The sequence below is a fragment of the Rhopalosiphum padi genome, chromosome 4 (assembly GCF_020882245.1).
Source record: "Rhopalosiphum padi isolate XX-2018 chromosome 4, ASM2088224v1, whole genome shotgun sequence".
NCBI lineage: Eukaryota > Metazoa > Arthropoda > Insecta > Hemiptera > Aphididae > Rhopalosiphum > Rhopalosiphum padi.
The window spans coordinates 40,527,670-40,671,848 of NC_083600.1; the positions used below are offsets into that span (position 1 = coordinate 40,527,670).

The 144,179-nt window shown below is 32.5% G+C and overlaps 1 protein-coding gene across 1 annotated transcript; it reads left to right on the forward strand.

Annotated features, from left to right (window-relative positions):
• The first annotated feature begins 18,958 nt into the window (after positions 1–18,958).
• LOC132928965 (zinc finger protein sens-like) lies at positions 18,959–75,088 on the forward strand. The gene is made up of 4 exons (XM_060993943.1): positions 18,959–19,646; positions 35,490–35,588; positions 69,805–70,999; positions 71,646–75,088. The coding sequence occupies exons 3-4, from the start codon at positions 69,822–69,824 to the stop codon at positions 72,343–72,345; spliced, it is 1,878 nt and encodes a 625-aa protein (XP_060849926.1). The 5' UTR covers positions 18,959–19,646; positions 35,490–35,588; positions 69,805–69,821; the 3' UTR covers positions 72,346–75,088.
• The last annotated feature ends 69,091 nt before the right edge of the window (positions 75,089–144,179 follow it).

Genomic DNA, 144,179 nt, shown 5'->3' on the forward strand with positions numbered 1-144,179 from the left:
GAACTTTTTACTATTGCGTAGCGATATTAGTAGCACTGCGGTACACTGAGACTGCGGTGACTTTCAAATACTTTACAATACACATTACCTATACATCGATCAGCCAATTGCAGCGCATTTTCAAAATATGATATTATACAACGACAACAACGAATTAACGCTTATATAATCTCAAATATAATCTGATTCGATTAGTATAAAAAAAAATTACCATAAGTACGCGCCATAATCATCTCGTTGGCGTTTTTTTTTTAATCCTTTTATACCAATCATCGTCTATATATATATATATATAGATACTATTATAATACGCGAACTCGCTGCCGTATAGATTAATATATTGTGGTTCCTATGAAAACATCGGAAACCCTTCTAATCGATCGATCATCGTATATACCAAAATAAACCTACGGGATTGCAGCGTGAGACATCTCTACTGTACATGTGAACATATATTAGCCATTAGGAGCTATATATATATATGTATATAATATTAAATACGAAATTTCATTTATAAATATTAAACATATGTTTTATATTCATAACTGATTTATTTATTTTTTTTGTTTTTCGTAATAATTATTTTTACGCGTATCACTGTGGCTGTTATATACGTATAAAATCACTTTACTAAACAAACAAACGCTAAATTTAATATAGATTATCGTAAAAGTAAATTTTACATTTTACATCATACGATGACCGTTGTGTAATATTTACTATGTGGCCGTTTGATTCTGAATGCGAAGATCCTGATCCGGCACCCAACGCGGTAGTCCGCGTAAAGTTGTCCGAGATTTGGGTTTACGTGTACAAAAAGGAGCGTAAATATGTAAATTTGGGCGATCGTAGGACGGAAATACTGCAGACTAGGAGTTGGATGGATAATTGCATGTCGAAACTTCGTCCCAGGACTCCACCTGGTATGTGCGTAGTAATGGAAAAACGGCTGATAAAAAAGTGGTCGATCACAATCTACAAGAAAAAAAGAGTTTATGTAAGTACATACGACACGCAGTACATTTAATAAAGTTATTTATTTAATATTTTCTCAAAAGTGATTAATAGTCGTGTTATTGATAATTATTATCAAACTTATAATAGTTGAATGGATTTCGCGAATTGTCATTAATTTATTTTATTTGCTAACTCAATTGTATTGTTTAAGGATTTTACGGGTTTGGCAATTATTTTCATCGATCGTATCTATCGTAAAACTAAAACTTTAATGTAATATGACGCAAAAATGTATTAGTAAAACTAAAAAACAATTTTAGCTGTTACTATTAACTATGTTATTATATATATATTATGTTCGATATCACATTACTTATTATATAATATAGTAATAATTAGAGGGTATTGCTAAAGTAGCTATATAGTGTAGACAGATATTCGGGTGACGAACATAATTATTATTATTTATTTTAAGTTATTATATTGATTGCCTTCAAGACACTGGCTCTGCAATTAATTAACCGGATTAATCACACTTTCATTAGTATAGGTACCAGATTGAAATATAGTATAAATATGCATATTATAATATTTTATTACAAAACTGTATACCAGGTATACCCTGGTATTTCGACTTTAAAGTAGCTTATATCGTATAATGTTGTACAGATATGATTATAATATAGGTAGGTGTATTTGAAACTGTGTGCACCAATATATATTAATTATATAAAAAAAAACCTTCCTAGATAGGACCCTCTAATATTATTTTCATAGAAAGTGGTTCGCCAAGCTATAATGTTCACATAATTTATTTAAGTTCTGTTTTGGAATAATCGAATATAGTCTGTAATATAGAAACGAGTATACTTAAACACTAATTTTGTTATGCCATTTAATGAGTTTTTTACAACAATCAAAACTTATTTATTTCAAAAGAATATCACAATATTTTACATCACACATTTTTAAACATAAATTTAAATTTAAATAAATAATATTCAAAGATTCTCAGAAGGTGTGAAAAATTAACTTAGAGTATATTTTCTTTTTTGTTATCAATAACTACCCTAGAAAAAAATACGAGTTTTAATTATAAGTATAAACAAATCGCTGTCTTTCGGATATATTGGTCTATCCTAATAATTATAAATGTAAACATTAAAACTAATATTTTTAAGATTCGCAAATTAGTTGTTCCGGTATTTTAAATATTTAAATATTACCATATATTATATAGTATATATTTTATTCAGATCTTAAATACCAAAATTATTATTGGGTCTTTGAAATCAAAATTGAAATAGCTATGTATAGTGTATTGAAATTAAAAAATTTCGAAAGCCTAATTATAATACGATTTTAATATAATATAAATAAAAATACAAATAATTTATGAAATTTTTAAATTTATTTACAATATATTAATTGCTTTCCAAATAATTTCAACAAGAAGAACTTAAAAACCGGTGTGCCACGAAAATGTCGTCATTTTTTTCATGATTTTACGCGCTGAACAATCACTATTGCAACTTGCCTGCAGTTGCCAATCACTCATTATATAAACGGAAGTTCAAATCATTCGACATATTTAGTCCAATGATAATATTTTATTTATCACCGAGTAATAATTCATTTACATATTATCTTTGGTCGCTGTCGGTAATCGCATAATTATACATATACGAGTATATAAACAAAATTCGGGAGGCCGGCCGATGCCAAGCACCGCTTTCTTCTCAACTTAATAATATTTTATACTAGTAGGTATGTATCATTAATGTTTTTGCGCTAATGTTAAATTTTCGGCTGACCATGAACATTTAATAGTATTACAACGATTGATATTTAAAATTTGATTTAAAAGCAAGTGATTTTCATAAAATTATTTTTGACTAAATCAAATATGATAATAATTATACATAATTGGTATTTATACGAATCTAATAAATAATTTTGCAATAACATTATACTTATATTTAGGTACCTACTTATAAATAATTATAATACGTTTATTTGAACGTAATTTATATAACGTCACGTTTATAATTTACATATATATACGTATATATATAGATAGATACTCTTCCACACGCTGCAGTTTATGATACTCCTACGCAGAGTCGCATTTAAATCAAAGTCGTTTAAATATAATCATTCAAAAACGAGTAATTAGTTGTTAAGCTGTTTTAATAATATTCGTTTTTGAAACACGTTTGTTGTAGATCCCGGTTGAATTTCAAAATAATGAAAACGTAAACATGGGTGATCGGTCAGCAAATCTTCCCGACTGCAGAACAAAAGGCGCTGAGTGATTCGAATTGTCCGCTCGTATATATAGGTTACTGACAAAATATATTATAATATCGTAGTCAAGTCAATAACACGTAAAAATGTATTAACAAAAAAAAAAAGAAATAATATAGGTACGTTTCATTTCTTTTTTACTTAAAATATTTTAATCCTCTTAACAATTATTATTATATATGTAGGGGTATTAATGTATTATACTATTATAAACCTACACACGACAGCAATAAATTATAATTTATTATGATGATTCTTTTGATTTATATTTTCACATCGAGTACTTATACAAAATCGCGAGTAAATAAATAATAGTAGCCGGAACACGTCGGGTGAAATATATATGAGTGTGTTTATACGTTAACGCATTTATGTGGTAAGAAAAAATTAAGAAGCGCAAAACAGGAATTTTACCGATATAAATTCAATTACAAATTTATGTGATATTATTTCTCTTGTTTATTTTAAGTATTATTGGCAAATTACCAATACCACGCGAGACATGCATTTTTCGAATTTTGATGTATACCTACGTGCAAATGCGCGATCGTTAAAAATTGTATGATATATGAAAAAAAATTACATTGATCACATACGTCGAATATTAGTAAGTTTAAGGTACATGACCTCAAATAATGACAAATTCAAATATTGAATCGGATGCAATTAATTATCTGCATCGCAATACCGACGATACATAAAATCAAATCAAATCAATAATATATTATAAGCTATTTTATTCGATCGATAATATTCAAATTATACAGTATTTTTTTTGTTTTTAATTATTTTTTCCGATATTTGTTTCTTTCGTTTACATCCATTAGTTAAATGTTTTTTTTTTTTTACTGAAATACCAGTTTGCTACTTCATTATTTAGATGCATATATGTATAATATATTGTAGTATTTATAGTAGTATATAAAATACTATATAGATGTATTCCCTCGCTGCTTACAAATTATGATAACTCTATGTATGGCAAAAACATTAATTTATTCAGATGAGTATATACATAAAATCGTATTCATTTAAGTTTGTGCTTATTAAAACTTACAAATCGTTATTACTCGATCGTAAATTTTACTTTTAAATCATCTTACTAAAATTTCCCACGGTTGATATTTACGATATTTTTTTTTTTTAAATTTAAAACCCAAGAATTCGATAAATTTATTTATTTTATATCATATTATATTCAATCATTAAGCAGTATGAAAAAATTCAATGACAAATTAAATTTTAAATTATTCGTTAAACATATAAATTACTATAAATATATACATTATACATATATTTATTATCAAATAATATAGCCAAATAATTACCGGCCGGATTTGTTAAACGTGCTCTTTACATCATCATGTATATATTATATAGGATATAGGTATAATATAGTTTCCCTCACGGATAGATTCGCTATTATATTATATCTATTTTAAGACGTTTTTAGTATCGTATAAATATGATGGTCCTCACATAGAATAAAAATTTAAATAAGAAATTAGTTAAATTTTGAAATATATATGCATGAAGTGACTATAATTCGATATATATTATTTATGCTGACAATTAAAACGCAATCAAAAAATAAAAATATATTTATATTTATTATTTATATATATATATATATATATATATATATACGTCCCTCGATCTAAAAAGTTGATTACAATATTAAGATGCCCAGTTTTTTTGTCTTCCAAGACCTGAATCTGTTTTTCACTGTATGTATTAGGCGATACACATCAACGTAGATGTATTGTATAGGTACCTATATAATATCCGATTTCCATTAATAATTATTCTATCATGAATATTGATTTGGTCAAGACACTATCATAATACAGTGGTCGCGTCTGCCGCGAAATTTATCTGAACCACTATAAACGCACAAAACGTAAATATAAATTTCATAAAATAGTAAATTTTTCAAATTCTTTATACGTATAAGTATACTTTATATGCGATAAATTACTAGAATGAGTGTCGCAATCCTGTTTGATAAAATTAAGCAGTCTGATTATGATCTACAGCCATAATAATAATCCTTTCGTTTTCTATATTTTCGTGGAATAGTCGAATTCTCACGTGTTCTCCGAAAAAACATCTATATAATATTACAATGTATATAATGTTGCACGAAAAACAACTTAAGAATTGTCAATTATAACCGCAACGGAATAATATTATTTTCACTTGTTTTCACTCAACTATTGCTGCATAGGTAGTTATGTCGGGTCCAAATTTAAACGATTCTATATTATATAATTATGTACTAGTGCTGTGCTTATATATATTGCATATTAATATTAATTATGCATACCAATTAAAAAAAAAAAAAAAAAGAAACGACTAAGTAGTTGATTTTTAGCTATCCACACCAACAGTAAACCAGTTCGGTAATCTACGAATAACTATATTACATTTAAACCATACAGTTATTATAGACACGTCTTATAGTTATAGTTTTAAACTATATTATAGCCAAATATATTTTATACATTCGTACCCATTTCACTTGGTCGGCCATAGGTGGAACTAAGAGAGGTATATACGTGTATGTGTTTATGATGGCATTTTAATTATTATTAAATCTTCGCAATATTCTCTATGTTGTTATTCTATAATTTATATAGGTACGTCGATTTGGTGAATAGTGACGAGATATATAATTTATAATCCGCGGTATAAGTAAGCAATCATTTATATATTTTTAATTATAGGCAGTTGTACCATAGAGTATATACTTAGAACTAATATACGATATCATTATTTCATTATTTTTTATAGGTATAAATCGGAAAAATGTTTAAAGATCTAAAACTCCTCCGATGTGTTTAATAATAAAACTATATTAATGTTAATATAAAAATGCTAAATATTATACTCATTGTATCAAATGTATAATATATTATGAACTTATATAAATATATAATATGTATATATATATATATCATATAATTTAATGATTTCCAATAATACATTTTCAATAAACGGCAGTTTTGCGATTCTACAACAGGTCATAATAGATATTATGTGACACAACCTACATCCGTAATGAAGAGACGGCCGTTGCCTTCTGCAGAGTCCCAGTGCAGTTTCTGTATGTAATATATACTGCAGTGGACACCGACGCGGCGAAATAATAATAACTGCACGGTGGGCGTAAAAATAATTTGTTTAAACGTCTCCTATAACGCACTGCCTAAGTGTGTATAAATAATGTACGGTTACGCGTTGTTATATGCATATATACACCTACCGGATCTACACTACCGCCGCCGTGTATACCTGTTATACAATGAAATAATAAAATATTATATATTTATGTCTTTTGTCGAGTTTTTCGCACTGAATTTATATCGTACTGACCGCGACGTAGTCTTCTGCGGCAGAGGTGACAACGGCGGTCGTGCCAGTCAGCAACATAATCACACCTATATATATAATATTATAATACTTCGTATAATGCACACACACACACCTCATTTCCACAATAATACGCACATATACGATATTATTATTATTATTATTATGTACACACACGTCTGCGACTAAATTATACTGCAACTGGTGAACTCATTGGCGGTTCTGGCGGTTGTCCCAAAAATCAAAACTGTGAAGCGAATTATAATTGGGAGCGTACCGCAAACGCATAAAATGTAATTTACGTGCGTACCTACCGTTATACAAATTCGATGTAAGATATCGTGTGTGTGTGTGTGTGTGTGTGTTAAAGTGCACCATAAATTATCTTATATTATAATATGGTGATCTGCATCAGATGCATCGCTAAACGATGCTGCAGTTGCACATTATAGAGCAGAGCACGCGGTATAATATATTATAATCGTAGAAATTATAGAAGCCACGTGTGCGAAAAATCGGTCGTTACGCGGCGGCGCGCCACTGCGGTAATCGATCGAAGCACGCGCGTATATTATATACATTACATCTCGGGTACGGTTTGGGTGCGCTTGATGTATTACAATATGCGCCGCACCGAGTGCAGCGGCGGGAAGACGACGGCGGCATGTGTTATAATTGGATTAAGTGACTCTACAAAGTGTGTATAATATTTTATTATGAGATATGAAAATACGAGTGCGTTTAATATTGTGTTTAGGCACTACCTATACCTGTATAGCTTTAAAATACTGCACCCCGGGTCGTCGTCGCATCGAAACGATTATAATGATAATATGGGCGACCGATCCTATTTAGAAAACCGCGTACATACATGATAATAATATGCATCATATGATATAGTAAAGGTGGTGTTGGCACATATGGTCCGTGTGTATACCGCGTTCGTATCAGTGCACTGTTGTATATATATTATTATATATTTTGTAAATCGCGGCGGCAGCGGTCGGTCGTGCGAAATAAAAACAAATTTCACGTGATGTCGACGGCGACGGCGGCGTAGGTATATTATTATTATGATATTATATATATTATATGTGCACGGTGCCCGTAACCAGTCGGTCTGGTCGGACCAGTCGTCACAACTCATCGGCGAAAAAATATACGGCGGTGGCAGAATCGTCGGCGGTGGTACATAAGTATAAAGGTATACCAGCAATGTATATATTTTGTAGTATTAATCACTTGTATATACATAATATATATATATATATATATGTCTGAGAAATACTCATACTTATAATAGTCGAGCGCATAGATCATATACAAGAACGCATATAACGACGTAGTTTTAGTGTGACGACGACGAAACGTTCGGCGACCGTATCGAAATATGTAATACGTATATAAGTATAATGGGTATGAATTTTACTGTGGTTTCACGGGTGCTCCATGGTTCGTCGGCAAACAGTGTCTATACAACGACCTAAAAATTCAAACACTCCGAACTAGCTTCTCAATTCTACAAGATCTTACACGTCGTATAGTCACAACTATAACCACCAAATCCACTGATCTCCAACCTTAGTTTTTTCTCTAATCCATTCCACCCACTACGCCGCTTAAAACACCATTGGCCAAGAGATCTACTAAATAACTTTAAATTTTGATTACTGAAACTTAAAGTGGTAGCATCGGATACACCTAACCTTCTATCAAGATTGTATGTCAATATCACAGATTAAAAAAAAAAAACGTTTACTGTATAACATTATGAGCTGCAAGTCTGCGTATGCATGCAGCTTATTGAGGTAGCTGGTAGCTGCTCGAGAAGTCCAACACCGGTCGCATTAGGTATGTCTCACACTTTATGGATACCGACCGTATCTACCTGTCTATATAATAAAATAATATAATTAACGCCGCTTCTTATTCTGCCTGTGTTGACCGACAGTGTCCTGCAACCGAGCTGTATATCGCTTAGTAGGTTATACTCAAACAACTAACAAGTAATATTATTACACTTTTGTACCAGTTATATATTATTATATACGCAGCACAGTATAAGGTACCCATAACATGAAATTAACTCGTCACAGGTCACGTCGCGCCGGTGGTGTGTATGCTTCACCCGACACAAAGTTCATCAGCAGCACTATATATTATATAGGTACGATATACGTGTATGTATATAATATTATAGGAGGTATACGGCAATTGCGCGGTCTTACGGTATATATAATAGTAATAAAATATATTATATCCTAATGACCTTTCGGGCGCGCGACTATTAATTATTGTTCGAATACTTATACCGAACGCTGTGTACATAATATTATGTATAGTGCCCAGCATATATATAAATATGTATGTGTATACGTATACATTATGTTTTATATTGTATAATAATATTATGTCGTCCACGGTAACGGTTATTACCAGCCGACCGCTCTTATCCGCGCTCGGACCACCCACGCAATGATCGCGTTCCGATATATATATATTATACATACAAATATATAACGCGCGTGCGCGTATAAAATACGAGGGGCGTATATTTTATATTATATATTATTATGCACAAATACGTATATATATATATATATATATATATATATATATTAATGGGGAGCAATAGGTACCTCCGTCGATGACGACGTTAACCGTATTCGAATAATAAACACCGCAATATATTATTTCAACTACCGTGCATACCGTTTAGCCAGCGACTTTTATATATAATATCGATTACCTACCTCATATATACCTACATAATATATATATATAATATACAGGCGCGCGCCCTACATATTATATACCTATATGTACCAAACCGTATGATATACCTTATTAAAATATTATAATATATGTATATGAGAGACGAGCGAAGTACTTATATAATACGCGTTTAATGTATATACCTACAATATATATATATATATACATATACGAGTATTATAAATATAATAATATATCCACGACCGGAACCGAATAAACGCGATTTAATTCGCATTATAATGTTATCATATTATTATTATACGTATTTCGTTTCGATCGCTGTCGTACGATAAAAATATATGTACATATACATATAATATGTGTATATAACATCATAACATCGTTTAATTCGCATATCCCGCGATCGCCGACGTAGTGGTCTTTAGATTTTATGCGCATCGGCGTAGTCAGATTCTTTCCTATACTTATAATATATTATGCAATAATATATACCTTCCCAATACTCTTTGTCGAACATATAATAATAATTATGTACGTACGCGATTTGTGGACTTCGCGGTGTGCCGCAGCATCAGCGGTTCGAAACCGTCACGTGATTCTTATCTGTACACATACACATGCGAATTTTATGATAATAACACGTATGAGCTCCGATTTATATTCTGCGGGACGTCATAAATAGAATGTACTCGTGAGTGCATAACTTTATAAGAGTATAAGTAATATCATACATATATATATATAGGCAATATGGCGTTTTTAATTGTAGCGCGATTTAATAAAAAAATATACACATAATATATAATATAATATTTATATGTTATATATTTACATTTATGCCAAAATATATCCAATATGCTAAATAACGATGATAATAATAATATAGTTGCAACAGTCGTATTTAATAATAATATTATATTTTATTATTATGTACCCATATATTGCTGCAGGTATACTACGGTTAGGTACATACGCCATAGTATGTATTATAGTAGGAATCGGATGAAACACATGATTTTTATTTTGACGATGCTATCGTCGTGTACTGAACAAATATTTTATTTTTTAACATAGGTACCTATTCATATTCATATTATCATATCGAGGTACAGGTACGTAGGTATACTTACCGCCCGCATACAATATGATAATATTATATCACGCTATAAAATTATAACAATTTACATACAAGCTTGACATTCGAATGATGTCTCTCGCATTTGATTTTGCATTATAAATATGTGTACAATATATCATATTATATATGTGCATGAAATAAGTTTAATGCGTACCTATATTAATGATGTATAAATAAATCGTGTGTTCGATATCATAAAAACGACTTTATGTAGACACATTTGTTAACATTTTTTTTACATACAATTTATTTTACAGTAAGCAACATAGACTACTTATAGAACTACGCGTATTTAAATATTTAAAAGTTGAAATATTAATTTTCATACAGTATTCAAATTTTAAACGACTATAATATACACAACACAACACAATTTTATGTATGATTTATTATAAATTATTTAGGAAGAACACCACGCAAAATCAATAGTATGATTGGATGATTATTATTGAATTTATCTATTATACATATATAATAACTATTACTATCAGGATAACTTTATCTACAAGAATAAGGGTATCTCAATTTTGATTTCGCTTCTTTTTTTTGTTAATAGCATTGCAACTATTTTATATCATATTATTATTATGCAATTCTTAAATAAATCTAATTGTTAAATACTAAAACAAAGCATAATTATACTTACATTAAGATTTATTAATACATCTATCTTTGTATATCACACTTTCCCTTACAATCACCCTTGATTCCTGATGACCATCGAACCTCAGCTGTATTGTGATATTTTCGATGATTTTTGTTCATGTATGAAAAAAACTTCACAGACGAATTTAATGTATATATTTTGAAATGCAATAAAACAATAATAACATGGTGTTAACTATCAAGTTGTATATTATTTTAATTGTAAAAATATATCATATTTATTGCAGAGATGGGTGGGGTCTGACATTAATATCGAGAACTAATAAATATTAGATTTCTCTGAAACTATCTATTCCGCATTTCTAATATTGGCTTCAGGTATTATAATGCTGGTAATACTCTTACGCTGTCCCCAATATATATACCTATATATCATACTAAATGGGTAGATTAGATTGATCGTTTTATCGCGTTTTAATATCCCAATCGCGAACATGTATTCACACAAACACTAAATATGTCATTTACATTAGCTACACAGTACACAGGATATGATATTATGACTGGTTTATACGTCATATATTCATATCCGGTGTTCAAAAGATTATAATATAGAACTAGAAAAAAAAAAAGAAATTAATTTCGATTTGTTTTACATTTTAGTCGACACCTCTTTATATCGATGTATAGTCTGTAATCTGTATTATATATTAATCGTATATTAAGTATATACCGATTATATAGTCCAAAATATCATTTAAATCTTTGATCGTCAAAAATAATACGATCGATCATTGACTATCAATACGTTATGTGTCGATCAATATATAGTATGATATTATTTTATAAATAACTCAAAATTATATTAATATTATATATATATTCTACGAAACGATTCGTGCAGTACACGAACTATTCCTACGATTGTAGCATCATCAAGACACCAAATTCCATAAATTTAAAAGAAAACTTCCTAATTTATCTACGCGCGGCTCCAACGATTTTTTCTAAACGGTTCTCTACGAAATGCAGTTGTTTTATCTTAATTGTGAAGATGATATAAGTCACTATCGTTTTTTTAATATATTTATTTATTAAATTATTTTATATCACCAAAATTATATGAACTTATACATCTTATAAATTGTTGGCAATTGTTGTAGGCCGACGGACCGTCTCCGCTTAGAATCTCATTACGTATATACAATGATATATCATTGAATTAAAATTTAACACACCCATAACAGTGACCAACACTTAATGTACATCAAACTGGTATCCACTCGCCTACCGTGTTTTTAAATTATTGTGCTACATATTTAAATATATTCTGTTTATGAATAAACACATTTTAATTCAGGTTAATATTAAATTATAAATATAAACTTGAATTAATTCCTAAGTAAAGAATAAAGTTAAGTTAAATTAAATTCAAAACATTTAAAATTTTAAATTTTAAATGAATATACAAACTATTATAAAATAATAAAACCTATTTATAATAAAAAATTGACATAATCATTATAATAATAATAATAATAAGCTATTAAATGCTTTCTTATGAACTAATAATAAACCGACTGACTTGTTCACGGATGCACAATGTAAAAAAATAATATTTATTAACATGTATAAACGATAAATTCTTTAGAAATTACTTCCATTGTGTTTAGTAAGTTATTAATACTACTTATTAAACTTACCTTATTATATTGATATAAGGGTGACCGGAGTACAATATGAATAATATTTTTCTTTTAACATTATTAATATTATGCTGTTTTTGTTTATTTAATTTTCATAAATTGTATATACCCATTTTTATTATTTTATCAAGCAAATCGATAAAATATTTAAACCATTCAATCAAAGTATAAATAGTATATATAATTGGTTTGTTGTTTTAATAAAAAAATAGTTTTTAATATTTTGTTATTGTTCATTTGTTCCTCAGGGTCGTAAGAATCACATCTAAATTGATAACAATTTAATAATATATTCTTGGTTTTGTTTATAAAATTAAGTAAGTTTCGTAATTTTTTTTATAATATTAACTGATTGTAATTGCTATGTATATTAAAGTATTCGTTGTATTCAATTTACATATAAATCTCTTAATTTAAGATGCGAGTTATGTTGATTATCCTCTTTTTTAACATTTTCAATTGTTTCCAATTTTATGTTCCGAATGAGTATTGTATATTGTATAGGTAAATATTTAAGGAATCTGATAAAAGTGTATTATTATTATTATATTCCACAGTACATTTTATGTTAATATTAAATTAAAATAAAATAAAAAAGGCATTTATATAATACTATATTGAGCTTATTTCCTATATCATGGAATTGTTGATGTAAATATTGTAAATTAATCTTATATAATATATATATTTTAATTATAATATTTTTTTTATTAATTTTAATGTATAGAGGTACCAATCTAAATTTTAATATTTTTAAACTATACTTTCAACAAACAACTATAATGTCACCGAAGATTAAATAACGGGAAAAAATAATAGAAGCCTAATAATAAATAAGTGAATCATTAAAAAAAAAAAACAGTTTAAATCACATTACAGCTCGTCATTTTGCAGATCTATTATTATCTCGTCATCGTAAATTTATCATAAGAATAAGCTGCGGATTATTACATTACATTCAACCATTACGAATTGAAGAGAACAACAACTTTAATAATATTAAAAAAAATCTGATAAAAATACTTAAATAGGTCTTCTGTGTAAACCAAATTATACATTAAAATGTTGTGGTCAACAAATGATTTTGATAATCGCATTGCTATAATATTATTCATCCTGCAGACTTATTTATTTAATAACTATACTAACCGTAGCGCCGTCAAACTAACATAGATAATAGGTATACAAACTAAATATATACATTAAATAGTATGACGATAACTGATTTAATATACCTAGATACGGTTAATGCATGACTTCCTTTCTCGCGGTATTTATATTTAATATATTTTATTTATATTATAATATACTTCCGACAGTTGTTATTTAATATTGCAAGACTGATAAAAACCGACCGATTATAGTCTACTATATTATATTTGGTGTACATACATTTTTTTTGCAAATTATTTTTTTTATTATTTTAAACAATTTCCGGTAAATTAATATTTCTCAGTTTTCGTATTTTTTACACGTTACATTTTATATACATACTACTATACCCGTAACTTATTATAGTGTATATAGGAAATTATACAACATTATAGTATACCTAGAGCTTGTTATACCCAATTTATAGTGATACCATTTCATGATTTTTGTGCAGTAGGTACATGGAATAAAAATCAAAATAAGGCCAATTTTCAAGCATTCCCAATGCGAAGATTTAATGCGTATTACGTGCAATAAAGTCATAAATATCTAAACAGCATTTTTAATTGATTAGCTCATTGAAAACACCAATAAAATTTGTTCTCTGTTCGATCACCTATTGGCTATTGAGCTTATAGAGTTCGTGAACTGCCAAACGAACGATGATGACATGAAACTGCATGTATTCGCATGTATATTACACGCATACTCGTATACCATATAGCCATCATGTGAATATTTTAACATGACGTTTGCACACGGCAAACGAAACAATTTCGTAATATGTATTTTATTCGAGAGTAGATTACATACTTGACTGATCAAACGCTTTATCAATATGTTTATTTATACTTCAATACATCAAAATGAATTTTATAAGACTACATCTTGACTGCCAAATGTGTGCACACATTTTATTATTGTGTTGAATGCGCATTCTATATTTTTGATATCCATAATGTTTACTTAGAAAATCGTTTAGAAAACTATCTGTTGTATAATATTAATATATTATGCGTGTATAAATATGTATTAAGTATACGTTTAGTTGAAAAATAAGCCATAGCTGTCAGCTGACCACTGTGCAGTGATACTAAATAAATACCATAATATACACTGAACACAGTAAAAAAGTAAAACCATTTTGATCTTTAGACCGTTTTGAATTTTAGGACATAATATAAATTATATATATATATTATATTATATTATATATGTATAGGAACTTTAACAAGATCGGAGGAACCGATATTATAGTTATCCAAAGAAGGTTTTCTATAGGTACCTATCATATGGATAAATTTTCCTTAGCTGGGGGCTAGAGCGCTGTGTGTGAGGTTGTCATTTTAATATATTAAATAATAATTCGTACGTGTCGAAAAGTGTTTGGTGTATATATATTTGTCCATCCTATAGTGCGTGTTTATTGTAGATATATAATGATATATTTATAATGTGTATAAAAAATATGTTACAATATATACCTATATACTATTGATAGTATATATTATATTATGGAGAAACGCTCGATATTTCCTGATCTATGGGTGTAGGTACATTATGTTATGGATTCAATTTCATTAGATACGTACTTATAGGTATAGATAGCAGATAGGTATAGATTTTTTTATTTTGTGTTTCATGTGTAGGTAGGTAATGTAAATATAATGTATAGAAAGTCCAATAACAGAAAAATAGATAAATCACGAAATAATATAAGTTTACACGAACTAGCTCTAGGTACCTATATACGTTGCAGTACAACGTGTTTTTGTATCAGTATATTTCTTATTGTGGTAGGAGGGATTTGTTCCAATAAACCAATACTATTATAATATATAGCATATATAATATAATATAAGTATACGACGACATTGGTCACGATAGGTTTGGTGCTGTACAGCTGTATTCTGGATGGGGGGGGGAGTCAATACAACGAGAGATTTTCAGTCCCTATATCGTGTGTGCTATAACTTGTTTTCAAAATGGCTACTATATGTATATATGCCTTATTATTATGTGTTTACTTTGTTTATCCAGTTGTTTATTGTATAGTAACAAACATTATCATCGTCACGCGACTCGATTTCATTTAAACTACTATAGATTTTCACATAGGTATAGATTTAATTTTAAATATTCGGTTTCTATGTATATTTGCACTTAAATGTATAGATTTTCTTGGTTTGATCGCCTCATATTGTGTTTATAATAAAACATAGATACGAATTATCCAAAATGAAATTAGAATTAAACTAGAATAATGTGCATTAAACCGTTAAAAAATTGTTATAATTAAGATATATATATGTACCTATATAGTATACATATTATAGATAATATGCAGACTATAAATTATATTTGTATATATCAGATACTTACTAAAATTAATAATTATACATTGAACATATATTTTTGTGATACATGAAGTGAATAATAAATAGATCCCTGAATCCTGATTAATTGTATGAAAATAGTTTAATAACCTCAACAAAGGAGACGTTAAAATAACGCATGCTGGACTATTTCCAATAATCTTTTTTAACCTTCTAAAAAAGGAAACCACATCAGTGATAAATAATCTATAAATTATAAAAAGTTATTATAAGAACAATTAAACTAATAAAATCCATTAACATTCTTAAAAGTTATATAGTAGCTTTTTACTAATCCTAAAAGTTCCATTGCTATAAGAATAAATAGCAATATATCATGATGATAAGTATAACCATCAAAATTATACGAGAAAAATATACACTTATTGTTTACATTTATAAGGATTATTCATTAACGTTAAGTACAGCCACTAAAAAGGTCATACACCTAAATATTAGTTTTTTCAACTTCATAGTTATTTATAAGAAATGTATGGAACTATCTCAAAGGTATTGTACTGTTGAAAAACCACAATATATATATTATATTATATATCATATAATATGTATATTGAAGATTAAAATTGATATACTTTTGGTATATACCTATTACCTATACACCGGCCACCGAGCGTATAATAACATAACAGCATACAATTCCATATACAAGTTGTCTAATTCAATATTATACTCATCATAATGACAAAAGTGATAACGTTATTTTTATTCAAACAAAAGTTTTTAAAATCACCAACTTATTTTCACATTCGAACTATACCTACAGTTATATTTATATTATATAGGTACTCTAATAGTCGACTATTTTACTATTTAATTATATAGATAATATGAATAATGTCTATTTTTATCAATATTAAACTAGAATAATGCATTAAACTGTTAAAAAATTATTATAATTAAGATATAATATATAGTACCTATACTCGTATACATATTATAGGTAATACGCAGACTATATATATTATATATATATATATTGCGATATGACTTAAAACAATGGAAGATATCAAAATTATGTTTGTTTTTCAAAAATTCACAGGATATGTATTACAAGTAGTTATTATATTTTAATTTAATTTAATGTTTTGGTAAAAAAGTTCAAAAAATAATTTTTTATTCAATATTTAAAAAAAAAAAAATCAATCGAAAACAGACATTTTGTAGTTAATTTTTCTGAAAACGTTGACGTTTTAACATTTAATTTTCATTACCATTGTAATTTTTAATATTTTTTTTAGTTTTGAAAATATCTTTGTATAATTATTAATACATGTTTGCATGTTACATGGTAGGTACCTACGTGATTGATAATGCTAGCTGATACTTCTATCACGGTATTCAATAACTTACAGTTTTTCTTGAAGTTAGAAAAATATAAGTCACGAGATTAATGAAAATAAAATTTTAAATTTTAAATAAACAATTATTAATAATAATTAAAATAAATTTATTTTTTAAGCTTTTTTACCAAAAAATTAAATTAAAATAATAAATAATAAATAATTTTACTATTTTAGTCCTTGTCCCCATGATTCTCAAGAAAAAAACAAAATTTACGATTTTTCCATTATTATTAATTTATCGTAGGAGATATCGCAATGCGGGTAAATCCTCGTGGGACCCCCTGTATATGAACTGCAAGTGTACACGTTTTCCATAAATACAATATTATATGTAATTTTTGGCTCTCTAAATTGTCGTGATACCTATAATAATATGTACCATGACATTATATTATTAAAATACAACAAACAGACGCACACGTATAGCACCGCAGGAACAGCTGCACCGCGCGAGTTCGCGCAACCCGCGTCGGCGGCGCACTGTCGAGCGCGGAGCGTCGCGGTCGTCCTTCGGGGGGCTTCCTCTTACCGGCACCGCCGCCGACGCCGCCACCGCGGGCAGCACCGGGAGCACGCGGCCCGCGATACACAGTTGCAGAATTCGCGGGCGCTACGGCGTCGGCCAACCCGTCACCGTGCCCCACTGCCGGGCGATCCGGGCGCCGCCCCGTTTCGCCCCGCTCGTCGTGAAACGGCCCCGCCCCGCTGTCTTCTCCGCCACCCCGCCGCGCGCCAGGCACTAGCACTCCCACACCGCCGCCTCCTACCCGACGGCCGACACCGCGCCGCCGCCTCATCCGGTCGCGCCGTAACTGGGCCACCGTGCGAGCGAGAGAGATGAGTCGCGTGTCACCCGAGCGCGGAAAGCAAAAGTGTACTGCGGCGGTACCTCGGCCGTTTGTTGCGGTCTATGTGCCGCGTGCGTGCGCGCGCGCGCTCTCGCTCGCGTATTATATACGTATATACCTCTCTATACAGGTACGTTATTATTGTTATTATTGTAATACTGTAACTGACCGCGCGCGCGCGCTCGCGCCGCTAACGTTATTTTTTCGCGCTACTCGGCGGCCCCCGAGTGGGATCGCTCCGGCCGCGCGCCGGTCGACGGCGGACAGACGAACGGTCGGACGTACGAACGAACGGGCGACCGGCCCGGTGGGGGGAACTCGTCGGTAACGGTGGCGGTGGCGGCGGCGGCGGCGGCGGCGACCGACGAAGACGCGCCGGGCGAAACTGGGTTGTCCTCCGGCCCGGCAGTGGAACAGACGCATCCGATACGCGAACAACACTCTCTCGTCGCGGCAGCACACACACCGCACAACGCACACGACGCGCGACGACGATCACAATAATATTAATATTATATTATCGTAATGATAATAATAGTCGTATAGGCTGCGGTAATCGCAAATAATATTACCCGTTCGTCGGCAGATCGTTGGACCGTCGTCGGACCGCGCAGTGATCGCGTAAACCTCATGCGGGTACATAATGCCGTTGTTTCGTTCGACGTCCGTGTGTGAATTTTAAACGAATTTTAACAATCGTTTTTGATTTTTATTCGATTTTTATTCGATTTTAATTTTTTTTTTTTTTTTATTTTATCGTCGTACAGTAATCGCGATATAATAATACAAAGTTTCTGTGCGATTCGGTTTGTTTGTTTGTTCGTGGTTTTCTATCTTATTAATTAGTCTTACTACGCGTCTCGTTTTTCCGTTTTCGTCGATCGATCGGCGAAAAAAATAAATAACGTTCGGTGTTTTTGTGCCGTCCACTGCGACATGGCCATGCGGAAGCTAATATTAAGTAATTTACTTTTACGTGACGGCCGTTTAAACTTTTGAAGTGTCCAAGTGTGTTCCGCGTGAGGATAACAACGACTACGACGCCGCCGCATCCGCTGCCCAGCCGACACTCGACCGATCATCAGGTAAGAATATTATTTTTCTATTAGTCGTTATAGACATTTAAATATTAAAGGATAGGTAATTTAATATTAGAAAAAGCACTATTAGATAAACCCAATAGAAATCATGACGTATTGACGTATAACTAGATTAAATTATATTCTTAAAAATATTATTTTATTTAAAAATTAAAAATTAATTAAATAAATGAAAAAAAAAATTATCTTAGAATATAAAATAAATAATATAATGGCAAAGAAATCATTTTATTTTTTTTAGGTGAGTATACTCATATTTGTATCCCTATAGTATCCACATCTGTTTAAAAGTTTAAACCGCAACAGAAAAAAAATATTTATGCTAGTTAATAAATAAATTATTCCAATTTTGGTTTTTCAAACGAAATATGAATTAATAAATATTTTATCTAAAAATATTTGGTCATTATAATTGTATTATTGTTATTCTATATTTTATACAAATATAATTTTAAAAATAACTGAAATAATAAGGTTTTTTATAATATTTTGATTTCTGAGTATACGTGCATTTATAATTAATTAAATTTTAAATTTATACCTTATTTTATAATTTTATATTATTTATAAAAAATATAATTATTTTCGTTATGCATTATAATCCTGTTGTTATAGATCACATTTTATTTGTCTAGTCTCTAGTATAAACTTTCTAAGTCCGAATTATATAAATTAATAATAATTGTAATTTATTTATACACTTTATTTTTTATTTCATAACACATATATAATATATAAATCGTAATTTAACCAATATTAAAATATACGTTTTTTAAACTAAATATTTCAATAATTTATCTATTTAATTAAATATATTAAAAGCTTTATTTAGATAAATAAAATAAGTTTATTCGAATCAAACCATATAATTAGTATATTATTATGTATAGCTACCTAATTATCATTATTAATTACTTTTACTAAAAGTGTGAACTAATAAAAAATTTAATATAAAACACACCCATGTGTTGATATTTAATACAAAATATGCCTATCATAATAAATTAAATGTCTTTAGGATAATATAATATCATACCTATATAATGATTAAGATGCCCGATAGCTAATTAGGGAATTAGGCTTACCTAACGCTATAAGGATACGCGTGTATATTAATAAAAGTATTGAGACGAGCAATTTTAATGCATTATAAAAATAAAAGCAATATTACTATATTTAATAATATAACAACCATTGAGTAGTTTATTTTATTATGATAATCGATTAGAGTACTTAAAGTATATACCTAAGTAGTAAATATATAACCACTTTAAATACATATATACCTGTACAGGTAATAATATTAAATGAGACTATTTTTAAGGAAAACGTTCATAATCGGTACTTTATTATTATATACATTGTCGAGGTTTTCCTCTCGTTCCCCATCACTTTTTGTTTCGTTGACCGAGTTTTCTCATCCGAATTCACTTTTCCCAATCGTTATTGTTCCCCGGTGTCTCCATTCTTATTCACGCGGTTCTTTTGTGTCACGAATGATTGATTACTTTTTTTCGTTACACATCCCATACAAAAAAAAAATAATGATAATAGTAATAAAAATAAGAATAAAAACCGCAAGCGTATTGAAGAAGCCGAAAAAATAGCAAACTCTGTTTCGTAATAAGTATGTGTATAGGTATATAATCCAACACGCGACCATATTATATATTATATGTCGCTGCGCACAGAGAACAATACCGATTCACCGCGACATTTTCGGTCACATTTATAAATTCTTCACAAAAATATTGTTCTCCGCGTCTCGTTTATAATATATAATAACATATATACATACATACAATGCATTGTGTATAATAATATGCGATATCTCCCGTGGTTGTGCAACAGGACTCGATTTTTTCCGCACGGCCGCTCCCAAACGGCACGTTTCTCGTCCGACTTTCCGAGATCGGTTAGCGCGCGGCATTGTTTATGCTTCATGCAAAATGCCGACGAGTCCGTCTCGCGCGCGTAAAGACGGGCAACGCGGAAAGAGACGTCTATAGGCAAAGGTTAGGTGTTAGGTCGGCCTCATGGGTTGAGTGAGAAATAAAAATGATACATTATTAAAAAACATTAGCGCACTCGGGGGGTCATTGGCGGCCATACATCTCACGTATGTGCGTATATATCATACGTGACCGGATCGGGTTTCACGATTTGCTGAACTTATGATACAATATTCCCTGAATGTTATAAAATGAATGGTGGATAGAATATAAAGACGTAATGAACATGATGATCCGTCGCGTGCCTGTGTAGAGCTATTATAATACACATAATAATAATATATCGCTTTACTAGATTATACTAGTATTATATATACTCGTTGAATGAAGCCATTATATACAAGTATAAACAAATAAACAATAATACATTATGAAATAAATACGGTGTAACGTGTCTATAATATAATTATGTATAATACCGTGATTACAAACGAGGCATTGTTCTTGGTCGCAGTCGCGGTTGCCCCTATAATATTATCATCGTCGAGACCGATCGGGGTTAATAATCACCCGTTATTAATACGTCGCGTAACCGTAGGCAACAATAATTAGTAGGTGGGTAAGTGAATTAGAATAATATTATTATTATGACGTCTCTCTCGGGGAAACATTTTCGCCCGCTGTAGCAGTAGCAGTTATCGTGGTTGCCCAATCGATTTCTCGTTGTGTATATCTACTCAATTCTGGCCACCGTTTCGAAATTCGTCAATATAATAGTACCTACCGGCTGCCTGCAATAACAATAATTCGCGTAATAATCATTTCGTGTCGATTCGGAACGAATATAATATACTATATAAATTAATAGTAATAATATAATATTATTATTATTATGCGCTAAAAATCGGAACATTTTTCGACATTTTCCTCTGCCACCGAGCGGAGAGAAAAACATTACGTAGGTATATATATATATATATATATATATATATATATATATATATATATACATAATTTACCTAAAACTATTTTATATTATAGAAAATTACTAGCCACGCGATGGTTATCGCGAGTTCCGATTGTACACGTATATACATATATATATATACGTATATATTTAATACCTCCGGGGCGACGCACAAAACAATGGCTAATCCGATACCTGTAGCGCCCACCCCACTTGCGACGTCAGAAGCTCTTCTTTTACGTCGTGTACTTCTGTAATAATTGCGATATTATTTATTCTCCCGCAACGTGTGGCGAGTGAATAATTTCCACGTCGTTATCTCGCAAGTTCTATTAATACAAGCACGTATTTAGGTATTATTATTACTTTTTGAATATTGTTCGCGGATTGCGCTGCGCATGTGAATTTAAGTCGTCAAAAATTAAAACGATATTGTGAAATATTGCAATAAACGTGTATTATACCTATATTATTAACATTACATAGTTGTATATATACCATATTTTGTGTGTTTTCTCACTAATATAATACTGTGTATTATCAGGTTGCCTATAATATACCTATTATATCAATCTAATTTACAGCGGATGAGAACACATTTTAATATAAACAATGAATTACGCATAAAGACTATAAAATTAAGGTTAAATCATAAACATTATAATATAATATCATTATGAGATGGTATGAAAGATTATATAGTGTATTATTTTTGTGGAAAATCGTCACTTACACCTGTACCGTTAAAATATTACTATATAACGTTCCGCATTAGGTATATCATGATTCGTGATGTTATATAAATAATAGCTGGTAACGAAAAATTATATTTATTGTGGTAATGATTTTTAATAATGATAAAAAAAAAACAATCGAGTCTTATAATATGCGTCATTGAGTGTTTCGAACGTTAATCTTCGGGTCGTACAAACTTCAAAGTAATAATAAACTCCGAGCATCTATATATACGTATGTCCAAAGTGAAATATAAACGCGATGAATCCGTGTCCACAAAAGAGCTGTCAGTTCGGCGACTATAGAATATGATGCTTAAGACAATAATGAGTATAGCAGTCTAATTCTTTTGTCAGGATCTATTCATCTTTCGGAACACGTTATATTTGGCTAGAATAATAGTAATATATATATATATATATATATGTCATGTCATTATGTCATACTAGGAAAATTAGTTTATTCATACAATACGTACGAACAGATGTATAGTATACACGCAGCATACGTGCCGCAGAATATTTCCAATACCTATACCTGTATGTGTAATATGCGTCAGGCGTACTGGAAACGAAAAAAAATAAGACATTCGAGACGGTGACCGAGAGAGGAATAATAATAATAATAACACTAATAACAGTATAATAATATTCGATTCTAATATCTACGAGATAATATTCTATTTTCAAAAGCATATTACCAATTCACGGGATGGTAATTTTTAGGTCACAGAATACGTAGATACCAATATATATATATAAGTATACTACGTGTTATTTTTTCCTATATTATAATAATATATACACACACGCCACCGATCGATTGCACGGATCGGCATTATAAACACTAAACCAATATATTTGGAGCACATAAAGATGATAATTTGGTCAGTGGGCGACCGTTGCATTATTGTCATGACCGGGCAAGGTGGTGTCAGAAAAGTATATTGTTTCGATGAAAAAATTGAAAAATAAAAGAGCGGGAGATATAGCATGCGCATACTTTATTATACAAAAAATAAATAATATAAATCATTCCGAAACAGCAGCTATAAAGCAGTAACCACATGTGCAAATGTGCAATAACCACGTGGTTTTCAAGGTACTGCAGGCGCGTACTTCATATTTTTTTTTTGCATTACCGTAAATCGTAATTATACGCTGTCCTGCGAATTTGAAAAAATACGTACACACACAATTATTAGGTATGTTACCTATGATGTCACAACCGATTTTCATGGCATTCGAATAATAGTTATGTACAGATAATACACATAGTAGCATATCACAATATAATATATATTGTATGTAACATGTAATATACTTATATTATAATGTATAATATAACTATATATTATAACGTCGCGGTAAGAGGTAGGACGCGTGGAGGAAATAAAATGCGTAAAAAAAAATTGAAATCGACGAAATCGAAAGTGTTACAGATTGGTTCCGTTACGTCACCACGTCTATTATATATTATTATATACATATTGTTTGCCCATCGCGGTTGTTTAGGTACGACACAAAACGAATGAAAAACGAGGGTTTTCCGGGTTACGACTTGTTCTTTTGTTATATAGATAGTATCCGCAAATTTCGTAATAACTATTATTGAAGAAAAAATAAAAAAATAAGTATATATATATATTAGCTACCTATAAGAACCTATTGCCAATATAATATAACAATATTGTATGTAATCAGCAATTGTCGTTGGCATATTCACTGCAGCTATATAAAATATACAGTGATTCATCTAACTCCAGGCTACACAGTACCTATTATAATTATTTAATTCTAAATGTTTATATTTAGTTTGAACTTTGAAATATGTAGATATATATAATTTACTTATATATTATATTTTATAAGAAAACAAATCAAATGTTATACTATTTTTATCTAATGTTTTTAATTTATTATTTTGATGGCAATCTAGATTCATGGTTTTACGCAATTGGAATAAAAATATTTTCCAAAAATTATTAATTTATTGTTATCGGATTTTTAATATTTGTTTTTATTTTTGTATTAATATAATAACATTTAAAGTTTAAACAAGTGGTTTAGTATGTAGGTTTACCTTCGGCTTTTTTTTTTTTATAAAATAATCTAAACCTTAATTCTTATAAATAAAAAAAAAAACTTGGGTTATCCGTTGTTAACTATGTTAGCATTATAAGAAAAGTATATATTACTTCTGCAAAAATTATAAACATCTGCTATAGTGAACAATTTATAATTTTATAAAAAATATGTATAAGTACCTATGAATCTTAAAATATTTTTTTTTCAGTTTTGTATGTGACTACGTAACTATAGGTATATTTCTATGCGGACTGAATCAACAAAAAAAATATCTATTATAAAATGTAATTCTTATTAGTCAATACAATATTTTTATACATAAATAGAAGTTATAGAAGCGTGATAATAGATATTAATGAATAATGACACTATACGTTTATTATGAGTTGATATTAGTATTTAGTAGGCAGAGTGGGCTGGGATTATAGACTTTTTGTACTAGCTGATTATAAACTATTATGATATTATACTTCAAATCATACTAACAATTTTTTTTTTTAATACAAAAAAATTACTTGTTCAATTTTAGTTTAGATTACAGTTAAATGGATCACCCGTAGATATAAACATAAATACATAATGATATTCTTTACGAAATCGTATCATATAATATTAATGATATGCTACAGCGCGGTGTATATAATATAGTGTATTATAATATAATATGCATATATATATATTATATATGTAAACTTATACGGTATAGGTACCTATATATATTATATATATTATATATATCCGATGTCGTTCGGCGTACGATAACCCAATGTATATACCCAGTATATAAGCACATCGATTAGTTACAGCGGTATATATAGAGGTATATGATACAGATCATAATATATATATATATATATATACTTACCTATAACGTATAAACATATATAGTGACTTTATTTTGTAAAAACCTCGTAAACCGACGAGACGGTTGCAAATTATTTCGCTTTCGCCTTAATTGGACGAAAGGAATGTTTCGCAAACTGTATCAAATCGAATCGCGCGGACGTTTTGCACTTGTGTTGTTATTAGTATTATCATTATCATTATCAGACGTGTCGAAAGTTTCGCTTACCTACACGATGCTCATTCGCGATGATGATAATAATAATAATAATAATAAGAACAACAATTATTATTATTACTATTATAGGTTTAGTCGGATAATGTTATATATTATAATGTATTAAAGTATATATTGCCGTTTTGTACGTAATAATGACTAATGAGTGTGTTCGGCACTGTAGCAATACTACCTATATACCTAATACGTATATGCCGCGCAATATCAATAATGATGTGGTGTGAGTATCGCACATATGTTCGACGAGTAATATAATGTATGATGTATTATGTATTATACGTCTGCGAGCCGTCACTGTTGTCTTTACGAGCATTATTGCATATTATTATTAATATAACACATAATATATCGATGGTACGCGATTATATATAAATATATATATAGACTTATAGACTTATATAGCAATAATCGTGTACGTATTTGAGTATAATGCACGTGGACACGTGCAACACCGTATACCCGTGATCTTAGCCTATACATATTATATATTATTATTATTATTGTACCTATTCGTAAATATTTTATACGCAAATTATACAGCACTACAGCAGATATAGTTAAACTGCAGTTTTACACCGTTACACGTAGGTATATTGTGTTATTGTGATGATTCCGCGGGCGGTCGTAATTTCACAGCCAATTAGAGTAAAAATAAATAAATAATAAAATAACAGCGAAAATATTATTGTCATTGATATTCAAATGAGATTTCCGAAAACTGGTCCCGACCGGGTGCACGCAGCAATTATACTTTGCGTATGATAATATACTCGAGTTGAACGATATATTTTACTTGTACAGTTTTCTTTACGATATAAACTAATAAAAATAAATAAGATATTATAAATTATAATTATTATATTAACAATGTCAAGATGGGATTATAATTATTATTATTTGGCAGCAGTGATGGTTGTCGCGCGAATAATATTATAAAACATTTTAGTACATTGCACGGGACTACAGCACGCGCGGGTCCACGACCCAATGCAACACATTAAAATAATCATTATTTATGAGTTATGACAATAATAACGCCGTATGATGTACTCATGTTATTATTGTAACACGCCCGCTTTTCTCATTAAATTTGAATCGTACAAACATAATATATAGTTATGTATAATATATTATATGTTTTACGGTTAGGACAAATTCGTTGCAATATCATTATATTATTATTATTACCATCAATTTAGTATTTATTTTGTACGATAAGTACGTGTGCATAGGTTGTACTTATATTAATTTATATCATTTATAATAAATTTTGTTTACCGGACACATCGGTTATAATATAATATATATATAGGCGTATATATTATATACTGCGTGGTAGATACACGTCAGTTTTCGCCAGGGACTGGTTTTTACTGTATTTTGACAGGGGCGTAGGAATTCGAGATGGAGATCGAGCTACCGGTATTAAAATATTATAAACGTGAACATACATGAACGTGCGAGGCATCGAACCGAAAAATATTAGCATAAAATGGCCAGTCGATCGATCGGCATCGCGACTTTCAGTTTCACCTGCAGGTTTGATCGATCGATGTCCGGTCCATTCATCTTTGATCCAATTTACTTATTCCGAATAGATACAGAAAGAGAGAGAGAGAGAGAGAGAGAGTGATAATCGTATGTATAGATATATACATTTACGTTAAATTTGTGCTTTTGTTCATATTTTTTGCTGGTCGTTGGCCCCTTCATGGCGTTAGAATTAGATCATAATAGGATCGACCCGGGCGCTATGCTAATGGACGACTAATAGAACGACGCACGTATGTACCTATTTATACGTTGTACGAGCTCATACCTATACATTTATATATATATATATATATATATATATATTATAATATTATGCGTTAACAACGAGTCTTATTATAATACGTCAAACATATCATAAATTATTATTGTAAAATTGAGTTTAAAAAAAATAAATTTCAACAAGGTTTGATATATCCAATACACATATATCATTATATTATAATGATTATAATAATATGTAAAATAATATATACTTAATAAGATTATTATCTGTACTATGTGGATCTCTTTATTATTACTTATTATTATTATTACACGTGCGTAGTGATATTAGAATAATATTATAATATTATACCATAGTATGATTTTTTTTCTTGCGTTCTTACAAGCTTTTATCATAGTTAACACACATCTTAAATCAATTTTTTTTCAAAATAAACTTTTTATGTTCATTAAATAATATAATATAAGTATTAAATATTTTCAATCATAGATAGACACACGTAAATGTTTATTTATTAATAGCTATAAACTTGATAATTATTGTCATCAATTTGATAAATATATAATAAGAGTAAACAATTTTTAATACTTTATTATAATTAAACATTACTTGATTTTCTTGAATAATATAAGACATTTATATTTTAATTATATATGTGTCTCCAAGAACTCTGGACGTGATTGAACAATAGGTCATATATATATTATGATTCTGATGATATTAAATATTTATGAAACACTCGTAGAACTAATGATGTAGTACAGGAAATTATTGAGTCTTTAAAATGTTGATACACTTTTGTGTGACTTGCTGTAAACAGGTATTTATGTATACCTGACACCTGTCGTACCTCGTACATAATTCTTGTGTACATCGACTTTCTGAAGGTAAACAAATTATTTTTTTGTGTATATTTTTTTCGCAAGCACTTACTATATAAGTATATCAGATGTATGGGCCACGGTATAGTGAGCTCGTAAAAAACATAAACTTTGTTTCAAATTTCTTTCACTGCACATCCGATAATATCCGTAAATATATTATATAGACATTTAGGTATACCTTTATTTTAAATGAATATACATATATATATATATATTATATTTTACACACGTATAACGACATAATATGGTTTTAACCTCAACGAATACCTATAAAATAATACATTTATACAAATTACTTTATTATTCAATTGAATTGAAGTTATAAAAGAAAACTTACAAATTTTTACTTTTATTGCATATTATATAAATAATATATATTATTAGGATGTATAGAAGTATACATAATACATATATAGAGTTATACCTATGCATTTTTTATAACAATTTATGTTCTAAGTGTTTATAAAATATATAATTCCTCACTGAAGAAATAGTTGTACCTATATACGCATAGTGTTTATAATATCACAAACTCTATTTTTTATTTTATGAAATTCCCAGGTACCCAATTGTTATTCATTTTAACAGTGCTTTTTAATCCTGCATTTGTAGCAGTTCAGAGTTGTAGGCGTTAAAGTCTCCAGCACCTCTCCTTTTCATAACTACAGATGCAGCTCACAACTGAAGTATGCTATAAACATGTTATACTATAATCCACAACGAATTTTAACATGTTTTGTCGCATTACGTAACAGTAATTATATATTTTATAAATAATATATAAGTACTCCGCAGTAACTAAAAAAAATGACACCGGTCGCCCCTCAAAATATTTCGTATCTTGGAATAGACTATTGGTTTGATCACGGCCTTGGGAACGATGACGTATTGACGTATTACCTTAAACGAACGAAAGATGTTGTCTAAATAATATTTATGCACTATTGATTGAAAACTGATATCAAAAACTAAACGTATTTTAGATTATTATTATCATATGTGCCATTAACCGTTTACAGATGATATACGCGTATAACGGGAAACACAATAATAACGTGTGCGATGATTGTGTAAATATTTTTCTTTTATCGTCTCGTATAATCACATAATAGGAATAAGAGGTATTAAATGATTAATTACGATTTCTCAATGATATATTTAATTAAAAAAAAAAAAATACACACACACGCGTGCGCAAAAACTTAAATTTACGATCGTTATCGAAGAAAAACGTGTGTTGTACTTCTATATGTGTATATGTTCTGCCTGCAGTTGTGTTTTAAAGAAAGTCGTCCGTTTTCGCTTGCTGCAGTATAAACATATAGGTATATATATTATATTTAAAAACGTTTACTTTTAAGCGTTATACTTATTATACCTATATAATATATATATTATATAATACTGCTGTGATACACGACACCTATATACTACAGCATACGTATACATATATTATAATATGTATACAGTATACATACCTATAACGTATTGTACCTATACCTTTGTATACTATTTAGATTTATATTATTATCAATAAATTATCGCGCCCATCACTTAACACGTATATTATTCTGCACATATACGTCGAACGTTATATATTAGTTTCGTTCCAGTCCGCGCGATATTGCAGTTATTACAATATTTATATAATATTATACAATCTTTATATTATAAACAGTTAGCTGATGCACGCCACGCGCACATACTATTATAACAGGCAATGTACTTACATATTATATTATTGTTTCACGCGTTGCAGGACTTTCCGGGGTGCGGTCTTCGCGCCGTATAATCGATTTTCCGACCGCCACCGTATATAGGTATAACGTATGGTTATTAACCATGTATGTAGTCGTGGTTCTACACTGCAAAGCTGGGAATACGCGCACCGCAGACTGTATAGATATATATTATGGTTATTAATTATTATTATGATCGTTTCACGGAGCCACGATAATACGCGATTTAGCGACAAAATATTGTATTATTATTAGGCATGATGTATGTATAAGTACCTAAATATTAAACTTTAAAACGCGTTGTCGGCACTGGTCGATTAGGTTCGGTCCGTACGTTATAACGCCGATAAATCTAACCGCCGGAAAAAAAAGTAAATGAAACCCGATGATGGGGCCCCGTCAACATCAATTAGCTATATAAGTCTACTTACGTACGTATTATATACTGGCCTGCTACATCACGCGCGTTAGGTATCTATACACATATATTATAATGTATATGATACTTCTGCTGGAATTTTTTATTTTATTTATTTATTATTATTTTTTACTACCGCGTGGCGACCGATAGCGTATAATATAATATATGATGCGTATAATATATAATGAGCATATATGCAGCACCAGCACCAGCACCAGCAGCAACGGCAGCGAATTCGTATTATATATTATATTGGATCACGTACGCGGACACGAACGGTTAACATTCACGCGCGCGCGAGCACACACACACGCATATTCGGATCACGGGCCCGCGCGAGTAATGGAAAAATACATTAGCATCCGCGGCGGATCACCCGTCTTAACCATACTATATGTGTATTATAATAATATAATATGTATACGAAACGTGTTATTACGCGGATTTCGGTATAGGTAGGTATACCTATATAATATTAATCTCGTGACCCATATAACGTGCGTGGTATTGGATTACGAGAAATACGATAGCGCGATGGAAGATTTACGCGGCGGTAGCGGTGGTTTTTTTAATAAAAAAAAAAATGTTTATTCTAATACCTACCGATCTTTCGTCGACCGCCACCCAGTGCGAATGTAATTAAGTCGCGGTAAGACTGCGACGGCAGAGCGGCATCTACGTATGTTTAATATTATATATTATAATATATAACTCGTATCTATCGCATATATTATATTATATATAACTGATCACCGCGATTGTTAAAAACATAATATGTATAGGTAGACGAACACGTCTTTTGGCTGACGGGGGTCCAAATGAAATTCGTAAGACACTTTTGCTGTTACACACTCTTGACGGTTACGTTATCTCTTTATCAAATTGGTGTGGTGACTTCATTCGTCATACTGTGTTGATTGCATAAATGGGATAACGCTAAAAAAAATAATTTTTCATAAGTCTTTTTCATTATTATCCAATATAATATATAATCATATATTTGAACGTGTTTATTTTTTTTACTAGTTCCGAGATAATTTTAAAAGCTCAGCACCTACAATTTATAGGTAGATATATACAAATATAATATTGTAATAAGATTTCGAGTCGTTCGAATATTTATATATTCAATTTGTATTAATGGTATTATCAAGTAAGATGTAATAGAAAATCAGTGTAAATTTTATCCAACGGTAAATGACTAATATATTTATTATATACAATCTATAGATTCTCATAAAACAGGATAAATACATAAAAACAATAATTTCTATTTGTCAATCAATTAAATTCAGTATAAAATCTTTACACAGTTCTGTTTAAATCTCATCATCAACTTATTCTTGCTTTTCTTCTTATGAATTTACACTACTATAACGTTTTGAGAGTTCTTCAATTACACACGGCCATTCAGCGATATCAGAGAAAAATCTGTACAGCCATTATATATTTTTTTTTCATTATATTTTAGAAAACCACCGAGTCTTAATTTTATTATAAAATGCCACCTGTAGATAGAATATATTATACGACACATATTTCATCGTCGTCTTGCCCGAGGCGAGGAAATCCGATTTACTCTCAAAAACATAGTTAAAAATTAATATTACATAATAGCTATATACAATATTTTCATATTATATTTATCGTCAACGACGCCAGTCAAATAAAATAACGAAAAAGTCGTGTCGTACATGTATCATTTTACTCGCTTGCGGTGTCCTTATAATGTTAAGAGCATGCAATTTTTAACAAATAATTTGACATAAGTTTAATATACGTATCGAAAGTATAATTAATATTATCATCATCTTATACTCGCGCGTATCATATATACCTAACTATAGTGGTTGCATTACTCTAGACGGTCGGCGACGTGTCAACGTCATAATGATAATGTCGCTGCCGCCGCGGACGTTTTCTTCTCACGACGAACATAATAATATAATACACATAGGTAACGTGAATCGCGTTAATGACGATAATAATAATAACCGCGATATTGTGAAAAAAATAAAAAATAAAACTATGCCACCGAAACGTCATCCGCGCTGCTAGCACGACGTCGCGTTAATAACCAATTAATACGTTGTCTTGACGGTCTCCGTCGTTTCCGCGGTCATCGAACGTGCTCATTGATCTCCGGCAACGACGACAACGACGACTGAAGTGCGCGAATGTCTTGCAATCGGTTTATATAATTAAAGGATACCTACTATGCACATAATAATTAATATCATATTATGTACCGCGATCGAATTCGTTGGGTTATACGCACTCGTCCGCTGTAGCTGTAATCTAACTAATAATAATAATAATATACCTACGTGATGAATAATATTAAAATTATTATTATTATTATTTTAAGATAACCGTTTTGCCTCCGCGCCTTCGAACTACCGACGTTCCGTCAATCCAATTTTTGTTTGATTATTTGATTATTTTTTCTTAACATCTACTTTCTATGCAAAGTGAAATTTTTCGCCGTCGTTGTCGTAGCAGTGTCCAAAATTGGATCGATTAAACGGTCAAGCGAATTATAACGACGCGCGCACGGCGAAAGCAGATTCTCCGAGAGACGACACACACACACACACACACACACACACACACATGACGCACACGCATGCGCGAACGTATATTATATACCGAATGGGTTTCACCGATCTTATTATTATTGTCGATCGCTATTTATTATTGTTTTGCGCGCGTTTTTTTTTTTATTCTTTTATCGCTATTATTTTTCTTTTTAATCTAATTAAAAACAATAATATTCTCTACGCCGTTACGCGTCGTCGGATCCACTTTCGACCCGGTCGATTTGCGCGTGGCGAACACATTCCTTTTGTCATAACACCGGCCACCGAATCGGGTCACAAATCAATACACGTATATATATATAAGATCATATACGCTAGCTCTTATTTATACGTTTACAAATTTGCCCGCTGTGCCATGCCATCGGCGAAACTCCGATCGACAGTTCAGCAGTTTCGCGAGTATCTGTACAAATATATACCTACCTGTACATATTTACCGTGTAATTAAAAAAAATAATAACAATCCGATCCGCAAGCATGTTAAATATAATAATTATTAATTAATGATACGCTATCATATTGTACTAGATAATTTAAGATTTCGGGAACTACATGATATATTAATTGTGTTGTATAACGAGGGGTTGAGATGTATCCAGCGTTTATATTCTATAATAACAAATAATGCATTGGCACGATATTTGATTTTTCTTTACACGTGAAAACTTAATTATTTAAATGGTTCGATAAAATTTAATAGACCAGCAATCATTGGCCACGAAAATATGTTTAAAGGACTTTTTTCTGACTATTGTTCGTTAGATGTTTAGGGATTTTTCGTGTAACTAACTACCCGGTATAGACAGAAATACAATTATAATATGCATATTTTTATATTATAAGTTTTATTTTATCATTAGTATTTAGAATTCTTATATTACATATTCTTTATATTCACTATACATAATTACGTACATTTTTGATAATTTATTTATTATTATTTTTTTTTTTGCCTGTGATAACAATTATTGATATATTTTTATTTACTATAAAAGTTTTAAAAAAAAAATATCTTTAATTAAACTTCCAATACATTTTATACTCGTATTTCGTATTATAACAAACGTTTATTATAATGTTGCATTTTAGATATGCATCTTATACCCTTCCAATAGTTATCAAAATCATAGTAAAAATACAAATATAATATGTATAAATTAGATATACATATACGGTATACCTATAAATATTTTTTAATTTAAGTTTTATAATTATATTATATAATTTTATGATACAGCATGATCAAAAACAATAGGTACAGGTGGATTATTAAAAACATAAATATTTTATTAATTGTCTTTGTATTGGTGCATATTTGTTGCATTATATGTACACACTTAACATATTTTTGGTGTATATACCCAATGTCTGTCTTATTGGTAGTTTAATAACTATGACATTCTCACCACGGTGTAACATAGTCGCGTTTTTAATACTATATATTATTATTATATACAGATTTTCAATTATTTGATTAGCTGGTATTATAATTTTGCTGAACTGTAGTGGTTTAATCGCTTTATATATTATACCACACGTTCGTATTTATATGGCCGACACTTGATTTTTATGTTTATGATTGCAGATAAACGCAGATATTTCGTATTTTCATTCCTGCTCCCTGGAGGTTGCTGCGAAGACACAGCCTCAGACCTCGGCGGTCTGTAGATGATCTACTAATCAGGTATGCAAAACACACAAAAACATAAAATCGATTTTATGTTGGTATATTATGAACGTTATATATCTATGTAGAATACGAACGTATTAGGTATATACCTATACGATATTATATGGGATACTGCAGGCTAAAAGAATTAATGTTAAAATTATGGTCCTCCCGCAGTCATTATCATAATGCTGTTATTAAAATATTATCAATAACCTCGGGGCTCATCGGTCACACGTTATATTAGTGTGTTATATAAATAAATTTCCTAAAACACTACGCGATCGTATCCTAGTTGTTTTTATTATTTTTTCCCACCACCTTAACTGCTTTTACACCTCGTTGCTGAAATCGAACTTATTATATATTGTAATACACACACACACACACTTGCAGCGCGCGCGTTTACATACACCCGAGTTTCTACGGTGCCGTAACGAATCGTTACGACTATAATTTCTTCCTCCCATCTATCATAATAATTTGGGTGATTCTTATTTTTCACATTATCGTTTTGAAAAAAAAAATGTTACCGATTCAATATCGGTTGTTACCTATAGTATATAATATAATGATTATTTATTTACTGCTCGTATTGTTTTTTTTCGTAGTTTAATAATATAGGTAGGACAGGTAGGTATATATGTGAAGTGCATATTATTACCCACTCTATAAGCTCATAACTATTTGCTGCTCGTCCATATCTATATTATATATACATAGGTAGGTATATTAAAAAAACGACCTATTTATTTTATAGAGTATATTATTGTATTTCCTTAGTTCCTAAAAAATGTGTGTCTATAAAAGATAGAATCAGTATTAGTATATATAGGTTGCATAATTAATATTATATGGACGCCTCTACGTTTTTATTCTTTCGATTAATATTATATCGTTTTTCATATTCAACATAATAGGTAGTTATTACTAGTCAGTACAATAACCGTCGTAAACCCATATGTTGCAATTATTGGAAACATATACAAAACACCTCATTTGCAAGTAATATCCTGTTCACCCGAGTACTTATAATATATTTCATCTATATATATTCACAATAATTAGGATACGAAAAATTGCGGTACTTAAGAGTATTTTTGATACACACTTTTGACGTACATTATTGGCCGCGAGATTCGTGAATATCATAATTATTCGAACGCGAAAATTATTACCGGAAAGTGGTAACGCAACGAATTTTTAATCTTTTGTATTATATACATATCATTAAACGTAACACACGTCCATATACATAAATACATATGTGTATTTATATAAGTACACAATGTTATATGGGTACGAACAGGCGCGGGCTCACTGAGAGTGGGATCGTGTTGCGTTAACGGGCTCGTGAAATATTACACCACAAACAGTGTCAAACCAGTATAATCGTTATTATACTATTGCAGTGTACGTCGGTATCATGTATAAACCGTTTTTTAGGTCCATCTTGCGCGATACGTATATGATATATATATAATATATATAATATATAATACGCTTTTTACGCGTGACGGACTGTGTGCAGCACATGACGCGGTTTTGCCCCGCGAATCGTACGGCCAGTCTCGTGTATTATAATAATATGATATCGCGTGTGTGCACACTATACCTACGTATGTTACTTACATACGTATGATATATACGCGCGCAATAATAAGCGCTACAGAAAACGTCATATATATTATGCTCACGGTTAAAACGTAACGTCTGAATTTTAATAAGCTAATTATTATTACACGTCTATGATTTACGCTATATATATATATATATATATATATGCTCATCACCGTTTGATATTTCGCCGACGTCCGAGACGACTAAGAAGACGTCGACGACGACTGCAGCACACGTTATATACGACGACTCGATTGCAGTGTTTCGGTATGTTAATGAACGGGCGCGCGGTAATTGCAGCAGGCGATGATACTGCTGCCGCCGCCGCCGCGGCCGGTGCGGCACGACCGAATGTTATTCGTGTGGCAGCTTCGGGTCGGAGGCAGAGCCGGTATATACTATTTCACGCAAAATATACATATACATTTAATACACAAATTATAATAATATGTATATTACACACGCGGGTGCTCGCTAATACCAATTGGCTCTCGATATAAAATATTATATATTACATTGTATACGCTGTGTACGGACGTGGGTGGGAGAGATGTTGCTGCCGCTGCCGTCGGTGCTGCTGCTGCTGTTGCTGCAGTGTATCCGCGCGAAACTAGGTTGCCCCCGAGCGATTCGAATACGCGCACATATAATAATAATATATTAACCGGGCACGCCGGTTCGTGAAACCGCGCGAAGATCCGTCGTCGATAATGTGATAGGCGCGCGCACTTGCGGTTTGTTAACGAAAAAATATACCTATATATTTCGAATTTTAAACGGCGGGCGAATTTCTTTTTAAATATACGAATAATTTGAGCGCCGTGCGACATCGCGGTAACTTCCGCTGTCTCGAGCACATTTTTGTATTTGTCTATCATTATATTATTACACTTACTATTATAACGTTGCGTGTCACGCGGACTGGTCGTTTTACTGCCGCAGTGACTACAGATGCGTATACGGTATATAAATAGATAAACAGCATATTTTGTTACATATATTATATTATATTTATATTGTGCCCATCGTGTGTACATAATTATTTGTCGGTCACTGTTCAAAACCTTCGGATGCACCAATTTATATTATATATATATATATATATGTCTACTGTACTACCGAGGCCGTCTACTATATAATATATTAATATAATAACGTCGTTGTTTAAAGTCGTATTGAAGACTGCAACTGTCAAAGTTCTGATTATAATACAGCGCGTATGACGATGTGCATCGGATATCACCCACGTAATCGAGAATTTTTGAAGGAGTCACATATAATATAAAAAATAAAGATTTCACCGTAGCAATTTTATAACATATATAAACCATATATAATATGATATCCTTGTACAAGACATAAACGGCAGCGCGGAGGATTCGTCGATTTAACGACGGATATAATATATTATCAAATCACCCCGATATACTCGGCGTTTTGATTTGACCACAAATGTCGTTGTAATAATTATAAAACGAGAAAACGGAATTCCAACTCGACGTTGCAGCAGCTGTTGATGTGGAAAGCTGCGGGCCGCGGATAAACGTCCACCGTGTACAACGCGGATAAACGTCCGTTGGCATTGAGCTCGCCGTAGTATTATAGATACTCGTGTCGTGTATATATAGGTATAGTAAACACCGAACTGGGGCACGTCAACGTATTATATTATTATGCATTTATATATATATATGGCGGCGGTGGTAATAATAATAATAATAATAATCGCGCCGTCAACCCCTTCCGCCTGTACACCGTCGTCCGACCGGCCGCAGAGCAGCGGTGCAATGACATGCAAATGCACTTACCGCCGCCGGTCCAGTTACCGCACCGATGGGCGAGGATGCTGCGGCCGCTGCACTGTTGCACATATTATTATATGCGCCTCCATTTAGGAATGCGTTCTGCACGCGCCTGGCAACGTTCCTGCAGCTCCGGACCCGGTGCGATTTATTTTTTTATTTTTATTATTATCCGATACACGTCGTACTTACACACACACACTCACACACGCACACGTGAACGCGCTCGCACATATTGTCATCACATATAAACGTCTAGCGTAATCGTCTATGTATTAGTGTGTATTTGAGCGTGTATGCATTTACGTCGAATGGAGGAAACGCGCTTGAAACGACTGCAACATGCGTAAATGTTTCGAGAAGAAACGAGCGATCGATCTCTCGCCAAAAAAAATATATATATATATTTATAAATAATAAAAAAAAGCTATAATAATCACGTAAATATCGATTAACGACTTGTGGGTTAGTAAACGATTTAATAATATTACACACGCAGGTATATACGGCCAAATGGATATCGTACGTTGCGTTTGCGATAAACTTTGGAACTCGTCCGACGAATTTTATACGAATATATACCTATTATTATTATCATAATATCATTAAATGTTATATTAAAGTATATATAAACTAGTCTGTTTTTTGGGCGGTATAGTTATAAAAAATAAAATAAAATCTAATACACATCCAACCCAATTATAAACACTGATTAGATCGTCGTGAGTTTTAATTGAATAAAATAGATACTTTTTACGTATGTGATTATCTCTGTTTTGCTAGTATAGAATATCATATTATAAGTAGTATTAGATAAAAACGAATATAAATTGAGGGCGAAGTAAAAAGAAATCAAAAATGTGCTCTGATTAACGAATTAAATAGGTACTTATGAAAATAAAACCGATTGCTTAACTTATAATAGCTATATTACTTTGTACGATTCTGGATATAAAATAATGCCATGTCGGATATTTATTTAATCGACACCGAATCATTGTCGTAAAATATACACACCGAAAATGTTGTCGGATTTTTGATCTAAATTAGTAGGTTTAATGCTGGGTATATATTTCGTATTCTTAGGTATGTGTTTCTTTTTACATTTCTTATAATAATTATTCATATATAAGAATTATAATAACACACGCGCCCAGAAATATATACAAACACGCACTCTCGCGTTGCTGCAGATAATATACACACAATGTTATATTATTATATTTTATTATACTATTCCCATCGGATTGAACTGTTGCCCGAGAATGCGATTGTACATCCGATTCGATTGTAGGTATATAATGATGCAATTGTGCATCTTGTTAAACATTTTTAATTAAATTAGCATTGAATGCCACTATATAAGAAAACATTATTCGTGTTTGTTATTATAATTTTGCGTGTATGTGTATAGTATATTATATATTATATTATTATTATAATATTATCGCGGCGTTGTACACGGCAGCCGAGCTGCAAATGTGTTGGCGGCGGAACACTCTCTCCTCGTAGGTATTCGAATAGGTACAACTTGCACCGATACAAACCGTAATCTATTATTATCTCGAGTCTACTCAGCGGTCAAAAAACGGCCGTCGCTTCGTTCTGGTATCTATACGAGTTTATGATAATGATTTTATCCCTCCCGTCATTTGAGAGTATATCTAAATGTATTATATAAGTCACGTCTTTTGCACCACGGTACACAGATATCGCTGCGAAATTATAATAAATTTAGTGTTTCATTAAACATGTTTGATGACGGAAAAAAAAATCACAAATCCTCTGACGTGGATCTATCTACTCTATACGGTGTTATCATTTTATCACAGAAGATAATTTATACATTTATTACACAATAGTTATCAGACAATACTTTTTATGTAGCTGTAGTTTGATGACAGTGCAATTATAACATTGCGACTCCACGCGATTACCAGCTAGTGCACAGACATCAAAAAATAGTTATCAACCCTGACTTGGCGCGAAATCGTGTTTCCGCGAGACATGAAAATATTTTACAATAACAGTAAGTTATTATTGTTATTTACCACTATAATATATAATATGCCGTCACGACACTGATGTAGGTATTATACCATAAATACGAGTCATGTAAATGCAGGACTTACTTCGGTGATGGTGGCATTAATAAGCCATAATGTCTCCGTGTCCACACCGGTCGCATAATAATAACAATAACCACATAGCAATGAAATAACATTATTTATAAGTATCTACCCTACGTCAAACGCATACAAGACGAAAACGACGGACGACAACCCACACGCCCACGCGTCGTGTGTCCGAGACTATACTATTATGTCGGTCGTTCGGTGTTTTATTTGTTTTTGCGTCGTTTTTCTTGTTCCTGTCGTTGTCGGATCGATCGATCCATAACCGATCGATGGACATACGGACGTCGTGCATAATATGTACTTATACTAATACTCGGTACGTACCGTGGCTGCGTGGGTATACTCAAATGCAGGTTATATAATACTATATATACATATATAATACGAGTTACATATACTATTGCAAACTAATTGGTCACCGAGTGCGCGCGTCACGTCGTGTATACAATAATTACGCTGTACATACGTTGTAGAAACGTTTCACAGCTTTCGTGTGAAAAATCCAAGTAGACGAGACCGGATTGTGTTGTACCTACGTCGGAACGAAGAAATGGAAAAATAATAGTTACTAATATGATTGATTTACGTTCGGAAGACGACGTACGGTAGAATCGAACTACAATGCACTGTAGTTCAGAGAGATGACGACGGAGAGAGAAATTGCATCGTTTGCGCGACAACAATATTATTATTATATTACTATTGACTTTGCTCGCGCGATGTCGGTTAGGTAACGCGCGCATGACAGGAGCACTGCATGCAAAACGGAAGACGGTAGACGCCGCCGCCCGTCACGTGGACTTTATTTATTTATGATGTTATTTTGCCCCGGTGAAAGTCGTCGAAAATTATTATTCGTTCTCCGCGGCTGACTTAAGTATATATACATAATATATAATAATATTATATATACTACCTATCTTAACACAATGTACGCGAGCGGCGGCGGTGTCGGACGAGATATCACTAATCGCGAATGCTGTGTGGCCCAGTTTCGAAGGTTTTTGCGAGCGGAACCTTTTTTTCGATCGAACTGGACGCGGCACCGACAGTGGCGATCATCGGGTACACATAATGTATGGGTAATAATGTACAATCGACGTGCCGACCTGCGGGACAACGCCACCGCCAGCCCACCCGCCCTCGTAAATAATTACAAATTATCTTTACCGATAAAAAGAGAGAGAGAAAAAAATCCAAATAGACGATATCGCGTATGCGTATAATTTGTATATCGGACGAAAAAAATAAAATAATAAAAAATAATTACTCCGCCGCCGACCTGTTTCGAGCCTCCGGGACACCATCATATTATATTTTACTCGCACAGACTCCGGGTCGTCTGATCACCCGTGGTCCGTCCGGTACATACCTATACGTGTATAATATCACATGCATATATATATATATATTTTTCAGCAATAGGTTGTGCTCACTTATTCGTTCTTCTCCGCCCCGTCTTCCACTACATACATGCATACATATATGTAGCCGCGGTACGTATAGTATTATAATATGGGTACACCGCTCTGACCGACGACCACGTCAATATAATATGTAGTCCGATTATCTCCGAGGAATATCAATCGCCCCGGGGACGCTGAAAGTTGCGCACCGTGTGTAGACGCCGAAACATATCTTTCCGCGTATACGTTCGCCTAAACCCGAGGTACATGAATGTATACTTATATATATATATATAATTGATATGTGCACCCGGCTGCTTTCCTATTGTTCTCTCTTTCCAACCGTAATGTATCGTTATAAATGTATATTATGCATTATATGCGTATATACATAATGTACCTATGATATATTATATACCATAGACATACAGTATACGCCAACGAACGACTATAATACAGTTATTAAACGTGGACGAAATTGTATTATGTTATTATATTAATATACATCATCGTTGCAACGCGTTTCTCGATCGGTGCTTTATATATTACATAATCTCCGGACGATTTAAATATTTGGCCGGGGCAGAACGCACGGTTTGGTATTATTTCTTTGTGACCGATCCGCGCGGAATACATTCAGAAGATAAAAACGTTATTGAAAAACTGTCGTTTCGATGAATTTATTACATATATTGCGGGCATGCATAATTTAATGCGTTCGTACAATATTATGTATAATTCGCGCATCTGTTTTAAACAGAATACGTATCGACGACCAGCCGGTGTGACTATTAATCCGAGTAATCCGACGGAATATTGATCTCCTGAGGTTCAACAAACACCGTGTACCTACTTATAGGTATACATAATATATAAGATGGCCTTCGATGTCGCAGACGTTTTTTTTTACAGTTGAGAGGCCAATATTTGTATCCAACTCAATTTTTTTTTTCAAAAACTAGGTCGATCCTATCGTTTTACCAAATATATTAAAATTAGTATTTCTATGCTTATTTTGTAACATTTCATTTTTGTGATTCGTGGGTTATAGATGGTTATTGTCTAGTGAACTGAAATAATTTTACATGTTCGGAACCTGTAGTTTTTATCAAATATTTATAACAACCTTTACATTATAATTCATAATATTTGGACAAAATAATATCTCAAAATAAAAAAAATAAAAACCTTAATCATATAATTACGCAAATCGGACAAGTATTCAAAGATGTTACCGTATATTATATATTTTGAACAAAATATTGTTGTAATACGTGCTCATCCATTAAACGTTTTCGACAATCATTTTTCGCGTCGGACAAACGCGATGCAACGTCGATTATTTTTCTCTCCTGACGATCGCACCCCCACGGGTTCGGCCCACGTCGTGACCGAACGGACACAATACATCATGGATATAAACTATTAAAATATGTTCCGTATGATGAATATAATATACTGACGCAACGACGCGACGTCGTTAAAATCGTTTTCAGTCGTTTGAAATGCGTTTAGGCAGATCATTAAGCGCGTCAGCCGCCGCGAACAACGGCCGCCGAGGATCGTCTCGCGTATTGTTGTCCGTGACCCGAATACCGTCCGGACCGTGGTGAACAAGCGCGCCAAAAACGATTCAAAATCTGTTTCAAAACCGAAAAAATCCATTAGCCGTGGGTACATAGATACGTCGACGGCAACGCGTGAGCCGTGACACGGTTTTTGTTTACGCGTTTTTCTACTCCACTCAAAAGGATTCTACCTGTATCGACGGCTGTCAATCACCCTCATCTGCGCGGTATAATCGCATTGCGCGCGACTATTAATCCAGCGGAATATCTCCTGAGGTTCAACAAACACTGCGTGGGCAGGTACCTTCACTACATATATATATATTTAATATGGCAGACGGTAATTATCAATTTGGAAGAAGGTCATCTAAATATAAAGAAGACAATCTACAATTAAAATGGAAGATAATAGTTACTGTCTGATGCATCAAAATTAAAAAGTAGATAAATATACATCAATATGGTTATAATGTTATTATAACTATCTAAATACTTTGGTATATTATATTATTTAATTTTAATATTTTAAATTATTTTTATAAGTTCGTTTGGACAAATCTATGCATAGGTTTCATATTTTTATAATTTAGCCAAGAAACTGAGGAGTCGTGATTAATATTGTAAGCTTATTTTTTTTGTCGGAGACGATTTTTGAATGTACTACTATGAATCGTACACGTCGTTGATTGAGTTAAACCACAGTGCAACCCGTTTACCCACAAGTGTAGGTTTGTTGGGTTATTTTTTTTTTTGCTTGCAGCACCAGATAGTCCAAAGCGGATAATATCGGGCGAGAAAGCAGATATATGCGATCTTTTTTTTTTCGAAATCGTCAGTCGGCGATGAAGTCATACGATAACCGTGGCGGCGGTCGTTCAGTCAGCCGCCGCGGCTATGAGCCCCTGCCGCCCGCGCTATATATATACATATATATTATACAAAAACACATATATATATACATTAAATATACACGTGTGTGTGTTTTTGCAGTGACGGCGGCGATCCTATATACGTCCGAACGGGAGACAGTTATAATCTCACGATCGTCCCGATGGCTTTTCCCCGGCGCTCCTATATGTTTTTACGTACTCAACTCTACTGTTTTTACATTTCGTGGCGGAGCGTTACGGGACGTTTTTATACGCGGATATCATTGCGTATATAGTATATAACATATACTGAGTATAAACCTATACATATATATAATATTATGCGCTCGACCGAGCCGATATCGTAAAGTCCGATCGAAAATTGTGCGAATTCCTTTCTATTGTCGTCGTACGCTCGTCGTGTGCAGCGGTCTATAGGTATACACATACATATATACCTACTCCGCAGGAAAACGTTTCGCGATAACGAGCTGCTCATATATAATAATATAATAATATTAAATCGATCGGACCTCGCGATACAATATTAAGCTTCGGGAAGACGCGATTTACATTCCGAGCGACGGTCGCGGCGGCTGGATGACACGGAAACGCGAGCGCATAATGGATTCCGGAGCATTGACACCGCGCGCGAGCGAGTATACTACTGGCATGACGCGTCGTATTATATACGATCACGCCGTATAACATTAGTTTTCGACGCGTTTACTGTTACGGCACAGCTTCCGTCGGAAGATTTCGTCATCACCTTTGCGCTCGCGGGGCCTTCCCAAACGACGTCCCGATGCGGATTTGGCCGGCAGTCTTTTGGAAATTATGTCGTGCGATATTATAACGATAAACCCGTACCTAGCTGTATAATATTTGCATCGGGTCCGGCGACCGCGGGCGCGTGCATAATGATAACAATTGTCCGCCGGCGGATTAACATTATCGTAAATATATCGGTAAATCACGTAACGCGTCTACGCGCATAGGTAGGTACCACCTACCTGTACGCGTGTAGGTACACGTATAAATATGTGTAGCGCGCGGTGATAATATCGGACGCGCATTATTCAAATGCCATTCGGATTTCACATGCACTCGCGTGTATAATCGGTCGGCGATCGCGGACACTGAGAGACAGACAGAGAGAGAAAAAGTTCCGTTTACCGTTATCCGAAATTGAATATTACGCTCGCCGGCCATTATATATATACAGGCGTACGCGCGCTCACGTACAATAATATACCTCCCGCCACTGTATATACGAAGACATTATATGTACATTATTATAACGCTGGCGTTCGAGGAGCGGCGGTGACAACGGTGATATTGTCCATCGTCTTCGTTTACCGGCAGCTACCGCGTACAATACGTATTATCATTATACGCGGCTGGTACCATATGCACCCGCGCACCTTACCTACGCAGATATATATCCGAGTAACTCGCGTGGACGAGCGTATTATACGTATTATTATTATTATAGGTGGTATAGCTGACCGGATAACAACCATTGTTGTTATTCATCCCATTATTGTGTGTGTGACTATACACGCGCGAGCTGCATGTATGACTTTTGCCCGTATCGTATAATAATATTGCCATTAAAAAAAAAAACTAAAAAATTATTGATGAATAAGCAATACGAGTCGGGTGTCAGATTAATAATACAAATTCTATTGATATGATATAATATGTCCTTTACCTTATTACCATAATCAAGATATATTAAGAACAACGGATACTTACGCCAGTTGCAGATTCAAGGGCGGGGCAAGGGGCCATTTCCGCTTGACAATTGTATTATATTTTTAAGGCTTAATATAAAATCTTAAATATTTTGTTTTCAAAATTTTATTATATGAACAATTTTGGACACCCACCACAACATCCTAGATCCGCCACTGACTCTTTGCACGTTCTACGACGACGTCAAGTCCAATAGACTGCACAGTGCACGTTACTATATATAATATATTATATTATAACTGGCGTTATAATAAGATGCTCGACGGTATATGGACACCAACGCATAATATATTATTTGAAGCAACAGATAGGTACAGATCCCTTACAAATATTATATATGGCATATATATTATTATCTCTCTTCGTTTTTTTTCGCACAAAGTTCCATGTACATTATAATATTATTATTTTGTTTTTATTTATATTATTATTAATGATCGACCGAGATGAGATGCTTTCACCGAGGACAAGGCTGGGCTCGTCTGGGCGCGCGCCCGCGCGTGTTATAGCTTATACTATTATATGTATATACAGGTAGATGCCTCCTATATAGGCACCGACTATTATTATATTATGTTATATTATTGTGGTGTACTGTGTGTGTACATTACAATATAGAAAAGCGCGTGCGCGGGCAAAACACACGAACGGCGGCGTGTGCTCGAGATCGTGACGCCGCCGTCGCGTCGTCGGCGCGTGTGGTGGAAGTCGCGCATACGGCGTGTTTGCGAAGACGCGAACGCGCGCGCGTCCGCTCGTCGTGTGTCTTAGCGTGAATTACACACGAACGCAGATACTCGTGCCCTCACGACGGAGCCCGCTGACGCGCGTGCACCGTGTGTGCAGATGTGTCGTCCGTTATTATCATCATCGTCGTCGTCATCGTCATCGTCATCGTTATCGTCATAATAGCAATACAACTATAGGCCATATATTATATTATATATGTGGGCATTGGCGCTTTTGGTACAGCAGACTGACGTACAATCCGACGACTGTCCAAATCGACGGCATATAATATAACGTATTGTCGTCGACGATTTGAAATTAAACATTATTATACACTTGGAATAGAATATCATCACAATATCCGCCCGTGTCGAGAAGTTTTTTATACGATATGGTTACGAATCTGGCCGCGGTAAGACCGATTTTCTGATATGTGATATATATTCTATATACGTATACAGTATTATAGATGTATCACACAAAACACGACGGTAATTCGCAGTCGGAAAATGAAAACATTATTAGCTGTCCTTGCATTGTGTCTTATTCTATATATATATATTCTAAATCTGCAGAGAAACGACTGAGTCAATTACGTTGAAGTCTGCAGTACACGCGCAGATATAAAAAGAACAACGGTGTTAGATATGCGTAATTTAGAACGAAAACGTTAAGATGTGTTTTTTTTAAAACGCTTGAAATAATACAATGTCGACATATTTGACGAAACATTAAAATTTAAACTGTAGAACACTTAGATCTTCACAGCTGTGGCTTTCCGACCACTCACTCGCCGGACTCCAACCTCGCAGATTACTACAGAAATATGAAAAAATAGCTACATCAAATTAACATTTCTCTTCATCACTATATACCTTATAATTCGTTAACTATATTACTACTGTTTGTTTTCATTGTGTATACTGATCAACGGCGCGTGTTCACACCAAATTAATTTTTCGGATTGACGCACTGTAGCCGATGAAGGTTTTTTTTAAACAATGTAGATACGATTTCAGAAAAAGCTTTCAAAACGACTTTGTATACAATTATTAATTGTATTACGATTATTATTATTGTTTTTGTATCCTATATATGTATTATCATTCGAACATTGAATTCGACAGCGATGCATTTCGTGTTGCGTTATATTTGAATAGACGCAGATGGGCCATTCTAAATGAATATATATAGTTACCAAAACATTTACAATGATATGTATACGCGTATTATTACATATATTATTATCTATGGACGACGAGTAAAATCGCAGACACGAGTATAATATAATTATACGTCGAGATCAATATATAAGAGGTGTTTAAAATAATGAATTTTCATAATAGCTATAGAGACTCGTTCGTAAGTACGCGCATAACATATAATATAATAGCCGTCAATGACCATAATATGTATATATAGTCACGTATACAATTATTAGATTAATATATCTGTGGCCGTATTGTAATACTTATAATATATGCCCCATACATTATTCTATACGGTATGCGTATACTGCTGCTTGTTATTATAAAAGAAACGGTTGCAATATGTGATATTCTCTTAATGGCTTTTTAATTTATTTAAATTTCATTACCTGTGAGTGGATCATATAGGTATATGGTACTAGTATGCGTGTAGTGCACACTATAAATATTATTCAATTACCGTTATCGTTTTTTGAACGATCCGCCGCCACATCGACAATTTAAATGGATTATGATTAATGTATAACATATCGCGTGTGGAACAGATAATGTATTCGGTGTTATACAATATTGAATTCATCTTCTAAAAACGCCAAGTTGACTTGTCCATTTTTAGGACTGATTATTCCGAATGAAAAATGTGTACCTACCTACCTTTATGATTTGATTTGACTTAAATGTTTATACCAAGAGAATTTTAGTCCTATATAAAGAACAAAACGAATAATCGCGTGTAAAAAATTGGAGCGCACGCCATATTCGTTTCCTATATGCGTTTACGTACAGGTATACGTATATTATTATATTCGCACTCGAACCATGCTGGCAACTATTTGTGAGAGCGCAGAAATTATCTCTCATATAATATAAGACACTATAATATATAAGCTGCAGCCGCAGTGGCGGTGTAACAATAGTAGTAAATCCTGCAGGAGTTGAAACTGCCATAGAAGGATTAAACTTTATTCTTACACGAGTTTATTATACAGTTCCATTTCCATTAACACGGCCGAGATGAGGGGTAGTGTTAGAAATTCCTTTAAACTATTTTAATCGTCCACATCGTTTTATATTTGTTCGGCCGCGCAATAATGACGACAAAAATGTCGGAATCCGATGCTAGTTGTAGTTGTTTGCCGTTACATAATTGCGTTGTGGGCCGAAAAATGGCATTTATTTTTTTTTTTAAACGATTAGTGCTCGGCGACGCTCTCGAAAAAGGCACGTCAAAAGTGACCCGATGGTTATTATTTGTGACGCACTTATACAATTTGAAAGACCCGTTGACGTGCAGAGCAAACGGATTTCTCCTTGAGCAACAAGCAAGCAATAATTAATTTTTTTTTTTTACTCGTAAAAAAATTTATAATAATTTATTATATTCTTCTTCTCTTTGGTCACCGCCGTAGCTGCCGCCACAGCCGCCGATAAGCTTCGCTTTCCCACTTATCGCATACACAATCGCTCGTAAAATATTATAAGTACGAAAAAAATATCATGAACACATACATAACATACATTATATATATATATAAGTCCGTTAAGGTGAGTATGTACGTGCGTAATAAAACCACCCGCAGTCCGGCACTGCATATAATATTATTTATATCATTGTTTATATCTGCTTCTTATAGGTATTCGCGCGTAATAATCCGCATATTACACGCGGACACGCGGTATAACATAATATGGTATATTGCTGTATAGAAATGACTACGGTTGCTAAAACTCAACGGGTCGCAATCATTATCAATATTTATTATTTTCTATACAACAATATTTTATTCGGTATTCGAAATCGGACAACGATAGGATAATAATCCGCGTACCTAGGTACCTACAATAATAATACATATAACATCATAATATACGCCGTACATCACATGCATGATTTATTACACGTATCTCGGAGAAGACGGACGTGTATACCTACCTATAAATATATTATACAGTATAGAAGTCGTATAGTAGTAGTAGTAGTAGAGAATCTAACTTATTCGCGTACACTGTAACCCGTTCGGAACTATATATAGAGGGGACCATAACCGCACACTATATAATAATAATAAATATGTAGGTACGCGTTAATGATTACACCGGCCAGCTACTTCTGCTACAAAAAACGGTGCGTACCTACTCTCGTTTTCGGGCCACCGTTCCGGTAGGAGGGGGCGCGCGCACATGTATATTATATTTACGCATATTATAATTATACCTACGCGTAATATTATGATAATATAATAATTACGAAAAGCAAAACGATAATGATAACGTAATAATAACTCGAAGGTGAACTGGGGTTAGTATTTATTAACCGTGTTTGTGTGTGTGTGTCCGTCTTCCCGCATCTGCTGCTCCATTTTAAGACCAATCAAGGTTGGCAGGTCGATCCTCAAATTGTGTGCAGTACCTAAGTGAATAATGAAGTATACCTTACACATATATTATACGCGCGATGTGTACGCTTTGGAAAACCGTCTCAAGGACGGATGCGGTGATATTGCGCGTATATATATATTTATTATACAATATTATTGTCAAGGTAATATAGCTGGTATGCGGCTTATTACTATATAATGTTGTTATTACATATTATGTATGTATACTATATCGTAACAATAATACCCGCGGCAGAACTGTCAAAGTACACGTTAAATGAATCATCATGCAATATAGCATGGAAAAAAATCGAAAAAAATTGCTGTGTTCATAAATTTGGAGATCGGATGACGCGATCGAGAAAGTCCAAAGGAATTCGCGCTCTAAATCTATATCATATATTATTATAATATACAGCGCAGCGGACGTCGTGCCTACTTCTGTGCCTATACGTTATACTCCCCGACCTGCACCTGTATATTATATATATCTATTGGCTATATTATCAACAAATAAAATATATATATATATATATAGGTAACGCGGTGAACGACGAAATCGAGAGACCTAGATAAAGAAAAGGAAGAAGAATAAAAATAATATAATAATATAATATGATAAAAAAAAATCGCGCATATAAAGACAATGAGCATTCGCGCATGTACATATAGGTATATAATATAATATACCTACACCGCGGAGATACACGGAGAGATAATGTTCGAAGTTTTCACGGTCCGTCAAGCGTGGCGTAAGAAAAAAAATACGGTTATATATACGTTATAAATCCTTTCATCGTGCTTTCTCACTCGCCGCGCTGACGTCTTCTCTATACAGTACCTTTATATTATATACATATATAAATAATATGCGCGTGATAGGTACCGCGCGCAGCTATAAATTGTGTACACTCTTGGCCGGCGTGCTGCCGTGTCGACTTCTGTGATAATATTGCTTTGCACGCTGACCGAAATGCAGAAAAAAAAAAAAAAAACAAAACCGAGTACCGAAAACCAATTAATCGTTTAGAAAGTGATGAATTATTATTATTACGTTGCTCGGTTTAAAATAATAATAATAATAATACGCCTAACGCGCTCATGTGTGTGTGTGTGTGTGTATAGAGCAACCGCACACACAATGATTTTCTTTTAGTCCGCGTACACGGCGGTGTGTGTGTAAAATAACTACGTTAATTATTATTATTATAATCGTCACACAGCTCGATCGCGTGCAATCGACCGAAACGATTTCGCGGTTATACACTACACACACACACGCATCAGAGATGTAGACGATGTACTATAAATATTGTATACCCGTTGGAGATTTTGGCCGCTACAGAAATCGCGAGCCGACGGTCGTATAAATGATAATATTATTGATAATAACATAATAATATCATATTTATGATTATTTTTCGATGTCATCGCGGCGCGCATAAAATCTTGAAATGAACAGCACGTGCGTGCAGCTTATGGAAAAACGACATTGGGATTATATAATTATATGTACCTAATTGTCGCCACTATGTAAAAAAGTAAAAACGTATGTCAATTTAACCAGCGTATAAGTAGACTAGTGCGAAGAAGTCCATGATAATAGTATAATATTACTTTATTATCGTACGCAAATAGTGTTATTATAACGTGTTATTATACATATTATTATTTTACATCGGCAGACCGTCCTCGATCGAGTTTTAACTGGAAAACGAGTTCAAAACTTACTCGCCGCAGAAGAGATTTCGCCCGTCCGCGACGAGTATCGCTTTTACTACGCGTTTACAAACCAGTGCCACTATAACATAATAATAATATCATATACTTGAACCTATGCATACATATTATTATAATATATATATATATATATTATGAGGACTATATAGCGGCAACGGCGTTACAATTCTAATTGCGATATTAACATATAAAATCCACGTTGATGATTATACAGCAGCGCCGTAGTTGTATATAGTATAACGAACTGCAGGGACACGCCAACGCGTCTATGTATATTATACGTAATTAACATAACGATCTCATGCCAGTCGACTATAGAATAATAACATATAATATTATACGAAGGAGCAAATCGGTTAGTGCGTATATTAATTACCATACACCCGAAGTACGCCAAACTGAAAGCAAATCGATGACTAACGGATGAATCGTTGCATACCACTGCAATGTAATATAACATAGTCATAGTATAAATAATTATTATTAAGAAGTCCCTCAAACAAGATCTTACGGCAGATTATCATAATCACCGTGGAATATAATTTATGAAACCGGCGAGGAGTAGGACACTAATTAAAAAGCCTATGCGTACTATTTTTCAACGCGTCTTTAATAGAATAATATGCGGATAGGTATGTGAGTAACATATCACATATTATGTGATAGTGGTTGGAAGAAGCTACACTACGTCATTAGAGTACGTGCACCCTATTGTTTGAGAGATTTACAAATACATATATAACGTATTTACTTGTTTCGACAACATGACGTTTGGCAGCAGCAGAATCACGACCTAATTATATATTGCAAATATAGCACAGACTTCGCTACTCTGGACGCTATGCTTTTCACAAGTATTTATACAGCTACTTGTCTTAATAAATAATTAATTATATTTTATAATTTATTCTAAACTTAAATGCTTGATATTCATTAAAAATGTTTATTTTCTTTTAATATGTGCACATCATAAGAATATAATTATGAAATCATATTATTATGCCATATGGTATGCCTCTTGTTTGAAAAATCCAACCTGGACATCAGAAGATGTTACAAGTTTTGCTTGAGATTTACTTTTCTAGCCAGGACCTATAAATATTATTTTTCTAACTAAAAAAAAAGTGGTGATTTGAAATCACTCTGTGAGTGCATACAGTAAATCCCAAAAGTCCTATATCACTGGAAACATCGTCCTCATCGTGAAAAATAAATGAATTTGTATAATAATACTTAAATATACTGAACCTATAAACAGTATATTATCTTCTATGCAAATAGAAAATTGCATCGACATTTTGATATAATGAAGGTAACATGTCCATACGTTGCCGGGATCAAGGTATTTTTCACTATTAGCCAGTTATAGACGTTATAGTGTATGGATTTTATTTTATAATATAGGAATCGCGTACTGACGATTATGCCATTATGTACTCGGTCATAAATATCATAAATCAAGCCCTAGCTGCAAATACGATAATAATATTGGTACTGTTATAATATGGTATAACCATAATTATATTAACATTGCTTCGACTGCAATGGCCGTATACCAGAGAGTACAAGCTGTAGCAACAGCATGAGTTCAGTCGAGCTTTTTTAGGAATCTCCGAGTGGGCGGTATATATATATATATATATATATATATATATATGTATAGCAGACGGTATAGTTGCACAACCACGCCGGTGCACCGCGATAACCTGTTAGACTCGACAAGACACACGTTGCAGTGAGTATAGCGTGTGTTCACACTTTCCATCTGCAGGTTATAATAATAATTGCTCTACATGATGTTACTCCGAATAATATACATATATATGTGTATAATATACACTCTATATAAATGTATTGTATCTGAGTATCGGACGGTCTCATATATAATACAACGGCGCGTTATATACTCATGTACAAAAATAAATAGTATATATATATATATATATATAGGTACATTGAACATGCGAGACGTGTATATATTTATATGTGTATGAGACAATAATTATTTATATTTTACACGCGTGTTAAACAAACATAAGCATAATTATATTATATGAAGAAAAAAAAACTGGTTGTGCGCGACGACAATTTATTATGTATGCGCGTTTGGTCGTGGGACAAGTGCCGCCGCGGTGTATGCGCTTAAAATATTATTTCATTAAATTTTCATGGGTGTATAATATTATAATAATATATCGTCCGCCGAGAGTAATAGATATAGATCGGTAAATTGTCTGCGAAAGTGCACGGCTCGGTGCGCGCGCACCGGAGAAACAGCGATATAGAAAATAAATAACGGAAAACGGCAGAATATATTATTATAATTATTGATACACGACGTTCGAAGATGGATAGGATTCGTGCGTTTTTATAATATTACCTATAACGATAAATGAACCCGATAATGCGGAAGTGCATCGTTTAAGTATAATAATATAATAAACAACTGCAGTCTCGATGCACTATAACATATTATGCGCCTGTTATTATTATTACCTCTGTATAAATATATAATATTATATTATATAGTATTATAATAATCCTGTAATAGTATTATCGTATACCAAACCCGTATACAACTAAAAATGAATATTATGTGCGCACGCCCGGTCGAGGCGTATTTATAATTTTTTAGGGCGGGGCAGGGCTGCAGGGGAACGGGATTTAATCGAGGAACAACGATGTGAAGATAAAAAAGTTAATTTCGTTATTATCATTATCATTTCGTAACTTTATTAATACGTATAGGTAATAAAATATATTATATTTTATAATAATATTATGAGCACACGATAGTGGCGATCGCGGAGGGTCAGACTGAAATGCCCCTGCTACAAACACGCCACCGTGCCGGTGCAGTTCACGCGGATAAGCTACCCACCGTGATGTGGTTAGGTATATAATATAATACGTGTGCGTACACGATAATGTATATATTGTTAGGTACGCCCCGTGTTAATTAACGCCCGAGAATGCGGTGACCTACGACGAAGACACGCCGCCAATCCGGTCGCGTCTGGTTCGCGGAGATCGTGTGTACTTTTTAAAAATATATTATTATTATAATAACGTACAACGCTAATAATTATTATTATTATACGTAATTATATAATTCGCTCTCATTACTGCGAGATCGTAACTGCGCTGCTGCACGTAGTGTGTATAAACGTAACGATATGCGACAGTGCAGTGCATGCGACGAGAGACTCACGTTACGAAGAGAAAAAAAGCGGATACCTATGTATTTTTTTTTATTTTACTCGAATTACAGCTATAAATCTCTGACGGACCTTGTTAGGACGAGAGATATCGTCGTCTTCGTCGTCGTTGTTCTCAAAACCGAACGTCGCGGACGACGCGTTAAATAATATAATAATTATACAAGAATAACCGACTGCGGTGAAATCTCGACGCCGAATAAGACTTTGCAGGTCTAAGCGTTTCAGTAATCGATTTGCGACAATCGAATGACTGACTGGCCGTACATCACTGCTGTGATCATATTATTATAATATAATGATAAATCTTGTTTTTTTATCTTCATCGCGTCTCTTATTGAACGATTGTTATGAGCACCGTACACGATATCAGAAACGTCACTATATATATATATATGTGAGTACGGTGGTTTTCGGTGTACATGACAAAAATACCAATAGTAAAGGTGCAAATATTAAAAATATAATATAATGCTATATTTTATAGTTTTATACTGCATAATTTACACACATAAACGACAGCAATCTATCAGCAGGAGAAGCGCACGCACGTGTGTGTGATATGTAGATATATGTCGTGTGTATATATTATAGTAGGCGTTGGTTAATGAAATAAATTACGCGAACGCGAACGCCAACAAAACGGATACGGAGGCACGTACGTCACGCGTATAATAAATAGATTGTGGCGGCGGCAGCGTAAAATATAACATTTTACTTTATGCGTAAGTACGTTAACAACGAAAAAAAAATTAATAATAATGAGAAACGGTCGCGAGCACCGTAATTATAATGCGTCGTCTCCGCTCACCTTGTGCACGATGTTAGTCATCTGTAGCCACCCGCAGCGTCACCGGTCCATCCGTCGGTCGATCGCGTGTAGTAATAATAATAATACATTTTTTTATTATTACCGCGGTCATCGTATTCGTTTTCCATCAAAACGACAACGGTCCCGTCCGGTTTAATTAATTCAAAACGTATAAATAAAATAAATAGGTATATACTCCGTACGTCGTCGTATATTAAATATTATATTCCCGAAGTCGTTCTGATTTCGCGTTTAATCGCCACCGATATTTTATTATAATTATTATTATGAACACATAACATCGATGTGTAACCGTATATATCGGCAGCAGATGAAATGCGATCGGTCGGTGGTCGCCTTCACGGATCATATATAATATATCAGATCTATTATGGGTGCGCGCGGCTTCTTTACGTACCAAATAAAACAATATTATAATGTAGAAAAATTAAACGGACTTTTTGTCTGAAAACGACCATCGGAATACTGCAATAGTCATAGAATATTATAATTTATAATACTTTTAAGGGGTAAGTGGCTTTCACCGATTGTGCTGCATTATTCGCCACGGTGTGTCCTGCCTGTGATATACCAAATCTTAATCATATACGACTGCGAGGAAGACTATAAGCGCACAAACTACGAACATATTATTATATTATGTAAATAATACCTGAACATGTACCTAGTACTAATAAATGATAATAACTGTCGACGGGGCTGAGGAAACTCGTGTTTATCGTCGGCAGAGAACGGAAATTAAACAAACAGACATACGAAACGACGACAACGGTGACGGCCGCAGCGTCTCGGGTATAATATAAGTAGCCCCATAAAAAAATCAACGGGAGATTTGAATTAAAAAACAACAGCAACAACACGACGTGCTTATTAGAACGACCAAAACATAATATAACATACAATAATAATAATAATTACGACGACTATGATAATAATAATAATAACAATATTATACATATTATTATATGTGTATTATATACGTATGCACTTCGAAAACCCGTTCGCCAACGTTTATAAACGTGTATACTTAGTACTTAAGTAGTATTTATTAGTATTAAAATATTCGCCATTTCATATATTTATACAAATATATTATATTATATTTATATTATTATGAGTATAACGTTAATCCCGCGCCGACGAATGATCGATTCACGCCGAAGACACCGAATGTTAAAATTTACCTGACGTTTTATTATGCGCATTAACTCCGGAGCGTTGCGAAAAAAAATAACATCGATCGCGTAATAAAATAATATTATAATGTATGTCTTAATACATCGCTATAACGCCCGACGGACATCGCGTCCGCGGGAAAAATATAATATACTGCTGGCCGATGCGACGACCCTGGTGGCTGGTGTGCATTTTTTTTTTGAAAAAATTTTCATAATCGAGTCGCACCCATATTATATATATATATATATTATACATAATCCGCTGACGCACGAAAACCTTCACGTCGCGTGCATTAGGTATGCTAATATTGGCAACGTTAAAGAACGCGGCACTAATATATACCTGCGATTAACGATGCCTCGTCATCGTAGATCTCTGGTCGCTCTCGAAACGTCACTATACGTCAAACACATAATAATACCTATAATAATATTATGTATCACAATGTGACGTCGAATTTCGGATCGTGAAATTTGTCCGAAGAAATTCTGCCTCGGAGGAGCACTGCTGCGGCGCGTACTATACCTATCTATATATACGTCGCCGCGATTCGATTCGCATTCTGACACATCGCGACGCGCGACTGCTGATTCTCGGAACTGGTTTCGACTGACTCGCAGACACACACACACACACACACATAATATTTTGATATATTATTATAATCGTCGAAATATAATATTTTACTCAACCCTTATTACGTGTACCGTGTACGGCGACACTATAGATTATAATAATATACGTCAGCCGGCAGTGTAAGAACGGTTATATAGTGACGATCTATATGCGTGCGGATCGTCGTCTACTGTGATATATATTATTGATGTGGCGTGAAATTCAAGAATATATTATTATTGTGTATCTATATGCAGTCGCTAAGTGGTCGAGGAGTTAATCTCATTAAGGAGAAACCACCTATGCACACCGCCGCCGGAGTAGAGACTTCGTCGGATTTCATCACAATGTGTCGAATTAAAAATCGACTTGATATAAACGTAGGTACGTATTTAAAAAAAAAAAAATATCACGCAAACGGCATAAGTCATACGGGTAATATATTATTATTATGTGTGTCCTCTCGCGCGCGTCCATCATTAGCGCCGTCGCCTTTTTCTCAACGCGCTGCTCCGTAGCGGGCCGCGACATGTTTACGCGCAATAAATATGTATGACGAGGAAAAAACGAAACCCGACACGGTGGCGGTGGAGAAGAATAAGAAGAAGAAGGGAAAAATCGATCGCCACACCAATTAGACGATTCTGCGCGAGGGAAAACGAAAGTATGTCCGTGACGGTCGTCGGATCCGTATTATTATATTATTATACAGCGGCTATATAATATATACATATATATATACACACACCTACCTAGGTACGTGCCGTGTACACTGAGAACTGCAATCCCGAGCTATAATATAATATATTTTAATGCAGTATAGGAATATATACCTACGTAGTGTGGCGACGTCTGCGGTGTAAGCTCGCGAGTGTGATGGACTCGACAATATAATATATTACGTATATATTATGTGGAACGCTTCGACAGCGAACTCGCCGGACGGATTCTGATCGGCGTAAATTATTATGTGCTCGCGTGTGCAACGCCTCCGTATGGTCTCCGCGCGTTACCATAAGAGATGGTCCGCGGCTATAGGCCCGCCGGGGTTGGTCGGGATCCGTCAGCTGTTGCGGGGAGGTGGTGGTGCAGTGCGGAAATTTCGAATTCTGCGAACGCGCCAAGCGGCTATTTACGGGGCTATTTATTATTATCGTATATACGCGAGACGTGTCGTAGGTACATGATATGCACCTACATTACATCAATGAATGTGTATATATTATATACGTGTGCAAAGCGTATGGTGTGCAGTGCATGCGGTCGACCGCAGTTTATAATACATTACTATTATTTTATAGGTAGGCAGGTACGATATTGCAGTAGTAATATATAAGATTATTATAATATGCATTATCTTTCGATTTTCCAATTTCTACGCCCGAGAAAGCTGCGTTTGATCGCGAAAAGTGACGACGGATCTTCAACGAAAATCATCATCGTCGTACTATTATCGTCGATCCAAATGTGTAAACTGTATTAAATGCGCGTCAGATTATTATTACTATTATTATTATTACGTGTGTGGTATATGTACAAGTATATATAATAATACTCATCATATTCCCGTGTTATAGTGCCCGAATTTGATTTCTAACGAGTTTTTGCGGTGTAATTATAAAGCGCGAAAATAATAAACACAGTACGCGGTATACAAATTATTATTATTATTATTACGTTTTGATATTGTGATTTACACGGAATGTCGTTCTTCCACTTCGCGTGAATATATATTATATTCGAAGATAAAGCAACGTTTCTCGACTGCGTTATATATGCTATGACGGTGTCTTACTGTCTTGTAACGTTTTCGCGCGTAAATTTCTCGGCACTATAATAATGTAATATTGTATTTCTGGAACCTATACCATACACTCATCGCGTACCTATAATAATAAACGCGAAGATGACGATATGATTTCGAAAACTCGGGAGCGGCGCGGTTAATATACGTAGGTTCGTAGGTATATATGATATTCAGCGTGATGTCTATACATAACAATACGTATACATTGTATACAGGTGCAGATGATGAGTGCAACAGTGTTGGCGGCGTCGGCGGTTGTGGACGAGACGCGTGATGAGGTGTTGTGGGGGAGGGGGGGGGGGACGAGAAAAAAAAACGATGGGTAATGTACGCCGCCGAATGGTCTCATTAAGACGAATAGAATTTAAATTGCCAACCGAGTGGCGATGACCATTAGAACGGGGATTGTTGTCTTCGAGTGTACGTATATAATATATTCTATACATATAATATAGGTAGGTATAGGTTGGCGGATATATACATTCGTGTATAACATATATAATAATATATAATACTTACATAAAACCGCGTTCTTTTCGTTTTGTTCGGTGTTGTACCGGATATTGGTACATACACATACATAATATACAATATATAATATTATAATGTCATGTATACGCGCGTGCACTCTACTTGGCCGCGCAGCTTTAGTCGTCGGCGCAAAAAGGTCATCCGCAGCAGCTTACGAGAGCACAGTACATAAATGTATGCTATATATATATATATATATATATCCGCTATGTTGTTCGACGACCGGGGGTGGCGTGGAGGGGTAGTGCGGAGGAGTACATGCACATAATAATATTATACGTATAGTAGGAGGTCTATATATCACCGGGCGGCTGACAGCACAGCACACACCGGAGATTGATGGCATATCGCCGCGGCCGCGAGAACCGTTCATTCACAACTCACAGATCGCCCGTCCCACGACGACTTCGGTAATGATTTTAATATAATAATAATAGTAATAACAATAATTATTATTATTCTTGTTGTTATCGTCGCCATCACCATCATTGTATAGTCGTAATCGCGAGATCACGTCGACGAGCGTCATAATCATGAATCGTGGAGAAATTTATTGTAATTAAGACATTTGACATTTCATAAAAATAGAAAAAATAAAACTTCTGTGAAACCTCGGTATTTAAAAAAATAAGTATATTACTGTTTATTGGATGTACATGGATTAATATTATATATTGAATATTATTAACAATTTTAATTATGTTTAATAATAATACAACTATATATGTCCTCATAATAATCTAATATGGAATAAGGACGCCGTTTAATTCTTCTTAGAAAATACTACCATATATATATATATATATATACCAATAATACATATATTATGCAAAAGTGGCCATATTGCAAACTTCTATATACATTATATACATTGGGAAGCCTCCAAGCAACGAAGTGTTTTGGAATAGTGCCTACTAGAAACTGGTTCAAAAATAAATTATTGACTTTCTTTTTTAATTAACCTTTGATGATAATATTATTATGTGTATTAAGTATAATATAAAACTGTGTTCTCTGGTTTTATTGCACAAAATATATAATATAACGTTGCCACATGGTAGTCGCGACATAAATCACTGACCACAAGGAAAAGTTCCTCCAAACGTTCTGAAAAAAATATACTGACCTATAATATAAAAGTGTAATCAAATATTGTTAACCCTCATATGCGATTGCACAAAATTTCCAAAAGTTTTTCAATCAAATTATTAATATTAAAAAGGGATGGGCGTAAAAAAATTGATAAATATAAGTAAAAATCTTAAGATGTGCAAAACGACATTTTGTATTTTGATTCTTGCAAGGACCTACCGCAGAATTCCAATTATACTTATCCTAGGTACATCATATCCACATATTGAAACGGAAATATTATTAATAATATAATAAATATATTTATATCCCTTGTTGGTCGATATAATATCAATCTACATCGCCGTCGATCTTTGAACGTTATTTTATACAAGTAGCCAATATACACGGGAAATCGTCGCGGTCGTCGTCGTCGTGTGCACCACGTGACCTGAATGATGCAGTTTTGATCTACAACCATCCTACATATATATATATATATAAGAAGCGAGTATGTATATACAAATATATATATAATATATGGCCGTTTCTCTTTCTCCTTTAAGCTGACGACTGCATATAATACGTGATACTAGTTTAGCTCGTCGCTTTCGTCTATTTAATATTATAACGACGCCCACGTGACGGGGTAAAAAAAAAAAAAAATTAAATTAAATGGTATGGTATAATCTCGTACCGTTTATCAATCGGAACGTATCGCGCGCGGTTTCCGTCACTTGCGGCAGCGGCGGCGCGTTCACAAGAAGATTGCCATAAAGAATGTATATTATTATAATATAAACGTTACGAAAATCTCCGATCGATCGGAAGCTCCGGCGGTTGTGGGTGAATCCTCCGCATCGTCGGCGTCGGCATATACGAGCATACAACATATTATATACACACGCAGACATTCGTGTACACGGGCGACGCAACCGGATTCTGCAGCGAAACGTGCAACAGCAATAAATCGTATACGCGCCATATAGCAGGCGGATGGCTCGTGGGCGAAAATCGTACGTTTTAATATCGGGCAGCGGCGGACCCGGGTATATATAATAATATGTATGTTATTATTATTATTATTATTATATTATTATGGAAAAAACAAAACAGTTGTTATTTAGAAGTAACGATATGTAAATGACATGTCGAACAGATTCGTCGTGTAGCGGGTCGTAAATTTCTCGTTTCTCTTCGCCGCCACGAGCAGCAGATACCCAGTCGAATTAAAACAAAATGTACGGACCGATGTATACATATTAATATATTATATCGTACAACGATTTATGATAAAATATAAATATATATATATACATAACATAGTAGGCATACATAATATAACGTTAAACCATGTTATGCGTAAAATACGCGTCTAAAAAATATATAATATTATACATGCATTTTCGTTTTCGGAAGAATTCGGGTTTAAGAACTCCTAAGGCAACTCGGTCGTTTATTACGTGCGCACTGCCGCGTATCATACCACGCGATTGATTCCGCTGTTGCGAGATACCTCCGATATGATTTACGGTTTTCCGCGAGAATTTCCCTGCAGTTAACGCCGGCATCTATATAAGTGTACATGGACACAGTGCAGCTCACGGACAATATTTAATCGTATTATAAGACGTGTGTATCTTTGCAGCCAACCAACGAGCGGTACTACAACATAATATTATAGTGTGGAAACGGCTGATTCTCTCAATAAAAATAATTAAACGTACCGGTCAACTGTAGAGATAACATACAACAGTTTTTAATGTTTGTCGATGTATAATATTGTCCAAAATCATATCATATATTATATCTATTTTGCAACGGAGTTAAACAAAAAAAAAAAACAAAACCCGATCACTGCAGAGTGCATAGCGATGTCCAAAATCACTCGACTTCAAAACGTAAGTTCGATTTACGACGTACATGTCTCGGAGTAGAACGAATTATAACACTCAGACGACGTGTATAATATCGCGAAACAGTAAGAGAAAAAGCGGCAGTAATATCTCTACCGTCCCCGCATTTATCATACTATTATTATATTGTTGTTTTGACACGTGTGCGCGCATGAAATACATCTCGAAACGTGTACAATATAATAGGTGCGCTTGTGCGGCTGCGGGTATACACAGTGGGTAATATATTTAATATAACATAAACCTATATGGGCGCACGTAATAATTAGTAAATTATGTTATGGGCAAGTATCGTTTTTACACGTCGCCGTAAAATATAATATTATGTACTGCGCCTGATGGTCACTGAACAATCCATTACAATAATATCCGTATCGTACGCGCCGGAACGGCGGCGGCCGACTGTCGAATCCGCTCCGAGGTCCGCCGCGGCAATAACTTTTAATAACACTTTTTTTATTCGCCTCCCGACGGTCTCTGGACGCGTGCGTGCCTCCATACGTCGCATATGATATACTGTACGACCATACGTCACGCGTGTGTACGGGAAACGAGTATTTTTATGGTTTACGATTATTTCATCTCGAAACCGTTCCGCGCAGGACGGAACAGTGTGTTACGCTATAAGTCTATATTATAATAGTATTATATACTATAGTACATGCAACTTCGTCGTGAAGTCCATACATTACTATAAACTCGCGTATACGAACAGAACTGTAAATTTAGTATACGACGTTCGTCAAATATCTTACATAAATCTCTGTCACATCATTAGGTTCGTTTGTTATTATATATATTCACTTTATATAAAAATGCATTTTCTTCGATTACAATGCATTTGGTTATAGATTAGCAATAGAAAGCCTGCAGTACGTAGGATTTTTTTTATCGAAAATTGTATTCATCGGCAAGTGCTTTTTACACTAAAATGTAACAGTATCATCTAACCGATATTCAATCAAAATATTATTGAAATCTTAGTACAAATAACAAACAAAAAAATCAGATTAGTGGATAGTCTAAAACCATTTTTTTTTTCATGTTTATGCATAAACGAGAACATGGATCAAAACCGTTGTTTTGGAAATAAAAACAATCGCGCGAGTGCGTTAAATCCTCGGTCCAAGTTTGTTATTGAAATAAAATAAACAGTTACGGACGAAGTTGCATTGATTCTCACTCACTTTCCGTATTCGTTTTTTTCCGAGTAGAGCATGTCTTATTCCTATTATTGATTTCCGTTTTCGCCTTCAAACGCATCAAAATGGTAAAGTATTTTAGTATATACGACGGTGGCGAAGACCGCCTTCGTTTTTACAACGACATGTTATCATCATCGTCATCATTATTAGTATTATTATGGTACAAGACCGATCGCATTTTATACCAAATTCAGAAAAGAAAGTTACACGTGGCGTACTACACGGTACGCGGTCCGACGTGAGGCGGGTACGTGATCACAAAAAAAAAAAAAAGAAAAAAATACGAAAACCGAGCGACAATGTGTGACGTCTTACAGTTTCCATCAAGTATTATCATGCATTATCGTCGGAGTCAGAAAATAAGCGGATTTCGACACTAGACCAGTCGCGGACTGTGACGAAAACCGAAATCGTTCGTTGCGAGGAGCTAAGCTCATAATAATATCATACCAACAGACTATTATAATATACTGACCTAATATATCTATATCAAAATACCGATGGTGAGGTTCTCACCGATAATATCGACCGTTATCTGTGTACATACAGCTGCGAGTAAACGACTACCGCTCTATAGGTAGGTGTATACTACAATAACGATCGCAGGTGTATATTATCAACAATAGTAAACCGTTCTAGTTCCCAATACTGTACGCTAACGTAAAGAACAATGATATTACTGGTCTATACACATAGGTTTATATAGTAATATAATAACGAGACATAACATAATAATCGTGTGTATTATTACGAAACGTTCGCGAGAAAAAAAATCCGTCGGCAGTTTATTATATATTATTATTATTATTATTATATATGTATACCCGGGTACATATCGAACGTATACAGATGTAATAATTATTATTGCGCGAGTAACGATCGCCGCCGCGCGTATAAATACGGTGTTCATCATCTCGTAAAGTACACTATGTTATTGTGCCGTATACAATACTTTTATATATATATACATATATATTATATTGTGTATAATACGATCGTATTATTGCGCGACGCGACCAGTAAAATAATAACGGACTCAGAGCACGTGCGCGACGGTGTACGATAGGCAATAATAATAATAATAATTGTCCGGCAACAATGCCGCTCGTATATTACACGGACGACCGGGCAGCAGCAGCAACAGCAGCAGCAGCACCTGCAAAACAGTTGTGCAAGTGCGGCGCGGAGCGATTATTATACAGGTAGTTTTTGTTCCCTTTCGATTTTCGGTCTTTGCCGCATCATATTATTTTCATTTTTGCAATAATTTGATTATGATATACCGTTGCGAAGGTTGTGCAGGTTGCGATAGCTAATACTCTTAACACTGTTACCGGCGAATTCTAAAACAAAATACTTGCGACGAATGGGCATAATTTTTTAACGACGTTCTGAAAATTTGAAATCGTTTCTTCACCATATTATTTTACATGCAACAGGTACCCGCTACGTGTTTGCATTTTTGTCGTGGATAGGTATAATATTGTGCACTTTTAGGCCGTCAACGACCCGGACAAATATACGAAACTTTACCCAATGTGTGAAAACTATATCATGATTTTCGGTTTCAACGGAGACACTGGTTTCCACCATCTCACATTCCGAAAAATTAAGGTACTTACAATTTCTATTTAAATAATTTCGCCGCGAGTGCTTGCAAATAACGTATTGTGCGCCGATGCTATATAGCTGCGCTACTTACAGTTTATCGGAAAGTTTCGGTGTCTCTCATTCAGTCTTTATCGGTACGACGTTCTGACCTATACTCAATACTAAACATAATATATAATATCGCTACGTTTGTTTCACCCACACACGACAACGCGTGTGAGTGTATTTATTTATTTATCTATTTTTTGTTTTTATCACAACGCAAGATAATTATGTGCAACCACACATTACTCATCGATTGTTGTTCAGTAGTAAATCGTGGGTAGAGTATATAATTAATAATATTATATTATAATAAACGGTACGATTATGTAACGAGAGTTTGGTCGGATCACACGGATAATACGGTACGATGATTTTATCTATAGATAAACGTATCCAACTAAATTTAAGTATAGAAATACTTTGAGTATTTAAAAAACACTTAAAAGTGCTATCAGTGCCGACAGCAGTTCATCGTGCAGATTAGGTTAGATACTATGTGTAGATATACTCTCGCGCGCCGCCCGCGTTAAATATTTCATTGTATATTATAGTGCTCACGCGAGTCGGAAACGTCGAAATACCAGTAGCTATTCCCCGTGTCAGCGGGACTGCGTATCGTCGAAGTACAATTTATCGGGAGACGGTGTATTTTTCGTGCGACAATAATATTAATAATACAATATGTTATCGAAAATGACGTTTTTCAATCGAGTCTCGCACGTACTTAAATTTCATCGAATCGTCATGTCGGTAATAATCGGTCATTTAACTCATATGGTTGAGCATAAGTTCTTGAAGTAAAACTTTGTCAAATCTTCCGAACTAAAAATATTGCTATAATCATTGTAATATACTATATATGGATGTATTTTGCCTGCAAATTATATTATCATTTACGCCATATTCTACGTATTACGCGTGTTTAAGCATTTCGCCCTCATTATTTACAGAAAATCGAATAACGTATACGTTCATCGTCCGCGCGGGTGCGATTTTCAATCGTTTTATTATAGGGTCGTCGTCGTCGGACAATTATTATTATAAATATTATAAAAACGTTCGTACGACAAATAATAAATAATGTATATCATATATTATTATATTATTATGTATAACGAATAATACAGTGGTGTGCGGCCGGACGCGCGGTCTGATTTAACGAGACGTAGATCGATCGATCGATCGGCTTGTCGATCTCGTCCCGGCCGACCGCTGCAGGGGAGCGATTCCGGATTCACGGAGTCACCGCGGTCTAGTTTTCGTCAGGATTCGCCAAAAAACTCGCATGTACAATTACGTACCTACCTTAATACTATATAAGCATATAATATACTGGTTACGTGTTCGGCGGGTACTTGGGATTTTATCGTGGGTTAAATTATTATTGTTATATATATGTGCATGTGTGTACAAAGGTTTTTTATTTTTTTTTAATCGGCCGAAACCGATTTGGAAATGCGATAAACGGGTTTCGTCGCGGGGCGCTCGTTAGCGAAAAGTCCGCGCGGTGGACGACGTGAAAAAAATAAAAACGCCAAAACGAAAATTGCGATCCGCATTCAGACGTCGGCGGACGGGAGAAAAAAATAACAAATAACGTTACATAATTGGAAGTTTCTTCCACAATAATAATATAGTGAATAATATTATATATATATAAAGGTGTGCGTGTGTGTGTGTGTATGTAATACACGCGAAGAGAAAATCGGAGCGACGACGAGTAGTTATTTATTTTTTTTTTATTATTATTATTATTCTTCTCCTCCGTCTTCGTCTTCGTCCCCGTCAAACTTGGCGAATTTAATAATATCACGCAGCACATGTACCTACGTCTGTTACAGTACATACCATATGATGTAGGTACCTCTACACGACGACGACGACGACGACTACTACTACTACTGCCGCGACGACGACGTATGTGTACTTTCAAACACGACATGTGATAATTCTCGGACGGGCTACCGGGTTTACACGGACCGAATTTTTGCGCCGCTCCTCGTTAAAATTGCAGTCGGTCTCGTCGTCTGTCGCCGCCGCCGCCGCCGTCGTCGTCTTCGTCGTCGTCGTTGTATTATATAGTCCGGCCAGACGGCAATTATAGACGTGTTTGTGTGTGTTAGAGAGCATAAGTGCACCGGTGCACCGGGCGGCCGCATTGCATCACGTTGTGAGCGGTGAATTCATTAAACCGTTTTATATTATATATAGGTATATATGGTACGTGCACGTTATATATATATTTGCCACCCTCTCGATCGGAACCGGGTGGAGAATTCTGATTTTCCAGTCGAGTATCCGATCATCGACGAGTCGTTAAATGTATACGTATAATATACCGAAAAAAGAAAAACTGACACGAATTTTCGACTGAAAAACGGTTACGACGATCCAATGGATGTTATGACGTACAACGTGTGGTACTATATGATGCGGTCTATGTATAGAATTTTATAATATCATAGTATAAAACAACGATATCGGTTCTTTTTGAACGTAGAAAAGAGTGCATTATACGATTTTCATTTTGTTTAAATCGCGTTGTTTCGGGGGAGAGCGACGGCGTTAAGTCCCGTGATTATAAAGCGTCTCCGCAACTATAAAATAGATCGCCAAACTTTAATACTATTTCATGACTATATTCTGCCTACGACTCATCTATATTATATGATTATGACATAGGCACCCGTAAACTTTAACCTCTGCTATATGGCTGCACCTCGTGAACATATTATAGTGTTACTTTTACGGAGTTTATTATCATCACCGGTGTATCGAAACGATTTAGGGAATGTCCGATTAGGGGAATTTATCACTATTTTTTCCGCAAACTTACTCCAATCATAACACCACTTACATTTATCGTCGGGTGTATCATAACATTATATTATTATATTCAATAAACGTAACATGTGTTATATCTTATCACGAACGAGTGTAAAAGACGATCTGTTAATAACGTTTTTTTTTTCTGTGTTTCCGCAGACGGCGTGGCCAAAGTGATGAGCGTGGTGGACACGTCTCCTCCGGCGTGGTACACCTACTACCCACGACCAGTGGTCGCATCAGTAGCGCATCCGCGCGACCCGTCCAGCATGCGCGAGAAGCACTCGAGCCCACGCAAGATGGTCGCCGTGCCCGCAGTGGTGCCGTGCGTGTCCCCTAAACAGGGTTCCGTGTACCCGGCTCACCACCATCACCACCATCACCGCCGGCACCACGACCAGCTGGATCACCACCGTCACCGCCGCGACGACGACGGTTCGGCCGCGGACAACGACGACGACGAGGACGACGAGGACATGATGCCGTTCGACCTGTCCCGCAACGGCGGCAGTTCGCCATCGTCGTCGCCACGGTCGCCGCTCCGGTCGCACCGCATGTCGCCGGCCGCGTTCAAACCGTACGACGGCAGTGGCAACGCCAACAACGATCAGCCGCTCGACCTGCGCGTCGACTACAAGAAGTCGCGTCGCGGCGACGAGATGGAGGACGAGAACCAGAACCTGATCATCAGGACGCCGTCCCCGGAGGACATCCAGGTGGACAGCCCGGGACCGCCGTCCGAGGGACTGCAGCGGTACCACCACGGCGACCACAACAGCGACCGCGGAACAGCGGTGCACAGTCCGTGTTCGTCGTCGGACAAGGAAGTGATCGTGACCGACGATCACATCCATCACCACCGGCACTACCAACCGCCGCAGCACCACCAGAACCAGAACCAACTGCAGCACCACCAACAGCAACAGCAGCAACAGCAACAACAGCAGCAACAACAACAGCAACAACAACAACAGCATCAGCAGCACCGCCGCGGTGGCATAACCGTCGAAGACGAACGACACCACCACCAGCGGATGGTCAACTATCCGGTGCTGTTCCCGCCGCAGCCGCTTCACCCCATGATGTTGGAGGCCATATACAGGGCGGGCGCGGTGGGCGACAAGTCGCGGATGCCGTCGCTGGCCGGTTACCAGACGGGTGGCGGTTACCACAGGCCGCCGCAGCACTATCCGTTCATCAACGCGCCGCTGCTCAACGGGCACCACCACGTGCCGCCGCCCACCTACGACGTCGTCAGACAACCGCCGCCGCCGCCACTGCCGACACCCGTGGCCAGATCTCCGCAGCACAAGTCGTCGGCGTTCCAGGAGACGTCCGGAAAACCGAAAGACAGGTACGTCGACCCGATAATGTCAATAGCGACAACCGCGGTTGGGGTCGGGCGGGATGATGGGCACTCGTGCGTGTAGTGGTCTTCGGGCGGGCGCGCCGAGCGAGAGTTATAATAGAACGAGGACGTGACGGAAAACCGGAACTCGGACGCGTTTCGTGTATACATGAGAGTGTGAGGGCGCGACACGGTGTCGGTGCAGCATGAGAGACATTTACCGGAGTATTAATAGATAGTCGGTAAACGGCGGTGATATCCGATCGAGTACGGAAAAATTAATATTTTCGATAAATTCGATGCGCAACGTTGTCAATTTTTGATATGACGACCGTATAAAAATCGTAATTATCGTAGAAACAAAGTTTATAAAACGTGTTCATCATTAGCGTTATTATTATTACTATTATCACCTACTGATCTCATATTTATTATATTCAATCGATGCGCTTTTCAAAATAAAGAATCGAATTCTCGGGACCTAGACAATAACTCAATAGTCGGTGTAACAGCCATACTTATTATACACCGTAAATACTTAAAGTTCAGAAAAACTGACAATGTCGTGTGGATTGCGTCCGTGCTTGGGGAACGGGCGGTGCGAATAAAGTCGATCGCGTTTACTAACGACATTGTGTACGCTTGTTAACAGGTACTCGTGCAAGTTTTGTCAGAAGGTGTTCCCGCGCAGCGCCAACCTGACTAGGCATCTGCGGACGCACACGGGCGAACAACCGTACAAGTGCAACTACTGCGAACGGTCGTTCAGCATATCGTCCAACCTGCAACGGCACGTGCGCAACATACACAACAAGGAGAAACCGTTCAAGTGTCCGCTGTGCGAGCGGTGCTTCGGGCAGCAGACCAACCTGGACCGGCACCTCAAGAAGCACGAGGCCGACGGTCCGACCATAATGGACGACAGGCTGTCTTCGTCCGCGGCCGTGGTGGCCGCAGCCGCCGCGGCTGCGGCGGCCAACCGGAGGCGTCCGTCCCGCGGCCCCGGCGCCGGCGACGAGTCCTACTTCGAGGAGATCCGATCGTTCATGGGCAAGGTGAGCGAGGACGGCAGCCGGTTCGCCGCCGCCGCAGCCGCAGCCGCTGCGGCCGCGGCCATCGGCCACGGTCGGGGCGGCGGACTCGCGCATCCGACCGGCGGCGGGCGGCGACAGTCGACGACGTCCGCCTCGTGCCCGTACCGCCGAGGTTCGCCGGGCGACGCGTCTCCGGCCGAAAAGTTCTCGTCCCGGTCGTCCGCCTCGTCGGCCGGTTCCACGGAATCGTCTTCTGGCACGGTCGACGTGTCCACCGCGGCCGCGACCGCCGAAAAGGAGTGCGTCAACAGCACCTGACCCTCCGCCTCCGCGGCTTCCCATCGCGATCGTCGCACCGCCACCGCCGCCGATACCACGACCACGGTTGCCGCGGCTCGCAGTCGTCGAAAACGCGGTTGATCCGATGACCACGACGACGACGACGACTCGTGCGTGCCAGTCTCTCAAGCGCCGCCGGTCGGATCTCTGCGGGTGCGCGACCATCGCGTGAAGCTAATTTTCTTTTTCTCCGCGTACGCAATACATCGCGTACTGCCTCAATTTTTCTCTACACGATTTTCGACGAGGTAACGAATAATATATTATTATATCATATAATACGAGTAACGTAATGTTTAAAACAATACTTTAGTATATACTTAGTGGTACGCGTGTACCTACGTAGTTTTTAGTTGCGGATTGTATTATTATTATTATTATTTTTAAATTTACATAATATATAGTTTATCATCATAATCATTATTGCGTGTAAATATTTTGTGTCGTAAAACGTACACAATATGTGTTATTATATAAGATTTATATTGTATTTTTGGAAACTCGCTGCCCCCCGCAACCGACCGCGATCGTTCTGTGATAGCGATAACAGGACCAATAATTGTCGCGATTAGCTCCTCGCATTGGATAGGTATGTTGTGTATGACGTAGTGTCGACGTTTCGTCCGTTCTACTATAGCTTTTGACAATCGGCGGTACGTATGCTCGCAATGCCGAACTCATATTGATATTAAAGTAATATATACGTATACCTAAATGTTATGCTAATCTAGTTTGATTATATTATTATATAATATTATGTTATGTTTTTAGTTTCGATTTTGACCCACCGTGATCCACGCGCTTTTGTTTCGATCGTAACAGAATTTACTAAAAGACTTAAATCTAAAATAATATTAATTTAAAATAAAACTTGTACGTATACGGGAGTAGTAATGTTTTATAAACGCAGTGATAATGTCGTACGACAACCACTTTATATTATAATATTGTAAACAATCGATCGGCATTGCCCGTCGAGAAATCACGCCACCGAAACCGAATCGTGTCCACCGCAGCGCGTTACGCAGAGAATCGGACCCAGAAAAGTCAAACACTTTTCTCGCGTAGTTCAACACGGAAATGTCCACAGCAGCACGCGCGTATTGCACTATCATCACGACAATACACGCGCCTTATAGTTGAAATTTTTTTTTTTTTGTTTACTCTTATTTGCTCTCGTAGTCGGACGTTGAGCGACGAAACGCTTCTTTACAAGGTCGACAGACGGGTCTGGCGATGTAGGAACGGGGGCGAAAAGAATATCTCGAGACATATCACGCTTTATAGACTTGGTGGTGCGTTCGCATCAAACGAATCGGACGACGACGCGACTGTACAAGTATAGAGGTAGGTATAGTATATTAGAAAACGGTTTCTCTATCGGCCAATAGTGCATTTCGCATTACCATAATATTTAAAACGCGTCGAGCAGGATGCTCTAGATTCAGCCAGTGTGTGTGTGTGTGCAGGACGAAAACCGGTCGATGAAATCGTTATATACGGTTTGTTTTTTTTTCACTCTTAACACACGCACGCGCACGCTCACGTTCCCACTTGTGTGCGCGTATTATTTTTTTTTTAACTTCCAGTTCGATAATATACGGTTTTCTCGCTAACCGGTTCCCCTGTTCCACCGCCGCCGCCGGATGCTGCGCCATGCGCGGACACGAAAAAGGAAAAAATATATCAATTATTATTATTATTAAATATATATGTATATAAATATTATATATATACATGATTAATATAATAATGTGTAAACGTGTGTTTCGGTTGTTATTTTGTTTACTCTCGACACCCGTGTTTACCAACAGGGCTTAAGAAATCTCGATTATATTTCAGTTGTAAATAATAAAAATAATATTCTTGTAATAAATACATATAGAAAGAACGCCAAAGTTCGTCTATACATATAATAGTATCTATGTACATAATATAATAACATACTTATATTCATTTTTTCGCTTCGGGGTGTTTCTGTACGGAATATGGTAAAAAAAAAAAAAACTATAATGACAAATGATTTGCGTTCACGCAATATTCTTTAATATTTCTTAAAATTAAATTAGATAACTATGATTAAAAAAAATAAATAAATATAGATCGTGTAATGTATATATTATAAAACTATATAGGTATCGTCAAACGGATGATGATTACGGTTATAATTATGAATATAATGATTCGAATAGTATAACTGCGATGATAATAATGTGTTCAGCATCCAACCATCATATATCTATATACGGTACACGGAAAATGCTTAAAAAATATCGTAAAGCTAGTCAAAAGACAATACTTAAAATGAAATCTGTAAAACATACAAAAAACGATATAATTAACTGTATTTAACGGATATAATAAAAATAATAGGTATAGGCAATGTTTTATAGGTTATAATATACAATTATAATACGTATACCTACGATCGTTTTAATTTTAATAAATATATGTATAATTTTTTTTTGTTACACGTTATAAATATTATAATTTTATATACTATTATGTTTTGATTATTATATACTATATTATTCTTAAACAGATCTAATAATATTAATAGTACACAATATGATTACGTTAAATATTATTTAATAATAATGGATAGACTAAGGGTAAAATATACGTATCTTTTTGTTTTTTTTTTTTTTAACGAGATTATATTATAACATCTTGTGTGTAAGTTACCAATATAATTTTATGCGCCTTCGTAATACTGTTGTCTATTATATTTTTTTTTTTTTTTTTTTGATTATATTTTTTTGTTAATTTTTAATTTTTAATAATATTATTAAATTTTTAAGATTGTTATTTGAATTTATTGAAGAAAAACAACTCAAATTTATATATTTTTATTAAGTGTTATGTTTAAATTTTTACTATTTTAGTTGTAATAAATATTTTCATATATATAATATATATATATGTGTATATGTATCTACAAATATACATATATGTGTGTGTGTTGAAAACCGTTGAAAAATATACAAATATATAAATAATATATGATTATTAAAATATAAACCACTTTTTGTTTTCCGTTCATTTGGCACACAGCAAATATAGGTATTGCTATCTCGAATACATACGACATGTCGTGCGTTGTTGTATATTATTGCTGCAGATTACGGTTTGTTTAATATATTATCATATTTTTATAATTTTTTTTCTCAGTCTTTCTAGTTCAATGAATGGACGTAATGTGATGTTTTTATAATGCACTACCTGCAGTTGTTTTCACACGATTCAATACGATGTTGATGTCGGATAGTGACAAAAAAAGGGGAAAAAAAGAAAAGAAATAGAAAAAACAGGTTGTCTTCTATTTATTTCAAATAAGTCCCGGTAGCGTAGAAAAAGAATTCATATATGTAGAAAGAAAAAAAATATACGCTTGTACCACACCACCACTTTACTGTGAGCCGAGTATATGTATGTACTCGGTATAAAGTTACGCGATCTAGCTGTGTACCTATACGGTGACTATATATAACTACGCTGCTGCGTCACACGAGCGTTTACGACGAGATACAATAATAATATTTTTAAACACATGCAGTCTGACTATAAAGTGAGTAAAATACCTCAATTACTTTCGTGTGAAAAACCGATATACATTTTAAGCGTTACTCTACAATAGCGTGTAAAGGGTGTCTCATAGGACTTGTTCCGGTACACACACTGCAACACACACCATGCTAATATACGCCCCCAACTGGGCGGGTAGTTAAATTAATAATAACTTTATTCGGTCTAATTTTTGGAATGTATATGTTTGAATGCTAAACAAGAAAATAATAGTTCTATGTTTAAAATGTTTATAGGTAGGTACTTAAATAAGTTTTCGCGTTCGAAAAGTACTATGATATTATAATATTATTATAATATTGATACAATTATCAAAACACGCCAGGAATACAATCATTTGTATGTGTTTTTACTCAGAGTTCAGGTAAGCAACAACATTTTATACATATATACATTATTTTAATCATTATTGAAGGGATATCTGAGAAAGTGTCTTTTAGACTTTAGTTAGTTTAACTCCAAGCTATACTAGTGAGGTATAAGCATATTACATATATAAATGTAGCATACGCGACAATTTTGTATAAAAATCTGAAAATTAATATTAAATTTTCGTTTTCAAAGTATAAGACACTGTTACAAAGGACGGGGTGTATATTTTCAAACAGTGAATAAGTGCATCTTCGATTAATTGCATTTGTTCCGCGATAACGGTAATTTCAGATGTCGATCGTTTGTATAATAATAATAACTGATAAGTCAATGCAGAGGTAGAACTGAACAGAAAAAAAAACCGGTTTTTTGAATAACTAAAACGTTTATTTTTTTTAAAAAAAAAAAAACAAAAAACCGGAACCCGGTCAAGTACAGAAAAAATATTTCATGTACAAATCATGACATGTTGTCAAAATAACTAACTCCAGCACCCAATCTCTCTCGACTATAATATGTATTATAGACTTGATATACTTAATGTATCATAATAATACTTACTAAATGTACATTTTTTTTCAGCTACTTGCGATGTGCTTTTATTTAGTACAAACCAATTGCTTACCTTAATAGCAGAATGAATTTTTATTTTTAACAGAAAATCCTTGTTATTTTGAAAAGTATTACAATTTTTGAAAATATTCTTTTTACCGTCTTCGAATTTTTAAAAATATTTCATAGTATCCGTTATAATAATATTTTTAATTTAAAAATGTTATATTGATAACATGCATTTTTAATTTTCCTAAGCAAAACATACTCGTGAATTGTTCGGAGTATTTCAACTGTAGATAATATCATATTTTTAATGAATTTAATCTACAAGTTACTATTAATAGTTATAGTTATATAACTCGTATGAGAAAATTAAAGTTATTATTATAGGTGTGTAGTGAAAAAATTGGGGTACCCCGTAAAATTAACTCCTACTCTGATTACGCATATATACGCGGGTATATATGGAAAATTGAGTGGGAAGTACAAAAGAAAAAAAAGCAACATTTTTATCGTTAATAAACAAAATATTATTAATTTATCGTCGTCGAGTGTTATTGCTGGGTAGCTACTCTCCTCATGCTTTCACAGTCAACTTGTATTTCCCGCTCATATGCTTATTGTAACTACTATTACAGATTGTTAATTATATTCTAATAAATGTTAAAAAAAATTTATATATATTGCTATGACGTTATTATAGAACTATAAAACTGTTTAACAGATCAAAATATATTTATATTTGTAAAAATCCTAAAGGTTTATGTAAATAATGTGTTTAATATGACAATTTTTATTTTATATTTAGTAAGAACATGCAGTTGAGTATGACTCATAACCCTATGATTAATTAACAGTTGTTAGTACAATGCAGATTCACAGAATATACACATTAACTGTGGTTCCTGTATTATTTTTAGTGATTTTTATAACTGATTTAACTACTCAGAACTAGACTGGGGAGTAGTGATGGACGCTTAGTATCCGGTCCTTCTATATCTGCTGGTAATTTGTTCTCCTATAATATATAACAGCTATACCTACAAAATGATTTTAAAATAAAATCTTTACTACTTATAATTTATCGAACAATGTTTAACCGGTATTAATTTTTATTAGTAAATATTATCATTTTAATGAATCACTGTATACCATTAAATAAATGTTTACAATTCGTATATGTTCTGTTATATATAGCTATATAGTTCTACAGTGAATTAACATTTGAATGAATATGTTTTATCGGTCGTTTTAAGAATATACAACGTCGTTAAAACGTAAATAATTGTAGCCTGTGGAGCAGTAATAATTTTATAATTAAAAGTAAATAAAAAAACTATAAAATATATTCAAAATAATTGTAATTCAATAAAGTTGTACTGCATAATAATATTATGTTTGCATTTCGTATTTTATATTTTTATTCGATTCAATCAACTGATAGTGTGCAACTTATTTTGCATTCGGTCATTTTTGTTTTAAATAACATATATTATGGACAGTCGTTCATCACTTATTTACCTTCGTTGAATGAACATTGTAATAGAGTCTTAATGTAAAATTATTTAACACTTAAATTTAAAAACTATGAGTTTTGAGAATTTTTTAAAAGAAAATTTCCAGTAGTTTTAGAACAGAGATTATAAGATTTTTCTGAATTTGTATACTTATCTAAGATTAGCATACATTGTACACAATTTACACATTATACTGTGCCAAGTGTGCCACAAATTTAATATTATGTATAAACGTTAAGTTTTTTCTGATATTTTACTAATATCACTACTTACTAATAGCTACACAGTACACTGTATGCACGAAAATAAATAAACATGAACGTGAAAATATATTTAATTCATATGTATAATATGATTGTTAATTAAAAATGGTATATAGTAGATTACAGTTATATGATTGTAAATTTTGTAAATTTTATATTCATTTTGTTTTCATTTATTTAAATGTTCTATATTATAATTTAAAATCTTCTGTTTATTATTTTAAAAATAAATATAGGCACATAGTAGAGTGCAGGCGTAAAGTGTTTTCGTCATCCATGCTAGCTCTTATAATCAGAGGAATTTTTAGTGCATGGTTCGGTAGTTTTTGTGTCTCTGACACTCTGTTAAGATAAAATATGTGTTGCACGCCACTACCATTATACAATCACAAAAATGCTGAGAAGAACTATTATGATGATGATATATAATATATATACAAGATACTTTCGAGTCATGTATTTCCAATTTGGAAATTCCAATAACTGCCTATTATCAATCTGAAAACACGCGTTTTCATTGCAGTATACCGCAGAGGCGTCCATTGAAATTATTTATTTATTTTATTTTTCTTATAGACTTTAGTTTAACATAAAATATAATAAAACTATTTATAGAGGTTTCATAGCTGCGATACGATAATGATATTTGTATGAATCAAAATGGCCCAGATATTCATCATATCAAAAACTATACAAGTTTAAAAATATTATATTTATAATGTTTTTAATTTTTAATTCCTTACTTAAAATAAAATATTTTTCGGAATACTTTTAAATAATATACAAATCAAATTTTAAACAAGTAACTTATGCATTATGTATATTTAAAGCTACTGATACAGAGGTACCACGAAAAATATTCATTCGCTCATCTAAAATATAATTAAAATTAAAATTAAAATTAAAACTACTTGTCAGATATTTTATTTTTACAAATCGGAATGTTGCTAGTGCTTCAGAATATAAAATTCAAAATGTATCTTGTAATTCAAAAAAGTATCTTAAAAGATTATGACTATATAATTAAATTGTTTTTAAAAATTGTTTTACGTAACGACTTAAAATTAAGTAAAAGAAATATCTTCAAAAATTGTATTGTTTTTAAATGATGAGTATTGCGCCATCCGCCTGTCCATCGTCACATTTATATTATTATAGTCTATTAAGCCAGTAGTATTTAACCTTTTTAGACAGTGGGACACCTATTTTTTTTTAAATAATTTCGTGAGCTGCATTGGTCAAAAAACATGATTTATGTAACGTTTAAAATGTATTTACTAATACATAGAATGCTTAAAATATATTCGTAAGACTCGAATAAAAAAAGTCTCACGGGTCTAGACTCTAGGGTTGAAAACTCCTGGTTTATATATACTAATATTGTTTACGGTTACCTTTGATATTTCGTGGTACGACCATCGGTGACTAAAAAAAAAACTATAAATAGAAAGATCGAACTTCCGAGATTTTCCAGGTTATAGCAGCGACCCGGCGACGAGTGTGGGCAGGCTGTTGCGAGGAAACGGTCGTGCGGGAAACGAAACGGTCGTCACCGTGGCCGGAAGGCTGTACGCGTGCATAATATATACGGCAGATTGGTCGTAAAACGTTCTGACGGCGCTCGGTCGTCGTTCGCGTGCAATGTGCATAATAATAATAATAATAATGATTGCAGCGTTACAAATAACGCCGGGATAAGTCCGTTTATGAGGTGTGCACTGGCAATAAATTTCGCAGCCGCCACGCGGACAACGACCATAAATTATCACACACACACACACATGTCGAGTTTAGTTACGTACCTCAAAGTATATACAGGTACGTGTACTTATAAGTTATACGCAATTTATATATTATATTATATGCGTACGGTCGGTGTACAGTGCTTTCTTTCTCTCCATTTTCCCGCATAGTGTAGGTATTTACTCCATTGCACATACATGATATAGGTATAAGTACATCGTAATAACAAAAAGAAAATTATTGTTATTATTATTATTTTCGTTATGGCTAGGCCGAGTCGAGCGATTTTCGATTCATCTTTTCCTCGACACGTCTTAAACAATTTTTTCACAACTCGCGCACCAATGATAATATTATTATTATTATTATTATCATCATCGTCATTATTATATAGGTGCAATACGTTCTACGCATAATTTCGTATTATGTACGCGTTGGAACCACGATTTCCGATCCACGGCCAAATCGATTCTTCGACACCTATATAACAACAAATTATATACAGTCAGTAAATGACGTTCACAAATGAAACTTTTTGACAAAATATTACCTACTTATTATGATATATACATTCATTTTATGAAGTATTCTATTTTTTTTTTGTGTTTTTGTCAAAATGTTTAAATTTTTATGGGTCAATCGATTCAAATTATTATTCAACATATGGAATAATAACTGTGGGTTACAACATAGGTGTCAAATAACCAACACTGCACGTAGACATTTTCACAATTATTACATAGCAATAATTTTAGATCTTATTTGTAAATATTTTGTTTAAAAAATAAAAAAAACGACTAAGGAAACGGAACTTAATTTTTAAATTATTAATTAAATGTGCTTAGTATATAAATTTGACAGCGTTGGATGAATTTTAGTGTAATCGTTCACTATAGCATTGCTACATGATCAATATTATCCTGCTTTACATTATATAGGTTAATAAAAAAGACGTGTCATTAATTATTTACTCATTAGTTATTTTGATCGCTGAATATTATTTACACAATAATGGCTAGATTATTATTATATTATATTATCACTATTGTTAGGTATACTATAGTACTATACGCACTTTATGTGTTAATATTGATCTGTATGTATAAAATTATGGTTTGAAAACTAGGAAAATATGGTTTTTTCGAAACGATTAAAACTTGGCTTATTCTTACTCAAATTGTCGACGATATTTATTAATGTATTATATAGGCGTGGTACAATTCAAATACACATATTATATAAAATCAAAACACTATAAAATATAAAAAATAATGCAATCAAAATAATTAATACTAATTAATCAAACTAAGAAGAGAAAGATATGCATTCATTGGAATAACGTATGCACCTATACACTTACAGTGACTCATAGTGAGTCGAAAGTATGGTTCTGCATAATGTGTGGTGCAGGAAAAAATGGTATAAAAGAAATTTGATCCAGTAAAACGCAGAGAGTCACAACAATTTAGTTTAATCAAATATATTTCTACTGAATACTTATACTATGGTGGAAATTACAGTAGTACACACAATTTGTTTTTTTTGTTAAGGGTTGAGCTAATAATAATAATTTTCCTGAAATTACATACCTAACTTGTAGAGGAGAGACAAATTAAAAAAAAAAACTAGAATAAGGTGACCTTATGTGCATTACTGACTATATTATACACATTTAAGATAATGTAATGTTTATATTGTTACTTTCAAATAAGAATATTATAATATATTTCAAACTTTATTAAAAATAACACAATTATTGGTTTGTTTAATTATCGAATTATAATAATTTTGATTTAATTCAGTTGAATAACCTAAAAATTAAAATATTTAATATATAATAGTAATTCGATTTGTTAGTAAAATTGTATAGGTAAATCTGACCATTGTGGGTTGGCCAAGTCTTTTCTTTTTTTATGTGAAGTAACAGTGGTACCATTCACGTAAGTTAATCTTATTATTTTATTATTTTGTTTTTTTTCACCTAGATAATCGGATAATCCAATGATAATATTATGTAAACCATATTATACAATATTATATTTATATCACGTAATAAGACACAAAACAGTAACCTTAAACAAGTTAAACGCGGTTGAAGCTGCTTAAAATAGCTCCGAACGGTAATTATTATAAGTGCGAGTTGCTTATTTGAGTTTAAAACTGCCATGATGAAAACTAAAAATGTACGTGCTCAAAAACGTACGTGTAAAAAAATAATAAACAACTTAAAATGTATATTTTGTATACAAAAATTATTATTTGCTACTTTGACGAAACTATAGATAAGAGTAACTATACATAGGTAACTTATTACAGGTTTTTTAATAGTCCCGCAAGTCACAGTATATAAATAAAATTAACGTGTGAATCATATAAATATAATTTAGATATTATACCGCAGTGATTTCTTATAATATGTTACATGTATAATATGTTGTGACTTATATAATGATATTATAATGATACTTATCAAAACTGGCACAATATAAGTAAGTATAATACGTATAAACAGTAAACGTAATCGATCCATCTTATAACTCGTATAATAATATTATTATTTTGATTTACTCGACACTGAACATCAATAATAATAATTCATTTAGTATAGAATATAGGTATACATTTTTAGATTCTGAGTTGGTGGTTCGATATCTAATGGTTTCAACGGTGCAGATATGTTATTTGTGTCTGATGAATGACGACTTTACTAAGAAATTGTAATAATGCTTCCATTTTTTATTATTGAGTGTAGTTTTTTATAGAAAATTTGATTTAGTAACCTAATTGGTACTTTGCCCATAAAAGGTGGACAATTTAAGAAATTTATAAAAATAAAAATCGTAAAAATGGGATTGATTGTATAACACTAGGTTTTGATAAAATCCAAAACATTTTTGCTGTAGGTAATCAAAAAATATTAAAAACTGTAAAAATTCAAAATGTTTCGTCATCACAAACATTATTATCACTTTATGCATAAAAAAATTATTAATAATATATTATATTAATATTAAACTATTTGCGTTGCAAACAATTAATACGTCGACGCTATTTTTTTTTAAATTTTACGGTTAAACACACGCATAACAGGCCATCGAATGAGTTAATTTCGTATTTGATTTTAAGTTTTTAAGGTTTTATAGATTTTCAATATGCTATATATAGTATACAGGTTTATATATAACTAGAATTTATAACCATTAGGTGCTTTAAGAATCTAATTGTTCATAAATGTATTACGTTTTGAATTTTGATAACTATAGTAATAGTATAATTAACAAATATGAAACTTTATTTTTAAATACATGGTTTAATGGGTGGGCTTATATAAACAAATAATAAAATATTCTTTAGAAGTATAAATCTACTATACAACAATGCGAGTCTCCCTTTTTTTTAAATAATAATTATTGTTCCAAATTTAAATTAAATTTTAATATTTTAGATTATTATATATAGCTGCTCTATACCTTATATTTGGTTTTATGTATTTTTTTCTTTGCCCATCATTGCATTTAATATATGCATATATATATATTTTTTTTTTTTGTAACAATTTCACTACCTATTAATTTATTTTAGTTTATAACGTGTCAACCTTCAATAAATTAATTATCATTGAAAATCAAAGGCTGAAAAACTTAGAACAATGCAGAACTTTTAACGGTACACAATCCATCTGGAATGTCCATAAAATGCAATTCGTCAATCAATCAGACCATAATATCGTTTGCTGCTGTATATGAAGTGCCATCGTTTAAGGTCTGTAAGGCTGTAACATGTTCAACAGCGCAGAACATAACGCGCAAATGAAAATACAATTAAAAATAATAATCAGGTGGACGAGAGGCTTTGAGTTTCTACAGTAATAAAATAATTGTTGTTTCTTTGTAGACATTCACATATATTATATATTATATATATGTCTATCAGTTGTAAACTAGCTAATACTACGCTGTATACGTTTAATGACTATCGATTGATATGAAATAATTAATAATATTAGATTTTCAATTGCTTGTATTTTGACGCATTTACTGTATCTCATTTCATGACATAAGATACTTTTATAAAAACTATTAAATAGTTTATTAAATTAGTTTCAGTACGATTCATTTTTCATATTTAAAATAAAAGATTTGCAAATTGTATCTACTTGGTATTGAGTTAACAGTGGTTCATATAGTTTCCAATATATATTTTTGGTTTCAATAATGCCCGATTTTATTTAAATTACTATATTAAAATAGCATTAAATTCAGTATAGGTATGTATTTACTCTTATAATGAGTATATATTTTTTAAATTTAATGTTTTTATTTATTAAAAAATTATATTAAAATATAGTACGTATTATAACCGACTTTTTGTTTGTAGCGTAGAATTTTAAATGGTAACTATATAGTAGCATATTTAGGAACCTTAAAACCCTTTTTTTTTTGTGGTAAACCGTGTGACTATTGGCCAAACAGTTTAAACTTATGGGTAAATACTTTTATACATTGTTTCATACCTCTATTTTTAATAAACAGGCATTTTAAATATTTCTATACGTTTTCATACATCAACAGATGTGTACTCATATTTTTTAAAATTATGAACAGGTCTTGGATTTCAATCATATCTAATGAAATTTTTAAACTGATCACACGAGAAAATTCTGAATGCGCTCACAAAAATAATCTTATAATGTATAAGTGTTTGGAATATATTTTATTGACATTTTGAACACAATATATAACAAATATTAAATATACTTCTAACTAATCAAAACGTTTATGATTAGTAAATATTATAAAACAAATGACAATATTGGTAAAAAAAAAATATGATTACTTAATTTAATATATTGAAATTAACCAAATTACGTGGTTATATACTTATAAATATATTATTAAAAACATGTAATTTATTGTGAATATAATATCTATAATGTTATATTCTTTATACTGTTATCAAATTCAATCCAAACGCTTTACACAACTCTCTAGAACGTCAATGCTCTAAAGATCGACAACGGAACCCCTACCCTCTATTATTTATAATTACTATATCATGTGGTTCACGTAAATACTTTGAAAGTTTTGTATTGCAACAACGGTCGGTGGTGGTCCAGTCAGGTTGTCGTCCGTTCATATATATTGCGGTCCAGATATGGAAGTCAACGTGAGCATCAGTATTCATGTAAAGTAAAACATTTGTATTTCATTATCGTTACCTGCTTCAAAGTAATAACAAATTTTTCAAATTGAATACAATTTAAATAGTATCGAGTTTAATATTTGTATGACATATATTTATATTTTGACGATTATTTTTTATCTAAAATGTTTACATAATTAAAATTTGATCGAATAGTTTGTGTGTAATTATAATATTTATACTAAAAACAATAGTCATTCAAAATTATTTTACGAAAATATATATAATATTATATTTAATACTTATTAGGTATACTCTGAACATTTTGTAAATTATTAAAATTGATAGATTAATAACAAATCATCATTGCCCTCATATCTATAACCATAGCTATTTTCCTATATTTACATAAAGTTAAATAATTCAACAAATTCTTCTTCAAATTTAGTTTCTGATAAATCAACATATTCAAAACAATTATCTACAAAATAATTTACATTATAGAAGGATGAGGGGTTCATTTAAAAAATAGAAGTTTGTATCTCCATAGGATAGGTACTCCTTAATTAATACAAACAAATATCAAAGACTTAAGACATAGTCTTTAACAAACATAATAATTTTTATTAATTGTATCTATACGATTTTGAATAATTACATGATTGAAAAATAAACAGATGATGATTCCGTGATGATTTTGTTTCAAGACTCGAGTGAAAATCGCAGGCCACGGGAACAATTTGAACGAATAAAACGGTATGATATATTATAATAGCAATATAATAATTTCTGGTATATACCACGTCATGATAATAACATTATCGCGTTGTTTCTTGAAACAACGAAGCGTAATGTGTGTGTGTGTGTAATAACAAAACTGAGTCTTAAAAGAAATGCGATTTTCGCGCTTGGCGGAACCGTCTTCCTCGTGATTTATGTTATTGTTACGGTGTGTTTTATTTATTTAATTTATTTTAGTTTCTATTTCTTCAATGCTTAAGCGGGCCATCGGTATAATTACGTCGATGATGATATCCGTGAACCTCTGAACGTTGGACGAACAGTGGCGAGAGCACTCCCGAAATAAAAACAACAACGTTATTATTAAATCCGCTGCATCATTGGATACTTAATCGTTTTTCCTGCATTGCCACGCAGTAATACCAGTATCTCTTTCGTGCTCATACAAGTACTTTTTGACATAACACTAAAGTTGATAGTAATGATAGCAGATATGGATACTAAATGAAGACCCAAACCTGATTCTCATGGTTAGGTATAGTGTCGAATTAAAAATGTATTGGCATGAAATGTTTGAAAATACAAGTCTTAAAGCCCCAGTGTTACAAATGTTTTAAGATATAAACTTTTAGTTTTTTAATCATCTATTCAAACAAATCTATATAATCGATATCCAGTGTGGCTGCTCAATTTACACTTAATAACAGAGTTATACAAATTAAATAATTAAATTGATGATTGAAGACCATCAAAAAGTGTCTTTCGTAGGAATGGAGAAATAACAACTTAGTATGGTCCTAATATGATGCTTGAAAATTCACAAAATAACTTATAGCAACATATACATTTTAAGCACATATTTTGGTGATCGTTTACAATCAGATACTTATACACAAACGTGTTATCGTAGAGACTCTGGCCCTATAAACACGTCTTCATGCACCGTTCGTATATTACACTGTCAGAACGACATTCATTTTTTTTTTTTTTATTATAGAAGTTCGATATGCTGTGGTATTAAAACATTTAAAACGCATTTATTTTCCCCGTCGCGATTACACGGCCGTCGTCATTGGCGAGATATTTTGACACGTCGTTTTACTTGCTGCTACGATTTTTTTTTTACTCTTAGTATTCCGGCCGTTAATTATACGATTATTAATTACTATCGCGATTTGTATCATTTTCCAAGGTTTTTTTTCACCGTTATACTGACAGGCGACAGCGGCGCATTAGTTATCGTCGACGAAACATTTAATTTATCATCCGCAAACCATGTAAATGCTTTATTTAACATAAAACATAAAAATGTAATACCTATCATATTAGTGTACTCGTAGATATATAATTCAATACGATTTGATAACATTGATAACGACCAACCGGCTACCTATGTTAATTTTTCTCTCATGCGCTATCAATTTCGTTCACTCATTTTTTCCAAAATTATTTGTTTAATTATTAATTAGAAAAAACACATATACAAGATTTTTATATGGCGGACAATTTGTTAAAACATAACATATCGTGCATCCATGTGAAATTTAGTATTTTTTTTTAATTAATTTTTTGTCTAACCACCTTCATCACACTTGAGCTTGGATCAATGCAAGTTGTAAAATGATTTGTGAGCTCAAATAAGTCATAACAATTATTACAGTTGTTCAATGATCGTTATTGGGAGCCTAATATTTTTATATTTATATAAGTTAAAATAAAAATCACTTTCAGTCTACTCAAACAATTAAACAGTATACACGTATTGTACAAGGAAGTTAAGTAAAAAAAATATGTCAAGTGCAATAGGTAAAGCATATTATACCATTATATATATTATATATATGACCATCACGACGAAAATAAATATATAAAAAAAGTCGCCAGTTGGTCTCGTCCGTACAATGAAGATCATTGAAATGAGGTGTAAAAAATGTTAAAATAATGTAATTTTATGAAAACTCGTTCAATTTCAACATATATTATTATAAAACATAGGTATTTCATATATTGATCATTAAATATGGTTGAAAAACTCAATTTATCAATATTTTTTTACAGAATTTAACATCACTAAAACATCACTGGTTTAATGTAAAATATTATGTATATTTCATTGTAACAAAATAGTTGTGTTTGCAAGAAAGTGCTGTTTTTCTAAACATTACAATCTAACATAATAAGCAAATACAGACCAAACTAGCTATGATAATTGATAATTTATTACTAAAATGTTATATAGTATAATATTGTAATAATATTGAATTTAATATACATATTTACATTTAAGAATTAAGTTATTATTTTATTTACAATAACAGAATAAAATAGAATCGGTTATTTATATTACAATGAACAAAACAAGAGTTTTAAATAGTCTTGTAACTGTGAAATTTCTATTTGAGTATTATTTTTTTAAAAACATCAATTTAAAAATAATAATCCATAGCCGTGGCCGTAGGTACTATATAGGTAATTATTCTTATTAGCGTGTTACTTTTTTTTTTTTTTGGATTGACCCCAAAATGTCTTCAACTGGATTTTGTTGAGTATGATAATAATATTATATTGCATATACAAATATGCAAAACCAGAAAGTTAATGTAATTTTATTAATTCGGCCAAATTAAGACTATTAATCAGTAATTTATTTTCAATGAAATTAACAATTCAAGTAAGTTGATATTTTTGAACTCTTATTTATTGTAAAAAAATTAAATTAATGAATCTATTATTTTTTACAATAAATAACAAAATCAAAAATAATTTTTAATTAACTTTATTGTGACCATTAAAAAATATTATTTTGCGTGTCAAAACAGCCAAATAAGAAGAGTTTTCAAAATACTAAAATCGTTTTTCCGTTCAGGTAATAAATTAAAATCAACTATATCTGCTTTTAAGTTCATTAAAAACAAGACATCATTTTTTGTATTCTCGTTCGTATAGGTGCAAGGATATCTTAAGATGGTTACAAGTTTTCTATAAAAGTATTAAAGGTTTTGGAAATATACTTTACAGATAAATTGAAATCATTATAAAATAACATTTAAGAAAACATACATAATATTTACTATTTTTATCGTATATAATAATATTTTTAATATTTTAATTTTTTTGACAGAAAATCGTATACAGTGTACACTGAAGTAGAATATTTTTCTTACAATTTGAATAAATGTATATTGTATATATTATATAAATATGATTTAATTTCGTTTTTTAACCTCGTCCTTCATGCATATGTCTTGTAGATAATTCATTTTTACCGCTATCAATTTGCATTTATGTAATATTTCACGTACGCGTATATCACATGGATGGTTGATGAACATCAATAACATAATAATATAGGGTTCCGATTATTAGTGCTTTACGAAAACCAATAGCAATAGATAATATTATTACGATCAAATAAATAAATAATAATAAAAGTCAAAACCTCTGCGTGACTAGAATAATTCATAAAACCATATACATCACTTTAAAAGCCAATAAATGATCGTAATAATTATTGTTATTATTATTCCGAACGCTTTGGAAATTTTCTCACACAAGTCGGTCGGTCGGCTGCGGCGGCTGCGGGTTCCGGTCGGGCGAAAACATCAATGAACTGGTTTTCCACACACCGTGCCGCTGCCGGTTTCCAATTCTGCGCGCGCGATTCTACTATAAAATATTATATTTTATTATTATTATTATTATTACGTGTAACGTTCGGTGTGTATAATATGGTCAGCGGTAGTAATTAGTCGGCGAAGAGCGACGTCGGTTTACGATGTTCGACAACCTTCGACAAAAATGTATACATGACTCGGATCGAGAACGCGCATTATAATAACATGCGCTACCAATGCGTTTTATTAGGAGTGTTTGATATCTGGTTCCAATTATATCGAGGTCATTTGGCACAACGCGAAAGGGCGTAGTAGATGCGCAGGATGATGGAGGAAAAAATTATCAAGTCGTCTCGGCCGGAGAATAAGACTGACGGGTGAAAATAACCGTAATAAAATAAAATTAATATTTTTTAATTACAACAGTTTAGTTTGAGGTATCTGTATAATAATAGTAGTAGCAGTACTAAACGGCAGTGTTTTAGTCGGGAGGGCGAGACAACGAAAGGTATACACGTGGATACGTCTTGAGCGACGCGACGTGCGTTAACGGGATTTTGAAATGTTGACAATTATCGTATTTTAAGCTTCGTATTTTCATTATACGTAAACGTACACATCATGGCAATAGCCCAACCCGGCTACTGCCGTCGCAGAGGCGTATTTTATAGGATTTCCGTGACCCGAGTACGAATTTAATATGTCCGCTCAGGCCGCTCACCTGTCAAGTCCGCGCGACGGATGACCAACCGGTGTATAATAATTATTATACTACATCATCATAAAAATATTTCGGTGTGTCGGTGTTGTTTTTACAAAGAAATCGTCTAGTTTAATTTACATTTTTTTATAATATTTCGGAATTAATTTTAATTTTAATTTCGTCGTTCTTCAAAACTTTTAGATCGATTTACTTACGCCATTTTCTTACAATAACGTATCTATAAGTATATTAGATATGCTATATCTATAATATATACATAATAACAACAGCCGTTGTCTTGTACATAAAGTATTTCTATAGTCAATTGCAATTGCAATACATAATATACGTGGCAATAAAAAAATTGTTGTTAAATATTGCCTAAGTAATCTTTAACCGATCTATATGTTCGCGATTCCAAGGTTAAATACATCCGTTAACGGTTGTACATATTGTGGCGTTGGTGTCGATAATTTGAAGAATAAATTACATAATATGATATTAATTTATGATCGATATATTTAATCGACACTAACTATGCGTTATTATCATTTTTCGGTCTATTTATATACATAAAAAATAAAATAACTACAATTTAAATAATATTTTTTTTTAATAACAAGAGGTAATTCAAGATAAAGTATTTATATAAATATCTATATAATCATAATATATATATTGTTATTGTTATTAGATTTTAGAATAACAATATTACATATTCACATATTTTTATTATAAATTCCGTCGGGTGAGACGCACATAACAATAACTCTACAAATATCATCGGTCTTAGTTCATATTTTACAGTGACGCAGATGACGCGGATTGACGTTATTATTCGCAACTATGATCTTCTATCGTTATTTGCTATACGTTATATAAATGTTTATTTTTACAAACACATTATTGCGTACGGTGTTCACATTTTGTCGAAAACGTAACAAACTAGATTTAAAAAAATTGTAGGTATACTTACTCAAAACGAAAGTGTTTATATCATCCCATAAAACGTTGAATATCATGTGCTATTACAAAATGATCAAAATGTATATTATTTTTGAATATTTTTGAATTAATAACTGAAATTCATTTAAATTCCATTATTTCAGACTCTCTGTATACCTACCATAGAGAATACTGTACGATTGGTTTATGTGATAATATAAAATATCCGATCATTTTTCTTTATAAATTGAAAGTTATCCGCATAATATACACATTTGTTATGTGTTAATAGCTTTTTTTTTATAGTTATCTCGACATTAATACTGTAATATCAATGTATTTAAATAGTTTGAAATTAAATAAACTCATTATATAGCTAGTGTCTTATTGTAATTTGTAAGTATCTGCACAACAGGCTACTGGTTTTTTTTTATGGACGTACAGTCATGGACTAAATATTTTATAAGCAAGAAATATTTGATACTTTAAATTCCGATTAAAAAATCTAATATTATTTAATTTATGTTCATATTTTTCTATTCATTTAATGTACATCTTCTTGATTTTTTTTTTATGTTAATAAGACTATAATAATAGCTAATAAGTAAAGACAAAATTTACATCTAATTTTTTTATGTACGTTAGTAAATATTTACGTATAAAAATAAAAATATGCAGAAAAAATTATGAAATATGTATTTTAAAATAAAGTAATTATTTTTATTTTGTTTTGAATTGAAGAGAGACACAATGAATACCTATACGGCTATAACACTTATGCGTATAGATTGAATATAAAAAACACAGTTTAATGTTTATCTATGCGATAATTAATAACATTTTACAGTCATTGTTTCGCTAATACAATAAAATTTTAATATAAATATATTATATAATTTGTTGAATTATTTGATTGTCAAGAACTAAGATTTAAAGGAGAATCAGAATTTAATTTCCCAGCGACAACATTTTCTACATGTCTCTAAATTGGTATTTTTATCAACACATGAATAAATTATTATCTGTTATATTATCTTAAATTCATTTTAACATCGGCAAATAGTTCTTATATTATTCAGTACGAACATTATTAGTAATCGATGGAGTCCATACCTTGTAAATATGTAATAAATTACCATAATACTGCTGGGTTGAGAACGTTGAAAAGTTATATATGAAGAAAACACACCGTTTTATTAACATAGTTAATATTTTTAAGAATTTTTAAAATTGGATAATAATTTACTTAGTCAAATTTTGAAAATGGTTAGAAAAAGCTATTGATTTACCATATTTTTGTGAACGAAAACTATATTGTATACATGTATAATATTGCATTTTTTTTAAATATTAGTTGTTACCATTCATGTTAAAAAATAATAAGGTATTCACTTTAAGTGAATAAGCGTAGGCGCGTAAACTAATACGTATGTACGGTTATTTTTTTTTTTACTCCCGTTTACTATAGTAACTTTCATTATACTACCCAACAAAACGCGTTCGTATATGGTTTAAAGCTAATATGTACAGCTGCCATCGATTCAACGTAACACACACCTCGCACGTTGCCATCATTGCACACGTGTAAGCTTGTGTCAGTAAAAATGTTCAAGACTACGATCAATTACTAAAAATTTTTTCGCTTAAGTTTTAAGTGCGCTTCTCCGCTGAGAGGACTATACAACCCGAATCCTACAAGGTGTGTTAAATGGTGCGACAGTTGCCCGAGGACATGTTCGTCGTCATTTCAAGAAATAAAATTCGAAAATCGCATATGGGTTATCTATATATAATATTATACCTAACCTAACCTAACCTAACTTGTTGGTATACTATATACTATGACGTATACGTTTTAAAGAACCACAGTGTCGTATTACGGAAGATCTGCACGCCTATAATGTGATATTCAATATTTATAAATGTTATTTTGTGATTTGTGCCGGAATCAATGGAATTTTCGAGCTCTTTTAGTGGATTGTCCACGGAGACGTTGGGCGAGTGCTGCAGCAGCACTCCTTACATCTGCTGCCGGAGGCTCCACATATTATCTCTGTATAGGTATATTATCGAAAATACATATTTACGTTTGATTCGGAGAATTTGTGACCACACCTTTGCACAAACGCGCTCGAGTACACTACGCGCGATATTAAACGGTACGCCGCACAATGTTCGATGTGCACGTGGCTAAAAAATACGAACGACTTTCCGGCTCTTTTGAGCACGTGTATTTTCACGCCGTCCGATCGTGTTAACGGCACACACGCAATAAGGCTTAACGACACACGCATACACATACACTCACAATCGTAATAGTTGTGTGCGATCAGTGGCTGCCAGATGGGTAACCAATAATATTAGAACGTAACAGCACACGCGCCATCGTGCAATGAACGAGTGTACCCGACTATGATGTCAGGACGAGTTTAGCTCAATCGTTTAATTTTATTGTAAGTACGGTCTATAAAAAATATAATTTTATTGATTTGAGTTTTAAATTTTAAACATGAGCTTAGAATTCCTCATATCTCTGTTGTGTCTGTATGTCCGTTAGTTACCACTTACCAGTTGTTACGCGATACATATACATACTTATAAATATATAATATAATTACGACTGTTGACAGTATAAGATATTTATTTACTGTCGTGCAGATACTGTAGGTGTATTAGTTACGATTGTTTGTACTAAGGTGTTATAACGGGTCTATTCAATGCCTTATTATATTATAATAGGTATAAAAAATATTAATTAAGATCACGAGGCACGTTATTAAAATATATTCTAATACACTATATACTATTTAATATACATTTATATATAAAATAAGTTAACGCAATTTCTTTTTAAACTGTATACACAATTATAGTTCATTGCGTTCGAGTACTAAAATACTTTTGAAAATCAAAAATTCAGCAGAGTAAGCTTTTAGTCTAACTTATTTTCTTCATCACAAATCGCGTAATATGGTAAAGTAATATTATAAAACCAAATATGAAAACAATATAAACTCACCTAGCATAATTGTTTATTATACGCACCCATTATTATTTATCAAAAAATACAAATGATTTTGCTTTTCATAATGTTCGCATTTCAAACGATGCAGTCGAATTTTCGTTGGTTGTTGTCCAAAATTATCCGAGTGTATTCGACCCTTCGACGCTAATCCACTCGTCACAGTCGTTGTAAATATTCGTTGTTTGTTTTTATTCGAATAAACATTACATGATGGCATGGCTGCTCATTATCGCATACCTCCAGAAAGGTCGTCGCTGAGGGGACGACGCGTTCTTATAATTTTCCGATAAATTTACTCGCGTACTATACGGTAGTGGCACGAAGCTCTGAATTTATAATATACAAGTAACGATAATCGGAGCCGACATCTGTCGGGACTTCAAAAAATTAACATTATTCAGTTAACATATACTCGTCCCGCGAACACGATTGTATAGGTATACAATATTTTATAACCGTTTATATATATATATATATATATATAATGTACCTATTATACATATTATTGGTAACACGGTCGTAAGTCAAAACCTTTTGCGAGCAGGCGAGACGGCGAGATCCGCGACAAATTCGCGTACCATTGCGTGTTGACCGCTGCTGTTATTATTATACTGTGGACGAGTGAAACCTGCACTAGAATAAAAAAAAAATAACTTTATACATAACATTATGCATACGACACATTTTGTTTTTTTATACGTTTCGCGTGGTTTATTATTTCATCTCATAACGGTCGTAGTGCTCGCGTCGTTTCCCGCATGATGGAAAAGCGTGTTTATTTATTATAATATGTTCCTACATTATGCACCGATTCCTTTTCTATGGTGCACGTCATTTGTATGTATTGCATTTAATGCATCACACAGTTATATAATACTATGATTCTTGTTTGTTATCGCCCCGTCAGTCGTACGCTGACATTTTCTCATACACTTCAACAAACCTTTCATATAGAAGTAGGTAATTAATAATGATAGGCGTATATAATACTTATATAATATATTTTTAATTTTTACGATTAATTGTAACGCAGTGTTTTCGGTTGAAAATCGATATTTCAAAATTAATGTTAAATTTAAAACAAAATTATAATAACTAAGGAACAAGGATCTATTATATGTAGTAGGGATGTATCCCGTGATAACAGAATAAATCATTGTAAGGTTTACTGAGTGTGTTAACTTTAAATTTAATGAATAATTGTTGAATATAAAATACGATTTTGATTTATAAATGGAAGATCCGTCGAATAGATCAGTTTTCCAAAGATAGCATATAATAATGTTATATTTGTATATATTTATAAATAATCATGATATTAATTGTAGCTATGTACTTAGTAATTATGAAAGTTTAACTAATGTTTGCCAACGACATTGAATTTTATAATTTTATAAGTCAATGCCGTAAAATGGTGTAAATAAGTTTGTGATCGACGTAAATAACTTAAAATGAATCTGATTGTTTAGAAAAATATATTGTGTGAAGTATAGGAAGTATTATAATATACTTACGTAATGGTAAACATTTGATTTATATTTTTGGGATCACAAAAAAAGTAATTAAAATCTCAAATAATACAAACATTTTTAATTTCAAAAAAATGTGAACTTTCTGTTCCAAAGAACGATGACAAACGCAAAAAATAAAAGCTCCATAGCGTTGTAAATTTCTAAAATGCATTATTTCTCACTATTTTGAATTTTAAAACTTCGAATTGAAACAAAAAAAATTTTTTATTTCAAGTCTATTATTTTTCAATTTAATAAAATCGGTTATTTTTTCGGTTGGAATCTATAGCACTGAGTTGTACATAAGCGACCACGCTACCGATTCACGTGATATACAATATTATGATCATGAAGCGTAATAATATATGCGAAGATATAAATCGCTTTCTAATATATTTATACAATACATTTAAACATTTATAGTGGCGTTTAGTTCTGGAAATCGGTTACATATATATATGTATATATAATATATATTATAGGTTACGTCGTGGTACTAATATGCGTAAAACTCTCGAGCAGTGGAAACATAATATTTATAGTTCAGCGCCGTTCAGCCGAGTCGTGCATCAAAGTCTCCACGTGCCTCAGTGCATGTACCTATATCTATATGATAATATACCTATATATGCATATATAAATGCGATATACGTAGCTATATGGACTACAACGCATGGCGGAGCAGACCATATAACAAAAATAATTATAATAATATATACCTAATATGTCCAGAGGATATTTTATTATATATTTTACACTTCGAACTATATTATTATGTGCATTGTGCGCGCGTATTAGAGTATCGTTTAAAACGAAATAATTTACGCCGGTGCACGAGTATTAAATATAAATTATATTATTATAATGCGTGTGAGTATACAGGTGCCTATTATACTACAGTTTCGACATACAATAACAGGAAAACCGTCCACGTGTCCTATATAATTACAAACGGGTCGCAAAGTACGATTCGCACAAGCGCAACTATTACGATATGGTCGTGAACTTGCAAATAACTCAATTTTCGAGTTCTCGCCCTCTCGATTATTCCATACCAATTATTGACAGTTACTGCAGTAGTAGGTATATAATATATACATTTTACTTTGTAAACGCATATAAATACGCCCGATGTATAATATATAATATATTAATATGTATGCACATTGTACATTGCACAGAATGTTTTTATTGGATATACGATAAAAAAACACGCTACAACAACAATCGGGACTCGAGATGAGCTTTGGGTGCCAAAGACGACGTACCGGATCGTAATATGCTGCGATCTCCGCGGACGTGGAGAGGTATGCACGCGGTTATAGATCGTCGGTCGAACGCTTAAAATCGATAGGTAATTCAGTGCGTTTTTTAAAAAGGGTGTTTTCTGTGTCCTGCAATCATGGACACCTATAGTCAGCGTTGATGGACACCCAGTAATGAAATATTCAACTCACTGGGGGGTTAAATTATTACAATATATAATATATACATAAGATAAGTACAAGATAAGTACATAGGTTATTATACTAGGCCTCCGAGACATTTCGGGAGGGGTTACAACGTCATTGCACTGGGTGTCCTCTTGATTTCTATAAAATACGTTGATGTATATTGTATAGTAAGTAAATAATACTGAAATATGTAAAATGTTTTATTATTATTGATTAACATATAATAAGAAATATAACTATTTTTTTACGGTGTTATTATTTTGTTTTGTAATTTGATTAAAGAAGTAATCATTTATTTTTAAGTACTTAAAAAAGTTGTAATAACTACCTATCCAAAATAATACCTGTTTGATTCATACATATTTTCATAAATTCTACGAGTGTGTTAGTAAAAGATAAAGGTTCTTGCGAGCGACTTTGTAGATCGATGAATTTTGGTGCCCCTCCCTCTTCTTCTCCCCAAATCCAAATCATCATAGCTAAAACCGAAATGACGCCCAGACACGCAATGAATATTCACTGAAAAATGCCCTCATAATACCTATGATGTGGGTGCAATCGAAAAACTAACTCATCGTATAGCACGTTGTCGAGACGAATATAATTATATATATTATATATTGTACGTGCGTACAACGTGCACGACGTAGCGCTGTCGCGTTAACGTATGAACACTGTTTGCTAAACGTTTGTTCGTAGGTGTACTTGCACGTACCCAATAATATATTGCCACTCATATATATTTAATAATAATAATAACGGGCGATGGTCCGCGTGATCGAAAAAAAATGAAAATCGATTAATTTCTTCGCGTACCTATACGCAATATAATATAGATGACGTATAGGTACGGCGGCGATGACGATATTTTTGTATGATGGGCACTTGTTAGTCACTATAATATTATTATAGTCGTTATACGCGGATCTACAAAACGGACGTTCGCGATAACTGGGAGCGAACAAATCCGAAAAGACATAATAATAATACGTCCCGTCCTAATCCATTCATAATGGACTAAACGCCGTTTAACCAGTTCGACCGCCGGCGGCCGGTTCGCCGAAAATATACGTACACACATCATATACGGACATTATAATAATAATATATCATTCAATATTTTTTTACGTCAGCTCTCCCCGCTGCAACCCGTTCATTGTAATCGTGCAATCGTAAACGCGCGTAATTATTATTGTCATTACAATATTATTATTATTATTATTATTTACAATACGACGTTGTGTATTATCGCACGAAAGCGTAGGTATGCTGGCGATCCCGTGTATATTTTGCGCACAAACCCGCACGTGTACAATATGTGGGTAAAATGTACACAATAATATTATTATATGCTATATAATATTTGATAATAATTGTAATTACAGTATTATAGTATTCGCCATTCGACTGTGTGGTTCGAAAACTCGGAGAGGTCAGAAATCAAGATCGCATCGTCGACAAACCGCGAAAATGTTTCCGGATACTGTTATATCAGGTACGCTATATTATTATAATAATATTATAGATACATTATCACGTCATCTGCACACGTCTGCGGGAAAGTATGCGTGTTTAGTATTTTATGAGCACATTTACTTTATATTAGGTATATATTATTTACATATGCCATTAACGAAAACGCAGTCGCATCCGATTGTAATATATTATAATGTATCTGTTGTCCGGTCGAATTATATAATAATTATACCTGTATGAATGGAAAATGTATGTATAATAGCGGTGGTTTAAATTTGTGCGATATCGCGCGTAGAACTGGCGTACTGGGTGTTCCAAGCCGAACGTGTTATACCTATTACAGCTACCCATTTACAAAAATACCGCGATCGACTATATATTTACGGTGGTCGGTTTGTATAAATATAATTTCTGCCGAGACGTATGGCCACAGTGGATCAATAATTATATTCAAAGTAACGCGAGAAAATTCACGGAGGTCTAGTGTTATGTATTTAGTTACACGTATATACTACAGGGAAAAATGATGAATATACTGCTTATACCAAAAAAAATGTATTCAATAGAAACATGCAATTTTAAAATTATCTAATGTACTGCAGCATAACCAAGAATCATTAAATCGACTTTATCATAATAATAATGTATTGCCACACAGACATCAGAATAAATTTAAAAATCCCAAAAAACCATTATCAGTAAAAAATATTGGTTTTCATTTAAAAAAAAAAAAAAGAAGTAGAGCATCTCCACTGCAGCAGGTCAATCATCCTTTTGGTATTTACAACAAATTTAAGCATTTAGAAAATTTGAGAATCAGTGTTGCAGCATACCTACATTTATTTTTATAGTCAATGGTATATAATATTATAATACTTAATATTGAAGAAATATATTTGAGAGGGGGCTAAGTCTTCTTCCTAACTCCATCAAGCTATGCCTGAATCTAGGTTTTGTCTTTCAATATTTTTATTCGAGGACAAAGTATCAAACGGTCAAAATACTCAAATTTCAAACTTCAGAATAACGTTTTCATAAATAAACACAAATAATCCAAATAATATAGCTATATTTTACAGCACTAAATTGTCTAATAAAAATTAACTTAAATATTAAATTATGAAATTGCAAGCATAGAATAATTTTTTTAAAAAATGAAAAATTACACAAGTTTTATGAAGCTAATTTTAATAGAAAATAAAGTGTTAACAAATTTTAATATTTTATCTGTGAATATTTTGTCCTTGGATATTTTGGTTTAGAAATTTTGTTCGTGGGTATTTTGACCGATTACTACTATGCCTATGACTTGCGCGTATAATATTTATGACGTGCAACTATTGCGTATATTGTTTGTTGCCGACGGCAATCGATTTGTCTGTAGTGCGAAAACGTCAACCGTTCTAAGAATTTGCCCGATATAAAACTACGTGGTCTTTTCATAATACTAGAAATCATAATATTTTTCATATTTCTCCTCACTCAATATCTTATGGTTTCAACCATCCGTTGCACCGAATGCTATACGTTCCCTCAATGTTGCTCCCTCATATTTTTTACACTAATTTATAACTTTTTGATTTATGGTACTTGTTTATGCCTAATTTACCTTGCTGTTATTACTTTTTTTTTAGAAATCCAAATAAATGGTTACAAATTAACAAGTTAAACAATTACAGTTTTGATTACTTATTTCTTGTAAGCTGAAAACTCGTGTTGGAGGTAGGGAGTCATAACATTTACAGATAAAATAAATAATAATACGATTAGGTAATTTCCTATTATATTATAGATACATTAATTATTTATTTACCTAATGCTATTGAAAGGAAGATTGTGGAAAAATTTTACTTTAAAAAAATATAATAATAATAAGAGAAGAAAAAAAACAAAGAACGAAAAAATGAAACAAATTTTTAACATAAATGAATTAATAATAAATTAAGATGAAACAACGTTTAAGCAATCAAATACACTGTTATATAAATATAAATAGCAGCTCAATAGTTTACAATAAAGATATAATATTAAGACACATTATTATTCAAATCTAAAAATATATATTTATATAGTAATCCCTTTTATGTTAATTTGTTTACATATATAATAGTTCTTTTAAGATCCAGAGGCATAGAATTATAATAAGTCGGGCTTAGATAATCTACAAATGCATGACTAAAAGATTTATTAGAATATTTAACTGCACAATCATATTTTCTAACTTTTCTTTTATGTATATTATCATTATGTAACGGATCAATATTAAGTTGTTTAAAAATGAACATAATTGCTATTTTCTTTATATAATTGTCTTATTGGCAATACTCCTATAGTTCTTTATAATTTTCAACTGTAGATCCTTGTAATGAAAACTTATTCAAACAATGTAATTTTGATTAATTTTGTTAGATAATTTAATATATTGTCTCGAAGACCACCCCATACTAATAAGCCGTACCAATGGCTATTGGACATTAGATTGGTATAGAGCAAAATAAACCAATCTTATTATTTGCTATGCAACTATTTTTTTTTATTTTGAACATTTATCTACACAATTTCCGATCGGTGTTTATACAATAAATAAATATAGTGGTTACCCCATTTCGATGATTTAAATTGTGATTCGTTCATAGATGGCAAAATTCTTTTGGACACGATGTGTGTATAATTATATATCTTATATAGCTTAATTTATATTATTCCGTGTTCATGCCGGTTTCGTTCAAATCGACTTTTATAATAATTGGTCATAAATTTACTGTCGTCATGGTATTAATTTGTTTGATTATGTTCGTTTCCTTATATTTAAATAAATCGATTATTGTAATATACGTTACTTGGGCAATTATTGGCGTTAGTTTGAAACAAGTAAGGAAAATAAGTGTACACATATACTCCCGTCCGATTCCTGATTTCTATACATGCCTACAGTGTATAGAGTCACCTACACGTCATTTATTAATTTATTATTAACAATTCTAAGTAAAATATAACCAATAATTATATATTTTACGATATGTATATTTCCCAATTTTATTAAATTCAATATTATGTTTACATTTATATTGCTAAAGCAATCATTTGCAAATCTATCGATACCCTATAATACACAAATATAGACACGAGATAAATTTGACTGCTATATTATGTATTATGCAATTTGGTGTGAATACATATTATTAAAACTTATATAATTTATTTAATTTTAATTTTATTTTCATTGAATATATAAAATAAACCGATGTCATAATATAAAAAAAAAATACCTATAATACTATGAGATTCCAAACGAAAATTATCGTTGTATGATAGGGGTGTGCCGAGTATTTTATTTGAACGATAGAAGTCTTAAACTCGCAGAGCTGCAGAAAACCAACAAGATCGCGTTATTTCTCGTATACGTTACCGGATGATGGAACAACATTTAAGAGCCGCGTATGAAAGAAAAAAGATTTATTCGTAGTCGGCGGCCGGTACGCGTTATACGGCTGCACATTGAAATAATAATATAATATCGATGTGTGAACCGTCCATACCCATCATTTACTCGGGTATACACTCGAGTTTATGTGTATATATACTATCTCGATCTACTGAAACGCAATGAGGTTCCCACACGGTGCATAATATCGCAATACGTTATATCCCACTCGTCGTTAATATTATTATTATTATTATATTCTCCACTACTCGGCGCCGTCTCTCAAACGACGACGGCGACGACGACGACGACGACGATGACCATCAGCTATCCGCCCTCGTCCGGTATAGGTCACGCGGTGGCATTTGAAACTGCAGTATTATAGTGTAGTTTAAATACGCGTTTTCCGACGCTCGCAATATATACCCTACACATCAACAATGAGAATAACAATAATATATTATCGGTCGTGCACTCGCGCGAATGAAATATAATTTTACATTATAATGTTAATAATATTACCGCTATTATCATATTATTACGCACGCGGCGTAGGTACAATCCGCCGCTGCACTATCGTCGCGCGGTCGTTATAATATTATTATGTTATCCGGACGGTTAAAGGTGCACCGCGTATTATAATATACTGCGTGCAACTCTACGGGTACGTCCGCTTTCGGCAGACGGGCGTATATGCGTAGTCGGTGCATATTCGCTTAATAATAACGATTCGCGTTGGACGTCCGCCACGATAAATGCATTTCGTTGCGACTTTATAATATATTGTAATAATAAAAATGATAATAATATGGATTATACGGTTACGCGAGCGAATATTATAATATACATATACATATGTGATATAATTAATCGCCACAGACCGGCGACGGCGGACGTACCGAATTAATTAAACCATCACTGCGGACATGATTTTCTCGCCACTCTCTGTACCTATATATTATAATATACGTATACATTATACACAGACGCACACGTATACACGTGGATATACGGATTGCGCGTGGTCGTCATCGGGTCGAATGCACTCAATACTTATACGTAATATATATGCATAATATTATAGAAAATTGTACATATATTTTAAACAGATCGTACTTATAATACGCAATATCTAATTGTGCATAAGATATGATTTTTCGTCTACTTGTTAGGTGGTTATATCATATATAATATATAATATCTACTCTGTTTTTAGAAAACCCGATAAACAACAAGTGACTTAGGATTTTGTTTTCGGGTCGTTCAGTTCAACAATAGTTATAGCCCAATGCAATATTCTGATAATTATTCTATAATAACTGCATGACGTTACCACGTGAGCTTATCGCGCATTCTAATGTGAACAATTGTATACTATACTTACCTTATTTGAATCTGCTTATATTTTTACTAAATTTCGTGTAGTGAATTTCAAAACTGACTGATTTTATATCCGGGAGGAATATCTAAACGTCCAAGTATCTAGTTATCGCTCCAATTAGGTATAGTATATTTGAATATTATGTTTATATATTCTTATTTTTGGTAATAATAAGACAATGATAATTTTATATGAAGTCTTGTATAATAAACTTCACAATTTTAGGCCGATCATCGTACTTTAAACGCTCGAGATTCAAATTGAGAAATGTAAATTAGCACATTATTATAAATGATTATTTTCTTACACGCGGATATTGCGAATTTATTAACAACTATCTGCCGTGATCCGACTATTTTGTTTGTTGGTTTTCTGTAGAAATAATAGCGGAATTCGCAGACGACCGAGGAAAAACTCATCGTCTCGTCGCGGTCGATCGCAGCGCTGTTTACATATTAATAATGTTAGGAGCCTAGTTTTTGACCGGTTTATCTAAATCCGTCGACCAAAGAGCGCTCGAGTGACAATAACGACGAAAACGGCATTCCCGTCGATAAAAAAAAATATAAACGGTCGAAAAAGTAAAAGCACATATGTATTATTAAATATCTCTACATTACATATGTTAACAATTTACGTGTAATATAATATGCAGAATATGTATTACGAACACACGCGGGTGCACATGCACCTATATATATATGCACACGAATGTAGGTTTGACGTTTCGGTCGGAGTTGCATATATAATAATAAATAATAATATTATATTATTCGTGTATAGAAACCCGGCGAGAATGTCGCGCTCGCGCATTAGATAACCAAATCGCGTCCGGTACAAAAGAATGATTTCTGATTTCGATTTCTGCGATCGCTTTCGTCCGCGCTTGCGTGCGTGTTCGGCGCACAAAAGCCACACCGTCCTCTATCCCGGCGACGAAGCTGCCGCGCTGATCAGTTCCGCACATACCACATTGTCGGATGTTATATTATATTAATGGTGTCTCAGTGATGTGAATAACACAGTACGCGCCCATACTAAACACGAATCGTTCCACAATACGAAATACTTCCAGTCGGAATCATATTTTCGGTAAAAGTAAAAGAATAAATATATATATATATATATAATATAATATATCAGAAGGGATCTTATTTCACGTAAATAATATGATCATATCTATAATAAAACATAATAAATACATTATAATATATGTAATTTCTAATTATTTTCGTCCAATATATCATTATTTTTTTTTAGAAATCCCGGCCATCTACATATATAGTGAGTTGTTGTCACTTGTCGTATACCTGCTATAATCGGTGATAAGAACCGAAACACAATTATAAATTTTAAATAGTTTAATAATCCGTGTCAGTTACGTATAATACCTAACATAATAATGATATTTAAATTAAATTTAAAAAAATTATTGAAAAAAATGATTTAGATTGCCAAGATTATGCAAAAAAAAATAGGAAGTCTGTGTACTTCATAGGAAGCAGGTTTTGACTGTACCTCTTCACTGAGTAGGTCACTGTAATGGATGTGTTAAATTTTAATTTAATGGTAAATCATTTCATTCGAAATAACGACCAGAGCGGAGACTGTGTGTCAGTCTTCTTATTTTTAACGATATTTTATAATTTATTTATATTACTATGAGTTATTAATTTTCCTACTAGTAAAACGGTATGTTGAGCTAATTTTTTACCAAAAATATATACTATAACATGTTTTTAATTATTATGATATTCTATATAATATAATAAATTATATGTCACCTTGTATATTACATATATTAACTTATATAAATGTTGGTATGAATATTGGTTTATTATATGAATGCCTTAAAATTATTCATTTGAATATATTGAAAATGTCATCATATTATAGGTTTAGATGTTTAGAACATAATAATTATTTACCTAAGTAATAGAAACATATTTAAATTTTAAGAATAGTTTTATTTTAGTTACAACATAATTAAGCTAAATAAGATTGGTTCTGTCTTCTATGGAACGTAAATTTTATATTTTGAACGTGGGTCAGAGAGTGATCACAAATAATGCGCTGAAATTTTCTTGAAAATCACTTTTATTATTATTATTATACCAGTCACTTATTAAGTCTAATTTGAGACATCAAAAAAAAAAAATATTTATGTCTACTGTTTTTTACAGGATCAGCTTATGGATGTTTTTCACGTAATCAGCTAATGAAATCTAAAGTGATGTATCGCAGCCTGGCTTTATATTTTACGCTATTTCGTAAAAAAAAAAAATAAAGATACAACTAAAGTAGCATCTCATATGTTGATGGTTTTTTGACATTTATTCAAAAATGTTTGCGTGTTTACATTATTAAATGTGGTGATACTGTGTGACTTAATCCGCGGACGAGGACACATTTCTTATCGTACACCACAAATGTCACAAGTTCAATACTTCGATATTACACGTACGTATATAGGCTCGTGGGCAGCAATAGTGAAGGGTATTATCGTTACAAAACACCGAACGTGTTAATTCAGACACATCTACACACACAAACACACACACATACGTGCATGAATAATGCATCTTAATGATAAATAGTTACATCTATATAATGTGCTGCAGAAAATGAAATTAGCCGATTTTATATTCCGTGTAACTGAAAATGAATGCAATAACAATTTTTGAAATGCAACTCAGTTCTACTTTGTAGTGCATCAAAACCTGTTTCTGCGAGTTTCACAAACATAAATCAAAATCTTTCAAACGACAAAAGTACCTAAACCAAAAAAAAAACCAACATAATAGGAGCGCGAACCTTTCTAAAAACAATTAGTGCAAATTATATTCTTTATATGATATATGTGTGTGCGCGTGTGTGTGCATAGGTGGGCCGCGAGTAACACTACCTATATTATGCTAATCATTAAACATAATATATATATCTTAGCAATCACAGTAATATAATTACAAAAGTAGTAGAAGATTTTCGCGTGTTAGTGGAGTAAGTTTGAATTTATTTCTTTTATGTATTACCATAATTTATTCAACGACGCACTATACCATATTCTATATACCTATATACGTTGTTGGCTAACGTCTATAAGCTCTTGATATGTTGACATTAAAGTCTCTCTGTATAAACACACATAATATAATATATACGTGTAGTATATAGAAAAAAAAACTGTATGCGCTATATCGATAACGCGTGCCGCAGTAAATGTCGCTAGAAAAAAATAATAATATATTATATTATTTATTGCCAGGCACCGGTGTAGGTATATATGCGCGAGAGTATATAATATAATAATATGTACCTGACATGAATAACGATAACGCGTGTTCCTAAAAACACGAATATGTAGCGTGGTAGTTGTATATCATATAAGCGATATCGGATACGAAATTGAAACTCTCCGCCGCCGTTGTCGTCGCGGTCGTCTCCATTTATTTCGCGTGTTCGAAATGGTTTTCGGTGAATTCGATAAATCTCGCCTACCGGTCGTTTTATGTGCGCGGTACACGTATTAAACGATATTAATATACATGTGAAAAAAAAAGAAAAAAAATACTCGTCGACGGCGGCGGCGGTACGTTTGTCGCCGCGTCGTGAGTATTGTCCGTGTGACCCGTACCGAAGTTCGCTGCTGCCGTTGCGTAAAGAGACGATTTTTTTGGCAAACTATCCTACTGCAAACCGTCGCAGACCGTCCGGGCGATATTATGATAACGTCGTATTAATATTAGTTATATAATTATATCGTACGAAATACGAATAATAAATGCGACTACGATATGAATGAAACACTACACAATATATTCGGTCACAGCCACATCGACGATAATGTCATACTTTATACAATCACACTCCACGTAATGTGACGATAAAGTCGTGTGCGAGCCGGTGAAAATCCTACTTTCGTAATCTCGACGGCCGTGTATGTATCGTGTTATAACGCACTATACGTATTATATCATCTATATTATTATTATATACGATTGTGGAAATCGCGTGCGGAACGTCTGTAAATCATCAGACGCGCGCGCGCGCGCTCGGAAAAATCGTCAACGCGAACCTGTATATTTATTTTATCATCATACTTATTATACGTATATATGTGTATAGTATGCTACAGAACCAGAGCGTTTTGGCGAGTCGAACCCGATCGTCAATTCGATCGCCGCGATCGAGACGAAAATATACTATAAAAATAGTACATGATAAAAATATGTTAATATGATTAATATAATAATATATAGTTGGTTAAATTTTTATTAAAATATTTTGCAATTTCGTTTTACGCATAATAAAGTTGTTAACATAATATCCAATACATTACAACACATACAAGAGTTAGCGTAATATGTGATGACTGATGAGTAAAGACTTAGGTACGCGTATAATAGAGAGCTATAACTAGGGCTGTGAATCGTAGGAAAGTGCATTTTTTTTTTTTTTGTAGCTGTGAAACGTAGCTTTGTAAGTACATAATTTGAATTATGTAACAAAAAAAATGTATTTATGAAACTTTTATTTTGCAATTTTAGGTCATATTTTCTTTTTGATTTTTACGACTTGACTTTATTCCCATCAAGTTGGCACCGGCACATTAAGCTAGGGGTTATATAATTGATATCAAACCTTTAGCTAGATTTTTCTAGAGTGTTTTTGGATTTTGTTAGTACTGCACTTGATGTGTACCGGAGAGGTTCCAAATTTGGCGTCAGCACCGGCACATTACCCGATTTAAAAAAAAAAATATGTATAATTATATAAAAGTCGAGCTTTTCTAAAACCGTTTACAAATACTTACTTGTTCAGTTATAGTTGGCGTAATACAATAAATTATTATTATATCGTCGTACAGATTCCATATCGATGCCTGAACAAAACTATTTAAAAATATTACTATGATTACATTTTGCCCCTCATAATTCGTGTTAAAAAAGTGTCCGGACATACAGTGCAGCCGTAATTTGAATCGCGCAAGGTATATAATACACATAGCGTACCTATTTAAAAATCCAACGTTATTGTGATTTGGCTCACTCCTTAGATAAATTATTCTAGACAGGGTTCGTTGACTCCATGAAAATATGTGTATTAAAAAAAAAAAATTGAATAAACGACGCCACTGCCAAAGTCGTATACCAACATCTGCACAGTGCGACGACAATGCGATATGCGATATATAGATATTGCGTTTTGTTTGTAAAGTCCACGCACTTCGGTCTGACAATATCATAATCGTAACGATGTTTTCGTATCAATATGATATCATGTTAATATTATGCTGTGCGTTATATCGTTTTCGGGGTCCGCCGCGCCGCAGCAGGAGACGTACCATAATATAATAATATCATATTATTAAATTATTGTATCCATATATATATATATATATATATATATATACCCATAGTATGAGCGTGGCCCAGAACGAGGGCACACGCGTGTGCGAGTCCTTGCAGCGGCCCACCTATAAAATCACAGCAGCCGGACCACACGTATCCGTTAAAATATTTATAATATATACAACAATAATAAAAATCAAAAGTCGATCTCCGACGGCGAATGTATAATATATAAATAATAATAATAATAATATGTCGTTTGTCGGACCTGAAAGTGTATTATAATAATATATAAATAGTGTTTTAATAATCACAACTATTATGCGCGTCACGCGAGACTAAGACATCCGAACGGGCCATAAATCTGGAGATTATCGGCCCAGATATTACACACGCGTTCGCAATATATACACATATATATATATATATATATATATCATACTATAGTATAATAGGTCTGAGCATATACTGCCGTAGACGGATGTTCGCCGCAGTGCTTCTCGGACGTGCGTGGAAGCTGCGTAGCTGCAGATTGGTATTTTTTTATTTAATCAAACAATCGACCCTCGACGTTGATACATAATAATATACATAATGCCGCGTACTAAATCATTGTGCCTTGTATTGTGCGCACGCGCGCATTTAATCTATATGGATCGTTTTTCTGTGAGTTCGCCAGGGTGTCAATAATATGTATACCTATAACTATCGCTGACTGTAGTTCATTAGCGAAACGGTAAAATGTATAACTATACTTGAGGTCGGCTACTATTTTTATAAAATGTTTATGTATATATATTATATATATATAAGTGCATCTGTATTTTACAATATATTATAATGGCTTTCCTATAAAGAACGGCGGCGGCGGCGTGTTTTAGAGAGAAAAAAATCGGAACTCGTACCTATATAGTAGAGGTTTATAAAAATGTGTGTGTGCTAGCTACCACGATGGCGATTATCGTGCAACGGATGAAAAAAATTTCTCGAATAATACGCGCCGTCGTGAGGCGTATAAAACGGAAACTAATTAAATATATTATGTATAGGTACGTCCGGCGCTTTAGTGGCGCGTATTACGCATATACGTTTATATATAACGTGCTTACTGCAAATCGTAATTTATATATAGAGTTTCCATTTGTCTTTTGTGCGCGTTTTATATTGTTAAGCGTGTCTATTATCTGGCAGGAGAAAACTGCTGACGCGCGCGGAGACGGTCGTATAAAACTTAAACAATATCTAATATTTTCAGCTGATAAAAAAAGAAGAATGACAGAGATAGAGAGAGACCCCGATTAACCGTCGTCACATACAAGCCATATTTTTCGCATCATCGTCCAATAATTATTAATCTGACAGTGAAAATCGTCGACCCGGACGACCTAGTCTCGTTGGAATAAAAAAAAATGACCTGTATATTATTATAATAAACGCTATTTTTTATGTCAGTAGATACTTAGCATATTATAATTTACGCGCACCGCACATAGCTACGTGATGGTGTAGAATTCAATATGTGCCCGACGAAAAAAAATAATCACGCGATGTAGGCTATTAGCCACTGTCCCGACTGTAAGTACCGGAACCATAAAAAAAATTAATTTCTAGATTTAATTCAAATTTTATACTTGAGACGAAGTAATACAATAATGTCGAGTAAGATGTATCTAAATATAACATGTCGTATCTAAGCAAAAAGATCGGTGAATTGGAAGTATTATATATAGATACCTATAATCATAATATCATCAACAAAATACACTCGCATAATCATATATATAAAGCCGAGCATTGATGAAATAAAAACACTATAAGTTCTTTTTTAACCGATTTTTATGTATCACAACGAATATACGTTTTATTTTTATTATTATATAAGAATAAGTATATAAGTAGTGAAAATGTTTACGTTCCCGTAAAACCGTTTAGTATTATTTGGTATTGTCTACTATTTAGTGGTGGTTTCTGTTAAGAGAAGTTTTACTGTACACGCGTCTTTAAATAGATTATTATTAAAGACATAAAAAACATTTAATAACTACATATCATATGGATTATTAAACGTCCAAGTGTCGGTCACTGATACAACGAAAGTCGTGAAAATCGAAAATTGAAAAGACCATATAGGCGCTGCGACATTGAAAATAAAATTATTTCAATAGATAATAATAATTATTATTTTTAAACATTATTTTTTATCAGTTACAACTGCATGTAGTATGCCATGCGTATTGTTCGTTCGTTTGTGAGACACGGAGAGGACATTGCGCAAATAGGGCGCACTTGAGACGCGCGTCGAAACATTAGAAAGTATAACACAACGAATACGTATTTGCGTGTCGTATACCTTCTATAAAGAGATTATTATTATTTTGAATAAACACAATTTTTCGTGTGTTTGCATTTGCAGGACATGTGACGAAGAACACTGCGCATAATATTACTATTGTCCATTGAGATGGGCCATTCCCAACGGACTTTGGAGATGAGTAGCCATCCAATCATATTATACACATTTCTGAAGAAATTCTCTGGTCCGTAATCCTCAAGCAACCTGGCCAGTAGAAAATGAAAATGATTATATCACCGACGAAATGATGCGATGTTAACTGAATACATATTACACGTGAAAAAAAATATTGTATATTAATGTATCTATGTATGTACAGTTATTGTAAATAATTAAAACAACTTTTTTGTAGGATAATATTTTACTGGCCTTTACAGCCGAGTTGTTCGATTGGAAAATAGTAATAATAATAGTGATCATTTCTAAATGTTGCAGGTTACGTCACGAAATCGGTCAGATAAAATGTCACATCATACTCAAAAACATATATAATATTATGTAAAAATAATATTGTAAAAAAATTACAATTAAAAAATATTCATAACTTTCTTTAAAACAGATAAATAAAAAAACTACGTGTGATATCGTGTAGTTATCACGTAATTTATATTATTATTTAGCGAATAGTGAGAAATTATTTTTAAGCTATCGCTTAAATATTACCTACTAAATATACAAAGTTGACATTTAAAACTCATATTTTATAACTATATAAATTACGTGTTCATATAATTTATATTAGTCGTGAAGCAAACTACGATTATATGCGTACAAGTATAGAGGATAAATAAAAAAAAAAATAGATTATTCAGTTTTAGACCCCATGCATTCTCTTTAACAAAATCATAATTACGCAACTGATTCGCTTGTAATAACGACGACCCGTGGTCCGGAAAACCGCAAATTGACTCGCGACGGAGTTTCCATTTCGTTTCGAAATAAAAAGTAAAAACCGATAGTATAATGACATCATGTCCGTGAAAAGTGGGCAACGATGAAAACAATCATACATATTATAATACCCATCAACGCGTATTGTACACTCATAAAATATAATACGCAATAAATATATAAGAGGACAGTGGACGTAATACACGCGTATAATATCTTCATAATAATATTTGAAAACGTTTTTAATTCTATTCTATGCGCAATCATTGTAATGGTCGTTAAATTATTTATATTTTCATGTCGAATTTAAATCTCCATCAAACACTTTGTACACTCTATTTCCGCGTTCGGTAGCGTCAATTTACTGTCGTATACACACAGTACAGGGTTTACGAGTTGCACCATATCAGCGGTTCTCAAACTTTTTGTTTTACATACCACTTAGGTATATTATCCATCAGTCGCGTACCACTAATAACTAAAAATAAAACGATCCAAATTCCAAATTGAACAGTTAAATACATTTATTTTAAATAATAAGGCAGTGACATGCTACAAATACAGTATAATTATTTTTTATTTATTAGTTTTTTTAAAATAAGATATGTATTAAATAATTGAATGGGTTTATTATCCAAAAATAGCCCTCCGCGTACCACAGTTTGAGAACCGCTGCACTATATAATATGTAATATGTATATATGGAACTGCGCGTATATGTTGGTATGAAATATCCGCGAAAAGCTACGCATGAAAAAAATCGAGACTTGTGCAAATTATCGTTTTACTATATAATTGTATAAATAATATAACAACGGCGCGTACAGTAGATGTTGCTTTGCTGCAGTCGTGTCATTATGTTGTGTAGAAACGATAATTCCTAGTCCGCGCTGGTCGCATTGCCCATTTGCCGCTGCTCGGAGGGATGAAATCGTAATTTAAAAGAAAAAAAAACACGTTTATATATACGAATGCGACGCTATAATATTATATTATATATCGGTCTGCAGTACGATAGTATATGTATGTACACGGTATAATATTATTATTATACCAATTAGACGGAAACCGCTCGTAAATCTCGCCCGGTCGATAATAATTGACAGCCGATATTAGTTATATTTTCTTTTTTAAATTTATACTCTATTATGATTTATTTTCCGACGAATATATAGGTATAGCTGCGCTGAAGTATGTACACACACACACACACACACACACACACACACACATTACGCGTTATTGCGAAGTCCTTAGATATATCATTAAACGTTTTGTGTGTACGCGTGCGCGCGGTCGTCGTAGTTTTCGATCCGTTCTGGACCGGCAGCAGACCCGCTGCGCGAAAGTCCGAGAAAACGCGCCGTTTTACTTGCGGTTTGGTACGACGTGCCGCGGCGATGACGTCCGACGGCGTTGTATTATCATAGCACGTCTTATCGGTCCTCCGAGAGACCGGTAAACCGCGACGGGTGGATCGCTTAAATATAATAAATTAATTGTGTTTAAAATAGACATTATTTAGGGCTCGTGTGTTCATTTGCATATTTGAAATATATTCAATGTGCATATATGAATCAAAAATTTAAATTAATAATATTTTTATGAACTATATATTATATTGTCAACGATTTTTCTATTTGCTTCACATTTTTCTTATTGCAGTACACGTTCTGTACTAGCCACTATATCACTCCAGTAAAATAGCTATATATTTATCACTTAACGTTAATGCCGCGTTGGCGATAAATCAAGACGAAATGTTTTACTATTGTGCCAATGATTATAATTAGTGTATTAATAAAATCGGCTGATTTAAACTGTAATTAATTACCCATATGATATTATGTCTGTAGTGATTTGTAAAAACAAGCAGTGACAAAATATTATCTACATACGTTTTATTTAAACGATTACTGCAGGTCAGTCCTATAACGCGTTTACTTCGCTTAAACAACGGAAGATAAGTGACCTATTGGCGTTTCGAAACGATAGTTTTCACTAGGCCTGAATTTCCTATTTTTTTTTTCGTGTTTATAATGTAATTCGCCCGAAATATATAGTTCACTCGATAATAAACAATAATATTCTTAAGTATATAGATGATACGACTGGCCGCCGATAATAATCACAATAATTCGATTCACGTAAAAACTGCGAAGTGTGGCGCGTCCGGCTAGCAATATTATACGTCGATTATTATTTAATTTTTTTTTTCATAAAAATTTCCTTTAATAATATTATTATGTTTGCGTTGTATTAAAATATCCACCGTTAAACTCACTTTCTCGCTATAAATTTATTCGAGACGATAAAAAAAGGCACAGCCTTATTTCGCGTTCTAAATAACTTATTCTATAAATATTATACAGTCAGAAAACCTCAACATTTTTTAACAATTTTGAAACATTTTGTATGGATAACAAAATAAAACATACCATAATATGTGATTTGTAATAAACACATATTACGAACCAGTAACACGAGTAGAAAGATTTTCTTTTCTTCGACAAACTGCAAGACGTATTTGTTGCAGTAAACTATTCATTTCTTATATAGTTAGTTATAAAACATATTTTTCCGTACGGTCAAATCAAACTTTATATCGTAGTCATCCTGATTTCTGATAATTTATACGATGTGATAACTAACACAATTGCGGGTGTGAAAAAATATCATGCAACGTGGTAAGATCCACAAAATATGAAAAAAAATAAATGTAAAATAAAATGTGTTGTTTTCTAAATATTTATCTCTATGACTATATAACATATTATTATTATGCTTTATAACGTGTTTGTGTAGCACTATATGCTATACATTTTAAAATCTGACGTGGAAATACAATTTTTATAATAGTCCCGAACCCTGCAGGACTTTTGATTCGAAAAAATCAGTGGTGAGATATCATACAGCATAGTACTATGTGATATGTGTCTCTCTTTATATTTTACGCACGCGTGTGGGTACGGCATTTATAATATTATACAACAAACATAATCTAATACATATTATGTAGTTAGCCGTCACTTAGAGAAATATAAGACGTGGCACGTATCTCATATAATATACACACATAGATATACGACGTGAATAATCGAACACTGCAGATGATCGATCCGCGAATGACGTATCTTGCTGCTATTCCTTGCTGCTGCGGGTGGCAGTCGCATGAGGCTAATTTCTAATGATCATTGTTTTGTCCAGTTAAAATTCAGATACTTGAGATACTTAATATGTTACGGACTATGCAGTAGGTGTAGTATTATTATTAGTATGTATATATATATATATATATTATAATTTACATTTTTTTATAATATAAGAAACTATATATAGACATATATATATATATTAATGCGCCAAACTCTTGTATAATTACTATCGGTCCGAAATGTTTAATGACTGCAGTGCACGAAAACCGCTTTTTGACGATGCTTTGACAGCTACCCACTGCAAAAGTCGTGTGTGCAACGTCTGGTATAATTACGGTGAACGCGTACACATACGAAGGAATTTCTCACTCGCCACAGATAATCGACGATAGTGTTGTGCTCGGTACACGGGTAAAGTAAAAAAAAAAATACATATATATATATATATACCTATAATATAAAAACTGCCACGTTTACAAGACTTTATACAATGTTATTTGTTCGTTTTTAGAAATATGCACAGACAAAAATAACCAATAATGTATAATATATTGTAAACGTGCGACCGAACCGAAATCGCGGGAATAAGTTCTTAGGAACGAGATAAAGTTCGTTTATTACTTTATGTGTATCTAATTATCCGTTATAGAACCGTATGGGTTGTTAATTCGTTATTAGAAAAGGAATATACGCTAAAAAATATGATTATTATTGTTTTTAAAAATCACGAATTAATAATTATAATTTTATCACCAACATAATTCATTCCTATAATATTATAATATTATTATAATATAGCTATGAAAGTATAGTTGATGGTAAAAATTAATTTTGTATTAAATTGATTATGTAGATTAACATTTAAGCATGCAATATTTTATTATAATAATTTTGAAACAAATAATAACCGACTCGATACAGTGTGCCTATATTATAAATTGTACTATTATGTCACTAAAAATATATGTTTTAATAATGAAAAATAGGATTTAACTATTTATGTCTATTAAAACATATATAATATATATATAATATAACCTACAGCTGATGTCACACGAAGATTTACTGATTTGGGTAGTGCGTAGGTGCTTACATAGATTCCATTCCGCTATAAGAGTTTAGATAACAATAAATCTTCGAGAAGCACCCTGCAGTAGACCGCTTCAGGTGACAGCAATAAATTGCTAGTATGGTCGTGGTTATACGCTTACCTATATAATGATATACGAGTACAACGTTGTGAAATTGTATTATAAATATATATATATATTCTAGTCTTCAGCCGATTGCCAAAAAATATAAAATCGGAATATCTCATTTCATCATTCGTTTTAAACTAAATGTTAAGTCGACGTGGTTCATAATAAGTAGGTAGGTATATCTATAATACGCACTATACCTACCTATAATATAGATACCTAAAAAGTTGTTTGTATTTTGTAGACGAGATTTAGAAAAAATGAAAACATCATAAAATGTATTATAATAATACGTTTCATTACGTCGGCGCTTATCGTATGAACAAAAAAAAAACATCAACAACAATAGATCTTAACGAGATTGTGGAAACACTGACAAATAATACAGTGCACATTTGTTCCGACCATGGTCAATGAGCTAAGCATTACGCCAGCTGCCGCGGTGAAGCAATTTTTTTTTAGCCCGTTGGAATTCATCGGATCGATTATCTCGTATATCTCGTTATATATATATATTCCTTCGACAGTGCTGCTGTGCACCATATACTCGAGATATAAACGATTGTTACGCCGTTTTATTTACGTAATCGTTTCGTTTATAAACATCTCTAATATAGTGCAATAGGTACGTTTGTTTTGTTTTGTTTTTTTTTTTTTTTTTTATCTCTAAACTAATGGACCGTCACCCGATGACACGAAGTGGTTAAAAAAAGAGGCATATAATAATATCAAAACGTGTATGGTACATATTATACACAGTATATGCGACTTACCAATCGAACGACTCTCTCGAAACATACACACACACACGAACAACGTACATATATTATGTATATATTTACCTACACGATTTAACTGTACTGCTCGCGACGGATGAATAATCGTAAACAAATTAATTCACGTGTGGAAGACATAATTATGTAAACTATATTAATAATAAATTAGGCCGTTTTAATATATTATTATAACGAGTCAAACCAAGTCGGACGTGTCGCCTGTATTAAATATACAGCTGCTGTCGTATCGTCTGCTCTCAAGTGAAACGCGTACAACGAACTATTGACTTTTAGCGAGTATAGATTATCATAATATTAATTATTATAATAACTGAAATAGCACAGCTTTCGATAAACATTTTGACAGTCACACGCTAAATACGGTACGCGGGCTCTATACCACCAAACATAAACAGTTGTTTTTATTTTACACTTTAATTTTCAAGTATAAAACAGCGTCAATCCGCGCACGCGATTGCGCATAACAATATATTATAGGTATATAGATTATATTATAAATCCCGACGAAGACGGCTGTGGTATACTATGTAGTATTATGAGGCACTGTGAAGTAGGTACGTCACGTTACTGGAATTATAAGCTTGTGAAGGAAAATTTTACAAAAACCATTCTCAACAACGGAATACGTCGTGGTATTGGCTCAAATTGTTGACTTAAGAGGAAACTAGACATTTCCATTAGACCGAGCAGTTTGCGTATGTCAAATAGTATGAGGTCAGTGGGGACAAATGGATGGGGAATGGATTCCAGATTCCAATGACTTTCTTAGGAATTTTTTAACGTCTCATAATTTTCACACCATCATTCTCTTATTTCTATGATTTACATTTAATAATCGGAGTTGAATGATGATATGAGTAGGTTTTAATAATTTTAGTACGTCGTTTAACATAAAAATGTCTTTGAAAAAATAAAATCGAATATTTATAAACACTATGTATTTGAACGTGAATGATAAGCCATGGCTCAAATAATTATAGTTTCGCTAATGCTTGTTTGAGTTATTTATAACTTGTTAGTGGTTAGTCGTTTCAACTTATAAAACAAGTGTTGTATTCTATTGTTGCATATGCCGAGCTTACTTACGGAGGTCTTATACATACCCTTACAAAGCTAAAATGTTATTCAAACATATGACAAGAATATACCGTATGAATACGGTTACCGGGTTACACCACGTGAACTGTTATAAAACAGCTTTTGTAAACTTTTGGAGGTTTTTAAAAATCGTGTGCAATCCTATTATTTAGATAACTTAACGTAACAAACTTCAAAAAGGTATTAACGAAGATCCTGCTACAGCAGACTCGAACAAGCACGTGCTCAGTGTATAGGTACACACATATTATAGTCTAACATGTGTCATGTGGACAATATAGTATTGTTGTCGAACGGAAGGTTTTCATTAGGTTTTGTTGCGCGCGTCACCCGCCTTTGCGTGCATTTATCTCTGCGACGGCGATCAGCATAATATCTAATAACATATTATATAATGCATAATAATATGCATTGGTCGCATCTGTGTCGCGTATTACGTGTGCTATCGCATTGCGGCCACATCGCTGCAGCCATCATCATACGATCGGTCGCCAGTCGCAAACGTCAAAAATACCTACCAACATTGTAACGCATATTATTATATCGTACCTATATACGCGATTTACGAGTCCGACTGTCGACATATTTTTTACGTCGTTTCGAAGCTCTCGCAGTGGAGACGCGCTCGCCGAGGAAAACGGACGTGTGCGATTTTTTAAGCGTATCGCGATGTTACTACGGGCGGCGGGTAGCGCGTGTAGATCGAACAGGCTTCGATATAATACAATATGTATATATAATAATATGTGTATCGACGGACTGCGGCTATAGCGACGGAGAGATGACCGTGTGTGCGATGTACAATATATATACGCACGTAGGTATACTCGTATAATGTTTATGCATTGTTATATTATACATATACACTGCAGGTATATGAGAAACACTTATAAACATGTGTATCCGGCCGGCCGGCGCGGCGGCGGCGTCAACCGCGGGCATCGGTGCCGTTAGGCACTCACGGCACGTTCTGCTTGTTATATTCGTTTTATTTAATAAAAAAACAATTAAAAGTCGACACATATACGCGGAGGGACGACGGTGGTCGGAATCGTTCGGCCGGCGAGGCGTGCTCGGCAAAACAATCGCATTATTATTTTCCCGTGTAGGTATGATATGACGATCATCGTCGCGTCGGCGAACGCGCCGTTCTGCACACGCACGTCTGTGACGCGAGCGAGCGAGTGAGACGCCCGCAGACACGGTGAACCGCGATTGGAATCGAGGAGATGGAGAGAGAGAGAGAGAGAGAGAGAGACGCGCTATCGACGACAACGACGACGACGACGATAATAATAATAATAATGCGGATAATCGGTTGCGTTGCAGCGGGGACGCCGGCGGACGACACTGGTATTGAATCTGTAAACGCGAGATGAAAATGAGACGGCGGCGGCGCGAGGCCGGTAGACGCGGACGCGATAGCAGAGGAGACGGAGATGATGACGGAGAAGAAGAAGTCGGATGAAAAAAAAAAACGATTACACGTAATTACACGTTGTAATGGCGAAGAGACTGTGGGAATCTGCTAGATCGATATAAAATATATTGCTTTCGCGCTACACTACATTTATATACATATACATATTATATACCTATCAAACGCGTATACATACATGTACAGAGACGACCACTCGTCCGGAGTGAAGACGCTGCCATTATAAAATTATCGTTATTATCATTATTATCATTATTATTATTATTATTATTATTATTATTATTATGTACACGCTGCAGCCACCGCCGCCCAGATATATCATGTATAGGTACTTATATAGGTATATAACGTACTTTCAGCCTGCCCGCACGGACGCGAGCGTAACGTTTATTGCTTTGCCGAGCGTTTTTGCTCCAGTTTCGTCGGATCGACGGCCGATCGATAGTTTTATCACAATTTATATATAATAATATTATTATTATATAGTCGGTCGTCGCGCAATAACCTCTATATATAATTAATAATATTGTTATATTATGCTGTTTTATATATATATATACGTCGTCGCCGCGACGACAATGGTCTGTCGACGGTTTGTACGCCCATATCATTATATTATTGTACTGCACACTTGATTTTTACGCTCGGACTGCACTCGCGGCTGCAACTGCAGTTATACACCGGTGTACAAGAGCATGTGCGATACGATATGACGATATTGAACTTTAAATAATATGTACAATATATTCTATGTACGACGACAACTCGGAGATTACTGTTTTTTACAACGTACCTATCCATTTGAAAAACTTTGATTATGCTAAAAACGATTATATGTATGTAACTCCTTAAATATTTACAATGGTTTGTTACTGTTTACTATCTGACGTAACTATAAGCAATGCTATTTCAAAAAAAAAAAAATTAGATTTTGAATGTTTCATAGGTATTGTCTTACAAGGCAACCGCGATATTGTTTTGTCCACTGCTTTGAAATAAACTGCACACAAGTAAAATAGACATGGAATTGATTTCGATAAAAAAAAAAAAAAAAAAAAACTAGCTACAATATAAACATGAATACAAGTATGGTAAGTCGAAATTTATTTAATGTGATCTATACACGTATCCGAGCTAAAAATAACGTGAAAATCAACAGATTAACGCGGTAATCACTCATCATGCATAATATATCATTGTGGTCAAACGGTTCCCAATCCGTCCCAATTCGTTTTATTGCGAAAACGCGAACACGCCGAACACTCGAATGCGCATGTTCGTTATAAACATAAAGAAAAAACAATCGATGGATTATTTTTCATAAATTTACTCAGAAGTGTAAAATTTAAAACGGCGACATCGACACACCACGTATACCGCCGTTTAACGCGTAAAATCAATTATTTATAAGGTCGACTCACTTGCACAACGGCTAAACGTGTTATGCCGCGCAAACACTGCTACGACGATCTATAAATTATGCAGCTGCGAGTTGACGATGATAATATTATATTTTATTGTCTTTTTTTTCGAATACCTTAATTGCCAGAGAATTTCTTTGTAATGTTGCATTTATTGTGTGTACACAACGAGTATACTACACATAACACAGCACTACAACACGCTTATTACGTACGAATAACGCATCTATAATGGCACGACGGTCGATCGAATAACAGCCAAGCGCACAAAATTATAAAATATATCGTTGTACACGTGTCACATTTTTATGATGGACTTTAATCGCACTGCAGGTCATGATTATATTGAGAAAATGGTAGATGGCAAAAAGTCAAAGGAAAAACGGTTTTCAGAATAACGACGAAAGAATCGCGGTGAAAGTTTGGACTTGCTAAAAACTGATTTGCAAAATAATGGCATGGATTTTTTTAATTGCAGTGCTTAGTTGGGTCAACTTCACGAACGTTTCAAATTTATTGTTTATTATTTTAAATAATATATAGCATAACGTTTAGTGGTAAAAATATTATAATCATTATTTATTAATTAAAATTTTACCCATTATCAATATTACTATTCCTTACTCTTTTTTTTTTACAATTGTCTTATTGTTTAAGATGATGGTCGACTGTAGAGACAAGAGACCATTTGCGCAAACGTCTATCTCTGATTTAAACTATTGTATTATTGTTAGCAATAAATGTCAATACCCGAGGGTAAATTGAGACGATAACATTGTCTTTAATGCTGTGTCTAGTAAGTTAATTTAAATAATATATATTGAGATACAAGATATCAAAAAATATTATTTTCCATTTACCTATTTGGAATTTTTTTTATTAAATAAAATATAATACATACTAATAGTAATACATACACAAGCATAAACAATACCATTGAGTATATTATAATAATATATGTGTATCATATAATCAATGACAATACAAAACTATTCGGTAAACACAATCAATAATCTTTGATGTTATAATATTTACTATGTTTTTATATAGGTACCCACTTACCACTACCCATATACCTATTTAATAATTCCAAGGATAAAATACCACCTATATTTATTGAATTTGTTTAACAAATATTTGCAAAAAAAAAAAATATGATTTGGTATTATCATTTTTATCGTGAAAAAGTGAACGGCAACGGTAATATATGAACTGAAATAATAGGAATTTGGAGTGTATCTTGTGTTTGATTAAGCAATGACCGTTTACCTAAATGTAGCACAACGCCAAGGTCATTGTCGACGACGGCATTAATAATTATTATGATCGATTTTTATTGACAATCATTATATTATCATCGTCTATAGAAAAGTTTGAAATCGCCAACGCAACGCGAACGTGCGCCGTATAATTTTCGGCATTAAATCGCTTCGAATGGATGACGGCCGGTAAAATATAATAACTATAATATTCCACTGTAATTGATCGCTCAAGTAATCGTTTTAGGCGTATAGTTTATTGAAAACCGCGTTCGGATTATTATACGATCTATTATTTATTGTTCTTTGACCGGACGAAACGTGTTTTACGGACGACCATCTTCGAGTTTGAAGGTATTAGCGTGATGCTGTAAATAGGCACACTACTATAATGGTAATGGCGTTATAGGTATACGCGATAATATTATACCGTTCAATTTTGATCGGACGGCTATATTATAACATTATTGATATTATTGTCCAGCGCAAAAATAATATCAAATTCTACATTATATTATAATATTGTGTACTATATTGACCGATTGGAAAATAACGATCTGATATTATCGATCTCGCTTGTGCGCGCGCCGTATATGACGCATTCGTGACATTTGAGTCATTATATACGCATGACTGGCGTGAGTATATTATTATTACGTATTCTGCAGGTTTTTTTAAATTGATTCGTCGAATAACACGCCGTGTTATTATACAATTATCAGTAATGCACAGCAGCTCGGCACTTCCTATATTAATCGAAGCGCGGCAGCCATCACGATTACGTAAAAAAAAAAAGCGCATATATCCGGTGTTTTCCTTAAAATCATATTTTTACTGTCAGTAAAATATCATAATATTATTGTAATATATGTCATCATACACGCAGAGTTGATATATTATTAGCCCTCGTTCTCGCGAGAAAAAAAATTATCGATCTATTTAAAAATTAATTGAGTACCAGACCGCGATGATCACGGAAAAGCGTTTAAATCGTAGATAATAATAAAATGTTTTTAGCAATGGGGTCCTCACGTCCACTACATATGATTAAACGTTTTTCACGTAAATAATATTTTAAAATTGTTATTTGAATATCAAACTTCAAATTATTATGCTGCCGTGGAAACGACAAAGTGATAAAACACCTGATACACGAATACATAATGATACGATTAGAAGAGTGTAACACAACTAACACTGAAGTTGCTGTGGTAAATTGGTTATATCATAAAACTTATATGTATCTACACACGGCTGCCAGCTGCCGCGTGTTTCGTAACAGATTATATGACGCGAAAATTTCCACACAAATTTTAGATTAATTTCCAGCCCAAAGTTATAGACAAGACGTAGACCACTATAAAATACTAAACATATTATATTGAATTATCTAGCAACTAAATCGATCATTGTTTGAATGATTTTACAATTGTTGATTTTAAAATGTATGAACAATTTTTCAAAGTTGCCATTGAGTTCATACGGAAGTGGCAATACCCATCACAAAATGCAATATTGCTTATTACGGTCTGCCAGAAACGTTTAAGCATTTGTAAGATCTTGGTGTATTTAAAATTAATTTTTGAAGAATACACAACAACTCAATAAAAAATGTTGATTTTAAATGTTTAATTAAAAATGATTTCGATAAACCAAACTGTGATAAATAACTAATTGATCAAGCATTTAAATTTAAAATATCTAAACTATACACGAGATAAAAAGAAATTAATAAATTGAAAAAATAATAAACAATTTACTTTATTGTGCAAAGTTGCTTTCGGAATTGGATATTATGTGGCCTATATAAGACGCCTCAGTAGATTATAAGAGGAGCATGACGATCATCTATATCACATATAGTTATTAGCACAATAAATATGAATGGCCTTTTTTATCTTTCAGCTTGTGAATATTTTTACGAAACTGCGCCCGCTCAGCCTCCGTCCTCGTATTCCTGGATGGTGTGCCGTACGCCACGGGAATTATAGGCCCTCCGTGGCTACCGACGGTGTTGGCTCGGACGGTCGGCTAACGGGATCCGAGTCTGAGGATCCGCTCATCTGTTGGTCACTTGCCGCTGTCTTTTTATTTTTAAAGTCGTTGACATGCATCGACATCATAAATTACACAGTTTGTAATGTCTTGTCAAATATATAATTTAATTATATAATATATAATATAATTTGTAATGTCCCGGCTAAAAATAAATACGAAAAACAATAGTTATACTCTGAATTTATATTATTGTTTACTGTTAAACGTTTACATAAAATGTTTATATTAAACACTATATTATTTATTATTATTACCATACCCAGTATACTCCGAATCAAGGCCCCGCATGGACGTATAATCTCGTGCTCGTCCCAAATGTCCCGATCTAAAGTAGTGTACCTACACCTTTACACGTAATTATACGATAGTTTTAATAATATTATTTTACGAGTTCAATAGCCTATATTATATACGTGCATTATACGAGTACCTAATATTATTATTGCGGTTAACGAGCGTCGTTGCAGACACTTGCAGCAGGTATCGTATTGATAATAATATTATGTACTGTTTTTGGATCACGCGGGTAATTTATACGCGTCGCAATGTCGAATATAAAATATATAATATAATAATATTATTATTATGTAAATTCATCGGGGCCGAGACTACAGACCGCGCAATGTGCGGGTAAATCAAACGTGAACAGATAGGCCGCGCCGTGCGTTTTTCGAATCGCAATTTTACCGCGGTCGTGAACGAGGATTGGATTTCACGTGCGTTAACCAGAGTCGTATGTGATGCGTATATATTATTATTATTATATGTACCTACTCGTATTATAGGTATACGGCAGCGGAGATGAAAAAAGCCATCCGCGCCGTATAAAGAAATCGACTTTCTACACGGGTCGTATTAAATTTTATCTGATCGAGTTGAAATTCAAAATTGTTTTCCGATTCGCCTTAACACGTGTCAATGTCTACGTCTTATCGTCTGTCCGCGATACCGCGATTAAGTACGCGTACCTACCTATAGCTATATAAGACGGACGTTTCGCGAGGTCGACCCGACTGTAGTCGCGGGCTTATTACGAACTAGATACCGGAATTTTAATAATTAGAAGACGGCTATAGGATTAAACATTATAATACAAGAATTGCACCTTTTCATCCAACAGATTTATTTTTTTCTATTCAAAAAATTCTATACATTTTTTATGCGTGATATGACCATTATACTATAAATTATTTTAGTCGGATATTATAAAAAATCACTACAGTCTATGTGTTAACAACCAACTGTTTTTCATAGATATTGATATTATTGACTAGCCATTTTAATGAATTCCAAACCAAGACATATAGTGTCACAAATTATACACTCAAGTAAAAAATAATCATGTTTGTAGTTAGCCTGTGGTTAAATCATTATTTCCTAAGACCATGTAGTCAAAGTCGAAATGAACAAGACTTTAAATCTAATTAAGTACCTTTAGAAACTATTGTATACATGATAAATTATAAAAAAATAATAATAAATCATAAGTAACTGTTTATTAGACATATTATATTAGAATAATTTATATGATAAGTATTATTGTTATATTAGAATTTATTTATAGGTACATCGTTTACTATAGCACAGTAAATTGCTAGATAGTATTTTGAAGTGTAACCTGCTTATATAGCCGAACGATAAGTACGCGTTTATTTGATTTGTATTTAATCTTGTAGTGGCATCATATTGGGATCCTTGAAAAACCCATTACACGGTTGTCTCAGAAGTAAATGGATACTCGCCGTGTTTTTAAAATCTAAAAATCTAAACTTGATTGTCAATAACAGATAATATTGTCTGCACAACGATTGGATATTACTTAAAGTGGTTTAAAATGACTAGACAATGTATCAAAGTATAACATTTAATGCATCAAGTCAAAATATTAAATTATAAACAAATGTTCTCAAAATTTCAATAGACTAAATTATGACTAACATATCTTACATACCCAGTAATTATATTATTTGACTAGGCATTTTCTTAGACTAATCTAAAAAAAAATCTAATGTTATCTGAAGCTATTGTAGTCAGTTGTCTACATGAAACATTTGGAAACAAATGTTTTATACCTATACCCAGTATACCCTCATACATTTTTTTTTTTAATATACTATAATGTTCGTAGTTTTATGTATAATATATATATAAAGTTGTATGTGTCATTTGTGAAATATTTACCAAAAATAATAATAAAAATATAAGCAATAATTGTCAAACAAAATGTTGCAATAATGGTAAAAAAATCAATTTTTATTTTCATTGTTAAAGCTGTCATTTTTATACTTGGGCGACAGTCGTGCAAATGTATGCTAATAACGCGTACCTATACATACATATTAAACATAATATTGACATAGCTAATATACTTTTTTTTCGACATGTGCCGAGAAAATGATGCAATATTACACCAGGCCCGCTCATTCGGTATTTAAAATACTTGTTTTTATTATGCTAATATGTGTCAGTTACGCACCATAGTAAATATTGGTATCAAATAATAACATAATGTACGATTAGTGATGTGGGGCTGACTTGATGTAAAAATGTGTAACATGTTAACAGTATACTATATGTGATACATTTATATATATATATATATACGTATATATCAATCTTCTTGAGGCACAATTGTCACTAAGATGATTAAATTGAGCACATAGATATATTTTTTAAAGTTTTGAACAATTGAAAGAAGTACAAAATTAATTTGATTTATATTTTTAACGACCAGACCAATGTTATCATTATAGAAAAGCGAGAAAACATAAAGCTTACTCCGATTAAAAATTACGTGCATTTTTTACAACTGTTAGTGAAATGGATAAGAATATGTTCATTTTTGGATCACGGCATATAACGAGGTTAGGTATATAATGATATTATGATTTACGGTACAGTAAAAAGCGTTAACGCTAATTAGTTTAAATTTAAACTAATTAAAATCAAATCAAAGTTTTATATTTTGTTAAAATAAGTGTATATATTATATTTATATACACCTAAATTATACTTATATAGATACTTGGAAAATAATATTAAATATTTCAGGGGATTCAAAAACTTCTACACGGCCTTGATCGTAATGGCATACTAAACATTTTATTCCGTTACGACTTTAACACAATATAATAATATTTGTATAAGTACATCACAGCTGCAGCAGCCATATAAACGTATACAATTGCATATTATTTTATCAATAAAAATATACATTACTATAAAATAGTAACATATTACTTACCATGAAAGTTACATTATTATGTGGAACTTATAAGGGCTACAAAGTTCCGTTTAAAAATCAATTATGATCAAATTCATAATTTTCGTGTATTGTGTAGACCGAAAATAGTTGATGTACAAAGTGATAATGATTATCCTGCTTTCTGTGAATATGAGTAGTTCAAAATTCAAAACTAGACTAAACAAATGCGTATTTTTTAAATTTTAGAAAAAAAGTGCAGATTTCTTGATTTTAGATTTTACAAATGGAGAATAAAATCATTTTACAAAAAATCAAATTAATAAAAATTTAACACACCTATTACAGCATCTAAATGTACAGCAAAATGATACCGACTTTTTAAAGTAAAATTTGTTGTTTTCTGTATATTACTTATAAATTAGATTGTTTACTGCACCATGTATTCATTAATTATTTTTTATAATAGTATTAAATTAATCATACTTAATTATAATTTAATTAACAATTTATTTTTTATTATTCTTCAATACATATTTAATGAATTTACTATTCAATATAAATATTTAAATAAATCAACTTGATTTTTATTAAAAATAAGGCTTTTATAATATGTTAAAAATTCACAATATAGTATATGTATATAAAAATGATAAAAAAAAAAAAAAACATTGCAACAATAAATAATAACATGCCAAGAAAAAAAATGGTATGTATAAATATATAAAAACAAAAATATAGCAATATATACAATATTCAAACAATTAATAAACAATATGAAAGATTTCAAAAACTTGATAGTAATACACAAAATGATCAAAAATACAAAAATTAATATTATAATATTAAAAATAAAAAAATAAATAATGCTGATTATACAAATTACATTCATTTTTTATATGGATTCATTACAGTAATAGAATAATATAAAAGGTTTTATAAATGTTTGTAGTAATAGCTACATTTGAGAATAAATATATATATACACAATACAATATGAAATAAATCAAAAAAAAATTTTGTTATAAAAATTATCTACATTTTAAAATAGACGTAAGATCATAAATCGCAATAATATTAATACAAAAACAAAAATCCAATAAAATTGTTTTAATTAAGTTGTGAAAAAAATATAATTGATAACATTTAATGACAATATATATATTTTCATATTTGTATAGGGAATAGTTCATAAATAAAAAAAAGCAATTTATAAAATTTGTAGCAATGAACGTAGAAAAGTTATTAAAAATTAAAATAATGGTATGTATAAAAATATAATACATAAACACAAAAATACAACGATATATATATAAAAGATTCAAACAATTAATAAAAAATATGAAAGATTTCAAAAACTTGATAGTAACACACAAAATGATCAAAAACACAAAAATTAATATAATAATATTTAAAAAAAAATAATAAATAATGCTGGTTAAATAAATGACATTCATTTTCTTATATGGATTCATCATAGTAATAGAATAATATGAAAAGTTTATAAATGTTTATAGTTATAGCTACATTTGAGAATAACAATATATTTATATATAATAACATGAAATAATTCAAAAAAATGTTTTGTTATAAAAATGATCTACATTTTAAAATAAACGTAAGATAATAAATCGCAATAATATTAATACAAAAACAAAAATCCAATAAAACTGTTATAGTTAGAATGTAAAAAAAATATGAATAATAACATCAATCACACATATTTCGTATTTGTTCATAAAGGAAAAAAAGCAATTTATAAAATTTGTAGGAATGAACGTAAAAAAGTTATTAAAAATTAAAATAATGGTATGTATATATATATAATACATAAAAAACAAAAATACAATGATATATACATAAAAGATTCAAACAATTAATAAAAAATATGAAAGATTTCAAAAACTTGATAATAATACACAAAATGATCAAAAATACAAAAATTAATATTATAATATTTAAAAAAAAATAATAAATAATGCTGGTTAAATAAATGACATTCATTTTTTTATATGGATTCATCATAGTAATAGAATAATATGAAAGGTTTATAAATGTTTGTAGTAATAGCTACATTTGAGAATAACAATATATGTATATATAATAACATGAAATAATAATCACACATATTTTGTTTTTGTAAATGGAATAGTTCATATAAGAAAAAAAGCAATTTATAAAATTTATAAGAATGAACACAAAAGTAGTAAAAAATAATAAGAGTTCAAATAAATTTAGTTTGATAGTAAAAATTTGGCAAAACATAAAGGTAATATAATTCATAGTAATACAAAATAATAATTGGAATCGTAAGCAAGACAAATCAATTAAAACATATTTAACATAATGCGTTGACTCGTCGTCGATACATAATATAATATAATTTATATATCTTTAATGATGATAGCGTATCTATCTATATTGATCATTCATCAATGCAATTAACTAGTAAATTTGTGTTTTTTCGAGCTGTTCATTTTGGAAATTTTTCCATAAATCAAATACAATTATAATAGGTACGATCTATTATAAACACTGTACAGCAAAATTATATAATATACTCGTATATATGTATAACGATATATGAAAATATTCATAATATCGATTGAGAAAAATCTCGAACACAATTCAAAATATTCGAAACCTAATCACTTTTTTTTTCGGTCATCATTATGCGCTTAGGCCTAAGATGCACCGTAAAAGTATTTTTATTTACCCGGTTCGCCGTTTGATCGCCGTTTACGGCACTTTCGTTCACCACCTCCGCAGCAACACAGTTTTCTGCCGGCACTCAGGATTCGCCTGACAAGTGTCGACAAGAAAGACTTACGCTTTGGCGCTACATTTTCTTCTAAAATGTCCGCCATGTCGTTTTCCGCTTCTATCACATCAATACCATTCACATTAATTTCTCCCTCGTCTTCACTGGATACAATTTGTTCTCCATACGTCGTTGTCATTAATGTTGGCATCGAAGCTGATCTTACTTTATCGAAATCCGTTAACATCTTCAATTCCCAATAACAATCGGATCTCAAATTTAACTCCGAAGTCCATTTCTGTGGGATTATTGATGATATAAATTTCTCTTCGTCCGTCGACCACATTAGCTCCGAGAGCGTTTCCGACTTAAGTTCTGAATTCAAGGACAATGTCGATTGGTCGTGATTTGATGAATAATCATCTGAATCCAGTGATTCAGAATATTTGGTGCCAATCGTCTTTTGGCACTTAGCTTGCACCACTGCCAAATTTATTTCTTTAAAAAACAAATCTAAAGTTCCACATTTAACTACCAGTTCATTCTTAATCAGTTGTGTTGTTGTTGTTAATTCCATTTTTTCATTTGTTTTCGCGTCACTATGGTTTGGGCTTATTACAATCTCATCAACTGACGGTATCAGATTATCTTCTGTCATTTTTTCACTTGTAATATTTATCTCGACGAAATTCAAACTAATACTGTTAACGAAAATGTTTTGTTTGATTCTCAACCGGTCGAACGTATAAATATTCACATAAAATATCTCCTAGACAACGAACAAACTACAATATGAGTTTCGTAGTCGCTCAATTTTTTTTCCAAGGAGAATATATAAAATATACATATATCTACTTAATTAGCTATTTTATCTATGTCTTCAAACTGTATACATTACGGCATAATAGTAAATATTGGTTTCAAATAATAACAAAATGTACGATTAGTGATGCGGGGCTGAATTTATGAAAAAATGTGTAATATGTTAATAGGACACCAATTGCATATTTTAAAAAAGTCTTCTGGTAGTAGCGTAGACTGTATATAGTATATTAATGTTGGGCAATATAATAGTATACGTATATAATATATACGTATACTATTATACTATTGTTCGAAATCTTTATTAGTCGTTTTTATTTACTGATATTTTTACAAACGTTTTTTAACACTGTACAAGTTCCTGGTATAAAAAAATGTTATTATTGTAAACGCACCATGAGGGCATATTTAAGTTCATTTTGTATAGAATAATATTCGTACGGTTATCACTGCTGTCAGATAGAAGTACATACCTATATATTTTAATATTTAAATATTATCGTAGGTGTATTTCGATTTTATATATACCTTGATTGTCAAACGAAGTTAAAATCCAAATTTAAATATTTCATAAAATTATTTCCAGAAAAAGTTCCTACTTGAAAGCAGACATTTACGGTTAGACAATTAAACTCTGCAGTAGAGGAGGAAACGTCGAATTTTAATTTTTAAACGTAAACGTGATAAGTAAAAATTATAGTATTCCATTAAACTATATTATATAGTAAATTTTACTAATATTGGACTGTGGATTCCGAACTATATAAAAATATACTAAATATACCACTAAATGTGAATATAATACCATTTTTTAATAATATGATGTTTTTTATTGTTTTGTGATTTATTTAAGTGGTATTCTCAATGATAAAATATAGCACTGGTTTTTTCATATAAATCTCGTATTATACATCATAACATATTATGAGTTTATTTATATTATATAATCTACATAGTCATATAATATAGAAACTAGGAAAATAATGAGAATCTTCTTCGTGTTTCGCGGTTCGCTGTATATATAATAGGCAGTAAATCAACGACCCGAAAAAGTTGTTCAAGATAATTTATTGTTTCATTCTGTCTGAATGTATTTTGATGTTAATATTATGTCGGAATGTACGCGCGTCACTGGTCTCTTGATAGCACCAAAATATGAGTTAAAAAAATCGATTTAATCGCGCGAGATTCTACAAGTGACAAAACGTTTGACGACCGGCTAATAGGATAGATATTCGAATATGGAATTGATATAGAATCGTATTTTCGGTCCTATATATAATTCATGGGATTTCTTTATTTTATTTTTTTTTTTCAGAAAAATCGCAAACCCGTCGTTAGAGGCGATGTACCTATAACGATAATAATATTCATTTTTAAATAACGGTAAATCGCATAACATTACCTATACAAGCAAATGGTATAAAATATTATTAGGCGATCATATTTACCGCAATAATATGTTATCGACCGTTTGAATTCGATATACGGCGGACGTGTGACAAATCTAGTATAATGCACTTAAGTGAACCATGTAAACGATTTTCGATTGTATTATACCTTCGCACACGCGCTGCGCTTTTCATTACGTCATGCTAAATGTATAATATCGTATTGTTGTTGTATATGAATGACATTATTATGAGGACGAATAATTTTGAAACGCATAAATTGTCAATATAATTATATTTTATATTATTATCATTATGTATACGAAACGAAACTTCGAGTTATTTTTCAATGGAAAGACACTCCGATCATATTAATTAATATTATTCGTATACCAATTAATCACATAAACTGTCGGACCGCGTGATTTACGGCTGCTGCTGCCGCTGTCTTCATTATTTCACCGGTACTATGAGTCGTACGTATTATAATATTATAACCATACGATAGTATTATATAAACTATTATTATTACTTATTATGCGTTGGTCTGGGACGATTTTTTTATGCACATAATACGATCTATTTATAGGTACATGTTACTGCAGAGCACCATAAAGTCCGATTTTCAGACAAGAATGTAAAAACATATGACATGAATTTCGACAAAAAAATGTTTGTTCAAACTGTATAATATGTAACTATATACCTATATATAATTCGATTAACATTCAAATAAAAACTACACGATCTAATTATATGCAATACATAGTTTCAAATGGAGAGTGATGCATGTTTCGATTTATATAACGAACATCGGATTTTGATCCTGATCTATTATTAATGGCATGGTATTATTTTATTATATTATATACTCGCAGCTATTGATGAAAACTTTTATCTTTTGGGTCGTCATAATATATTGAAAGTATATCAACTTGTTTGTTATTCAGTCGGAACTAATTTACTATATGCAAAGGAAAATTTATTACCACGTTATTGATTGTTGCAGATAATTCAACGATAATCATAATGGACATGACTACATGAGGCTGTAACGAAACTTTCATTGTCGGCCGTAGTGGCCAATGATAGGCAAGACAAATGAAAACTAAAAACTTATACAATCGAACGATTTAAATTATGCCAATCAAGATTCCATGTACAACTATTAAATTGTTTATCTCCGATTTATCAAAATGTATAAGAAGTATTAATATGATTTACGACAATTATATTTTTAAATTATTAAACAGCATATTATTATATTATGTAATCATATTATAGTACTATGCGGATAAACGAATCATTATGTTATTAACGAAAATGTTGCAGTTTTCCGACTCGCGAGCTAGATGATGAAAACATTCAATACGATTTACATCACTTTATATTATTGTTACAATATTATATATTTATATACAATACTTAGGTGGTATGGTATGCACACTGGAATACGACAACATCATGTACCGCAGGAACGTTCAATGCCGTAAGTCGTCGTCGTCGTTGCCGTCGCCGCTGATCAAGGTCGACTCCGATATTATTGGGGGCCGTGGAGGTGGTGTGCTGTTTTTTGTTGCGCAAAAACCGACCGCTGAACCATATCATTATTATAATACACATTACACGCACACAAACGTAGTACCTATATCGCACACGGGATCGCCGCCGTTTAAGTACTGTAAGCGTTTGGGAAACGAAGTGGTGGCACCGCGCACGTGTAGCTTTCGCGAATTCCGACGAAGAATCTCGGCGTCCTCTAAGAAAGTTCGCAATCCGTATGATCACTACGTACGACGGTGACGCAATATTTTTTTTTTTCAATAATAGCGTCGCGTGTAGGCGGTTTTCACTCGTCATCCTCAGCCTCGTGACCCTCTATACTTCCCCCTAAAAATCTACATTACTCGGGTAGTACGATGTTCAAAATCCAAGAACGTTTAATTGATTTTTTTTTTTTTTTTAATTTGATATCCATCAACTCATAACGCAGCAAATTATAAGATTAACAGTCAACGTAAAATTTACTGTCTATTATTTTCATAAGAACAATAATAATATTGTAGTATATTGAGACAATCTTACAGAAAAAAAATACCTACTCTAATTAATCTTAATTTTTACAGAAAATATTTTCCCATGAATTTAAATATATAAAAATAAAATTTTGAATAACTATCGTTCACTAGTAAGTTACAGCTTACAAATATATAAATAGGTAAATTTCCTGAGAGTAGAATATTTTAGTGTCCTTCACAAAAGTAAAAACTTAAAAAATGATAGTATAATATTTTTTTTTTATTTTTTTTTTGTAACTATTTTTAATTGTGAACCTTTCCATTTTTTATAGATACGCTGACTTTAGATTGTATTGTGAACTAAACAGCTACGTGTAAAAGCGTAACTACCTATATAAAAAATAATATTTCCTTATCATTTCGTTGGTAATTTTTAAGAAAATCAGTAATATATTACCTTTATAACAGTCACCTCTTATGCTACACGAAGTTACTACAAAATGCGGTACATGTTTATGTTTTAGAACATACATGTATCTAATAAACGTAAAAATCCAAATGTTCATATAGTCATATTCATGACAATATATATACCTAATTGTGTAAGACATACAATATTACTGCAATATGTTATTATTATTCATTATTCGTGTTGAATTTGGATCAAGATCTTCACCCATCAAACGCGTGCACTGTTTTAAAATTATAATACGATTTGTTTATTTAATGTTTATTTATTCCTTTTTTACATGGGTATCGATACCTTATAATGCATTGTCGTGTTTTTTATTTTGTAAATCTTTAAACTCTCTAAAATGATATGTTACTCATTACTATTCGTTTCGATGGTGTTATTCAAATTTGGTTTTATTATTATTACTGTTTTAGACTCCGAGGAAGTAGAAGCAATCGATTTGCAACGTGTTTTTTTTTTATTATTTTAATATCAAGTGTTATATATTATTTTTTTTTTCTGACAGAATGAGAAGTGCTTCAACAATACATTATACCTTAAGTTTTTTCCCTATTAGAAAGTCATCGAAAAATTGTTGACACGGTAGAATTTACAAAATTTTTATAGACTTTTTAATAAGTTTGAAAAAATCGATAAAATTATTTGTGTCTGTATCATTTTCATAATATATAAATATAAATATTACTGTTATAACTATAACACTTTTTAAACTATGTATAACTGTCATCGATTGTTTCAATTATGAGAGTATATTGGAATGATTATATTATACGTCATATTAAATATTCATTTTTTGTATAATATATTTTTATTGTATCTTTATTAATTTAGTCACTATATTGATAATGCTAAATAAACAAATTGTGGTTAACTCTCTGATTGCAGGTCGTTGGAGTCAATTTAAAAAGTTCAAATTCAAAACTATAATTGCTAATAATATGTCGAGTTATTTTTTTATCCAACAACACTCATTAATTCAAAATATATTAACATTTTTATTTGATCAAATAATATCATCGATAAAAATGTCTAATTATTTGATTTATGGAATGTATTGTGAAGGTATAATTTATTGCTTTCTTTTAAATACCTTTAGGTGTGCATATTTTATCATTTATAATAATCAGGTCAAAATTCAATTTTATAAAATTGAAGAATTCATTTCTAAAGAACTCAAATTATGATCGTTTAACTGCAGGGTATTAAATAACTACTTACAATTAACAGGTTGGTTTAATTATATCCTTTCATAAATATTATTAAAAATATTTCCGTAAACAAATTTGAATTTATTAGTTTTTTGCAAGAATTATCATTATCCACTTAACAATTTTTCCTTTACATGTAATGTAAATATAAATCAATCAAGGAATAAAAAAAATGAATATATTATATACATACTCAAATGCTTTGATTTTAGAAATTTAAATACCTACACTGCTTCATGTAAATTTATTTTAAAATTATTTATCACTGTTAAACAATTAGGATATTTTTATTATTCATACGTATTACGTAATATTCTAATAGACATTAGAATCTACCGTTCAAAAAAGGTTGTAACTTACATATATTATATTGCTTTACTCTATATATAAGAGTATATAGCTTATATTATAGTATAGCTTTACTCTAAGCCTATAAGCTGAGTTTGAAATACTTAAGAATTTTGTTTCTCTAATATATTATCTATACTATATAATATTATAAAGAAGAAAGATTTGATTGTTTGTATTGAATAGGCTCCGAAACTACTGAACCGATTTAAATGAAATTTATTACATATATAGTTTAGACACTGAGAAAGGACATAGGTTACTTTTTAATACTAAAAAGGGCTGTAATTGGTTAAAATAGGGGATGGTATATATTATAATTTATAACAAAATTAATTCAAAAAAATTAAATATTAAAAAAAAAAAATAATTAGACATATTTTTAGTATCCTAGCAACCACTTAGAAGAAATACAAACATCTTTTTACATTAATATCTTATTAAAATCTCGGTTTCACCTTAAGTGACTTTTGCCCAGTTAACGGCGGGTGGGACAGCTATTACACTATATACACAGTATAAAAGAACTACATCGGTGCTTTGCGTGTAGTGCCTAAACGCGTGTACACGAGAATAAAAGTATATTCGTATTGTTTTACACAATTCTCCGGGATTGCATCATTGGTGCAAGAAAGTGCACGCGTGCGTTTTAATACTATTATTTTTTATCTATACGCATAGTATAATATACAGTATGTACACAATCGGATCTTTCACGATAATCAATAACGTCCGTCCATCATGTACGAGACGAAGTTTAATGTCTCGAACCAGAGTAGATGTAATTTTTTTAGCTCTGAACTCACGGCTTAATCGATGTATAAGCGCAGTATACAAACACCTGGGTATATACAGTGCTCGATATAGTTTTTATTTAAGATCTTCTATCCCGACTGGTATTGTAAGGGGGTTATTGTAAATTTTCAGAGTATATGCCACAAGAGTATATAATAAAAAGAAGTAGAAATATGGTATACCCTCCTATACCCTCGGATAGGGGTGGACAACACCCACCTCACCCCGGATCACCCCTTGAAGGCCTGAAATAAACACTGAGGGTATATAATGTATTATCGTTCTTAAAATAAAGATAAAGCCATCGAAAGCGTCACTGTGATCGTCAGATCGAATATTTGCGTTGTATTACATGATCAAAATGGAATTAGATTTTCTTTATTATTAAAAAATAACTTATACGTCATGTATATCAAGATTTATATTATATATATATATTTTTTTTAAGAACCTGCAGTCTGCCGAACATTTTGAGTAAATTATCTTAATTTAAATTTTCCTAAATTATCTATAGCCAAGTTTTAAAATTGAATTTTTAATTTGATTTTACTCGAAAATATCCCTGTAAGATATTATACAATTATTTTCATATATCTACAACATTAATTAGGTTGAAAGTCATAATCTATTTATATTATTTAGGAAAATCTATAGTGGGCGACAAGTGGTACATGGTTAAGTAGAAAAGATTTGAAGTAAAACTCGGACGATCGTTTATTGCGTGACGCATATAAATTTTCAATTCGAATTAACACATACAGGTACTATCACAATATAAAATTATTAATGTTGCTATAATATTATTTCGTTTCCGCGTTAATAGGTTCCGATTTTTATCAAGGATTACCCTTACCCGTACCCATATTATGCCTACACACATGTGCCTACAGAGATTTTTTTACAAACATTCCGACGGAGTTTTCCGGTTTTGTTCAGGGTCCGCCGCGGTCTCTCCAACTGCGCCTAATATAAATATTGTGTTCGCCGCATAACCACCGCGTGTTAATAGTGGCGGGAAGCTGACTGCAGCATATTATATTATATACACAAACGACAAAGGCGGCGGCGGCTCGTTCGAGTGTAATATTATAATACGCACGCACGTACACGGTGGACGTACCGCGGCTCCCGCACTAAACGCGGTGTAATATTATAATAACAGGTATATAAAATAATATAATAATATAATATATAAACTCATATGGCTCACGATTAACCCCGTTTGACCTGCCGCGCGGTAATTACCGCGAACACAAGACCGCTATGCGTGCGCGCGACCGGCGCTCGCGACTGCTGTAGCTTTTTCTCTTCTCCGACCGTGATACCGGAGCTGCACGCGTATGCCTCTATATATACCCTAAACCGTGCTCGTGTGTATAAATAATACATATATATATATATATACTCACCGCCGTCTTGGTAAACAGTAATAACATATTATATCCAAACGACCAATATAACAGGCGTATATATTATTATATATACATAAAATATATAAAAGTATTATAGGCATACATCTATGCATATATATAATAATAGACCGTTTATATATTATACGTTACATTATTATGGTTTATAGGTCCTTGCCGGTCCGCTCTCTCCGCCGCCGCGGTCTCTTTGTGTTCCATGTATTTTCTTCTTGCGAATATCGCGCGGCTGGTCTCACCGGAGGGCACACGCACGCGCGGCCATCGTCGTTTTCGGCAGTCTCTATAATAGGTATGTGCGCTGATTTATAATAATGCGATGGTTACCGCTCTATGGCAACCACCCGACGCCTCGCCCCTCCCAGCACGAGCCGCACCCCGTCAGAAAAATCGTACTGCCGAACCGTACCCGCGCCCGGCCAGTGGTCGCCGGACGGTAGTTTCTTAATATAATTTATTAAGCACAATAACATATAAAATATATTAATTTTGTGCATGTCTACATATATACGATCAGTTATTTCCGCTCTCCATCACGTCCTGAACACGTCTGCGGTTCTCTATAATGAGCACAAATAATAATTATTGTTACATAACAATATCGACGAGACGACGATCGGGTAACATATTATAATATTATTAATAAACGATACACATTATACGCACGAAGCTGCAGTGGACTATCCTATATAATACGTGTGTATTGTCGAGTTGTTCAACCTAGTATGTATTACACCTTCGATATCCTTCAAAAGTCATGAACAGATAAAATGTCTTATGATTTATTTTATTTCGTTCGAAATGAATATAATTTATTCGAAATTTCAAAGTTATAATAGTGTAATAAATAGGATATGAAAAATAATAATAGGAGATTTATTTTAAATTAAAAACCAAAAAATAATATGTTGACCTCTCGCAGCGCGTATAGCGACGTTGGTAGCGACTTAAATTACTACATATACCTAATATGTATATTATGGTACCTGTATATACTAAAAATTGTAACAATGGGTGTATAAACTATTTTATAGAGTGTTTGACAAGGGGTGGGTGTGTTTAATAATTTTTCGATACACCTTCATTTTTTAGACATGTTCCATTCACGCATAATAATATTAGGTATACTATTATGTTATAATAATATGATGAGTACTGTACGACAAGAGGCCGTCACGAGACGCCAATTACGACGTCATATACGCGTGCGCGTGTGTTTTTTACGGACTCTGCGGATATGCGTTATGTGGAGACGCGAAACGTCCATAATTTATAATATAATGTATTTTCCTTTCCGACGTCGTCGCCTTCTTTCGTGTACACATATATTATAACTATTGACGCGAGAGCGGCGCGCGTAACGACCGGGCGTGGGCGTACTGTATGGGCTCATCGTCGTGTGTGCGGAGGACGTGCGAGACAAAAAGCGAGAAAAACGAGAACAACCGAAACGTAATTATACCGCGGTTACTGCACGGTTGCGGCGCAGACGAACCGACCGCCGACGCGGCGTGATTAATAATAATAATAATAATAATAATAATAATAATGATAATAATTCTCCGGTCGCCCGGAATAGGCGTGACGATCTCGCCGAAGAAAATAATATACGCTCATGCGGTAACACGCGTAATGTTATAACTATATTTGGCCGTCGTGATTCTGTACTTACAAAGTTATATAATGTTATATTGTTATCTATAATGTCATTATCACTGCGCAATTGAAGTTGTCGTCGTGGGCATCGGAAACGTCGCAGGGATCGGCGTGGGTTTATGAATCTCTCGCCCTCTCAGTGTGCGTATTTATTATATTGTATGGGTTTATCAGTATCAGTATCGGTTAATAAAAATGCTCGTATGTATAGACAATTGTTATCTTGAATTTTTTCTTAGAGCACTTCGTAATCGTGTACGGTTGTCTCCGTCTTTCTAACGCATAACACTCCAAAATATACGTTAAACAGTTGCAAAATGTTGTGTTGTTAGCTTTATGGTGTATTAAAATGGACAATTGTTAAAACTTGAAAGTAATAAAAGCTTTCTGTGCTATAAAATAGTAACATATTACTTACCATGACAGTTACATTATTATGTGGAACTTATAAGGGCTACACAGTTCCGTTTAAAAAACTATTATGATCAAATTCATAATTTTCGTGTATTGTGTAGACCGAAAATAGTTGATGTACAAAGTGATAATGATTATCATGCTTTCTGTGATTATGGGTAGTTCACAATTCAAAACTAGACTAAACAAATGCGTATTTTTTAAATTTTGAAAAAAAGTGCAGATTTCTTAATTTTAGATTTTACAAATGGAGAATAAAATCATTTTACAAACAATCAAATTAATACAAATTTAACACACCTATTACAGCATCTAAATGTACAGCAAAATGATACCGACTTTTTAAAGCAAAATTTGTTGAAAAAACTGTATATTACTTATAAATTAGATTGTTTACTGCACCATGTATTCATCAATTATTTTTTATAATAGTATTAAATTAATCATACTTAATTATAATTTAATTAACAATTTATTTTTTATTATTCTTCAATATATATTTAATGAATTTACTATTCAATATAAATATTTAAATAAATCAACTTGATTTTTATTAAAAATAAGGCTTTTATAATATGTTAAAAATTCACAATATAGTATATGTATATAAAAATTATAAAAAAAAAAAAAAAACATTGCAACAATAAATAATAACATGCCAAGAAAAAAAATGGTATGTATAAATATATAAAAACAAAAATACAACAATATATACAATATTCAAACAATTAATAAACAATATGAAAGATTTCAAAAACTTGATAGTAATACACAAAATGATCAAAAACACAAAAATTAATATAATAATATTAAAAATAAAAAAATAAATAATGCTGATTATACAAATTACATTCATTTTTTATATGGATTCATTACAGTAATAGAATAATATAAAAGGTTTTATAAATGTTTATAGTTATAGCTACATTTGAGAATAACAATATATTTATATATAATAACATGAAATAATTCAAAAAATGTTTTGTTATAAAAATGATCTACATTTTAAAATAGACGTAAGATAATAAATCGCAATAATATTAATACAAAAACAAAATTTCAATAAAATTGTTATAGTTAGAATGTAAAAAAAATATGAATAATAACATCAATCACACATATTTTGTATTTGTTCATAAAGGAAAAAAAGCAATTTATAAAATTTGTAGGAATGAACGTAAAAAAGTTATTAAAAATTAAAATAATGGTATGTATATATATATAATACATAAAAAACAAAAATACAATGATATATACATAAAAGATTCAAACAATTAATAAAAAATATGAAAGATTTCAAAAACTTGATAATAATACACAAAATGATCAAAAATACAAAAATTAATATTATAATATTTAAAAAAAAATAATAAATAATGCTGGTTAAATAAATGACATTCATTTTCTTATATGGATTCATCATAGTAATAGAATAATATGAAAGGTTTATAAATGTTTGTAGTTATAGCTACATTTGAGAATAACAATATATGTATATATAATAACATGAAATAATAATCACACATATTTTGTTTTTGTAAATGGAATAGTTCATATAGGAAAAAAAGCAATTTATAAAATTTATAAGAATGAACACAAAAGTAGTAAAAAATAATAAGAGTTCAAATAAATTTAGTTTGATAGTAAAAATTTGGCAAAACATAAAGGTAATATAATTTTTAGTAATACAAAATAATAATTGGAATCGTAAGCAAGACAAATCAATTAAAACATATTTAACATAATGCGTTGACTCGTCGTCGATACATAATATAATATAATTTATATATCTTTAATGATGATAGCGTATCTATCTATATTGATCATTGATCAATGCAATTAACTAGTAAATTTGTGTTTTTTCGAGCTGTTCATTTTGGAAATTTTTCCATAAATCAAATACAATTATAATAGGTACGATCTATTATAAACACTGTACAGCAAAATTATATAATATACTCATATATATGTATAACAGTATATGAAAATATTCATAATATCGATTGAGAAAAATCTCGAACACAATTCAAAATATTCGAAATCTAATCACTTTTTTTTCGGTCATCATTATGCACTTAGGCCTAAGATGCACCGTAAAAGTATTTTTATTTACCCGGTTCGCCGTTTGATCGCCGTTTACGGCACTTTCGTTCACCACCTCCGCAGCAACACAGTTTTCTGCCGGCACTCAGGATTCGCCTGACAAGTGTCGACAAGAAAGACTTACGCTTTGGCGCTACATTTTCTTCTAAAATGTCCGCCATGTCGTTTTCCGCTTCTATCACATCAATACCATTCACATTAATTTCTCCCTCGTCTTCACTGGATACAATTTGTTCTCCATACGTTGTTGTCATTAATGTTGGCATCGAAGCTGATCTTACTTTATCGAAATCCGTTAACATCTTCAATTCCCAATAACAATCGGATCTCAAATTTAACTCCGAAGTCCATTTCTGTGGGATTATTGATGATATAAATTTCTCTTCGTCCGACGACCACATTAGCTCCGAGAGCGTTTCCGACTTAAGTTCTGAATTCAAGGACAATGTCGATTGGTCGTGATTTGATGAATAATCATCTGAATCCAGTGATTCAGAATATTTGGTGCCAATCGTCTTTTGGCACTTAGCTTGCACCACTGCCAAATTTATTTCTTTAAAAAACAAATCTAAAGTTCCACATTTAACTACCAGTTCATTCTTAATCAGTTGTGTTGTTGTTGTTGATTCCATTTTTTCATTTGTTTTCGCGTCACTATGGTTTGGGCTTATTACAATCTCATCAACTGACGGTATCAGATTATCTTCTGTCCTTTTTTCACT

Excerpts from the sequence above, each read along its gene's own strand:
- LOC132928965 (XM_060993943.1), top strand. The coding sequence starts at position 69,822 with ATGAGCGTGGTGGACACGTCTCCTCCGGCGTGGTACACCTACTACCCA. Across the intron at positions 71,000-71,645 it reads TCCGGAAAACCGAAAGACAG|GTACTCGTGCAAGTTTTGTC; the intron begins GTACGTCGACCC and ends GCTTGTTAACAG.